We start from the raw sequence: 102389 nt of genomic DNA, 5'->3' as shown, positions 1-102389 counted from the left end.
GACTAGGGGGTTACAGATTATAAACTATATCATTAGAATCCATTGTAAAATTCTTGAAGGACACAGGGCAATCACACCATAAAAATCTTATTTATAACAGCATTTCTCAAACTTGAGATTTTTAAGATGTGCTGACATCAATTCCCAGCATTTCCCTATCATGCTGCCTGAAATAAAAGATTGCACATGTGAACAATACATGATTTTGAACTTTTCTGTGGGTGATACAATAAAAATTATTATATGGGATTATATATTTTTATTCACATAGATGTTTTTGGAATATGGATCTTTATGGAATATAATTTGCTTATTTTTACCTCAGTCCTCTGATATTGACAATGGATAGTAACATACTTGTCATTGTAAACGTTTCTTACTGTGCTGTTGTTAAGATTTACAGATCCAAATTCCAAAATACATGGGAATAAATGCCTTGAGGAAATCCACAAGTACATACACAAATATACTTAAAGAGTTCTGCCCTGTTTGGAGTGCAACCAAGAAGTGCCAGGGCAAGCCAAAGTATAATTTTTAAAAAGAAAGAAAATATAGTTTCGGCATTAAACCCAAAACTTTTCTTTTATGATTCATGAAATGGTATGCATCAGATGGGCTTGTGGTATGCGTGTGGGTGGAGGCAGGCTGTGTTTTAAGCTTGGCAACTGGGCCCTGCTTCCAGTGGATTTGGAGGACACCAAATGGTTGCTGCTCCCTTTTCTGGAGTAGATTGAAGAATATTTTCTGAAGCAAGAAGTTTCTCTTAACAGTTATCTCCTCATTATATCCCTCCATGAGTTAACAGCTCAGACAAGTTCATCCCCTTGAATATACAGTAAAATCTCCCCACACAGTGTGGAGCTGATCTGCTGAATACTGTCTTTGCCACAGCTGTCTGATACCATTATTAGGAGCCACTGAAAAGGAAAATCTATGCATAAAATTCTCAGAAACTTTTTATCAGGCAAGATATTTCTACAAGCTGAGGATGGGAAACAATCAACTTTCACAAGATAATATGAATTAGATGAATAGAATAGAATAGAATTCTTTATTGGCCAAGTGGGATTGGACACACAAGGAATTTGTCTTGGTGCATATGCTCTCAGAGTACATAAAAGAAAAAATACATTTGTCAAGAATCATAAGGTGCAACACTTAATGATAGTCATAGGGAAACAATCAATATAAATCTTAAGGATACCAGCAACAAGTTTCAGTCATAAGTGGGAGGAGATGGGTGATAGGAACGATGAGAAGATTAATAGTAATGCAGACTTAGTAATTAGTTTGACAGTGTGGAGGGAATTATTTGTTTAGCAGAGTGATGGCGTTTGGGAAAAAAATGTTCTTGTGTCTAGTTGTTCTGGTGTGCAGTGCTCTATAGCGTCATTTTGAGGGTAGGAGTTGAAACAGTTCATGTCCAGGATGCGAAGGGTCTGTAAATATTTTCACAGCCCTCGTGCAGTATACAGATATTGAGATCTCGAGCTCTCTCAAGACAGAATGGAGTGGAGATATAGTCCAAAACATTCTCCAAGAGACTTGTTTCTTCTTTTTCTTACCTTCAGCAGAAACTTGCCTAAAACTCATCACTTAGAAAGCCGGATGAAATTCCATCTGGAAGCTTATAGATTTTATCTTAATCTACATCATTGCTCTCAACAACCTTACCCTGAAGGATTGGAATGACTCATCCTTTTATACAAGCGAAATTGCTCCCAAATTACTTGACCAAAATTACCACTTAACTCTAGAAGAATCACAGCATGAGTAGCTGGTGAAGCCCTTCATTCTGACAGACCAGAAATACCAGGTCAAGAAAAAACAACAACCATTTGGCCAGGAATCACAAAGAAAAGATGCCACTGAAACTTGGGAAAAGTAGGAAAAAGAAATATCAGATCTGAACAGCCATGAGGGAAGTGCAGTCTCATGGGGACAAAGGCTGATCAGCTATTTAATAATACTGCTTCATTCTAATCTGCATTCAAGATTTTAATCTCATTGTGGCCAAGTCTGAGCCTAGAAGCCAAATTAAGTTGTGTGGAATTGGGTGACTGAGATTTGCTGCCAATTCCTTGTCTAGCAAGAGTGAGAGGAGGTGCATTCACATAGACTAGTTAATATGGTTCATCATGTCATCCATGCACCCTTAGGAAAATATAACTTCCCAAGCTCTGTAAATGGGCTCTGAGCCAAACTAAGAGGAGAAGTACAGAAAAGAATGAGAGTTAAAGAACAACAAAAAGACCAACACGGGAACAACAAATGGAGTTTCAGCCCAAAAATCAGCACATGCTGAATCACAGAATAAGCAGTGATTTAACCACACCAGAAAAAGCATCCTCAGTATATCAAGCTGTGCACTGAGACTGTCATCCTTTATTCCTCTGCAGCACCTTGGACAACATTCTTTGTGTAATAAATAACACAGTAAAATATATTTCACGCTACTATCGTCTTTCAATCAAGTCATAACACGAAACCTATGACTATGAAACCTATGAATACAACCTATTTACCAATGAAGGGTGAACTCATTCCCTTTTAATGAAAAAGGAGTCACTTTTCAGGCATATTAGAAGAGATAAAATGGTGGTTTATTCATTACATTTAAATTGTATAATTTTGCATTATAATAGTTTGTTCTGTTCCATTGTGGGAAGCCACTCCCCTCCCAGAAGAATGAAATGTTTTAGGAAATACTAAAAAGGCAGAATATTATATTTGCCTGGATGATAAAAGAAGAAACATGTTTTAAAGATAGAAAACAGTTCCCTGCCCCCAGCAGATATATGGTGCCCATTAAGAAAGACTGGGCCAGTCTATCTACAAAACAAACACCTTCAGATCCAGGATGATGGGATTATCCTTCAGGGCAAAGCCATTCAGCCACAATAGGAATTGCCAACAAGCCCCTTTATTGCATCAGCAAGCTTCAACCAAATTTGACTCAGATTACCTACAAAATTAGCTATGGCCCCGACAGCAATCAATACATTACATGCCTTTGCCACAGGAACAGGAAGCTCAAGTTCAAAGCCCAGAGAGGGTATAAATAACCCTCACTCTCCACTCCATGTGGTCAGCTACCCAGAATCACACGTGCTTGGTGGTTCTGCTTCACCATTAAACCAACTTTCCAAACAGCCTATATGTTTCCAGTGTCTTTCTCCCCACTTGGAACTGAACCAGATGGATATTTCTTCCAACACCATCAATCTCAGTGGAGCACTGGCATATAGGACCTCTTCAAGTAAAAACAAATTTAATCTTAAAAACATTATAATCAGCTACGTTTTCAAATCAGATGGTGAGAAAAGCTGAAGAATACAAGCATATATGCAGCAGTGATAATAAGCTGATGGCTGCAATGCCATTTTTCTTGGCTTCAAGAAGCACCTTCTGAGTGTGAGATTCTCAGGTTTCCTGTAAATTATATCTGCTAAGTGTGGAGACAGCTTTGCTAGGCATACCTGTTTGGTGCACTTTGCAAAACATGAGCACCCATGCGGCAAACTTAAACACTTGTTTGCTTTCCCTCTCACATTCTCGTGTGGTGGCAACAACAGGGCTTTTGTTCCCTTGTCTTGAACAAAGCAGCTGGGATCCACAGGGGACCATCAGTTCAGAACAAAGAGTGTCTCATTTCTTCCCCAGAGCAGGCAAAGGCAGATCTGAAAATCACTTTCTAGGTTACCCAAGGTTAGGCCTTTCACCTTGACCTCTGGGGCTCATAGAATAGAACTCAAGTAGCTTACAGATCATCTTTCAGTTCCCTCCGAACCTGCTCTGAACATTGTACAGGAGGCAGTGGTGAAATCCAAATTTTTTTACTACCAGTTCTGTGGGTGTGGCTTGGTGGGCATGGCAAGGGAAGGATCCTGCAAAATCTCCATTCCCACCCTACCCAGGGAAAGTATATTGCAAAATCTCCATTCCCACCCCACTCGGGGCAAGCCAGAGGTGGTATTTGCTGGTTCTCCAAACTACTCAAAATTTCCACTACTGGTTCTCCAAACTGCTCAAAATTTCCATTATCAGTTCTCCAGAACCTGTCAGAACCTGCTGGATTTCACCCCTGACAGGAGGTCTCATCTACAATCTTTTAATTTCAATCTCACAAAGTAGTGACATTCTATCTTCTTTACAGTAAAATTAGTGAAAATCAAAGACCATATCCAACCTAATGACTCTTAATTGTTCCTATGATATGAGGCTGACTATTCAAATCTATGAACAAAGAGCCTGAAACGATTTGAACAGCCTCGTGGCTTGAACTGGTTCTGCCAATTCGAATCCTTCAGTTTCTTTCCTGGCTTCTTCACCCACCCACCCCAGTCCTCTTTTGACTGGACTCTGGATGATTGAAGCCCTTTCCTTTCCTTTCCTTTCCTTTCCTTTCCTTTCCTTTCCTTTCCTTTCCTTTCCTTTCCTTTCCTTTCCTTTCCTTTCCTTCGTAAATGATTGCCTTGTCAAGTTGCAGAACATAATCCTGACATTATGCTGACATTGACAATGTTTCCTTAGTTTCATAAAGACAATGGAAACTGCAACTGAAAAACTCATTATGGGGTGGGAGGGGTTTGCTGTGCATATTTTTTGTTTATTCATTTCTTTGTTCCTTCATACATTCAACATAACAAGCAAGAGATGTTTCTTTTTTTAAAAAAAACCTCTATTATCTTATAGAACATTGAGCTCTAAAACTGAATAGACTATCTCTGGTTTAAGGCACTAATGAAAGTATAAAGGATTCAGCTCTTTCACTTCTATAGCTTGAATGGTGGGAAATCCCCCCCCCCAGGGCCAGGAGTCTCTCTTTTTATTTTACATAAAATATCTGTGTGTGTGCAGTATGTGTGTGTGTGTGTGTATGTGACAACGAATCTGTTGCATAGACAATATTGCACATAACAAAGAGGCTAACAGAAATTGTGAATAGAGGCAATGAGATAGAGTTGGATCTGCACATGATCATGATCAAACTTAAAACAGAGTCATTGAAAACAGTTTTTGTTTTTGTTTTTTAATTTGATTTATATGCCGCCCTTCTCCGGAGACTCAGGGCGGCTTACAATGCGTTAAGTAATAGCCTTTATACTTTTGTATATTTATACAAAGTCAGCTTATTGCCCCCACAAACTGGGTCCTCAATTTACCCACCTTAGAAAGGATGGAAGGCTGAGTCGACCTTGAGCCTGAAGAATTGAACTCGCAATAATTGCAGGCAGCTGGATGTTAAATGCTGCCTTAGGAGGCATTAGCCTCCTACGCCACTCAGGCTCCTAACAGTGAAACGTTAACCATGATTCATTTAGACCTCGCTGGTTTAAATAGGTTGACTCCAAGTATGATTAAATCTGGATCCAGGTCATGCAAGGCTTCTGATTTAATATTGCAATAAGCACTCATATAGTGACATAGTGGAACATTTTTTTCTTTTTTCAGCCAGTATTCATGCTAATTTGTCAGTTTTGGATGGAGTGTAGAAGGTCCCATTTTTGAAGTAGAAAGTATCCTTTACAATGCAAGATTTCCCATGAACTGGCGTCCTGATGTCCTTAATGGTGTCTCCTGAAATAAAGGTGAAGTTGAGATATAATAACGAGTCAAATAGGGATAGTTGTAGTTAATGTTTTACTCTTTTTTAAATTAAAAACAAGATGGGCATGTGAATATTAAAAAAAAAGCAGATCCTTCAAAACAAAATAAAAAGGTATCAATGTGCTTTGCTGTTATCATTGTATACAGTGTCAGACTTCTTTAAGATTAGCATCCGTCCATGTGGCTGGGGAGACTGAGGGGATCAAACTAAAAGAAGCAGCATTATGGCGTTGCAGTGGAAGACCCCCCCCCTTTTTTTTTTTTACATGTGCAACACTGCTGTAGTCATTCCAATGAAAGAACCCGGAACCTGCAAATACCACCATTATGGGTGTTCACAGACAGCAAGGGAGGGGACGGGCTTAACATCAGCAAGATGGCAGGCACCATACTATAACCAATAGTCATCAGAAGGTACATTGGAAAACAAATAGAAACTAGCATTTAGAATAGAATAGAATAGAATAATAGAGTTGGAAGGGACCTTGGAGGTCTTCTAGTCCAACACCCTGCTTAGGCAGGAAACCCTACACCACTTCAGACAAATGGTTATCCAACATCTTCTTAAAAACTTCCAGTGTTGGAGCATTCACAACTTCTGGAGGCAAGTCGTTCCACTGATTAATTGTTCTAACTGTCAGGAAATTTCTCCTTAGTTCTAAGTTGCTTCTCTCCTTGATTAGTTTCCACCCATTGCTTCTTGTCCTGCCCTCAGGTACTTTGGAGAATAGCTTGACTCCCTCTTCTTTGTGGCAGCCCCTGAGATATTGGAACACTGCTATCCTGTCTCCCCTAGTCCTTCTTTTCATTAAACTAGACATACCCAGTTCCTGCAACCGTTCTTCATATGTTTTATTTAATCCCACATCTACTAAGCAAGGATGATCTAGTTGCTTGGCAGGACTCAGAAGCTTGCTATTTTATTTTGTTATGCATTGACTTATATACATTGATGTCTTTTGGAATAGCAACAGTAAATAAATAGATACATGATAGATAGAGAGAGAGAGAGACATACCGGTAGGTAGGCAGGTAGATAGGTAGGTAGATAGATAGGAGAGAGAGGAAGAGAGGGAGGGAGGGAGGGAAAGAGAGAGAGAGGAGATATGGGGGGAGGAAGAGGGAGAGAGAGAAGCAGTTTCTTCTTAATGTTTGCTGAGGTATGTTTGAACAGAAAGCACCAACCATCACATCCATATATAACGAAATGCCCTAGCCACTGCATCTTTGGAAAGGTAAACTTGCTTGAACAATTTGTAACAGAATTCCAACTGCCAAAGTTCAGATCCCTCTGCACCACAAACACAATTCATCATCTGATAAGGCAAGAGAACAATAGACGTGTCATCCATTTCCTGACATGATGAAATCCGCATCAGGGATTTATTTGCCCTGAAAGACAGACTGCTTGTGAGATCACCATCTATAGCTGCAAAGAGTGATGACCTGTTCTGCTCAAAGCTCCAGTACAGACATCTGTGTATGCTTACAATTAGCAAGTAACCATGGTTTCCTCTTATCTGACAAGGAAGAGGAATCCTGTTTTGTTGGTTGCTCAATTTGAATACATTTGAATTGCCTAAGGCAATTTTTGGGAGGCGGCTCCCAAACTTTTGGTTAGCAGGGACCAGTTCTGTGGAGAGAGGTTTAACCGCAGACTGGAGGGAGCGTGGTTTTGTGTGCTGCCTGCATCCCATGGATGGTGCTTCACTTGTTTGCACTTACACAAGGCATAAGCTCTTTACTGTTTGAAGAGAAACCAAAGGAAGTGGTTGGTGAACAGAATAAAAAGCATTTGTGGGAGGAAAACTCAATGCCCACCTCTTCAACAGTAACACGCTATGCAGAAATTCAATACATTTTCCCTGCATTTTCAAGCAGGCATCCTTTACATTTAGAGCTGTAGAGACTGCAGTTGTAGTTATCAAGGTAAACTTGTCTGAATAATGTTGAGCAGAAATCCTCTTGTTAAATGACATAATGTCCAGTTTCCATTGTAAAACTGCCATGATTCATTAGCTGACAAGAAAAGATGAAGATAAACATGTCGTCAACTTCCTGACATGATCAAAACAGATCTATGCTTAGGCCTTACGACTCCATTGAAGATATTGGAACTTTATTCAGATTCCATCATTAAAAATGAATTTGTAATGAGTGGTTAGCTGAGCAAGCATAATTCTTTCTCCTAGCCGTGCCAAATTGGCCAGCAAATCTCAAACCGAACAAGGCTAAAAAGAGCTTCAGAAGGATATTATGTGTGGGTTCCCAGACCTTCCTTACACAACCAGTTGCTTTCCAGGTGTATTCCCTTTGAAGCTCTGGAATTCCCAGCTGAGATTTTTGTCAGTTGTAAATTCAATACATCTTGGGAGCATCAATTTAGGGAAGATCTAAATCAGGATTCTCTTATCTTAATAACTTTAAGAAGTTGGACTTTAAGATGTTGGAGTTCAACTGACAAAATTCCCCAGCCAGCTGGAAAATTCTGGGAACTGGACTCATCTTAAAGTTGGTAAGATTGAGAAACTTTAGTGGAAAATTGTTATGATCAAAAAACAAACAATATATTCACAGTACTTTATTTATTTTAGCAATATATAAAGCCACCTGATTCTAGTGGTGGTGGTAATGCCACCACTACTGCACACATAGAGCTGTTCTGATTTCTGCGTATAAGGTAGTAAAATGACTCCAAATTGCAATAAAGCAAAGTTCAGAAGATAAGTAAGCAAATGTATTAGTGCTTTGATTTGATCCATGGGCAAAGTAGTTGTTTTCCATTTGTCTATATGTCTTTATCATGCCAACCTCTTTAGATGTGGAGACTCGAGAAAGAGTGCAGAGATGAGCAACAAAGATGATTAGGGGACTGGAGGCTAAAACATATGAAGAACGGTTGAAGGAACTGGGTATGTCTAGTTTAATGAAAAGAAGGACTAGGGAGACATGATAGTGTTCCAATATCTCAGGGGCTGCCACAAAGAAGAGGGAATCAAGCTAGTTGGATAACTATTTGTCTGAAGTGGTGTAGGGTTTCCTGCCTAGGCAGGGGGTTGGACTAGAAGACCTCCAAGGTCCCTTCCAATTCTGTTATTCTATTCTATTCTAAATCATAGTCCTAAAACCCCTGAAAATTATCAACTTAGAAAAAGATTTGCCTGAGATAGGTTTAAGGAATATAGGCCCAATGCAAAAAACTAGGTTTGGAATTCCTACCCCATACATAAATTAACACTGAGGATGGATTCCTACAAAACAAAATGCTGATTATTTAAAATACAATTTCATTAAATCTGAACTTAATAATATTAAATATACAGTATATCTAAAAGGGAGACTAGGTCAAAAATCAACACATTATTATCCAGCAACAATCAATTTCTTCTTCAGAGTGAGGGAAATGTACATTTCTTGGCAGAGAAAGAAATTAATTTTATTCTAAAATGAGATTTTCTTAGTTTTCTTCCCTCCATACCTCTATAAAACAATTGCTCCATTTCAATGACAAAAGAAAACTGGAAAAAAATCCATCATATGAGAATCATCATACATACTTCCTGAAGTAATATCTTAACATCTACATTTCCCCATGCTCTGTTTCCCATCCTTTAGGCCAGTTACCATTAGCTTAATCCTGCCCCCAATCATAACAAATCTCAAAAATCTTTGTTGAGACATTTCACTTCAGAAGCTTTGTCCACGTCTACACCCACAGTGTCAACCACTTGCTGGCACTCCTGACAGCCATTCTCTCTTGGAAGCCACAAATGGGATGGGAGGTGGTATTTCTGGAGAGTGCTACTCTTTGCTGGGTTTACTAATAGTGGATTCCTTGAAAATAAGACCTGGGAAGTCCAGCAGGATACTCCCAGCCTCACGTAGGTCCTAACAGGTGGAAGACTGGGAGGAGGGAATAGCAGTGCAATTGGGCTTTGGCTAGCAATGGCTGGGCTGATGCCAGCCACAGAGCAAGGACGGCCAGTAAAATATCCTAGAAGAGGAGGACATTAATGAATAGTGATGTTTTACTACATGCACCTCCAAGTAAGAAAACATCTATAGATACACAGTCTTCAAGCCTGCAAGACCAGTTCGCTGCAGCTTTCTTTGAACCAGCCAACTTTTCAAAAGCAGTTTTCCTTGCAGCTCATGTCCCCATCAAAGTGACTGATGTTTGATAGCAGTGTTTCGATATCTCAGGGGCTGCCACAAAGAAGAGAGAGTCAAATTATTCTCCAAAGCACCTGAGGGCAGGACAAGAAGCAATGGGTGGAAACTAATCAAGGAGAGAAACAACCTAGAACTAAGGAGAAATTTCCTGACAGTTAGAACAATTAATCAGTGGAACAACTTGCCTCCAGAAGTTGTGAATGCTCCAACACTGGAAGTTTTTAAGAAGAGATTAGACAACCATTTTTCTATTCTAATCCTAATCCTAATTTATTCTATTCTCTGCCTACCTCTAGTTATGAATGTGGACTCTTTTTAGCATTCTGTATTAAATAGAATCTTTTGCTTTGATGTCTTAGATAAGCTAACTAATATTTTAGCAAATATTATCTTTATGTCCCTGGGCAAAATGTTGTAATGCAGCTTACATTCAGTTTCAGTAAGCAGCAAACCTTTCCACCAAACCAACACAGCCTTTTACTTTCCTCCTCCTCCTCTTATACACACTTTTCTCTCTTACATATACACAACCAGATCTATCTTCTCCTCCCTCCCTCCCTCCCTTTCTATATGTGAGATTTCTGGATTTTTTATTAGGGCACTGCCAGATTTGGGAAGCAAAACTCCAGGCAAATTAGAAGTTTCTCTTTCCTTTGCTCCATCAAAGGCAATCTATATTATTTTTATTTATTTATTTATTTATTTATTTATTTATTTATTTATTTATTTATTTATTTATTTATTTATTTATTTGGTAGGTAGGTAGGTAGGTAGGTAGGTAGGTAGGTAGGTAGGTGTATTTGATAGGTGCCTTTGATTCAGGCACCATCCAGTGGTGGTAACCTCAGATTTCAAGTACTGACAAAATGTCATGTTACAGGAGAATGGAAGTAGACATGAAGGACAGAGGTGGGTTTCAGCAGGTTCTGACCAGTCCTGGAGAACAGGGGTGGGTTCTAATTTTTTTTACTACCGGTTCTGTGGGCGTGGCTTCTTTTGTGGGCGTGGCTTGATGGTCATGTGACAATTATTTAGGATTTAGCAGAGGTACTGGTCTACCAGGCTTTTAACTGCTTGCAGAGCTGTACCGATCTACCCATTTATTTTTGCAGGCACTGGTCTACTCATGTATTTTTGCAGGCACTGGTCTACCCATTTATTTTTGCAGGCACCAGTCTACTCATTTGTTTTCTTTTAACACTGATCAGCTGTAGGGCGGCCCTTTGAAGCCCCGCGGCAAGAGTTTAAACAGTTTTTTTCCCTCTAGCCATCAGCTGGGACTCAGGAGGCAGCAATAGATTGGGGGTGGGGCCAAATAAAAGGTAAGAATAACGTGGGGGGTGGGGAGGCGGGGGGGCAGAACCGGTTTGGTGATGTCATATTGTCACCGCTACCGGCTCAGCGGAACCGGGTGGAACCGGGCAGAACCCACCACTGCTGGAGAACCAGTAGTGGAAATTTTGAGTAGTTCAGACAACTGTAAACACCACCTCTGACTGGTCCAGCCCCCATCTATTCTCTGCCTCCCGAGTCCCAGCTGATCGGGAGGAAATGGGGATTTTGCAGTAACCTAGGGCAGCTCCCTAGGTGGCTCAGGCGGCTCCCTAGGCTAAGATGCTGAGCTTGTCAATCAGAAAGGTTAGCGGTTCGAATCCCTAGTATAGGTCTCCCGCGTGAGCAGGGGGTTGGACTAGATGACCTCCAAGGTCCCTTCCAGCTCTGCTACGGTTACTTCAAGAGGCTACTTAACCTTCCCCTGGAGTGGGGAGGGAATGGAGATTTTACAATATCCTTCCCCTGCCATGCCCACCAAGCCACGCCCAGCAAGCCACACCAACAGAACCAGTAGTAAAAAAAATTGAATTCCACCACTGATGAAGGGGGAGAAAGAAGAAAGAAGGAGGGCCGATGAGGTAAAGGGCAAACAAACTTTTACAAATCCAGATGGTGGTGCGGGTGCAGGAGATGGGCAGCAAAAACCGGAATAACTCAGGGAGGAAGGAATGTGAGGAAGGTTCCATAGGGGGTGCCTGTTCTTCTAGCATCCAAATGCAGCTTAATATGCTGAGATATGTCCTGGCCACTGCATAGAGATTCCTTTTCCTTGGTTGAGTTGAATGGCTCTCTACCCACCACTGAGTCAGTGGAAACCAGTACCTACATAAAATTTTCTGTGTCCATTACTAATACTTATCAGGTGGCGCAGTGGTTAGGGTGCAGTACTGCAGCTACTTCAGCTGATTGCTAGTTCAGCAGATCAAATCTCACCGGCTCAAGGTTGACTCAGCCTTGAGTCAACCTTGAGCCCACCTCATCCTTCTGAGGTGGGTAAAATGAGGACCCAGATTGTTGGGGGCAATATGTTATTTAGTATACTGTCTTTGGTGTAAGCCGCCCAGAGTCCTTGGAGAGTGGGCAGCATGGAAATATGAATAATAATAATAATAATAATAATAATAATAATAATAATAATAATAATAATAATAATAATTTTATTATTATTATTATTATTATTATTATTATTATTATTATTATTATTATTATTATTTTCCCACTATTTCTCACCTCTGTTCTCAGTCACTACAGTCACTGACTACCTTCTATGGCCATGGCTAACCAAATTTTTACACACCTTGAGGCCACCCTTGGATACTGTTGGAATAATGAGGGAAATGCTACTTGAATTCCAGTCCAGCTAAGTTTGGCTAGTTGGTGGGAAATGAGAGGAAGGGGATGTCATGGGAGCAAGTGGGAAAAGACTCTTTTGTTTCATAAGGGGGACTCGAAATCTTAGGGGCTAGGGTTGAATTGCCATCAATAAACTGGGTTTATTGTAGGAAGCATCAGAGTGGGGAACCCTGCTTACCTAAGCGCCAACCATACTCCCACGAAGACAGCACCGGGTAACAAAACTTTTCTTCAGGAGACTTCATCATTCTCTCTTTGAGGTACTTCTGCCTTCCTTTACCTTCATGGGAGAAGCCCTTATATAGCAGCTGTGTGGTCTCTGGGGTTGGGACCCTCATCTCTGGAAGAGGCTCCTGAAGACTTAGCCCAACTTTCTCTTCTGCTGGTGCCTGGCGATCCTCCTTTTGGGGAACTCCTTCTTGATTTTTAGAGCTTGAGTCCTCCTTGGGAAGGTAGATGTCAGGAAACAAACACTTTTGCCTGGAGATGCCATGATCAGGCAGGCGCTGGGTACATTTTCGTCCATATTTTGCCTTCCAGTTGATCCTGCAGAAAACCTCCTTGTTAATCAGTTCTCTCCAGCCATCCTGTTCCTGGCTAGTTAGTAGGCCCCTCATAGCCTGCATGCAAAGGCAAGCCCTGGTGCAGGATTGTTGGAGGTGCTTGGTTTAACTGATCACTTCCTGCTTCTGGTGTCCAAGGAAACAGGCACAAAAGGGTCTGTGAAGCCAGGCTCAAATGACAGGCCAATGATTTGCCTCGTTTCCCCACCACTGTTGCTAGGCTATTGTTGCATTAAGGCTGTCTGTGCACGGAAGGAGAGAGATGCCAAAGGGCCACAGTGCTGATTTTGGTGCAAGAATTGGCCTTAAATCCAACTGACAATTTGTGCAGGGCATGTAAACCAAAGTGAAACAACAAAGGCATTTCCCTGAACAATTGTGTGTGTCAATGTGTGTCCCCTCCCCACTCTCTCTCTCTCACACACACACACACATAGGACAATTTAAACAATTGACCTTGATTTTAAATTGTACATAAGCTAGCGATGGATTTGCCAAATGTATTTTCCTTGCAAACACATTTGGCAAATCTTTGGTTTTAAACTGTATTGGAATTAACCCAGGGAAAATGTAAATTGCTGTCAGCAGAAGCCGCAAATTGTTGCATTGGCTACTATCCTGTGTGGAGAGTATTTTTCTCCCTGAGAGAGCAAAACTGGCTCTTGTTTAGCCCTGTTCAGCCCTACAAAACTGGGCCATTTCAATTGTTTTTTTATTTATTTATTCCACAACCTTTTAAAAAGCCGGTTTTTCAGTGCAGCCCCCTTTGTAGTAACAAAGGTATACTTATCCAAGATATGTACCAGCCCACGTCCTATATCTGAGATGGATAAATCTCTCATTTGCCCTTTAGTGTGCATTTGAATGGTTGCCCTTTGCAAACATGAATCTGAGTCCAACCAGAATTCATCCAAGAACATGGGGATAGGGAGTGAGAAGGGGAGAAAGAAGGCTAGAGAAAGAAAAGACTCCCAGGTGCTTTCCTTCTGGTAAAGCTTCATCACACAGTGGAAGAAATGAGAGTATTTTCTTTTCAGGAGGTAAACGGTGACTAATTTGAGCCACAACCTTCAATTAAGTCTTGTGCCTTGGCATGGCATGGCAAAAAGAATACTAGTGTTTGTGGTAGCTGTATATAATTTCCATGTTCTATTAGAAAACATGTCATAACGTTAAGCCAGGCTAAAAGAAATGAATATTTTTATCCCCTTGCCTCCCCACTACTGAAAGCAGGAAAAAATAATTTTTGCCATGCATATTACTTCTAACATCAGACTCTTGCCATGGAGGAGACTGCACCATCCAACAGGAGATTAACTTATTATTAAGAATTTTTTCCTAATGTCTTAAGCCTACTTAAGCCTACTTCTTTGTAATTCAGACCCATAGTTTCTTGTACTGGCCCTTGTAACAACATCTAATTGTTCTACTTCAACTTCCACATGAAAGCACTTTAGATACTTGACAGCTGTCATATCTCTTCACAAGTCTTCTGTTGTCCAGGTTAAATGTACCTAATGCTTCTGATAATTTTTCATGAGTTAATCTGTTCCAGGTCCCCTATTATTTTGGTTACTCTCCTCTGTACATACCCCAATATTATAGAGATTAAGGAAGATTACCTTGGCAAACATATGCAGGCTCTGTTCCCTAGGCATTTGGGACTAAGCATTTTTTAAGTCCAGAACATCCAAATAGCATCTGGAAGTGATTCAGGCAGAAATCTCCCCAATTTGATGAACTATAAAGAGGAGGAGGAGTACAGCAACCAGACTTGCAAGATTTTTGTTATTGTAGCCAATCTCAATAAAGGTAGCTTTAGACTACCTATGGAGTTGATTTCTTGGAATAGTCTACCTTGTAGGGCAGAGGAACATTTGTCTTCTCCAGTTCTTTGGTTTTATGCATTTCTTCCGTGGTTTCACAGAAACTGGCTATGAGATAATTATCTGCATCTTCAAGGTTTCTTAACCAACTGGTGATTTAAATTTATTCATGATACTGAATACTGTATGCTCTACCATCTTTTTGCTTAGCTTGGGTTGCCACTCCTTCCTTGTGTCAATTGTTGTGTTTAAATGTATTTTAAAACCATTCCTTTTGGGGAGAAAATATAGTAAAGTTGAGGATTTCTGCCCTATGAACTTCCTACCATTTCTCTAAATAGTGGATTCACAATTTTCTTTTCCTTCCTTTTTACTGTACTGATGGAGTACTGATGGAATACTTTTAAAAACAGCCCTTTTGTTGCTTTTGATCCCCTTTTCCATTTTAGGTTCTTTTTGCATTTTAACTTTTTCTGTGTAGATAGTAGGTGTACTTGCTGGCACACCTCCTAACCAATTACACCCATCTTCCATTTCCTATTCACATTTCTTTTAATTCAGCTCAGTCAAAAGCTCCATATCCATCCACAATGGTGTCTTGAAAATTAGAGATTCCTCAGCAGTGCAGGACATTTTTAAAAGTCTAGATACAAGTCATTACAGGAAGGAAACACCATTTTGAGATGAAACGAACAGTGCAGTGACACTCATGCATATGTATATAGCTCCCACTAATTCACTAAGACTGTTTGAGATACAACAGAATATATATTTTCTATTAACTCTTACCTTCCTACAACTTCCCAGTTTTTGAAGTCATCCAAAGCAAAGCAAAACAAATTGGAAGCAAATGACTAGCAGTTGGAGAACAAAAGGAGAGCACCTGTTCTTGATCTTGACTTAAATGAAGAAAATATTTCTACTCATTCAAGAAATAAGTATCTTCTCTGGCAAGCTAATATATTCAAAAGAATTAGACTACTGTCTTTTGTTTCTACTTAAGTTTATCTGGTTTGCGGTTTGAGGCATCTGTTACCCTGAATATGCCACTTCAGTGGTCTACTATTGAAGACACAGATCAAGCATAGGAAAGAATGAGAATTTTTAGATTCTGGTTTAATAGACCAGCTCTCATGTAAGCCTATTATCATAGATGTATTTGATGCTTGAAGACTTTTACAGAATATGGTGCCCTTTCAGTTGGAGGATCTGTTGTTTAGGTCTTAGGAAATTTGCTAGAGACGCTAGTACATATAGTTATCAGAATAGGACAAGCAATACATTAATGTATAACATGATGGTTTTGACTTTAGCTACTTTGTGTGACTCCAATCACTAGGATTTGTATGCCACAATTTAAGGTTTAGCACAGGGGTGTCATACACGTGGCCCATGGGCCAGATGTGTCACACACTGGTTACATCCATGCCTGGTTTAGCGAAGGGGGTAAGTCATGATATGTCACATGACAACTCCATGACAAGAGCTTGACACCCCTGGTTTAGCACAATGTATAAATTCAGCCAACAGAGGCTTGTACAACAAAACATGGGGCTTCCAGCAGCATTGGGGGCAAGGACCGCGAGCTCAGCAACCCTGCTCTGAGCTCTCCACATCAGAGGGCTCCGAAAGGAGCCATAGCCACCTTGTAGGAGTGGTGAAGCAAAGAGTCTTGCAGGTCGAGGAGAGCCGCATCTCTCCTCCCTGACTTGGAAAATCCTCCTCATCCGAAGACGAGGATAGTGGCAGTCAACATGGCTGCCATGAAGCTGAGGACAGCCAGAACACCTAAGAAAGTGCAGGAGAAAAGAAAACAGTGAACAGAGATTGTTTCTGGGTGAGATGATGATTCTTCTACTTAAAAATTAACCCCAAGGAAAATAAAAAAATCCATGATAAGAGAGTCTAAAAAGATAATTGTTTAAGCTGTGAAAATAATCACTTCCGAAATCTATGTTGAAAAGTAAGTCAAGAGCACCATCTACTGATGAAAGGAAGAGTGACTCCTAGACTCCTGGAAATTTACAGAGGAGAAAATTTGGTGGCTGAGATTTTTAACTGTTTATTGCCTTATGCTTACCAGAGGTGGAAATAAGAAACACGTTTTATAAGAGACTCTAGGAAGCTAGAATAAAAGACTAAAACCACAGAGCAGACTTAAAGAACTTGGAAATTACCTTGGACTATCAGAGAAAATGCTGGAACTGGGTCATCTAAATAATTTACTTTGTTTTGAAAGAAATGGATTTTGAGTGAAATAAATACCTGTTGGAAAAAGGCAGCATGGAAATTTGAGAGGAGAGCCCCATTTACTAATGATTGGAAATTTGGATTCTTTCTGAACTAGATTGTGACTTTATTGTTTATTTCACCTTTATTGCTATTATGACTGGAGTTGAAGGAACAGCTGTGGAAATGAAAGGATCTTTTAATGAGATGACTTTGTTGTTCCAAAATATGATGGATGCAAATTGATGGTATAGGTGAGAAAATGGAAAACATTTTGCAAAGAACAATGAACAAAGATCAAACTGCCCGTGAACTGGTTGAAGCAACAGAAAGTCTAGATGAAATGGATTACTCAAGCCAGCAAATTGAATACGAATAGAGAAAAATATGGATCAGAAAAACCAGCATATGAAGCAACAGCTTGACGAAAAGGAAGACCAGATAAATGACAAGCAAAAGGAGCGGACAGAACAGATGGATTGGCCACATCAACAAATAAATCAAGGACTGGAGCAAAAAATAGGACTGACAAACCATCTGATAAAGGGAGAAAGACCGAAGAAAATAAAACAGACAAACCGACAACTGAAAAGACAGGAAGATACCTTTGATAAGGAGACTGGGACATGGGCAGACATCTGGGAGAATTGGCAGTACAAGACTGTACTGGGAGAACGGTTTAGATTGAACAAGAAAGATATAGATTTAGAGACAAAGATAAGGAGTGTGGAAGGCGAATTAAAAAATGGATAAGAATTGAAGCACTAAAGAGAAGAGATGATGGTTAGAAAGAATTGTCCTTTAAATATTAAAGTAGCCTGATTGTAAGATGAAAGAGGCAGAAATAAAATTAGATAGGAAAAATATTAGAATATATTTTTTTATAGAATGAATAAAAATAATAAAAGTTTATAGATGTTAGGCATTTTGTTTTATGTATGTTTAAATAATATGAGGATTACTTAAATCTGATAAATCTGAGAGAGATTACTAACATTGTTAGCGTGAATTGGATTAATATGAATGATACCCAGAAACAACTTTGCCTATGTATAATAGAGAAATGTTTAGATTGAATAAAATAGAGATGAAGATAGAGATAAAGATGAGTTAGGCATTTTTTGTTTAAAGGTAAAGGTATAGGTTTCCCTTGCACATATGTGCTAGTCGTTCCTGACTCTAGGGGGTGATGCTCATCTCCGTTTCAAAGCCAAAGAGCCAGCGCTGTCCGAAGACGTCTCCATGGTCATGTGGCCGGCATATGTATGTTTAAACAATATAATGAGGATTACTTAAATTTGATAAATGTGATAGAGATTACTAATATTCTTACTGCGAATTGGATTAATATGAATGATACCCAGAACCAACTCTGTCCACACACAATATGGAAGTATATTTTTAAAAAGTAATATAATTTTAAAAAACAACAAAGCATGGTTAAACAATGGATTAATGTAAAATAAATCCAGTTCTGAATTGCTGATGCAAAATCTTCTCTATAATCAGCTAATCATGGTATATATGCTGCACAAATAGAAAGAGTAGCTATTCAGTGCAGCTAGGATTTGCAATTTGAAAAGCGGATTTTGTATTCAAAACACAAGATCAAACACAAGATCTGCATGAAGCAATGCCAGAGGCAATCACTTGGACAGCTGAACTGGACATTCAGTTATGAGGCCACTGCGATATCCTCATAGAAGCTTTACTTATAATTACGTGGACTGTGTATATATTTTACTTCTCTTTGTCATGTTCTCATTGTATGCTAAATAAGAATATTAATTCATGAGCTACCAAACTCAGAATTTCTTGCTGCATAGTTATTTCCATGTGAAAAGTTGAATCCAAAGTCATCTCTGGTCAGTCTTGAATGAAACCAATTTTCATTGGCCTTGAGTACAAAACAATTGTCTTATTCACTCAATGGGATAGTCTTTGGAGAGAGAGGGAACCTTTAAGTTTTAAAGGCAATCATTTCTGATAAACTGACACATCAAGTTAGATGTGGAGAGGTTGAAATGTTCCATGTTTTTTCTTCTGCAGATGTTTGACCTCACCATGCAATCTAGAGCTGGACAGAGTTGTTACCAGTATGCAATTTTCTCTGATCTTTGTTAAGATCAGAGAAAATATGGTTGCCTTGAATATGATAATGGAATGTATGCTGCAAAGAAAGAGCAATTCAGAGCAGAAGTAGTAGCATCCAACATCCATCTGGATTGGCTTGCTTTCCCAGCTAAAGGATTAGTTTCATAGTCTGTTAGTTTTTATTAACTCAGCACCATCACTAAAGGCTATGTGGTTTCTGTAGCTTAAGTGCCTTTTATCTATCTTTGGCCTATGTATAAACTTCAGATTTTAAATTACCCATACAGACTGGCCTTTTGGGTTCTGTTTTGAGCAAAATATCTACTACAGTATTTCAGGATTCTAAATCAATGCAAGCTTTATTTCCCTTTCTTGTTTTCTTCTCATTTTTTTAACCATATTGCCTGGTGAAGAGTTCTTGGAAATTTGTCTTTATACTATTTCAGTTGGTTTAAAAAGGAATTGCCTTGGCATGGATTTTCATATCATTTCTTCCCTCACGGTCAACATCGTGATTTTTGCTTTTACATATATTGCTAATTTTGCTCCATACTTAAAGTTAATTTGCTTTGCCAAGCATCTGACTCCCGTATGCTATTTAATTTCCACTGAAAGTTGGCTGCAGGAATTTCAGGTTAAGTCATATTATCCATTTGACATTGAAGTTAAAAGGGCAAAACTAATTATTGCAGAAACCCATCTCAGTTGTTTAACATGCACATTTTATTTCTTGAAGCAAACATTCATGGTTTTTAATAAGTTATGAGATACAATATTACATTTATTCCAGTTTATTTTGCTTTTCTGATAGTTTACAATGTAGTGAGCATTTCACATTAAGGCACACAGTCCAGTTTTTTTTTTTTAAAGAAAATCTGGCTATTCCATTTTCTTTTCAAGAAGCTGTGTTTAGACTTAGTGCATTGATATAAAACTATAAAAATAAAGCTGACCAAGTAGAAATCTTTTGCTAAACAGAAGGGAAACAACTAAATTATTTCCATTAACTGTCTTCATTCATCAAGCATATTTAAAGCTCTGCTAAAGGGGGAAAAAAGCCCCAGAGGCTTTTGAAAACCATTTAGTTCAATATTTGGAAGGTTTCTTTTTCTTTTTGTCTTTTTGAAAACCAGAATGGTCATAAATGTTCTTTTCTTATCCTCCCCCAAACAAAACACTTAAGAGGATTTGTTCATGAACTCCTTGAACCAAATTCTTTCAATCAATTTTAATTTGCACTGTTGATTAGTAGAAATATTCAGAGTTTCACATAATAGCCAACTGCCTATATTAGCCTTCACCTCATCATTAACAGGCATTACCAAAGGAAATCATGGAGGTTTAAATTATTGTATGTACAAATAGTTGGAGTAACGGTGATTGCATACAATCAATCACAGCTTCAAGCACCTCTCAATGTGCATCTTTGCTAGAATATCAACTTAATTTGGCATTCTATTGCTCAAGGCAATCACAGTTACACCATCCATTAACAAACCTGCATAAAGCATCAGTGATAAAGGCTTCCAGAATAGCTTAAGACATCCATTTGGTTTCCTTCAAGGAACAAAACACCAATTTTCCCCCAAATGTAAACAGCCAATCATTATGCAAATCTTTTTAGTGTTTAAAGATAACACTAATTACAGTTTTCACTATTAGCTGTAAAAAAGAATATCAAGTACATAAGGGCATATTAAGTACCAGGTTTCTTATCTAATGTCTTTACAGAAGAATTTTAAGTGACAGCAGTCATAGTGATATTCTACAGCAAAGTGAAATGTTTCCAATTCAAAAGCAAAACCTATTGCAAGTCAGTAGTTTAAGATACCAATTTATCCAAGATAAATTCCAGTTTAATATGTAAATTCCAGAATCCACCAAAACCAAAAAAACATGGTGCCCTTATTTATTACATGATTGTGTTTTGATTCAGAACAGTACAAACTAAAGCAGACAATAAATTTACAACGCATATCAAAGATGCTTAAGGCAAAGAACAACTTTAAAATATATTTAATTTGGGTTTCATTAAACATTATCTGTATACATTGGTCACAAAACTGCTCACAGTATTGTATGTAAGGTTTCCCTTGAGAAGAAACAAGAGGAATTTATGGGACAGTAACATGGAATGGACTTCCAGGAATGTGTTCTTCACCCCACTTCACAGCTAATAGGTAATCACCTTTTTCCTTGACAATATATGTTACATTGTACTGGTAATTTCCCAAGTGTTTCACAGATACTTCTTCACAAGGTGTGGTAGGTCCATGAACACCAACTAACAGCATATTTGAACCTAAAGCACAAAGAGAATGTTAACGTTACTGATATTGCAGCAGAATTCAATACCTAGCAACATTGAAAATCACAGAATTTCAGTAAGCATTTCATTTCTGTGGAGACATTGTACCAGTAGTGGGTTTCAATTTTGGCCACTATCGGCTTGCTCATGGGCATGGGCGCTCGCATGCGCAGAGATGTTCGGGCGGGTGGGCGGAGCCTCCCGTCACCGCCGCTACCGATTCGCCCAATTCGAAGCGAACCGGTAGCAACCCACCACTGCATAGTACCAATCCAAATTAACACAAGCGGCCCTGGTGACTACTGTATTAAAGAGAAGTAGCAACACTTCTCAGTCACTGTATAGGCCTCTTACTGTGCTGTAGTAAGTATCTGATTTCCAGCTACCAAGGACATAAAGTTTTCAATAAACTTAAAAACTCAGGTGCCGCTGTCAAATTATTAATGAGCTCATGCTTTTAAAAGAGAAATTACCTGCTTTGCTGCAATCCACAGAGAAAGAATTTTTCTGGCCCACGAAGGCTCTAGACAGGGCTGCACCCCTAGCATGAATTTTGCTTGCATCAGATGATGACTTGGGAATGCCTCTGTAGAAGGTGTCTGTGGTTGACCTAGTCACAGATTCCACCATAAGAGAAGACGTCTCATTTGAGATGCCTGGGCTAACCAGTCGCTGACCTAAAAAAACACAATATGTGTATGTTCACCACAAGAATTCATAGCTATATAAAACAGTTGTGAATCAAGTCTACAATCCTACTGGCCATCTTCATTTTTATAATCCTTCCACTCATGCTTTGATACAAGATACTTTGGGCTTTTTCACACCCAAGTCTAAGCCATAAAATTCAGCTGTGATGACGGGACAAGGCACGAAGGTCACACAACTAGCTGAGAGTTCAAACTCCCCTTTAATGCTCCAAATTTCCTCCCAAATGCTCCCACGTACTTGCCACGTCCCAGAGCAAAGCGCGCGCACACACACATATGCCAGTCTCTGGCTGCGCCCAGTTCAACAAAGCAAAGGAACAGGGAAATGAGTCCCCAAAGTAAGGAACAAGGCACCGAGTCCCCAAAGTAAGGAACAAGGCACTCAGTCCACGAAGTAAGGAAGCAAGCAGTCCTGCAAACTCAAATGTCTGTACCAGCACATCAAACTCTACAAAGTTAGTGTTTGTTTCCAACAAACGCCCCTCCCCACAGCATCTCCTTAAATCTCAGTCCCCAGGTGTGCCTTGTGAAGAAGCTCGGGGAACTCTCCTCCCGAATCGTCAGGTCGGCCTGTGCTGTTCCCGCCTTCTATCCACTCTCTGTGCTCAGAGATCAGGAAGGGGCAGTCCTTGCTCATCGCCTGAGGTCCATCATTCATGTCCATTGCTTGCCCTCTCTTGGTCATCCTGCCCCCATTCCTCCCTGCTAACAAGCCGTCCCAATCCTGAGGGGCCCTAGGCTGCCTCGTCCTGCTCCTCTCTAGTCCTTTGAGGCTAACGAAGCTGCCCCCTCGATCTCAGTTGGCTCCAGCTCCAGCACATCCTCCTCCACAGATTCAGGCTCCGACAGGGGCATAACATCAGCATTATAGTTTGCTTGCCATTACAGACTGGCCAGGAAACCATGACTGAAAAATCCTGTTTTAACATGATGTGAACTCAGCCATTATGATTGTGATTATTCTTACCTGTCACCTTTGCTCTGAAAGGACTACCAGCAATATGATTAGGTCCTCCATATTTAATTCCAATCAAGTAGTTTCCTGGAGCCATCGGTGTATACATTACATTGTAGCCCTCCGGAGCTTCTTGGCAATCCATTTTCACCTTCGATGGTCCCTCAATTGTAACGGCAAGAGTACCAGGACCAGCTTTTGTAGTGTCTATAGTAAACATAGACTGTAATCCTGGAAAGCAAAGTAGAAGTAAAAAATATGGATGTAAACCCACACATTTCATGTAGCAATAAGAGCCTTGATAGTACAGGGGTTTAGTGCACCCTGTAATTAATACAGCTGCCTGCAATTTCTGCTGGTTCGAATCTCTCCAAGGCTCAAGGTTGACTCAGCCTTCCATCCTTTCTAAGGTAGGTGAAATGAGGACCCAGTTTGTGGGGGCAATAAGCTGACTTTGTATAAAAAACATACAAAAGTATGAAGGCTATTGCTTAACGCATTGTAAGCCGCCCTGAGTCTCTGGAGAAGGGCGGCATATAAATCAAATTAAAAAAAAAAAAAAAATAAGCCCTGCAAATGCCACCATCCTGCTGCAAATTTGCTTTTCCTTAATCAGCACTGAAATTCCAGTTGAAAACAAGAAAGCAATGTTTGCAAATGAGATGAAAGATAATCTTATTTAGGCAAAAACTAGATGTATTAAGTTTAAATTAAAAACAATCTAGAGAAGAAATTACCTGTTGTGCCATTCTCCAGGCCTGGTCCATAGGCAGTAACAAGAGCCGGACTATCTACAAGACCTGGGTCTCCCACTCTAATTTTGAAAGGACTGCCTACAACATGGCTCCCATTGAATTTCACATCTATTGAATGAATGCCATTTTCCCGTGGAATGAATCGGACGGCGTATTTATCTGTAACATAGATTATTAAATAATTATTTCGTTTGGAAGCTCCTACAGGGAAAAAAAATATTTAACATTCCAAACTTTCTTTCTTCCTCAACCTGGTACACTCCCAATCAGTTCAGATTGGAACTTCAAGAATTCTAAAAGCCATGCTGATGGGAATCTTAAAATCCCAATTCAGCGGAAGGGAGCCAGGTTGGCGAAGGCTGGCTCAGGGTCACTGGAAGCTGAAACGCAGGACAGGCCAAACTACAGGTAGTCCTCAACTTGCAACCACAAGTTGAGAACTACCTGCACCAGTAAGAATCAGTACATTCAATAAAATCTACTCCTGGGTAAGCATGCATAAAACCATGTTTTTAAAGACCTACAGGGTCACTTTGTTTCATTGGAGGCTACTAATGAGTGAAGATTTTCTAACAAAGGGAACTAGTTATTAAAGGGAGTAATGAGCTCGAATTTATTATATGGATTCTAACAGAACAAGGAGAGCTATCTCTTTGTCAGCTTTTCAGAGTAAATCAGATGAGGAAAGTCATGCAAGTCAATACTATTTTTATTATAAGTTTATGGTATCAGACTCTTGCAAGTCTGATTGTACTTCCCCTTTTATCTTCATGAGAACTAGGGAGGGTCTTGTTTGGGATGTATTCTCAGGTTGTGCCCCGACTCAGATTTCTTCTCTCTGATGGTTGTCTTGACAGTGGCTCTTCCTCCTGTTCCTCAAAGTTATTCCTACTGCCCATTACAGGTGGTCTTCGACTTATGATCACATTTGAGCTCAAAACTTCCATTGTTAAGCAAGGCAGTTGTGAGTTTTGCCCCATTTTACGACCCTTTTTGCCACATTTGTTGAGCAAAGCACTGGAGTTGTTAAGTGAATCATATAATTGTTAAGTGAATCTGGCTTCCCCCATTGACTTTGCTTGTCGGAAGCCAGCTGGGAAGGTAATCACATGACCTTGGGACTCTGCAAGTGTCATAAATACATCCCAGTTGCCAAGCACCCCAATTTTGATCATGTGACCATGGGGATGCGGCAATGGTCATAAGTCTGAAAACCGATCACAAGTCACATTTTTCAGTGGCCTTCTAATTTTGAACTAAACGAATAGTTGTAAGAAAAGGACTACCTATATGGGAAAAAACTCATAATGGGATTTTCATTCAGGAAGAATTTATTATGAGTCTACAAAACTGATTGGAATTGACTCAGAAAATTAAACATTCAATTTTGTGCATGCATGTACTAAAAACATTGGTTGATTTGAAATCAGCCCAGATCATTTCAGATGGCTGAATTGACTAGGATTCATGAATGCTTGACTTGTCACAATTAAGTCTGTTCTCACTGCTTTACTACCAGATTAATTGCAACCTATTTATTTTCTTGAGACTAGATATAACCACCAATGGCAGTAAAAGCTGACTCTCATTGAGAACAGGTTTTTTCCTCATACGGTTAAAAGCGATTAAATTCATTTATTCCACAATGAATACATCTAAATATTAGAATTTTGTCCTTGCTTAGAAAAGCAGTAATTAAGCCTGGCAAATATTCTGGAAACATATTTAGAGTTATACAATGGATTAACCCCCATTAACTTAAGATGGGGCTAACTTCTTCAAATAGGATATTGCTAGAATATCTTCAAAAGACAACAACAACACAACAGGATAAAAAGAGAGATCGCTTGGGATGCCACAGGTAGCAGCATACTGCCTTGCATTTGGTTTATTTTTAAATTAAATTCCAATGAATAGTATTTCACCTTTCCTCTAAAAGGTCAAGATGGCAAACACTATTCTTTCTTCCAATTTTAGATTCACATCATACTGGTAAGTTAGGATGGATGGAGAGAGAAGTTGGTTATTAACATTTAGCTATTATGTTCTAAATTGCTGGAGGTTTTTTGAGAGCTTGTATGCAGTTTCTCACCTGGCTCCAACTCAGAAACATGACATTCTTCTACTGCTCCAATGGGGCTGTGCACTTTAGCATCAATCTTGCCCTTTGCCCCATTAAGCCTTATGGCAAATGCTGCTGGCTGGTTAACTTTTAACCCAGATTCCTAAGAATGCAATTCAAGATTAATCACAGTATTCTATTAATCTATTAATCATCACAATAGTCATTTGACTAACATATAGCAAATTATAGTTTAATACTTTGCAACCTCTAGGTATAAAAAGGCAGTTTGCCTAAAAAGCAATAGAAAACAAAGCATGGTTATCTTCAAACTATATTATATTGAATTTTTCAAAAATATCATAGAATTTATCAATTTTATTCTTAACGTTAACTCTGTGTTCCATAAAATACCTGAATACCGCTGGCCTGACTGCTTACTACTTACCTATGTAACTTAATTAAGGGAGTATCACTCACTATTCCATAAAGGGAATAACTACCGTAGGCAGAATCATGTAAGATCCTCTCTGTGCTTCTGAGTATAAACACATAAGATCTGTTTAGGGGTTAATTCTAATCTTGAGAGAAAGTGCAGGACCATACAGAAAGATAATAAGGGATAGTTCAGAGTTATTATTCTAAATTATTCTAACCACAGAACATCGATACTGCAAGCCTAGAAGTTAGAATACTGACATAAAAACTAGTACTAGACATCTAATTATTCCATTATTTTGGTGCTATCAGCAATTTAATTCCTGAAATGTTTAATTTTCTGTGGGAAATTTGAGTTTCCTTAGTGTGGTTTGCCAATTAATATATTGTAGAATCTTTGATGCTCTCTGAATTTGGTTATTTGCTTGCAGACGTTTCATTACCAAACTAAGTATCATCATCAGTGCTACTGAGTGTGGGGTTTGCTCATTTATTTATATTAGCTTGCCCTGCCAATGTTAGTGTGGGTGTGGTTTTTCTCCTTGGTCTCTTTGATTAGGGTATTGCTTTCTGCTTGATTGTTTGGTGTTAATCTCTGCTTCTGCGTTTTGGCTGTGGGGATATGTTCTGGTCTTTTTGTTTCCTTGTTTTTTTATTGTCTCTTTGGTCAACATATTGTTTATATATTATTTCTAACATTTGTTAACATATAATTAACATACTGTCACAGTACATGTTAATTATATATTATATGTTAACATTTGTTAACATATAATTAACATATTGCCAGTAGCAGCATCAGATAATGGTTGATTATGATACTTGCAGCTTTCTCTTCATGGAAATTATGCTTTCCACCATGGGAACAGATGCAGTACTTTGAGGATCCCTGGAACTATGAAAAAGGAACTAAAAGAATATGTAAATCTATATCTGTTGGGCAACACTTATCACTACACACACTTCTGCATGACCCATTATTGCCTCAGACTCTAGGAAATTCTAGATACTTCACCATGGTTTTAAATTGCAATACTCTGCTCTCAGTTCATAGCTTACTTGAGATTTCATTTTCAGCTTTACCCTCAAGAGAGAAATAAATGGTTATTGAGCAAACCTACATATAAGGCATTAAAAGTGAATCAAGAGCTGTTCAAAATGCAAAAGGCTCCTCTATAAGACAATTTCTTGTTTCACTGCCCCTGCCTTTCCATTAGTTTTATTTCCCTCTTTAGGGTTTTAATCAGCTGACATCCACATTCTGTCAGGAGTCTTTAAATGAAACACAAGAAAAACATCAATACCACAGCAGCTAATTCACATCCTTGTAGTATTTTTAGTGTGATTTAGCTAGAAACCTGCACCAATGCACACATTTGCAAAACAGTTCATTCAAGCAATACCTAATTTAACTATAAGATTGTGCCACTCAACATAGTTACTTCAAAGTGCAGCAATAATTTACTCATACTAGCTGGTCACACCTTAATGTAAAATCTTCTGTGTTTCTTTCATCTTAAACTTAAAAAATAGTGGTGGTCTAAGTGGCTTTTTTAAACTTAAAAAATAGGTGGTCTAAGTGGCTTCTCTTGGGCCATTTGACTGATTGTATGACAACTGGAATTCACTCTTCCTCTGGCTGATGTTGGATAACTATTTTAACCATGAATTTTCTAGATTTCAGGAACCTGCTAGTATGAATTACTGTTTTATAATCACTCTAGAGCCCTACTTGTTCAACCATTTGCATTCTCAAAACACACTTAGCATTAGCATTTGCCTAAATATGAATGATAGAGTTACTCATGTAGTACTACAAGTTGGCCATTACAAGTATTACTGTGCACTTATGTTTTAGATGTCTTGTGGCAAAATAATGTGAATAGCAATATATAGAGAGCTTAATCTACTAATCCAATAAGGAGATCAAGCTATATTCTGCACAACACTGTTTTCTTAACTAAAAACTATTTTCTCCAGGCAGAAAGATTTTCTCCTAAGAAGCAACACTAGGAAGGGTAAGAGCACTGAGAACAAGGATGAAATCAGCTTGCGGTAAATTACAGGGATATTTCCTTGTGTCTCACCTGAAGGCTCATAACAGTAAGCCTACGAGCATCATCTGAAGGTGCAATCACAGGAACCAGGTACGGGCTTTCAGGAATTTGCTCGTCATTAAATTTGATGGACACCTCATAGTTACCTGAAAGACACAAGAACTTCATTAAACAAACTAGAAAAGCAAACAACCTGTTCCCAAGTTATAATGTTATCCCATCACACTTAAATCTCATACCAGGCTCTTGAGCAGTATAGGACACACCACAAGATCCATCTTTGCGGTCTTCAAAAGCAATTTCTGCCTTACTTGGCCCTTCCACTGAAATGGAAAGACCACCAGCTCCAGCTTCTCTTGTCCATATGTTAAACTCAGCTGTTAACAAAATAAACCAATTAGAGACAGACACATGACTCCCCCCATCCCTTTCTTGTAGTACTGGCATTGGTTGCCGCAGAATGGTGTTATTACAAAATATATTCCAGCAGAAGCAATGATGAATCATCATGTTCTAAGAATACAATCATACATATAACTCAAAAAAAAAAAGATGTTCAGGTGAGTAAAAAGTATTGAGAAGGTTGGAATAAAGTAGTAAAGATCTTACCTGGGATGCCAGCCTCTGCTCTTTCAAGTCCTGGACCGCTAGCTCTGACTTTATTGGCTCCTCCTTCACCAAGAGGCCCAACTGTAAACTGGAATGGACTGCCAGGCACATGCTGCCCTCTATATTTCACAGCCACAGTGTGGACTCCCATTTCTTGTGGCACAAAGCGGACACAGTATGTGTTTTTGTCATGCTCCACTATTTCTGCATCAGTAATCCTTCCTGATGGGCTGGTTACTTGGGACGACATATCACCTATATCAATTTCTTAGGGGGGAAGAAATAAAGGAAATAACGCTAGAATACTGCAGCCTGTGAAGTTCCGTACAGACAGGTATTTTGCCAGGAATACATGTAATTGGAGTGATTCCCTTCTCCCATAACTACAGTCAGCGAAAGATACTTGTAAGGATGAAAGAAGTAAGTAGATATAGGTAGTCCTTGACGTACGACCACAAGAGCCTTGGTAGTACAGTGGTCTAAGGCACCCTGTTATTAAGACCAGCTGCCTGCAATTACTGCAGGGTTCGAATCTCGCCAAGGCTCAAGGTTGACTCAGCCTTCCATCCTTTCTAAGGTAGGTAAATTGAGGACCCAGTTGTGGGGGCAATAAGCTGACTTTGTATAAATATACAAAAGAATGAAGGCTATTGCTTAGCGCATTGTAAGCTGCCCTGCGTCTCCAGAGAAGGGCGGCATATAAATCAAATTAAAAAAAAAAAAATTGGGATCGGAATCTCAGTTGTTGAGCAAAGCAGTCATTAAATGAGACATCACAAGATTGCCCTCATGACTACTTCACTCAAAGACGACAATTCCGGCACTCCAGCAATCTGGCAGATTGTTAAGTGGATGGAGTATAAGGTAAGGAGTGTAGAGTGCCTTGGGTGGGTGGGGAAGGAGACACTGGGAGGTTGTATTCAAGAGCTAAAAATCTTTCCTGCTGATATCCAAGTATGATTTTCAGCCCATGAGTAAAGAGGCTCTTGTGCACAGCCTATGTGGGCCTCCTCTACCTGCCTGAGGCATCCGGTGCTCCTTTCTTTACTGTGAAGTCCCACTGCTTGGATTTTGGCTCTCTGCTATCTCTGAGGGCTGGCTGAAAGAGGTGTGGATGTATGGAAAGGAATTCCTTCAGTGGGGTGCAGGAACAGAGCTCAGAATCTTCAGAAGAGGCCAGCCCCAAGAAACAAGAGCCCTCTCAGCATGTAGCAGCAGCCTACAATCTTCCTTACTTGCTTCCCCACTGACTTTGCAAAGAAGATTGCAAATGGCAATCACATGATCACAGGGGCATCTAACAACCAGTTGTAAGAGAATAGGTTGCCAAGCACCCAGACTTCAATCACATGACCATGGAGGTGTGATGGCCAGAAGAGCTTTATAGGATATAAAGCACTGCTTCCTATCTGTCATAATTTTGGACTATCATTAAATGTACAATTGTAAGTCGAGGACTACCTGTACCAAAATAGCCTAGGTACAAGGCATGAAATCTGAAAAGCCAAACACTTAATGCTTTTGCTCAAAAACAAATGAGGAATTGCAAAACAGAAGATTAATTATGAATGGAGCATAGTCAGTGTTTATGATTTCGGACTTGAATCTGGGCAGAGCCAGGTTCAAGTCCAATCTCAACCAAGGGAATTCATGGAGTATCTCTAGGTCAGCAACAATTTCTATCGTGAGTTCTTTTGATTGTTGGGAGAACTCAAGTTATTTCTGTTCAAGCAAACCCAGTAGAACAGAATCAGTTAATTAACATTTAAGGATGCTAAAAGCTCACTTCATTTAAATTTCACTCTGCCATTTTTTTAGGCGCTATTTATTTAAATGTTTATTAAATGAAAAAGCTTACCTGGAATTTTTAAGTTAAGATCACACAAACTTCCAACAGTGGCCACAGAAGGAGCTCGCCGGGTACGTGTGATGCTTTCCTTGACCCTGCCCTCACCACTTATTTTCACAGTAAAAGGGCTGCCTTTAATTAGAATATACGAGATCATGTTGAGTTCTACTTATCAACAGTGCAGATACCAAAATTTAGGTAGGTAAAGAGTTTTCAGAAAGATACTAGCTACAAGACTGGCTTGTACAATGTATAATTACATCATAACAATTAAACATGAAGCAGCAAATGTTTGATAATGACTACAAAGAGAGACATCCTTTTATTACACTAAATAATTCAAGATTGAAAAATGCTATCTTAAATAACCTAGAGGATTATAAAGTGAACAAAATCCACATTCCAGATAATCAGGCTGTTACTTCCAGTGTTTTCAGTAGTCTTGTACTCTACTCATACTCTTAGGTATATAAAAAGGTAATGCTGTGGGTTACCAAAAAATAACCTTAACTTAACTAACTTCCCCTTCATTATTACCTGGGATATGCTCATCAGCAAATTTAGTTGACACTATGTAAACACCAGGCACAGTTGGAAAGTATGACACTCTGCAGGTTCCATCATCAAGATCTTCTGTCTGGATATCCACTTTGCTAGGTCCTTCAACTGCCAGTGATATTCCACCATATCCTAGAAAAGAAGATGTAGAATGAGTACCAATAACAATGATCAGTTGTGAAGTATTTCCTAGAAGTTATATCTTTTAAAAATCAAGATATTACAAGTTTCTTCTGTCAGGGCATGCTCATGGGCAGAGCTCACCAAATATTTGATTCATGATACAGCGTAACACTATGAATGATGTATAATAATAATAATATACTAAGTTATCAAAACTGTACACCATTGAACCCTTTTCTGTTTTGTATGCAGTCTCAGGAAACCAAGCATTCTATATTTTTGATTTTGACAATTTATAATTCAAATTAAGAACTAAACCATAGTTTTAATTTTGTCCAGTGACAGAAAATGGACAATGTTATTGCTTACTGCAGAGTTGAACAAAATTGCTTCAAACAATGACAAACCAACTGAATTGTCAATTGTTTCTTACATGTATAGGAATAGGCAATTTCCTAGGTTAAGCCATAAGAAGTCCATGCAAATGAAGAGGCTTTGTATTACTGACCTGCATCCCTGGTATCGACAATGAAGTCACACATTTCAAAAGTGCGACCTTCAACCAAACCACGACCAGAAACTCTTGCTCTACTTGCATCACCGATCTCAGACTGAACTACCATAATGGACACTGGACTGTTGGGCACATGACTTCCATTCTTCATTATGCTGACCAAATGTTCTCCCACCTCTCGAGGAATGAATGAGATACCTGCCAGATAAAGCATGGCGAAAACATTTCAATTCTGTACCTCACAAAACAAAGAGAGCAATACCTTGTCCACGTTTCCCTCCCCATCTCTAGCAGGAGTCTGATATTACAGGCAGCATTAGTACTGGGGTGGGTTCTACTTACCTTTACTACTGGTTCGCAGCAGGAGCGCGCATGCGCAGAAGCTTCTGCGCCTGCACAGATCACCCATGATGTCGTGGTGGGTGGGTGGAGCCTCCCACCGGTTTTACTACCGGTTCTATAAAACCGGACAGAACCAGGAGCAACCCACCACTGATTAGTACTCACAAATTTGAGATTCAAATTTAAGCTATTTATCAGTTTTTAACTGTGGTCTTGACAAAAACATTCATAAACAATTGCACAGCCCTAGAAGATCAGAGACTTACCGATGTGGTTATTTGGCAGTCTTTTCAGAAGACAAGGTTCGTCTCTGCCAGACGGGGCTTTAATACTGGCTGACAAGAGGCTAAGATCAGTCTCATTAATGTCTAGCAAGAAGTCAGCAGCAGAGCCAAGTTTCACTTGGGATCGCCTCCTAGTGTCATCTTGGGAAAGAAGAATCTCATTAGGACCAGCAGATGACATAAACAAGACTATTCTAGTTCAGTGGTTCCTAGATGGAGTATTATGGTTGAAGAAATAGAAACTATAACTTGGACATCATTAAACAACAGTCCAACTGAGAACTTGGATATGCCCCTTATTAATTTCTAATGCTTTATAGTAAATCCTTGGCTAAAATCTTGACATTTCCACATTTTATTGGTATATCAAGCCTTGTTGAAATTTATGAAAATGTTACATAATTTAAGTGTTAAAGTGTTCAAATTAAACCATATAGTTATAAATCTAGCACACTGTATGAATCAGAAACCTGGTCCTTATATTCTCATACCTGTGATTCTGGCAATGAATGGGCTCCCTGGGATATGTTTGTCATTGTACTTCACTAATATGCTGTAGTTTCCTGGAAGTGTTGGCAGGTAAGTGACTGTGCAAGTGCCATCCTTGTTATCAATGCAGCTGATCTCAGCTTTTGAAGGACCTTCAATTGCCAAATCCAAGCCACCTGTCACATTGGGTGAAAAGCATTACTAGTATTGTCCTATGTATATTTCCAATACTTAGGCTGAAATTATGAAGAGTAACTTGCAGTTTCAGGTGTGTGGGGCCTTCTTGGAAGATTTTCTGATCAAGTAATATGGTTTTCGTTTTAAACATCTCCATAATCAAATCACCATCATATTTAATTATGGGAATTAATTTTTGCCAAGCTGACTGAAGTGGAAAGATGAACTTGATGTTCTACAAACATCCGATGCTAACTTTGAAAGATAGCAATGCATAATTTATCCTAGATTATTGCTGTTATCTCATCAATGTGGTGTTTTAATAACAGATTCCAAACTTAATCACAAAGCTTACTCAATGGCTATAAGAAACTCTCAAGCTAACCTTTAAATGTGATAAGTATATTTAGATAAATTTAAAATATTGTAATATCTGCAAAGTAGCAAAAACTGCTTTTAGAAATATTATGCTTAAGCAAATAAGACTATCATAATGTACCCTGGTACTTGCTGGATAAAATACTGACATGAAGAATTATGCCCGTGTTCATTGTTAAAATACCTTTATAACTCTTAAGTCAGCAGTTCAAGCTCAATGAATGCTTACTTGGAAATTAAAGAACACACTCAAATGGAATTTGCTTCATCTTTGGTTTACTGAGGCTAAAAAGCTAATGCTTACCTTCGCCAGCATCTTCTGTGACTATGGTGAAGGTTGCTGGCTTGTTTGTTACACCATAGACAAGGCCCGGTCCATAAGCAGTCACATTTCCACTATTTGGATAGTTCACATAGAACTGTAAGGGGCTCTCTGCAGAGGATAAAAGTCTATCATCAGTACACATAGTCTCTCAGATTTTAATGTTTTTACTTATTTTGCCTCTTCAAAAGGGATTATGAATGTTCTTCACTCAACAAGGGCTCAGGGCCAGAAACTCACACACACACACACACACACACATACACACTGTCTCAGCCCAATCCACCTCACAGGGTTGTTGTTGTGGGGAAAATAGAAAGAGGAAGGAATATTAGGTATGTTTAAAGCCTTGAGTTATTTATAAAAATAATAAAGTTGGGATAAAAATAAACAAAAATAATATATAACATCACTTGTTTGCCTTAACTGGTCAATGATAGACCTACATGTATTTCTATGACCCTCTTGTCCAGTTGCTTTCTATCAACAAACAAACTACAGATCCCGATTTTATTACTTACAGGTCACATCTGTTACTATATGCAAGTAAAAGCCAAACCATTAAAATAGTCAAAGCCCAATGAAGGCTCTTTTTGTGGTTGGGCTTTAATGGTGCTTCTATTCTTAGCTTTACTCACAGGCTTTAAGGCTAACATAGCTAAGCATTCTAAATTAATCAACTCCATCTTAACTGGATGTGCCCAGAATATCCCTTTTAATTTTGTCCCTGCCTACACTTTGGATATTAACTTGTAATGCATAAGCCAACATACAATCACTATCTGTCCATATCCCATGAAAATATCAGGATGACAAACATAAAATACTCTTCTCACCACACATTAGAAAGTGGTAAATAACTAAAATGATAGAAACCATCAAATACATCCTAAAGTAACTGAAGCACTACAATTCAGAACATATTGTATGAAGATACATTGTTATATATCCCAACCTAATTTTTTCTCCTGTGTACAATACTAAGGGAGCAGAGCAGAGCCAAGGATTTTCATACAATGTGTATTTTTAAATGATTTATGCAAGCCAGCAATATGTTACAAACAGTCAAATCTATGGTGATTCATAATAATTTACTTGAAAATCAAATTCAGCTATTTATAGTCTGTAAGAGAGCAAACTATAATTTAAGGAAAGAAGGCCTAATATTTTACACAAGTTTTTCGTACAGCTCTTAATCTTTATCCCCTCCAAAATTATATGTTTCAATTGACCATAGGGGAATAGCAACAAATTTCATTTCACAAAGCCAAAGCTTTTTTAAATCTGGCACACACTCAGTAAGAATTCTTGATACTTTAACCCAATGTTTCTCATTTTATGATGCATCATGCAAATCAAGACTGCAGCCATTTACAAGGCTGAAGTCATCATCATCTAGAGTATTATGCATAATTACAGTTCTCATTCACCCACAGTTCTTTTGCAATGCAATATGAATGTTAATTAGAATTAATTGGTAGTTACCTGGAATATGATTACCCATGTATTTGATATGCATTTCATGTAACCCAACCTCAACAGGAGCATATCTAACGGTAACTGTGCCATCCTTATTATCCACAATTTCTGGTGTTGCAGTCTTTCCTGAAGGCATGTAGACTTCCCCTAAAAACAATAAGATTACATTTTTACAAAAACAAAGCCATCCAAGCATTTTCATACTCAAGCTACACAATATCAGGGGGGTATTTTGTAAATTATCTAAGGAAGAAGACAATTGGACTATTCCTGGCTCTCATTTCTATCTTGATGCTATCAGATTGGAGATTATTTTCATATCATTAGTAGAGTATAACTAGTAATAACTTAAAATCATCCTTTTCAACTGTTTATGAGTAAAAAATATTATTATAGCATCTATTATAGTTGCCTCACAATTTGAAAAATTGAATTTGTATGATTTGCCAAAACCTGATAGACTTCAATTTAGAATTGGTGTTCTGGACTATAATTCCCCAACCTGGAGTCTTCCAAGAATTATACCATCCAGGAATTCTGGATAGCTGCATTTTATCACGAGGACAGATAATTGTCCTGGATTAATGAAAGCAACTAAGTATGAATGGTCCACTGTGCAAAACTAAGAACAGCTATTTTAATAGGATGCACTGTCCCTCACTCCCTTTTGGATTATATAATAAACTAATCAGACTGCAAATTTTATGAAGTTAGTTCTATACTTCAGATACATAAAGACTCTCTCACAAAGAATTTTGAATGATGATAACAAGCTGAGTGATCTAGGATTTTGAATGCAATAAACTATTTACCAGTAATTTCTCCTTTTCTTACTGCAAAAGGAATGACCACATCAAAGGGCTTAAAGCCTACACCATTCACGCTGTCAGGTACACATGCTTCCTCTGTGACCTAAAGAAGAAAAAAAAAGTAATTTTATCTGTACAGTTAAGATATTGGGTTAACTTTTTTAGACTGCTGCTTCCAGAATGAAGACACCACTGAATCGCAAAGATGTTTAGAACATATAAATGGCACAATGAAGTTGCAAGACATTGCACAAACAAGGAGAGCTCCATCTGAAAGAACAACAATTTGTCACGGCCTAGAAGAAAGTTAATTTGTTTAAGAAGACACCAGAATATAAAGGCCATCTGCTTTCATATGGCTAGAAGGAAACTGATGTGCAATTTTATAAGGACAGAGTACCTTAGGAGCCTTGAAATGATTGTGATGTTAAAAGTTGCTCAAAAAGTCATTAGCACAGCAATGAATAGAAATCTCTGAATCAAACTTGGCTTCCTCCAAAGTAGCACTTGGACCACCACTAAGATATGACACAAAAGCAAGCTTAAGCAACCCCAAGAGAAAGGCAGGCTGTCATTTCTTGAATGGAACATGAAAAAAAAAATTGTAAAATTGTGTACCCAGGGGCGGAATCCAGGGGGAGAGGCTGCATTTAGTGGCTCCTGAGACAATACTGCAACTTCATCTGCATCTGTGGCCTGGTTAGTGGCAAAAAGTACAGTTTACAAAAATGAACCCCTATTTCTTTGCACAGAGCATATAAATATCAAATACATAGTGGGAAAGAAGCATATTACAGAACAGGAATGTTATCGCCTAGTCCAAAACTAGCCACAAGATTTGCATAGTAGTTCTCAGCATCTCAAATTTCTTTATGCTTTCTCCAATTTTGTCCACTTTCCTAATAGCAGTTGATATTCTCTTTTAACAAACCTATTAATTTAGGGAGCAGATAGGTAATGGAATTCTAAAACACTAAAGGGAGTAAGAGGTAGAAACAGCCACCTTAAATGGCAATATTTTATCCTATGGTCACTAATTTTAAAAAGCCAATTCAGGAAAATCACACAGATAAGTAGGAACCAAGTGGAAGATCTCTTTCCATCGCTTTAAGATATGGAATGAAGACAAGTCAGAAAGGAATCCTTAGATAGCATTCGTGATAAGAAATTTCTTCAAAACCTCTTTGATGTAAATTCATAATTTGCTTCCCAATTTCCACAGTTCAGAGCTCTATAATGTAAAATCTAACCCTTTGCGTTCAATTGTACTCAATATTAAGAATGAGTGATAGCCCCAAACCAAATTGGTTTTTAAAAAGAGACAATATGGCTTTTCAGTTGGTAAATAGATATGTGAAAATGCAAACTGGTGGTAGCAGTGATGGCCTTTAGAAGAAGATTTTTGGGAAAAGATGAGTGCCTTTCTGTATCTTCTCCTCAAAATGCCCCCCTCCCTTAAGTATTCATTGAACGGAATTTTAGAACTTTCTATAACAGCATTAAAAATGCAAATGCTAATGACTATATATAAAATGCTATAATTTCAAAAATTATATATAATTTTTTATGATTAATTTTTGAAATACATTAGATGAAGATTAAAAGGTATCCCCTGAACTGTTGTGGGGGACTATTGTATAACCAACTTGACTTTGTCCTTAGTCACCAAATTTTACATAAACTATCATCTGCACACAGCTAAACCTCACTGGACAATAAGTTGAATGGAACTCTTACAAACAGTACAATCTTTGATTGGCTGAAATGAGAAAGCGTGCACAATAAAGAAATAAAGGGCATTATATCTTTGCATTGTATCTTTTTCAAATGCAGTGACATTTGAAAAATTATGACAGTATAATTTTTGGCCACAAAAAAACCTTATGTTTCATGCGAATCTATGGTACACTTTCATTGCTGGATACTGTGTATTGAATTACATAAAGCAACTATTATAGAAATATATTATTTAGAGTTAAACCAACAGATGCCATGAATTACAGGTATAAAATATGCAAATATAGAATAGGCAATATTTGCAGTTAAGGTTGGGGAACTTCTACACAGCTATAAAACTAATTTGGACTATAAGCGAATAGCATATATGTCAAACTGCCTGCTAACTGAAATTGTTCCTCAATCTGCATCTCTATTTATGTTCACTAAGAAAATATGCTGGTTTTCCTACCATGACAGTGAAGGGACTATTAGGAATATCCACTCCACCAAAGCGGACATAAATCACATAGGTTCCTGGTTTAGCAGCTGTATAATAGATGTCATATGTTCCATCTTCATTTTCAATGACCTCTGCTTCAGTTTCTATACCATCTGGCGTCAGGATTGTACATGTGACTTTACCCTTGCCTGCAGATTTAGCATCTACTACAAAACCCACTTCTTCAGCAGTCTTCACTGTTGCTGCAATGCCAGGGCCTAAAAGACAGTTGATAAGAGGATTATAGCAGTTTTCACATAATGTTGTGGAGTGACCATGTAATTTTCACTTGGATAAGTGCATCACTAAAAACATATCCAATTCAACCAAAATCCTAATTTTGATACCATAAAGCCTTTAAAAACAAGCAACTTTGTTTACTGCTTTGTAGAATGCGATACTTAAAAAAAATTTAATCTGCATTTATTTTTTTTTTCATTTCCTTACTTAGCATTCGTAGTTAGCATTGTGTTAGAGTGGTCATACATTGCAGGATAACTGGCACGATTTTCTCATGGCCTATAGAATTTATCACCTTCCATAAGAACTTCAAAGGAAAGAGTACCTTTCACAGTACAAATCTTATAGTAATTTCTCTTCTCCTTGAACTTATTGGCCATATTAGCAATTTGAAACAGTCAAGAGATTTGCACTGTCATGTCTTCTATTGCAAATGGGTCATTACTAATTGATTAAAGTAAGCTGGCATACCAGATTCAAGCATTCAGTGCTTGAATCTGAATAAGCTTATTAAGAGTACAAGGTCAATTTCTAAATAAATCTAAGGGGAGACAAGAAGCCAGTAACATTTGTTCAACTTACTGAAACTGCTATTAAGAATTATGGCAAAATTGGTGTGGTGTGGCTTGGTGGGCATGGCATGGCTTAGTGGGCGTAGCAGGGGAAGATACTGTAAAATCACCATTCCCACCCCACTCCAGGGGAAGAATACTGCAAAATTCCCATTTCCTCCTGTTCAGCTGGGACTTGGGAGGCAGAGAATAGATGGGGGTGGGGCCAGTCAGAATTTTTACTATCAGTTCTCCGAATTACTCAAAATTTCCACTACCGGTTCTCCAGAACTGGTCAGAACCTGCTGAAACTCACCTCTGTTATATACCACTTCACAGGGCCTTACAGTTCTCTCTAAGTGGTTTACAGAGTCAGCATTTTGCCCCCAACAATCTGGGTCCTCATTTTACCAACCATCCATTGGAAGGATGGAAGGATGAGTCAACCTTGAGCCATGAGATTCAAATGGCTGAACTGCTGGCAGCTGACAGTCAGCAGAAGTAGCCTATAGTACTGTATTCTAATCATTGTGCCACCACGGCTCATTACACTACCACTTTACCCTAATTGTAAAATCGAAGTAAGGACTTACCTGTTGCTAGACATTTGCTTGCATCTCCTGCTGGGGAAACACGAATTCGATACGGAGAAAGAGGTATATCATCCTCACCATATTTAATGCCAACAGAATAACGACCAGTCTTATCAGGGATATATGTTACTGCATATGTGCCATCTTGGTTGTCATGAATATCTGCCCTCTTTGGTTTGCCTTCTTGATCCTGAATGCCCGAAATGAAGCCACCATTAAAATAACCAAGCCTCATCACAAACAAGAGACAAGAATATGGTATATGAATGGAGGAAGAATTCGGACTTGCTTGAGTGCTTAGGTTGACTACATTCTTAATATACTTGTTTTGTTTAAAATGGTTGCTTCAGAACGAAAAGAACTATATTGGCACCATGCCACAGAAATATAGGATGTTAGTGCCTATTAATATTGCATCTCATGGCTGGAAAACCCTTCAGATAATATTCTTTAGCTGGTACACTTCATAAATCTATATTTCACCAGAAGCAGCAACGGGAAGTAAATTAATTCAGTTATTCTATATGCAATCACAACTTCACAACTTCCTTAAGATGTTACCAAACAGTATTCTTAAACAAGGTCATTACCAAATACTGGTAGTTCTTGACTTTCAACCACAACTGGGATCAGAATTTCCATTGCTAAGCAAGGTGATTTTTAAGTGAGTCATGCCCAATTTTATAACTTTTTTTGTCGTGACTTTTAAGTAAACCATAGCATTTATTAAATGAATCATGTGGTTGTTAAGCCTCTGCCATTGATTTTGCTCATCAGAACCAGGCTGAGGAGGTTGCAAATGGTGATCACGTGACTCTAGGTTACTGCAACTATCATAAATATGTGATAGTTGCCAAGCACCCAAATTTTAACTGTGTGAGTCAGGGGTGAAATTCACTTACTTTCCCTACCGGTTTGCAAATGTGTGCACGCCGCATGCACACTTTGCTCGCACGTACCATCATCCATGCATGCACAAAGCCTTCTGCACATGTGCAGAGGCTGAAAATCATCGCAAAAAAGGGACGTCATGACGACCGCGCAGGTGGGCAGAGCTTCACGCAGTCGGCCCTACCGTATCACGCAATCCAGTAGGAACTGGCTGAATTTTACCCCTGATGTGACAAATGGGGATACTGGAATGGTTGTAGGAGGATCAATCATAGGTCACTTTTTTCAATACCACTGTAACTTCAAATGGTCACTAAACAAATGGTTATAAATCGAAGACTATCTGTACTGAATTCTAGTATCATTGGAAATCTTTTACATGGAGCACTGTGCAGTTTTCACCCATGATAGTTGAAGTAGTCAGAAGTCCTTGAGATTCCCCTCTAATTCTAAAAAAAAAATATTCATTTTTTTCATAATATAGATGATCACACTGTATACTTCTTCATGAATCTTCTGCTTCTATTTTTCATTGTGAGGCATACAACTTTAATCATTCTAAGGGCTAGCCAACATCTCTCTAAAGCCATTAAGTTTTTCTGAAAATCTAACAAAGTGTCCCTGAAAGAAAGTGTCATGGTGAGGTCCAAAACATGTATGAGCGTTCTACAGAGCCTTGTCTATGTTCATTCATGGTGAAAGTTGTAGACTGGCCTAATTTTAATGAATTTGGAAAGGCCAGGAATAGTTCAAATAAAAAATGTTATGATTTGTTATGATCAGATCAGCTTCCATTAGGATCAACAGGCTTTCCAAGGACACAATGGTCACATTACATTTTTATAATCAGTAAGTGAAATACACCAGTGTAAGACAAGCAAAAAGTAATTATTTTGTGGGAAGCTGATATACTTAAAATACCACAATGTATAAGACAACAATATTCAAGTTCCCTGCCATACACAGATAACTTACATACTTCAAGACTGAGGTAGCTGAGGGATGGAGGGGGAGGGGAGACAATAGAAGAGGTAGCAGTATCTTACTGTTATGTGCACTGAGAGAAGTCCTTGTCCTGCATCTTTAGTGTCTACAGCAAATTCCGTAGGTATGCTTGCTGGAATCCCATGGGAGAGAAGGCCAGGCCCATTAGCTGTCACTTTACTGGCATCATATGTTGGAAGCACCTTTAATTTGAATGGGCTATTGAGAGAAAGAATTTGTTTATTCATTCATGCATGCATGCATGCAAATGAGAAAAATTCATTCAACTCTAGTTAAAGATGCCCACTTATTATCCAAAATAAAAATACTAACTTCCTAACAACGAGTCACTTTTAATGTTTCAGAGTTCAGAGAAGAGCAACTAAGATGATCAAAGGCTTGGAGATTAAAACATATGAAGAACAGTTTCAGGATTTGGGTTTGGCTAGTCTAGAGAAAAAAAGAACTAGGGGTGACATGATAGCAGTATCCCAATATTTGAGGGGCTGCCACAAAGAAGAGGGGTTCATATTCTTCTCCGAAGCACCAGAGGGAAGGACAAGGAACAATGGATGGAGAGAAGCAACCTGGAATCAAGAAAAACTTCCTTACAGTGAGAACAATCAACCGGTGGAACCGCTTGCCTTCAGAAATTGTGGGTGTTTCATCACTGGAGGTTTTTAAGAAGAGACTTGACAGCCACTTGTCTGAAATGCTTGAACACGGGGCTGGACTAGAAGACCTCCAAGGTCCCTTCCAGCTCTAGTCTATTCTCCTTATACTAAAAATTCCGTAAAATAGAACGGATCACTTACTTTGGATTAGTTTGGTCTAAGTTAGCTTTTTTCAGTATATGAAACATTTAAAAAGTTGCAGAAAGTTTACTGGTTCTCTGGCCCAAACAAATACCTTCACTTTGCCACTGCTTTCCACTCTTTTGTGACCATAAGGAAAACCTGAACCTTTGCAACAGAAGCCATTTCTTCAAAACTCCTATTAAGCACCAAAGCTAAATAATACACCAAAGATGTAAACTGCTCAGCTAAATGCACTTTTTAAATCCTATTGGATAATTTATTTATTTTTACCCAATTTTACCTTCTAGGAATTTCTTCATCTGCATATTTAACAGCAATGGCATAGGGGCCTTCTTGTGTTGGAGTGTATTCTACTGTGTAAATTCCATCACCATTATCAGTTATATGCACAGGTTCTGCCGATCCTAAGAAGGAAAGAGGCCACATTTTGATACGTTCAGCTGCCTTCCCAAGGCTTCAGAGCTGATTGGTAAAGAAATGTTATTGATTCATAAAAAACAGATTGAAGCTTTTCAAGGAATCAGCACAGACATCTATTTAGGACATGTTCAACTACATGAATTTATTTCTATCATTGTGACTTCACCAATTAGAGAAAAGATTATTCATTAGCAGCTCAAGTGATTCATAATTGAAAGCTAAGAATCTTCTATCAAGGACAGATTGAAATAATGTGTTTTTCCAAATGCAGAGATCTAGCTAGGTCAGTAATGGGAATACTTAAATCTAAGCTTCCCATCTCAAACAGAAAAAGTAGATGTTGATCCTAATCAGTAGAAATATTACAAAACCAACACAATACTGTAGTTTGATTATAGGACTATTAATAATTTTATACATACTCACAGTATACCATTGATAAGTTTAGAAAATAATAAATTTTCATAGCCAATAAGCGTTCTATGACCTGCTAGCTAAAGATATGAAAAAAGGTTAAAGTCTTTCCCAGAAACCATGGATTTCCACAAAGCATGGATTTATGTAGAAAATCATTTCATAGGATTAATAGCAAATACAATTTTGATTATCATAGTTAATTCAGCATGAAAGATTTTGGTAAAAAGGCATTTCAATATTTATAGAATAGCGGTAGGCTAGAGAAAAGTCTATTTCTTATAAACCTCTCTTCTGTTTATTAAAGCTACAGTTAGAATTTAGAAGATTTATTTAAAGTATAAATAATTCATGAGAGTTCAAACCTGTTTCAGGTAGTTCACCTCTAAAGAACTCTGAAAGTGTTTTCAAAGGACTGCGCCATGACTGGGAATCCGGCTCATCAGCTAGAATTAAAAAACTATTTAACTCAAATCATCCCCTCCCCAAAAAATTAGGAGTTCTGTCAACTGTCAAATTTGTTTAGATGAAAACTATTTAGAGCTGGTCATAAAACCATTCACACTGATTGGCATCACTATAACTACTTTCTTCCATTCATCACCAAGTTACTTTCATTGTCAAAGAAATACGTGCTTTTAAAAAAGAAGCTAAATTAGTTCTGTTAAGGGTGAAGATATTCTCAATCCAAGTTGAAGTCTGGTGGCAGGATCTATGAAGTGTTCATGAGAGCATTATTAAAGTGGTCTGACACCATTATCTTTTGGGAAGCTTTTTTGACTTCTCAGTCTAATCCCTAGTTCTGGTATTTCCTGGTGGCCTCCCATCCATGTGCAAACCAGGGCTGACTTTGCTTAGTAATTAAGCTCAAATAAGGTTGCTGAACTGATGCCAGCAATGTTAATACAGGTCAGCTTTAAATGGTTCTTCAACTGTCTATAGGTAGATTCCAGATTTAACTTCACAGAAAACAGGAAAATAGGAAAAGAAAGGAGTATTAATTATGTTTGCCACCTTGAGTTATTTAAAAAATAATAATAAAAGCAGGATAAAATTCTATGATATATTAAAATATTGGATATTGGTATTTAATGCTCCCTCTTTCACTAGGCAGCACTGCTTACTTAATCTGCAAAGTTACACAATCTTCTGCCCTCCATATGTTTTGACTTACAACCCATGTCTGCTGCCATTCAGGCTTGACTGTTCAGACTTTAGCTAATATGCTGTATTAAATTATTTTTTTACTTATATCCCATTTTTTAAAAAATTGCACTGAATAAATCTGCACTTATTCATGCAACAATGCTTATCATCTAGTATTAAGCAATTAAATTTGCTTTCTATTGCCCCATATTCTCATGAATTACTGACTCTCCTTTCCTAATTCTTACTTTGATGTATGTATTTATGCATGTGGGTGTGTCTACTCCAGTCTGACTCAAGAGACAATCATTATCACTCTTCAGTAACTACAAATAAATTTGAATCTTCTTAGCATCTTTGCATGATTTAAATATTACTGAAGAGAAGCCTAGAGATTTTTTCCTAGTTCAACTGGCAAAAATATATTCTATATTTATTTGTTGCCTAGAAAACACAGTATTTTTTATTCTTATAATTTAGGTACTTTTAAAGCGCTACATTCTTGGGCATATATGCAGAATTTGGGAAATTCATCCTAATCCTCTGTAACGCTTTTGATATACATTTATTGAGAACACATATTGATTTGTTACAGCAGCCTTTCCCAATCTGATAACCTCCAGATGAATGGGAACTCCTTGAATTTCCAGATAGCTATCTGGAATATACCATGTTAGATGTAAGAGATTCTTCAGATGTGCTCTGAACTCATCAATCAGGTAAAACACTCCTAATTACTATCTGGGATTTTGTAATTACTTTAAGGTTTCCAAAGTTTGTGTGTGTGTCTGGATTATCTTAATTACAGCAGTCTCTATCTGATAACTTTTTGCAGCTCTACAAATAATCAGTCAGCACAAAGCAGTAAAATATATTACCTACCACCGTTTGGGGACCATTTTTTTAAAATAAATTCTTTATAAATTTCAGTACTGAAATGGAGGTCATGCACTTGTGTATATAGTATCCATACATTCTCATTTAAAAGAAATGTTAAGTTATAGAGAGAAACATCCTACCTCTGATTGGTGCAACTGTAACTTCAAGTGGGGCTACTCCAGCTTTGCTGGTATCCACAGTAAAGACTTGAGGAAGTCTGGCACGCACAGCTGTCCCCAAACCTGGTCCTGCAATTTTCACCTTGCTGGGATCAATTACATCTTTTACAGGAACTTTAAATGGACTGCCTACCAATAAAACAAAATCAAGTTTTGGACAACAATAAACAGGCTTAAGCAATATGATGCAAAAGGGTTGCATTATAACCTCTGAAGGCAAACCAGCAGCTACCTTCACTCAATTCACACTGCTTTCTAAGTCATAAGGATGCTTATACTAGTAATTCAGAGTTGTCTGCATTTAAGATTGTTTTGAAGTTCCTATTCAATTTTATATAAAGCAGGAAAAGCTCAACCAAAATCAGGTTAATGGCCCTTAACCCCCAAAAGAAAAACCTATCAGAAAATGTATTAATTGACTTCAATCATCAAGAAAACTATCAATTTGACTGGAATTCAAAACTACATACAAGCATTAGGAATAACTTCACTCGCTAGGTTGATGATGGGAGGGTGAGGGTAAAAACCAGGGATTTCCACAAAAAGTTGGGCCAATGTGTAGATTATGAAGTGAAAACGAAAAACCTAAAGATAAATGAAGGCAGGCTGAAGGAAAATAAAGACACAGGAAACTAAGGTAAAATGCAAGGGGCTGGGAAAAAACCCTCGGGATCAGTAAATTATTATTTACGCAACTATGAGATGTTGAGATGGGAAAGCTATTACAGCAACTCAGTCCTGAGGTGTGATGCAGACCGTAGAACGAAATGTAAACAAAACTTTGTATTGCATCTTAAAATATTCACTATTATAAGGAACCAGGCAGATGGACAACAACTGTCAAGACCAGTGACGGCAAATCTATGACACATGTATCAAAAGCGGCATGACACGAGATTTTGAATGATGCCCCAGCATCCACCAAGACCAAACAACAACTATGCTTGACAGCACACCCTGTTCTTGCGCAGGTTTCGGAGGCTGAAGAGGCTACACAAGAATCGGTTGTGGTCTCCAGAAGTCCCACGAGAGTCCCACGCTCTCGTGCGGTCACAAGAGTCTCTGAAATTCATGTGATAACAGGGCACGCTTTTGCACAGTTTTCAGAGGCTGCAGAGAGCCCAGAAAGAGCATTCTCTGAAGCCCCTTCAAGAGCGAAGGCCCCATGTGAACCAGAACAGCCTCGGGTAGGGCCTGTCAACAGAAAAAGAACATCACCTGAAAAAGGTAAGCAGCATGCAGCAGATTGTGGGCCAGGAAGCAACTGAAAAAGCTCACGTGCCTCGCTAGGGCTGAAGTCCAGGCCCAGGCCTTGACTACAGGCCCAAACTCAGTGCTGCCATCAAGTGCTGCTGTTTAGGGTGGCCTAGAGATTGGGGGGGGCAGGGGGATAGGGACCAGTTTCTCTTTTATTTAGGCTGCCTGTGTGTAACATGCTAGCAGTGTCAAGTTAGGCACTTTTTTGACATGCCGAGCCCAAATGACTCACCATCACTGATTTAGACTAAAAATAAAGAAGAACTGCCATCAATGGAATGATTTACAATTTGGGTCCATCATATTCTAACACCGGCAGTTATTAGAGACTTAACATTGTTTTTTTTTTTTTTTTTTTTTTTTAATTTGATTTATATGCCGCCCTTCTCCGAAGACTCAGGGCGGCTTACAATGTGCTCAGTTTTGAGCTTTTACCTTTCTTTCAAATCATTACTCGTGTTTAGGGATGTTTTATCCAATTTGTGGGTTTGGTGCTATTTTTAATTTATTTATTTAGCTAGCCTAAAATACTACTAAAATTGATAACTGAATAATACTGATATATCCTACTTATAGCAGTGCAGGAGAGTTACACCAGATAGTAACTTTTTTTCACCTTCTAATTAAAGATTAGTAGCAAGTAGAGGTAGTAATGAGTGAGATGGAGGGGATACAAGAAAATAGTATTTTACATATTTCTTCAAATTAACCCAGTCATTTCTTCAACCTGAGTACACTAGCTGAATTTTTCCTGTTTTATCTTGTTACTATATTTGATGTTAGGTTTTAGCTCCTTGAGACACCATTTCATCTGAGAAACAAAATAGTACATTATCCCATTAAGTTGCAAGGTCATTTTAAGATATTATAAAATTAGAGGTTGGTAAAATTTGGGGAAGTATTATATTCCCTGACAGAATCACCAGCTGACCAAAATCAAATTAAAATTTATTCTCCATTACTGGAAGGGTGATTTAACCATTTGCCTAGAATTCCAGAAGATCAGTATTTTCTGCCTGGATATAATGTTCTATTTAATAAATTTCAGTATGTTCAACATTTTCCCAAGTTTCATTATCAGTGTTTAAATGTCCTTTGATAAGAAGAACAATTGATAGCCTTTTCATTTTCCATTCTTACAATACGGGAATAGTCTTACCAGGAACATGTTCACCCCCGTAAGTTATGTTGACATCATAATCTCCTGGTACATATGGGACATATTCTGCACTACAGCTGCCATCTTTGTTATCTTTACAGCTAATTTTGGATTCTGAAGGACCTTCAACAGTTATTCCAAGGCCACCAATTCCAGCTCCTCTGCAAAAATAAAGGAAAGTTAGTATGCTTAATTATCATCACTTTATTTTAAGGACTACTTTGTTATGTTCCTTGTATTGGAGCTTTGCTGTCAGTTGTGCCATGCTACTATAGTTTCTAAACTGTTATTTAGGAAGGATAATAAAGACTCTGTAGAACAGAAAGATCTCAGTTGATTAAAGGTTTTTCGCCCATACTCAGACTCTGATTAAGGTTGGAGAATGTTGAAGTCTTAGGTGATGACATATGTTGGTAGGTATACATCAGATAATGATTTCAAGGGGTGGGGCTGGGAGTTCTTAAGAACTATATTGCATCTTTTATTATCCGTCATTTGACTTTCAGCAATGCTCCAAAGAGCTCTGAACTGTCTTGTGATATTTGTACACAGTCCGGGGCATGTCCCTACTAAGCAGCAAATACCAAGAAGAAACTGGCAAATGTTCACAATGTTATTTCATGCCTCTCTTTCCTAAAGTACTTTTAGATGGTTATGTGAAAGTTTGCACAGAGACAGATCAGCCAGAATGGCTTTATTCTGCATGATTAATTTAGAATATACTACCCCCTTTTCAACCTGTCACTCTTCAGTTTCCATCAGTTCCAGACAGCAAGGCTATTGATATTTAGTTCAGAATAGAATAAGAGTTGGAAAGGACCTTGAAGGTCTTCTAGTCCAAACCCCTGCTTAGGCAGAAAACCCTATACAATTTCAAAAAAATGGTTATCCAATCTTTCTTAAAAACTTCCAGTGTTGGAGCATTTACAATTTCTGGAGGCAAGTTGTTCCACTGATTAATTGTTCTAACTGTCAGGAAATTTCTTAGTTCTAAGTTACTTCTCTCCTTGATTAGTTTCCACCCATTGCTTCTTGTCCTGCCCTCAGGTGCTTTGGAGAATAGCTTGACTCCCTCTTCTTTGTGGCAGCCACTGAGATATTGGAACACTGTTATCATGTCACCCCTAGTCCTTCTTTTCATCAAACTAGACATACCCAGTTCCAGCAACAGTACTTTATATAGTTTAGCCTACAGTCCCCTAATCATCTTTTGCTGTTCTCTGCTCTCTTTCTAGAGTCTCAACATCTTTTTTACATCGTGGCGAGCAAAACTGGATGCCGTATTCCAAGTGTGTCCTTACCAAGACATTATAAAGTGCTATTAACACTTCATGTGATCTTGATTCTATCCCTCTGATTATGCATCCTAGAACTGTGTTAAAATCTTATATATTTATAAAACGTACCGAGTAACAACAGTAAATGGGTTTGGTTTATTTGTAAAGGCTTCTTGTAACCCAGTTCCCTGGGCCACAACACGTGAAGGATGACATCCTTCTGTGACATCCACTTGGAATGGACTGTTTGGAACAGGAACATCATCATAAGTTACTTCAACTGCATGAGGACCTGTAAGTAGAAAGTGTACCTTTATACACAGACTCTGAGAAGATTAATGTAGCAATCTATCATATATTTATTAAATAAACATGTATTTGATTCATACCCATATTTCTACTTTCTTATTTAATATCTTAATTTTTGTAACAATCTTTAATGTTAAAAAGATAAACTTTAAAAATATAAAAAGTAAAAACAAAGAAAAAAAAGAAAATCTATCTTCTATTTTATATTTATCAAGTCACTAATTTACCAATGATTAATTACGATAATATGAACAGTATAAGATGATACTGTAAGAATTTCTGTCACAACAAGACACATTGCTTGCACTCTGTGATTGATAGAAAATATTGCTTTTTCCAAATCAGATAGATCACACATTTTCCAGAGCTATTTTTTGACATGTAGAAAATAACACTTTTCTAATGCTCCAATATAATTCTTTTTACAACTCTCCATTCCCAAACAAAATTATCAGATAAACAATCAAGTTTCAAAACTCTTATAATTCAACATTACACTATCATTAACAATTAAGACTTGCCTAAGAATTGTACATGTCTCCCTGACTTTTCTCAATCAACCTCTTATTACTGCAGTCTTTAAGCAATAAGGCAATACATCAACAAGACACTTCTCATCTTTCTTAATTTATGAAGCCAGTCCAATCCTGGCCAATTTAATCAGACAGGATGAGGAACAAGCTATATCTCTACACATCCTATCAAGACACACAAGCCAAAAAGAATCCAAAATCATGGGACCAGAGGTTGCTGAGATTCCATCTCTATGACTTCAGTGCTGAGATCAATTTAAAATTAATCCAATCACACAAAATGATGCAATAGTTTTCTCCTGATAGAAAAGCGCCACTAGTATGTGTGCAATGGAGAAAGAGAAGAAAGCATATTTTCTTCCATTCACTGCAGCTAATTAAAAATTTCAACAGGTCTTCAGATGGCCACACAATCTATTTCCCACTGCTTTCCTCCAGAATAATAGCATGTAGTACTCACCTCTTTCAAATGGAGTAAACTCTACTGCATATGTGCCATCAGCATTGTCTTTGATAAGACAATCTGTTGAAGCTCCAGAGGGATTTGCAATTTGGGCTTTGATGTGGTCTCCACCAGTTTTGGTCAAAGGGCTAGCATCGACAGTAAAATCTGTTGTTGCCTCACGGAAAACATCTGAAAAGTAATTATTGTGTCATTTGACTGAAATCATACTATAGGCCCACATATATTTATGGATGTTTTTGTACAGACATTGGTTTAAATGCTCAAGGACAGAAAGAAAGCTGAAGAGTACTAAACTGTATAAAGCAATCATAATCTGTCTAGCCTAGTCACTTTCATCTTGCTTTCCTAACTCTATTATTTACTAGTACAGTAGAGCCTCTGGTTATGACCATAATTCATTCCATAACTTTGGCCGCAAACCAATTTGGTCGTGACCTGAACTTAATTTTGGAAATTTGGCGCTTACAAAAAAAATGGTGCAAAAGAGGAAATCGCCCGTGGGAAAAAAAATTGTGAATTTTTTGGTCAGAACCCGATTTGGTCATGGTCAGAAGGATTCGTGACCAGAGGTTCTACTGTAGTTTCATTATAAAAATGAGGAAATTAATTTTGTATTGTAAAAAGTACAAAGATTATGTTCTGTGACAGGCACATCTATAATAGTTAGGATTTATTTGTAGCATTCCTATTAATCTAAAAAAATTATACAAACCTACCTTTCCCTTCAATTCCTGGTCCAAACACTTGAACTTTGCTTGTGTCTATGGCAGGGTCAACTTTGACACGTGCAGGAAAATTTGGCACTAATTCTCCACCATATTTCATCTTGAGTGTATGCATACCAGCATTAGAGGGTACATATGTAACTGTATAAGTTCCATCTTCATTATCTTTAACCCCAACATCAGCTTTAGAACCAGAATCAGATACAACTTCCATGTCCAGTTTTCCAGGTCCAGCTTTTGAACAATCCACATTAAGCAATCCAGCTTCACCCACTTTGCCGTGTTGAAGTCCAGGGCCCGTGGCAATTACTTTTGAAATATCAAACGGCATTTCAATGTCAGCTTTGAAAGGGGAACCAGGAATATGGACTTCCTCAAAAAGAATGTTCACCAGGTATTCACCCGGTTTTGTTGGTAAGTAGGAGACTGAACATGTTCCATCTCCATTATCTGAGCACTCTATTTTGGCTTCACATGGTCCTTCAACTGTCAAGCCTAGACCACCAGTTCCAGCTCCTTTAGTGTCTATTGTGAATTCTGCAGGTTTTCCAACAAGTCCTTCCTGGAGGCCTGGCCCATAAGCTCTCACCTAGAAACATTAGCAAGAGATGCTGAATACCTACTAAATTGTTTATCATTTCTAGAATTTTAAATCTAGTTCTGAAGGCTCTATTGTTGTTTAGAAGCACACTGCAATACCAAACTCAAATGCCACATTTATTTTTAAAAGACAGTGACACTTTTCCATACTATCTAACCTAATCAGAATACTGCTATTCTTTATCATTCTGATAAGCTCACAATTAGTTTTCAAACCAATCCATACACCGACATAGACATAGACATTTTCATTTTCTCATTTATTTAGCAGGCCTTCAAATCAAGAAAGTTATAAGACTTGAAGGCTTAGATCATAATAACATATGCCCAGATGAGATAAATATGCAATCATTGCAGATCTAACTGTTGTACCAGTTTCTAAGTTGTTACAGTTACGCTAGAAAAATTTCAAAAGAAACCTCAAGCTAATTTTGACCAACTGGGATGTTTTTGGCAAGAAATTCATCAGCTATGTAAACATGACCAAGTTTGTGCTTTGCGCACAGAACTTCATTAGTAACAAAATATGAGTTGTCCAGCAGAGATTAGATCATTGCTGTACATTATAGCTAAAGAGCACACTTGGAAATGGTATCAATGAATTGTCTACACATTAATTCTAAGGATTCTTACCTTAGAAGGATCTGGTGGTAAGGTGGCTTCTATAGTAAAAGGGCTTCCCAGAACCGGATTCCCATCATAATTGACATCAATGGCATGAAATCCTTCTTCTTTTGGAATATATTTTACCCTGCAATACTGTTTTCCAGTGACAGGTTCTACTAAGCATGGTACACTTTTCTGGGTTGGGGCAAATATGGCCACATCAAGTTTACCTTGTCCACCAGCTCCTTTCGTGTCAATGATAAATTCTTGGTCTTTCCCTATTTCGACTCCTTAGAAAATAAAGAAAAGATTGAAAATGGGCCTCTTTCCACCAGATACATGGAAAATCCATCAATGGTATGAGGAATAGACATATATGCATAAAGGAAGTAATGCTACATCAAAGCATTTTTATTTTTTTATTTTTTTAACAAGTTTATATGGCTGCCCAATTCACACACACAAGATCTACAGCATCTTATCCTTCATTTTAGAACAGTGAGTTCTGCAGTTAAGTTTTTCATTTGTATTCTAGTAGAAAGTGTACACTAGCTGAGTTACTTACTGTTTTCTAAGCCACTGATTTTAACTTTGCTCAAGTCAAGTGGCGCAGCAACATCTACCTTGAAAGGACTTCCAGGAATAGGATCACCACCATAATTCACCTGAATATCCATGTTACCCTGGAGAGGTCAGATATATTTTTTAAGTCATTTCATACCAGCAAACATTGTAACAAATTAACATCTGAAGATGAACTTTTCCAGAAATCATGCCGGTAGATGCTCACTTCCAGATTTCTAGAGAAGAATCTTTCATAGTATATACAAACACATATTTAAGAATAATAAATCTCAAATACTGAGAAATACAATGATATTAAAAACTTTTAAAACTGTAAAAGATGCTGTTTGGAATTGTTACCATTTGTACAATAAAACCAATTTTGCATTCAGCTATTTGTGTAAGACTCCAATTTCTAAGATATGACAGACTATAATATGGAGTCCTTGGTGCTCTTTGAGCTTGGTTGTTTGCTTGCAGACGTTTCGTTACAAAACTAGGTAATATCTTCAGTGATATTATCTATTTAAGATGATACGATTATTATATCTGCATATCTGAACAGGTCAAGTTTGTTGTTTCTGCCCTGCATATAATTTGGTTACCATCTCCTTTTTTGGGTTCATATTCACCCTGTCACTTTATGTACTGTTCTGAAGTTTCAATAGCATCTATAACTACCCTCAAAGACAGAAGAACATTTGCACTGTTGTTTCTGTTTAGCAGATCAATTAAGTGCTTAGAAGGAAGAAGTGATGACTGCCTAGAAACTGCCATTTAGTGGCTTAAAATGAGCAAGATTAATACATCCAGAACCTCCCTCTTCTCTATTTTGTGGAATATTAATACATTCATTAATATGCCACTAAATTAGTAGAAGCTGATATAGAATAGATATGTTGACATTTTTTACTTGGGCAAGGGCCAGAACAGCATAATAAGAGAACTCCTTGTAACCAAGTTGTGTATCATAAGACAGTTCTGGTAATTAATTCCTTGGGAATTAAAATTATATTTTCACAGGGTTAGACATAGCTTAATGTTTAATAAGTAGCATTTCTCATTGCAATATTTACAAATCTGACAGAGCAAGGACTATTTTGCTTTCCAACCTCACCCTTTAAACCTGTTTTTTCCCCATTTCCATTCAGAGCGCTTTCCAGAAATACAGAAATGTATATCGTGAACCATTTAAATAAGGCAGCATTATTCAAAACTGTCACTAGTTACTGTTTAGTTTTCAATTCATAATAGAATTATGATAGAATTCCATTATTAAATCTTCTTTAATCTTTTATATTATTAGATATCACCATAAGTCTATTGCAGGGGTGCTATTCAGCAAGATCTGACAGGTTCTGAAGAACCGGTAGGGGAAATTTTGAGTAGTTCAGAGAACCGGCAAATACCACCTCTGGCTGGCCCTAGAGTGGGGTGGGAATGGAGATTTTGCAATATCCTTTCCCCAGGAGTGGAGAGGGAATGGGGATTTTGCAGTATCCTTCCCAAGGGTGAAATGTTCCCGGTTCGGACCGGATCGCCCGATCCGGTAGCAATGGAGGCGGGTGGTTCGGAGAACCGGTAGCAAAAATCCCTGTCCCACCCCCACCCCCACCCCCCTGCATGCCCAGCTGAGCCGCACAATCATCAGAGGCTTTTTTTTTTACTTTTAAAAGCATTTTTTCTAAAACCTCTTCGGCCGAAAAAAATGCTTTTAAAAGTAAAAGAAAAAGCCTCTGATGATCATGCGGCTCAGCTGGGATCGTCTAAGGCACCTCTTCAGAGGTTGTAGAAAAAATGCTTTCAAAAGGCTCTGATGATCCCGGATGAGTTGCAGAGGCTTTTTTTCTTTTAAACGCCTCTGACGATCAGGCAACTCAGCTTGGATCGTCAGAGGCATTTAAAAGAAAAAAAGCCTCTGCAGATCAGGCAACTCAGCTGGGATCGTCAGAGCCTTTTGAAAGCATTTTTTTACAACCTCTTCAAGAGGTTGTAGAAAAAATGGTTTTAAAAGTAGGGAAAAAAAAGGTCACGCCCACCCAGTCACATTACTCCCCCCCCATCAAGCCACGCCCACAGAACCGGTAGTAACAAATTTTAGATTTCACCACTGATCCTTCCCCTGGAGTGGGGTGGGAATGGAGATTTTGCAATATCCTTCCCCTGTCATGCCAAGCCACACCACGCCCACCAAGCCACGCCCACAGAACTGGTAGTAAAAAAGTTTGAATTCCACCACTGGTTTATTGGCGTGTATCATGGATTAACTGGCTTTGAAAAAGGCTTGACTTTCCAAACAGTAACCAAACCAAGAAATGTTAACGGCTTCCAAAAGCCATTTGACAAGAGTCAACCATATTTTGAAGACAGTTCTTCAAATATAAGCTACACTTGCAGACATGCAAGTTGCCAGAGTTTATACAAAGAAACACTGTTCAGAAGTTAAAAACCATTTCCACTTACAACACCAGCACGCCTAAGATAAAGTTGGCATCAATGATGCTAGAAAGATCCAACCAAAACACAGACATCACTGAATTTAGTTACTCCAAAGTAGAGGCATCTAAAAGTTGTTGGGATCAGCAAGATAGCCTAGAGATCATACCAATATGAAAAATATCTAAGTTTACTTTGAAAACTGTCTCTGCCAATAATCACCCTTACTGTCCCTCAACACAGAACTAAATGACTGCTCATCTAACAAGCAGAAGAATTACACAAATATGTGTGGATTCCAGTTCAGGGTGAACAGTAATCTTCAGTTTTGCTTTGCTGCTTGCTTGATGATGTCCCAGAGCCAACAGCAACATTGCACACTGTTAGAAACACATGCTAATCGGAAACTATGACTTAAATGCCTATAAACAACATTTAGCTGGATTCCGAGTTTAAAATGTATTAAACAGCTTTCAGAGCATTGTTTAATAAAAATACATATGTGTTAGAGACTTGCTGTGTACAAAACAAGATCTGGAATTATTGCAGAACACTGACACATTTTATTTGCAATGATAACTGCCTCCGATTTCTAGACTTAAAGAACTGTACACCACATTTCTATCCTTTCGTGGGAGAATTTACCTGCTGTACAGGAGTGTATTTTACAGTGTGGGAATAATCATAGTTGTCAATGAAGTCCAAATCTTTGACAGCATCTCCTTCCATTGGTCCATTGAACTGGACATCCAGAGGGGCTTTCCCAGCACCTTTTGTGAACACAGTGAAGTGCGTGGGCTTTCCATTTTCCACACCTAGATAGATAAAGGAATGAAATTCATTACCTAGACATGTTCTACAAACCGTTTTTGGATAGAATCTTACAAATATCAAATTTAATTTTTCATACTCCAGATTTACTTATTTAACATGCATTTACGGGCCTTGACCAGGAATAGTTGTTGTTTTTTACTATGACTGCAACCAACAAATAGCCAATTAAATAGTTGCCTAATAATCAAGCAGAAATCTTACCTGTTTTACCTAGTCCAGGCCCTTCAGTTTTCACCTTGCTTGCATCATGTGATGGTTCCACTTTCACTCTGAAAGGACTTGTAGGAATTTCCTTAAGACAAACAAACAAAAAACTTGTCATTAAATGTAATAGCTTTTCAACAAAATGTCCAAAAATGAAAATATTTGTTTGTAGCACATTTCTGAATATCCAGGAGAACAAAATAAACTAGTCTTCTACTACAGCATTTTTTCTAGAAGCTTAGACAGCAATTTTTGTCCTATTTAATCTTAAAGCCATCCAAGTTTATTATATCAATTAAATTAAATAAAAGTCACTGTAGTTGTATACATTAGAACTAAGGCCAATTTTTATTAGATTACTTCTGTCAATCTGCCCCAAGTACATGTTTTTATTAAGACATGACATATTTGTGTATATTTTCAGTGTTGTAAGCTATTCTATATGCTGCAACTAAAGTAGGAGAATTAAATACATATTAAATATATCACTTACTACCATATACAGATACTTCAACAACTGATGGGAGCCAATCTAGAACCAGTGTCTTGCAAGCTTTCGGACTTGTGCTGGAGGCCATCCTCGGGGAACATCTCTCTCTCCAGATTGTGGGCACACATTTTGGAGAGAGAAAAGTTCCCTAAGGATGAGCTCCAGCACAAGTCCGAAAGTTTTTAGGACTAAATCTCTGATCCTGATCACCAACTCAGATTGGATCCTGAAACATTATCCTTGGACATGTATATTTGCCCTCATTCATGGTACGATTGCAATACAATACAACCACTAACCCAACTTTCCCTATCCAGATGGTTTTAGTCTTATACCCAGTATTAGAAACCAAACATCTGTGATATTTTAGGGACTAGAAATAAGGGTTGGCATCAAAAGCCTTATCAGATAATTACATACCTCTCCAGCAAACAGCACTTTAACAGTATAGCGCCCAGCTGCAGGCGGGTTGTATTTCACGGTAAATGTATCATTAGCATTGTGAATGATGCCAAAATCAATATCTTGCTCTTCTTCGTTTATTACATGAGCATCACACTTGATGCCCACACTCACATCACCTGGAAAGAAACAATTCACTAGAAATTGTATTGATAATTGTCCCCCCTTTGCTGCTTAAATATTTCTTCCTTAAAATACACTGTTTCTATCAGCCACTAGAATGAGAAAGCACATCCACCTAAAAGCAACATTGTGGGAAGCAAGCATTCTTTTTTAACAGCATTTCAGCTTAATTTTCTAACAGGATTACTGAGAAGGGTGGGAGGGGGTCACTACTCAGCAATTTGCTATACCAATCTGTTTTTACCTTCGCCTGCTTCTGTACAGTCCACAGTGAAATGAGTAGGTTCGTTAGCTTTCAGACCATTTCTTGCCACCCCTGGTCCGGTAACTTTCACCTTCTGAGGATGACTGCCTTGTCCTATCTGGACCTAGGTGGCATATATTTTCAAAATGTGAACTTAATAAATACAGATTAAGCACTTTATAATATTCAATATTAGTCAGACAATCTTTTTAAGTTTCTTCTACTGACATTCAACATGTGGTTTAATGTATTTGTTGAATCTTTTCTCTAAGAACTCAAGCGGGCATGCATCTTTTTTTCCAACAATCTTCTGGGAATGGACTGAGGGTGGACCCTAGATCTTTCTGGCCCCAATCCAACACCTCAGTCACACAGGAAAGACTAGGGCCTAATTAGTTATTATTTAGTTTTCATAGTGGCCAACTGGAAACCTCTGAGGAGCCCATGTGAGCCCAAAGAGAAATTAAAAGAACACTGGTCCAAAACCAATTTCTTCATCTTAATCCAATTTTCCCACTCCTAATCTGGGTATTCCTAATCTCATTTTAGAATAAGAGTAAGACTAAGATTTATTCAGAAATACATAAAAATGCTAAATGTTTATAAATATTGAGTATCAGAGTACAACAAAGGAAAAATTAGAAGGTGGAATATTTATTATATTTTAGCATTTTTTTAAATGATGTTTTTAAATGATAAAATAGTGGACCTTGACACTCAGTTCAGAGATTCAAAAAGATCTCAAAAATCTTTTTCTTTATTGTTAAAAATAATGTAATTTTATGGTTAATTTTTCATTAATGATATACTGGGAACTAACTGTACAACTCTAGCTACTTTGTCCTCTTACTATCTTGGCATCATTTTTTTTCTTTTCACCTTTTTTTAAAAACGTGATGAATAAAAATGACTTTAAAGGAATAGGATTCAGCTTTTGCTTTCAAGTAAGAATCTAATCTTGCAAAATGTATCAGGAAGCACATTGCAATTGGAAAACAAGCAGCTAGAGATATTTAAGCACTTTGCTACTTACTCTGCAAGGACTGTTAGGGACATTTGCTCCTCCCCAAGTAACAGCAATGGTATGCTTGATAGGTTTTGTTGGAATGTAAGAACAGGCATAGATGCCATCAGGCTTGCTCCTTGTTTGAATATCAATAGGATTTCCATCAGCATCCTAAAAAAGGGGAAAGCCAGCTTGCGTTCCATTAAAGCTGCTAAAAATGAACTGAGTTTTAACATTAGTTGTACATATAGTCATGCAAAGGGTGGCAGATACACAGTTTAACTTAATCAGTAAACTTAGGCCTTCCTTTTATGGAACTTCTGTTTTCCATATATTTGTGCTCGTTCTGCTGCAGCTGGATTATCTCTTCCCCACTATGATCAAATACCACTAACCACCCTGTGGAAGTGACTCCAGGAGAGTGAAGCACTGAGATCAGTTCTCTAGAGCTTATGGAAAGGATCTTGACTTCTATTTTCATTATGCTCACTACTTCACGTTCAATTGTTATTACCTATCCTGAAAGTATTTCTAAATTGAAAGGCAGAAGATGGTAGCATATTGAACTTTATTTCCAGTCTATTATTTTCTTTCCATTTAGAAATAAGATGTAGATTGCATGCCAAACACACACTGCCACTTATGTACTGAAAAAGCAGGTGGTGAAAGAGTTCACTTATCTCCTCCACCTTCAATAATGAAGCAAAATCATGAAGAACTGCTGTAACTCACTCTATCCTCAATATAGCAAGTTCTTCATGCTTCCTCTTCATTAGACCATCAAATAAAAATTATCAGTCAGTGTACTTTTAATCAATGAATTTTAGTTACCGTATTTTTCGGTCTATAAGATGCATTCCCCCCCCCCAAAAAAAATTGGGTGGAAATGTCTGTGCGTCTTATAGAGCGAATATTGCCAAAGCCCCGCCCACTCGCAAGCCCCCACCCTTTGGCCTCTGCCTCCTAGCAATTTGCCTCCTTGCAGCAAAAAGCCTGCTCAGCTTCAGCACAGCCTGATTTAGCACGAGCAGCTGATTGGCGGCTGGATCGAATACCGCCAATCAGCTGTTCCAGGCTGCGGGGACTGCCATCGCCCATTGCCATTGTCGCCCATCGCCACCTCTGCACATCCCATTTTCTGCCTCTGCACATCTCGTTTTCAGCCTGTTCCAGGCGGCAGGGATTGCTGCCAATCATTGCCTAAGTGGCGTCAACACCACCACCGACAGTACTTAGCAAGTGGTTTATATTACCTTGATTGAGGTGCAAATTGGTCCTCAGTGAGGTGACAGAAAACTCACATCATTGTAATAAAGATGTGTGCCAAATCAAATATTTTCAAATATAGAGATGGGGTAGGCCCTTATGATGTACTCTTTAAACATTACAGCCCCACTACATTTAAGAAGAAACTTATGAATATTGCCAAGAATTTGTGCTTATAATTCAAGATGCCTAAATGGATAACACTACATGGATTAGGAGTGAATGCTGCTTGGATCTTTGGCCTTACTTGTGCATATATCTTCAGAGGAGCATTCCCAGCTTCCTTTGTATCAACTACAAAGTCTGCCGGATTGTTCACAATGCAGCCAGTTTTTTCAAGCCCTTGGCCATAAGCTTTTACCTAGAAAAAGATTAGCAAGATATAAGGTGAGAGAATAGGCCAAGATGCCTTTATAGTCCTTTATACTACTAACACTGCATTGTCCCAAGTTTGCTCTTCACATCCAGTCTTAAAGCTTGTCTGATTGACTTAAGTATTAAAAATAAATATGCTTTTATTAAATGCTCAAGGGAGCAACTTACAATGCAAATGAAGCATACGCAACATGCATTTCTATTTATACATTCTTCCATCAAATAAGTTTCTCAAGAATTACATTTCTAAAGTTAACCTGGAACAGAGGCTGGTACCTATTATTCACATACTGGCCAAGGAGAGGCAGAAACAAAGAATTTTTTTTAAAAAAGAAATATTATGAGATGATTCTTCATTTAGCATGTAAGATAGATTGTCCTTATTTAAAAGACCCAATCCTGAATTTAACAATACAGTGATTAGTAAACTACTCAGGCCTCAGGCCTAATCTGATGAAATACCTCCAATCCCCAAAGCTACCAAATTCTTACAATTTTTAAACTTTTTCAAAAGAAAAACTGAGTTCTGGCTGTGTGACTTTGGGTGTGTCACTCACTCTCAGCCCAGCCCAACTCACAGGAGGCAGGTTTATTAGGTAAATAATATTCGCTGCCTTGAATGATATATAAAAAGGGCAGAATCATCATCATCTCTTTGTATCCTTGCCTTGTCAGGGTTGAAATCTAAAGATGCTGGATGGATGTAAGCCATGTAAGGGCTATCTTTGATGTCTTCATCATCACACATAATGTGAACAGCATATTCACCAGGCTCTTTAGGCCAATATTTCACATCACATGAGCCATCATTCTGATCATCACATTCAATTTTTGCTTGCGATGGGCCTTCAATAGCAAAGCCTGAAAAAAAGATTTTAGCAGTTGTTAGAGGCACTCAAATTTAGGATTTTTAAGGCTGGGTATTAAGCTGCAATGTCATTAACAAGAGACTGCTGAATAAGCAATAGCTGGTTAGGCTCATACAATTCATTAATCATAGCTAAGAAAATGCCATATTTTAGAATAATATATAAACCCGGTCTAACCAAATATGTGAGCTTGATTATATCTGTTCAAAACCTATTTCCCCATCTACAACAGCAATCTCTCAAAGTTTTTGTTTCAGCTAATGTCTACAAGACCTCAATAGCTGGGATAACAGATTGTACCTAGTGATAACAGTTTGCTTATCTTAGGTTTTGTGTGATGTCTGAACAGAACATTGTAGTTTATAAGCCATCATTTATTGTTTTGCATTTTGTCAGATCCCAGACACTTTGGCTAAGTCAACAAGCCATAGTTTAATGTGAATTCATTTAATTCATGCACTGCAGTGTAGTTCCATACCTGTAATCCACAGATCTAAGCATTAACATCTCCTAAGATTTTTGTTAGGATGTTCTTTCCTACCGTACTTTTATAATACTAGACTCTGTTTCAAGGCAAGGCTAATCATGTTATTATCTTGATAACCCTGAAGAAAAAAATGATTGGTCATTATTTACTGCTAATCTCTTTCAGATGAGAGTAGGGTATAGACCTATAATTGACATCAAAAGTACTGTACAAAGCCAATTCCATTTAAATATAGTTAGAAGATAAGATTCAACCCATTAGTTCAACAACAGGAAATTCTTACTATTGAAATAATTAGACACCATCTATCATGTAACATCTGTTTTGGAAGAAAGCAGTGTAATGAGCCAGGTTATTACCTAGGGATCCAACTTCCGGACCAATGGATTCTACAATGAAGTCTGCTGATTTACCAACAACTCCTTCATAAAGGCCTGGCCCCCAAGCTCTTACTTTCTGAGGACCAGGTTCAGAACCGACTTGCACTTCAAATGGGCTAGGAGAAGAAAGTCAAATTAGGAAAAATGAAGAGGCAACAACATGGGCACACATATATTTAATTCACATCTGTTTATTGAGAGAGAACGGTCAGTAACAGATTGGAGCTATGAAGTTTCAGAAACAACCAAAAAGCTTACCAAACAATTTAAAGCAAAAATCTAATTCCATACCTAAGTCACCTCACAGGAGAGTTAAGATGAAACATCAAAGAAAACCATGTGGACACAGTATTTTCAAGAAAAGGGAGAACACAAAATTAAATTGGGAATTTGATGTGCTAAATGTCTTCCTGCTCCAAAGTCTTGTCTTTTTTTACTTGTTTCTTAGTACCTATTACTAAATTTAGGTTAGACTGGAAAGACAGGATATTCCTTTATCCCACAGTAAAGCTAAGAACTAAAACTGAAACTGTTACCAAGTCAATGTATTTCCAACTCGCAAGATTTCAAAATAATTTACTATGGAATCACTTTCAATTACAACATATGAAATGTTTCAACTCACCTTTTTGGGATGTTGTGACCTCCCCAAGAAATTGTGACAATGTATTTCCCTGGGTTTACTGGGTAGTATTCAAATGCATATATTCCATCCATGAATTCCTTTTGTTTTACAAGTTCTTCCAAGCCTTCTGAAAAATATCATTAATTTAGCATTAGTCTTTAATAACTCCAGCCTATATTCTCTAGATATAGGTAATTGTATGTTTCAAGATCAATTGCCAAAAATGAAGTCATTTTTTCTTCTCATCCAAAAAGTGTTGCAAAGGGGAGAAACTACCCCATGTCATGTAATAAAGACAGCATAAACATTTCCAGAAGAATGTGATGAGTAAAAGTGTTACGTTACCATGCTTAATTCATTTCCCTATGTTATTCCTTAGTCTGCAACATTATGCATGTCATATGTGAAAACAAGGAAAGCTTAAGATTTGTCAGACCTCATGACCACAAATATTTGGGGAATGCCTACTTGATTTAGATTTCTTGAGAGTCTAAATATTCTAAAGTTTGTTGATACAAGCCTATTGTCTTCACTATTGCACAGTTGGCAACATTTTCTAGCCAATGCTCAAGCAGTATTGTGTAAATATTACAACTCATTTTATCAAAGGCTCCCCAAAATCCATATTGATTTGTATGAAATTGAACTCCATTTGTTTAATTTGGAGGCCAGAAATCCCTTTCAAACCAGGCTATGTTCCCAAAATTGAAGAGCTGACTGCCACATAGATGATCTTTCAGTTCATTGCAATTTCCACACTGACGTAGTTTTGTTAAATTGAAGAATAAAAAAAATCATGATGTCTCAATTAAAAGACCCTAGTTTGTTTGTGGCTTTCCACTCCAGGGAATATGTAAAGTGTAATGTTCCGAGTTATTTTTTATTATCAGTCTATAGACATATAGGAAAAAAATGACTGCTTTGAAAACCTGATATGATCACACCAGTTGCATTCGACATATGTAAACTATTTCAAGACTAGTTAAAAAGGTTGGCCAAATATAGCAAGCCAGGCTTGTTATGCAAATCTCTTCTGTTAATGTTCCTATCTGAAATTAACCTTGTAGGTTATCAACTTTTCCATAAGATACCGGTATCTCTTTCAAAAAGGTTGAGTAACTCCACCAAAAGTTGATTCATGTAGTGTGATTTGGTCTACACACACACACACACACACACACACAGAGGAAATCTCAAGTTGGAGATAGAAAGTAGCTTCTTCTCTCCTATAAACTGGAGAATTGAACTTTGGCTGAAAGTCTATTCTGTCCATTTTGTATATCAGTGTTACTAGTATTTTGGTTTTTTTCAAGTTACGTTTTCCTACAAGTTTAGTCTTGTCATCGAATAAGGATTTTCCTGCATAGACATTTTGGCCAAGAGCCTCATCAAATATATGATTCCATATCAAAGCTTACAAAGCTTACATAGCGGGTTATGTAGTTCAAGTTAATTCTATATGAACATGTAAATAATATGTTATTTTAAGTCAAATTTGTGTTTTCCTGCTTCTATCCACATATTAAATAAATATCTCAGTGAAAAGTGGAGCTCTTTTTCACTTCTAGAGTTCTCTTGAGAAGCAAAGTCAACATCCAGATAGCAGAATCAGCGGCTGATTGGAGTTATTTGCAAAAGACTCATATCACGGCGCAAAGCAATGCAAAAAAAAGAAAGAAAAGTTCAACACTTACTTGGTCCTTTTATTGCCACATGGATATCTCCACTCCCTGCGGCTTTAGTATCAACCTTGAAGTCTGCAGTTTCTCTGATCCTAACTCCTTTGGGTTGGAGGCCCCTACCACTGGCACGGCAGGCATTTGGATTGCAGGCTACAAGCAAATTGCAGACAGACATGAATGCAGTCTTTGATTCCTAAAGATATTTAATTTAACCAAGCCAGGCTGGAACAGCTTCTCTTGGCTTCCTTTAAGATGGATAAGACATTACATGAAATGCAAAACCTGAATACCATTTTGTAGTCTTAAGAAGCCTGTTCTTGGTTAAAGTCTTTACTTTGTACACATACAAATATACTGAATATTAATAAGCCTTTTGTCAATGGTTGCAATAAAACAGCTATGTATTTGAAACAGTAAAAGGCAATCAAATGCTCCCATTTCTAAAGTTCCAATTTTAAAAGCATGAAGCTTTCTAGCTTAAGCAAATTTTCAGAATCAGTTTCAAGTGTTTTGAAAGAGGAAAGGAAGAATAGGAGACAGAAAGCACAATATAGTAGAAGAGTTCCATAGAAATTAACCAAATAATCCAGGCAAGCCCACCACAGAGATGTGCTTGGAACAGGAAATTCTAATATAGCGGGAAAGAAACATGCAAGTGGTTTTCAAATATTACTAGATATATTGGAATAATTAATAGACAGAAACTTTAGGGGGGATAGAAGGCAGTTTAGAAAAGATCAAGCCAGGGGCATTTTGTGGCAGAGGAAACATTTAAAATGTTGAGGACATATGATGGAGGTTCTAACAAAGCAGTCCCATGGGGAAGGCCTGTCTAGTAAATGTTATGAGTGGTGCATAGTTAATCATATCAAGATATCCTCTGATACTCCAAATTACTTTTTCCTAAGTGTGCACAATTCTAAACATAGAACTTTGCTGCAGCTATTAGCTGCTTTTATTTTTTGCAAGAATGCCTTAAAACGTCACAGCTATAAGCTGACTCGCTGCTTGAAGAATATGCTAATTTTCCATTTATTTGTTCTTATTGTTTTTATTTAAAGAATTAAAAAAAATCAAGAGACAAAGTATTTGGCAGACACTATATTGCTTCTCCCTGGCTTAAGTTAAGAACCTACCTATCATCATTTGTCTAATCGTGATATTGCAGCTTTTCTAAACATACCCCAGGCATCTTGCAATAGCCCATTCAGTACATATCTTTCTGCAATCAGCCACTTTTTCTTTGAAGGTATTCGCATATACTCCACAGCAACTACTCTGACCATGCATGTATAGCATCTCACTTTTCCTAAACGTTTTTTTCTATATGCATTAGCTGTTCTTTGCCTGTTTGCTCACTGTAGCAGAATGAAAATATGAACAGCAAGCTAAAGCTTAAATCCAATTGATAATTTTCTATTTTCAAGTCTCCTACAACCAAGTTAGCTATTTGCAGTAAGGCAGTCCAACCTCTTGAAGACTGCTTGCAAGAATCTCCCTAATCTGAGAAATTGCTTGCAACATTCTGAAGCATTTAATTAAATTGCAAATTTACAGAATAGATTTCCAGGGATAAAAAAGGCAACACATACATGGTCACCCTGAACACATCTTACCGACAAGAGCTTGCTCAACTAGGAAGTCAATAGCAGTGAAGTCCAACTTCCCACAAATTGAGAGTGGCTCAGGAGAAGTAAGCAGAGGTCTGAAAGCACAGGAGTAGGCAAGGATGGAATAGAAAGCCAGTATCATTTCAGAAGGGAAAAAAAGAGTTATGATACAAAAATAAAGAAAATATAGCGGGTTTAAGAAATATAGCAAGAAGGTACTCTACTGGAGAAGTGCCAGAAAGAAAAACAGGACCATTTAGAATGGCAGATCAATTATATTTAGTTAGTAAAGAGTTTTCAAGGAATAATTTAATCACTCTTCACCAAGCCAGAAGGTTGATATTTTTTTAAAAATTAGCTTGCATTTGTAATTTTTTTTTTTTAAAAAAAATCTGTATTCATTTAAATGCCAATATGAATATGCATATAATATTTCATCCATCTCTAAAACATACCTTCACCAACAAGAATACCCCAAGGACTCTTTGGAACATGCTCTCCAGCAAATACTACTTTTACAGTGTGAGGACCAGCTTGAAGAGGCTTATAAACACAGCGGTGAACTTGATTTCCTTTGTCTTCTACCATAACCTCAGCAATGTTTGTTCCTTGAGGATCTTCAACCTCTACGCCTATATCACCAACACCAGCACCTAGAAGACAGAAGAGATAAGCTCAAAATGTAGCTTCCATAATTAACCATATAGCTAGAGGCCTATTATATAGGGGAGACAAGGGAAATGCATCATAATATTAAAAAATCAATTAGTAAGGAGGATGAAAGTTATACAGGATTAATAGGATTTTAATATGATATAATTTCGCTTTCAGGGGCATCCAATTTATTGCAAATATTCAACATAATGTATTTGACTGAAGCCATAAAATCTGAAAATAAAAATCAAATTGGCAAAGTTGAAAGATGCTTTCTACAACCCTAATATCTGAGACAAAAAAAAGCTAGAATTTAAAAAAAACTAGTTTTTTTTTCCAACTAGGTATTTCTAAAATCATTTAGGTCAAAAGCAGCAAATGTTTCTTCTGCAACATGGCCTAAGACGTGCATCCTGATTGGGAAATCTTTGGTATCTTTAGCAAAGTAAAGATAACTACAAATTAAGTTTCCATGCAAAGTTCATCAGCAACAAAACGCCACACCTAGTTACTTCATCATCTAGCAGACTGTGGAGAAACATTAGCCAAGTCAACGATGACTGATGCAATTCAAAAAGAACACCAATTCAAAATGCTTACTACAAATAAATTGTAAATATGGCAGAATTAATAGAAATGGTCAGATTGGATAAAACAATAAAAACTTTAATAAAAGACTGGAAAACTTCTGTGAACTTTTTTTGCTGAAATTGGAAAATCTTTCATCTGTGATTTTCTGAGGAAAGATTTTTGAACACAAAGGTTTAATCTAAAGTAGACTGCAGAATCCATGACCTCTAAAGGCCTGTTCATATGTTCTCCCAAACTATAGTTTTCAATGTCACTATATTAAAGAAACAGTGAAATAGTCTTATTAACCTTATCTAATTGTTAAACAAAATTTTAATTTCTACAAAAATCTTAGTTGCTTCATCTTCAAATGTGCAACTGAAGGGTTCAGATATCAAGCCATTTCAGTTTGCTACAGCTTATTACAATATGTCATTATACACAATTTTAAAATATTCCTACAAATTTGTTTAATACACCTCACCTGCTGTGTAGATGTCAAAATAAGTAGGCTTATTAGCTATATTTCCTGTTGTTTCCAAGCCTGGACCTTTGGCTGTTACTTTACTGGCATCTCCCTGGGCTTTATCAACATCTACTTCAAATGGACTCTTTGAAATATGCTGGCCAGCAAACAGAACTGTAACCTAAAAAAAAAAAAAGAATGTTCACATTAGATATAATAGACTACTGCAATGCGTTTGGCAACTGATGCAAAATGTGACAGACCATCTCCTGGCCAATGAAAGTTGCTGTGGTCACACAGCATTGAAGTATCTCCAAAGCCATTTCTTTCTATAACCAGCTCATCCAAATTGCTTATCTTAAAAAGACATGTTTAAAGTCCATGCCATTCAAGGGGATGTAGACAGTGTTTCTGTGTTAAGGAGCCTTTTCTTAGAAAAGACTTCATCCCCATCCCCAAGGTTTGCCTGGTGCCCATTCTCCTGTATTTTAGAAAGGTAATGAAAACGATGCCTCTGGAAGGTGATTATTGTCAGTAGAAAAAGTCACCACTGAGAGGAAAATAGAGTTAAGGAAGCATCAGCATGGGGCTTTGAAATGAGCCCAGGACTGCTGCTAGAGCAGGGGTCTCAAACCCAAGGCCCACGGGGTGCTTAGATCTGGCCCGTAGGGCCACCCTGGAAACTGTGAGGGACCAGCCCATAGTGCCCTGCCTGCGAAAACAAGCTCCCGAACTCCATTTCTGGCTGCGACAGCCTCCTGCAACCCTCTGCCAGCGAAAACGGAGCTCAGGAAGGCTGCCCTTCTGAGCTCCGTTTTCACTGGCAGAGCATTGCAGGAGGCCGTCGTAGCCGGAAACGGAGCTCGGGAGCCCGTTTTCGCTGGCAGAGCACTTGGGTGTTCCTGCCACAGGTGCCCCTGACATGAGTGACATCGAGCAGGCCACGCCAACTCTGGCCACACCCACTCCGGCCCCTGAGGTCAAACACAACCCTGATGCAGCCCTCAATGAAATTGAGTTTGACACCCCTGTGCTAGAGTCTCCTTAACTCAAATGTGTATTTTCTTGGGACACAATGTCTTCAAAAATGAATTAAGAGTTGCAGTTTGCAGCCATATAACTTCTAAAGCAAATTTTTGGGTATGGATCTGAAGCACTGAAAATCCCTGAGTAAAACCTATATCAAAACTAATATGGTTACATGACTGTAACGTATCATATTTTTGGCTGGAAACAGGCATTTCCTTCCAGTTTACATCAAAAAGTGCCCACTGTTAACACTGGATTCACTTAACAACCAAGGGATTCGCTTAACTACTGTGATAATTCACTTAATGACTGCTCCAAAAAAAGGGCATAAATTAGTCATGGTCACTGGTGACCCACATAACAACCCACATGATTTACAACTATAATTCCAGGTTCAATTACAATTGTAAATTGAGGACTACCTAGAGACATGGCTGAAAAGACATTTAATAGTTTAAATAATAGTGGATGAGGTGACTCTAAACAAATCAAAACCCTTTACAATTTGTTTGGGTCAAACTTCACGAAGCCCCAGAAATATAAGATAAACGTTTTTGGTTTTGCTTCCATGAGATGCTTCATAATTGGTAGACCAAACTATCAAGATGCTAGGGTAGCAAATGTATATTCCAGAAGGAGGAGTTGTTGTGAAACATAACTATTGCTGCAATCACCATACATTTACAAAAAACATTTCTCAGTTGTAGTTTTCCTCCCTACATACAAAGTCTTCAAATTGCCTTACCTTGTGAAGACCTGTAACTTTCGGCAAGTACTGAACAGCAAATGTCTTGTTCTTGTCATTGTCAGGTGTCACTTTGGCCTAAAATGGAACATTAGCTCAATATTTTCACTAAGAATTGCAATTATTTCCTGGTATCTAAGCTTAAAATAGCATCTTTGGAAAATGCTCCTCCACAAGAAATGTTTACTTCACTGTATGTCTTTCATCCCAAACAAACACCAGCAGAAATTCTCCCATTGAAACAGAGGCCTCCATTAGAGCATCATTATAGAAGATGACATGAAAAAGCCACTCTTAATTTTCTAGTTAGAGAAGTTTCTAATACTGTTTTGTAACGCAACAGACAAGGCAAAATTTATTTACTGGATTCATACTCCAGTCTAAATTTCCATTGAAAATGCCACTCAGAGAAGCTAATAAAAGTAGCAGAAGGATAATCAAACATGCAAATCAAACCTATGTCAAAGAAATCTATCAGTAAAGATTCACCTTAGCAATCAGACCAATCTATACATCAAAAGTGTATTGAAATAGATATGATTTTGCCTACCAACAAAGGGTGTAAGCTCTCCCATTATAAACCCTAAATGGCTTAGGACCTGTCTGAAAAAAATCTTTTCCATTATGAACATGTCTAGATATTAAAATATTTGGGACATCTATTTGGCCTCCAGTTTCCCTGCCTTTAGAACAGCCAAACACATCTCTTTTTCCATTATTTTAATAGTTAATTTTCACATTCATTGTTGCACCTTCTTCTGTTTTTGATATACTATATTCTAACTGTGTAGCTGTTCTAAAAATTCAGACAATTGACATAAAAACTGAATAAATAAATAGCTTAGTACCTGAACTGCAGATATCAAGGAGTGAATCCCAGTTCTTATTCATGCACTCTTTTAGTCAAACTATGGTCCCATGAAACTCATTCTAAATAAATACACTCATGCAAGTTCATCATTTTCCAATTACAAGAAAATAATCTGAAGCAATTCTACCCAAAATCCCTCAATAAGCACACCTCTTCTCTGTTTCCTTCTGGATCTTCTATGAAAACCATTACTTCACCTTGACCAGCACTGATAGTATCAACGGTGAAATTGGCAGGTTGTCTGACCATATTTCCATGAGGTTCAATTCCTGTAAACACATTTTAAAAAAACCATGCTTATATGTAAAGATATTCATTTACTAAATCTTGATATACTCTCACAATTAACACTGAATTAAATTATCCTCACTAATCACCAAGGCAGACAACTTTATGAATGTCATTTAAGTTTGCTTGAGTGTAACTAGCACAAGAATAGCTGCTGAAAACTGCCTCCATATAATTTTTTTTATTATTTTATTTTTATATGCCGCCCTTCTCCAGAGACTCAGGGCGGCTTACAATGCGTTAAGCAATAGCCTTCATATTTTTATATATTTTATACAAAGTCAGCTTATTGCCCCCACAAACTGGGTCCTCATTTTACCCACCTTAGAAAGGATGGAAGGCTGAGTTGACCTTGAGCCTGGTGAGAATTGAACTCGCAGTAATTGCAGGCAGCTGGATGTTAAATGCTGCCTTAGTAGGAGGCATTAGCCTCCTACGCCACTCAGGCTCCTGAGTGTGAAGTGGGCATGCTCCTTACATCAACAGATTGTGATAGCTTTGTTCCTTAAAACACAGGCATGTTTCCATTGTCTTGGATTAGTCTACCCTCAAGAAATCTTGTTTTTCTCCAGGGAGACCTTTGTCCACTATTCTTTCCATTGTTTAGAAAATTCAAATGTTCCTCCAAACAGCTTATAATATACAATAAACAAACTTATACATGTCTTTTTAAGATACACACAGAACTGTGTATGTGGGTATCTTTAAAAAAAAATTCCTTCGGTGATGTGATCTTGCTTCAAATAATATCTATGACTTAGCTCTCTCCATGTTTTCATCTACTTTTTCAAGCTAGTTATATCTACCTGACAGTGATGGAATACAAAGTCTAGGGACTTAGACAATAATCTTAAATCTAGGGACATAGACAATAATCTGCTCAAGAATGTTGTGTAAAGAAACATTATAGATACAAAAATAATAGTCTCGCTGAACTGGTTCTCACAGGATTGGGGAATTCATATGAAAGTAGGAGTGCCTTTTGGACAATTTCCACATTTCTGAATGTTAGCAGTGCACCAAATGAACACATGAAATATAGACGTTTGGCTACGTAGTAAAAATCAACTAGCTCTTTCATCAGAGTTATAAATATACCAAGTGTTGCCTATTTATTATTTTAAATTTATTATAGCTGCCAATTCCAATAGTGTCTGCACCGTGTAACAAACAAATAAAAATCTATAAAAACAAATGAAACTTAAAACCAGACAGACAAATTCAAACAAAACAAAACAGGGCTCCAAAAAAAAAACAAACCACAATACATTAACGCCAGTCCAGGGGCCAAAGCCAGATTACGTAGCACCTTACCTCTGCCATATGCTCTTGCCTTCTTTGGATTAAGCTTAGGTTTCAAAGGAGCACCTGGTTTCAGCTTTGCTTTGGGGAACTGTGACAAATAAGTCATTACAGAGTGTTCGTCCACATCAGGATGTATGATTTCTTCAGGAGCGATGACCTAAAAAACCATTAAAGGACAGTGTTAAGTGGGCCTTCATCTTCCTTGCCAACATTCCTGCTCCTTAACTATTTGCTTAGGTTTGGAACGATGGTTAACTAAATGCATTAATAAAGGGAAATGACCTTTTCAAAAATGTACATAAGATTCTAATCTACCTATAAAATGATACTATTACTATCATTCAAAATTGAGGAAGTGTTACCAGTTTTACTATACATTTTTAATAACCCATTATTTGAGGAAGTTCAGTGTAATGTTCTGCTGGTTCCCATAGATGTTAAGTCTATATATGTTTAGATATCTCATCACTCCCAGAAAAAAGCAACTATCAATGGCATGATCTGAAATGTACATAAAAACATACAGATTCTTTAATCTACTTTAACACCATCTCATTCAGGTGCTATTTAAACATGTTGGATTACAGTGCAAACATTTCCAACTAAGAAACATTTTTCTCAGATTTCTTTCTATTTTTCTATTTTTACAATAGAAAAAGAACTGGGCAGCTCTGTAGGCATTCAGATTGATTGCTATACACTGATAAGCTATGAAGTAACTGAATCTTTTTGTGAGCAGAATTAATCTGAAATTTTGACAGGGACAAAATGAATTTTCAGTTAAAAATGGAATTGGTACTATTTGTAAAAAAATATTATTATTATTATTATTATTATTATGATGATGATGATGATGATGATGATGATTATTATTATTATTATTATTATTATTATTATATTGAAAAATGAAGCCTTCAAATTCAAATACATTCTAAAGAAGCTTTCACAAAGTAGCCACTTCTATTTCATACAAGAAGTACATTACTTGCATAAACACATTATTGGATTAGTCACATTCCATATTCTGACAAGTGAATAATGTTGTTCCTAAACATTAATCAAATGTGGCTGTTTAGTTTATAGGCTACTCCTTAGATATACTGAAGCCGCTCCCTTTTCCATACCTGAGGGACACCTAACCAATCATCTGCTTGCTGCATAGCTTCACGAGCATTATTTACAGGCTTCTTAGGATCCCAATTTTCCCAGTCTGGGCAGAGACCTGAAGATAGGAATTAGGGAAAAGTTAAATCTCTGTCATTAAAGAAGCATGTGCACTTAGCCAAAAAAAATTACTTGAGTGGCACCAACCATATCCTAAATTAGAAAGTGGCGATTGTCAGCCAAAGCTTTCAGTGCAGAGTGAAGACCAAAACCCATCCACCCCACTTGGAAGGGGGGGAGGGGAAATTGCTTTTACAATATAACAAGTCTAAAGATTCCAAAGTTAGGCATTTTTCAAGAAACACTGATGCCGATGGCAACCAGTACAGCCACTAATTTCTATGACTCTGATCAAGCACAAAGGTTTTCTTAAGTAAGAATATAATTTACATCATGGTTGAAAAACAAGCTCTGAAAACTCATTCCATTGTAGCCTTAGCCATGAAAATCAGCTAGGTTGGGCCAGTCACTCTCTCTCAGCCCAACCCATTTCATAGGGTTGTCTTTGTGGGGAAAATAGGAGGAGGAAGGTATGTTGAATATGCTTACCACCTTGAATTATTTGTAAAAATAATTATAAAGGGGGTTAGAGATAAATAAATAAAATAAATACACAACTCTCAAGGGTTTGGGATTTTTTTGGTAGTCCCCAAAGAACCCAGCTGTCAAACATTAACAGCATGGTTCCCCATTATTTTGGAACAGAAAAATCAAAACAGTAGTGTACACCCTAAAGCTGTCTTTTTTTTTAAAAAAAATTGTGACATCAAACACCAACACTGTAGAAAACAGTTCCGTTTACATAGCTCTACCCAACGTCTCCCACAGCTAGCAGTCCACAAAATGCTAAGTGCAAGTGCAGGTTACAAAAAAGTTATTTATGTCCAAAGCTCTGAGTTATTGCTATATGCGATGTAAAAAGAAAAATCACAGGAGACTTACCTGGAGCACAGCTATCAACCAAGGCACCTAGTGCTTTTCCATCTTGCCAATTTTGGTTGAAGTTTGTTATTGGGAGATACGGGATTTTGTTCTGAATCCATCCCAACAGTCTCTGTTTAGGCGTTTGTTTCTTGGCATCATCATCTCCTTCATCTTCCCACACTGGCATAGAGATTGAATAATGGAGGATAAGGGTCCATACTAAGCCTAGGATTAGCTTCAAATTTCCATCAACAATAGCTTTACTATCTGAAAAGAGAAAAAGAATTGCCATTCCATTAAGTGTTGCATTTATACAGGCAGCCCTCAGGTTAAGAACAAGTTGAATTCCTAATTTTGTATTTAACTTGAATTTGTTGAGTTCTTACTTGAGTTCTGTAAATCAGAACTCGTACTTACAAAGAACCTCCTATTATTAAAAATGGCAGACAGCATTGTCTTTCCTCAATAGCAATAGCAATAGCACTTAGACTATATACTACTTTACAGTACTTTACAGCCCTCTCTAAGCAGTTTACAGAGTCACCATATTGCCCCCCACAATTTGGGTCCTCATTTTACCCACCTCGAAGGATGGAAGGCTGAGTCAACCTTGAGATTTGAACTGCCAAATTGCAGGCAGGCAGCAGTCAGCAGAAGTAGCCTGCAGTACTACACTCTAACCACTGCGCCACCGTGGCTCAAGCTGATGAACCACCGAAGCTGCACTATGCTTTCAGGAACTGCTGAAAACAGGCTACTTATTAAAAAATACAGTGGTTTGTCCGCTTAGGGAAGGCGAATGCCATCCCCCATTTTTAGTAATAGGCAGCCCGTTTGCATCTACGGGTTGTCTTTAAGTGAGACGTTCTTAGCCCAGGGGTCTTTTCTGTATGTGAAAGAAGGTATTTAGTCTGCTATAATGAATCCCAGTCAGGAGCTCGGAATCCCAATGCGTGCATGTGGACATCACCGTGACCACAGTCTCCTTTCTTGGCATCTGTCAAATCTCAATACCCATATTTCTGATTATTTAACTAAAATTATAAGGAAAGTGAGCACACTGCAAAGCCAAACACCAGCCTCAACCACAACCTTTATTTCCAGAAATAAATATCACATGGAGGCTTTCATAGAAAATAAAAAGCATAGAGTTTTCAGCCACATGCTTTTTTTGGCTGCCTGCCAAAACTAAAGACAGACTTAAGCTAAGTTAATAGAAAGCATTATGAAGAAAGAGAAGGGGGTGAAGAGCAACTTCAGCGGGAAGATATTTTATGAATGGCCATTCCCACCATGGCATCCACTGCAATATATCAATAACCTAAATGGGTCCACTAACCAAGAATGGTTGGGAATTCATAACTTTGATTCAATTTAGCTCAAGCAGGCAATGAAGGTACAAAGTTTAAGCATATTATCATCTCAGCAAAAAGTATACTGAGGATCTACTGCCAATTTCTAAGCGATCTGCAAAATCTGTACCCAGATCCCATTTGACTGATATCAGTTTTATAGTGAAACACAAAGTAGATTCTATTATGAATCTAAAGCCTACCCAGTCTGAACTCTGTTCACAATTCAAACAGCACCAAATATATCATCTTTAGCACAATACCTTTTCTCAGAAAGAAAAGAATGTTTGTATAGCTCCATGGGACCGTCATGGTAGTGAAAGTGGGCAGAAAGACAGGCCTATATTTTTGATAGATATACATAAAGAAAGTAAATATTTACTATCATTCTTCCTAAAGAATGAATTGTTCCTGTGGCTTAATGTTTCACCTATCTTTCTAGAGGCTCTGGCTTAATATTTAACTGAGCAGGAAGCAGATTGCAAACCAAAGAGATGAGAGTGAAGAGTTGGAATACAGATTTCAAGAGGGTTGTCTAGCTAGCTAGTAACACCAGGCAATTGCTGTTCTGTCAGATTACAGTTCTGTTTTGATTTAAAACCTTGGCTGACAAGAATGAGTCTTGTGCTGCATAGGAACAATGAAGGTTACAAATCACTATATCTAAGGATTAAAGACAATCTATCACACAAAGGTCTGAACCATTTGTTTTTCAGCTCACGCCAAAGCAGTTATCTCACATTTGAGTTTTAACCCAAGGTTTTGAAATTTAATAACTGATTTCAGTGAAAAAAAGTTTGTACAAAATGTTATGGAATAAATGCTTAAAATGGCGCAATGCCTAAAGTTTGTGCAAAAGAATTTTACTTGCTTAAAACTATCAGCAAAACTTTTTTAACCAATTGTTTAAGAACAGACATAGTGATATCATACCCAAATAAAAATCTCAGCCAAGACCCAAGGCCATCTCACATTTGGTTTCTCGCTGTGTCCAAGTAATTGCCTCTGGGATGCTTGTAGTCATTATGTGTCCTTGTAGAGACTACTGGAAGCATGCCAACTTCAGCCCAAAGAGAAAGGATTCTTCAAAACTTTTGGTAAGCCCTCTCTCCCTCATTAATTACACAACTCCCCTTTATAGATATCCAAAGTAGCAGCTATCACCATGCTTTGTGCAAATGAATTCCTGAGGTTAATTATACACTGTGAGAAGATGTATATATTTAGATTAGATAGTTAATATTTATCTATATTAACTGCCACTAGCTCTGGGAAAAATATTGTTTTTAGGCCTGGTTAGGCCTAAATGCAAAGTTTGAACCTGGGATCTTTCAAATGCTAAGCCTATACTTGATGCTGTCTATTGTTCTTCTGTTCTAAGTAACAGATATGTGGGGAGTAGGAAAAATCTAGAATATGTGAATGATATTAATAATTTAAATTTCAAGGTTGACAATTCTGGCTGTCTAATATGATTTTCAAAGCATGCCTAGACAAATCCCTACAGCTTTCTTGTCAAAGTTTTTCAGAAATGGTTTGCCATTGCCTTCTTCTTAGGATTGAGAGAACTTGACTGGCCCAGACAGAAAAGCCCACACATACGTATGGCTTTTTAACTAGCACTCCCAAGGTGGGACTAACATTCATGGTCTCCTGGTTTGTAGCCTGAAGCCTTAACCACTATATCAAAATGCCTCTCCAATGCCCATTACTACATCTCTATAGGTGGCTTCAGTGTTAGTGAAATAGAAAGCAAGTACAGTATATTGTGTTCCTAAATGATATTTTGGTGGCCAGTTGGATTTGGAAGGTCAGCTAACCCACAATTAATCTTGTGTGTATGACCCAATTATTGTTGTTAGATAGTAAATTACTCTTAAAGTGCTGTAATGACAAACTTAGAACTGAATGCAAAACTCAAATCTGGCTACTATAGTTAATAGGACTTGAGCAATGCTTCAGATTTGATTTGGAAGAAATACTTCAGAATGCACAGGGGTACAAATGCATCATCCGACTTTGTTTCACTAAAACAACTATGCATGTTTCCAGAACTATGCAGCTGCAACTTCTGCATAATCCCAGAAAAGATACAACTGCTTTAATGAGTCATAAATTGGAGCTACATTTGCACTCCAGTGCTATGTGAAACACTTCTAAATTAAATCCAAAGCATTCCACAGCTTTAATAATTAAATATCTTATGAAGCAACTTGCAATGAACAAGCACTGTGCAGAAATTACAGGAAAGAAGTCCACAGATATTAGGTTATGCAAACAAGTTCTTTCCCGGGATTCATGCAACACCAAACAACAAGGTTTCTTTGTTGCAAGATGTGTTTGGTTTAAAAAGCTGCCACCAAGTGTGTGTCCATGCACAGGTTAAAGCCCTTTTTTCCCTTTCAAATCAAATATGCTGCGCAATCTTACTAAACCTGACTTAATAAGCCTTCACCTGTCCAGGTGTAGTGATCTAGATGCTACCACCTGTAGGTTTTATTTTCCAGGTAAGGTTAAGAGCAAAACTTTACAAAGCAGGCAAACTGCAGCTAAGTGTTCAATAATAAAACTCCTTCCATTGCAGGCAATAATTTTAATGTTAATGGCTTTGATCTTTTGCCTAGTCAATTAAGAGTGTAATTTGCACCCAAATATTGTCATTGTTAATTGCAGTCTTAAATTACTTAGGCAACTGAACCCAGTCTCAAGTTATGAAGACCTAAGGCTTGAGGAACAATGTTTAATTATATTGTAATATTTAATAGTAGATGCAAAAGTATGCTTACAGGGCAGACATTTATCTCCAGGAGATTCCCTTTGTGGCTGCATCTTGGAATCTTAATACAGTATTGTAAAGCCTTAAACATGCCAGATTACAACAGCAATTGCTCAACAGCCAAAACGTATTTTTGAAGTTTAAGGACTGTGACAATTTCCACCCACAAATTGAACTTGCACAATGCTGTGACTCTGCTAGAATACTATAATTTATTGAGCTGTTGCAAAGTGTAAGAATTTATATCACATTAGAAAAAATTTATTTATTTATTTATTATTATTTATTTATTAATCAAATTTCTATACCGCCCTACTCCCGAAGGACTCAGGGCGGTGAACAGCCAAGATAAAATACAGATAATACAAATATTAAAAAATCCCTTAAAATTATTAAATATATCGGCCGAAACACAGATTAAAACACCCAATTTGTAAAATCACGAATTAAAAAATTTAAAAATTTAAAAGATGGGAGTTAAATAGCCAAGAAAAAGAAATGCCGTGACAAACTATTCACGGACACTTCAATCTATGAGAAGCCCAGTGTATGATTTGCTCAGACCTTCTGAAGATTTTCTTAAACAATGGAAGTATATATTTTTTTACAGAAATCGATAAAATACTAGGTAGTAAGTGATCTATTTTCACCTTCTTACTTATTTTCAAATTATACAGTATCATAGCAGACTATGTGAAATGTTACCGGAAAGATTACAGTCTTACAATTGTACAAGAATTGTAAAAAATACAATCAAATACTCTTAAACCTTATAGTACATTTATTTGGTCAAAGAAGAGGCAGGAAAACTTTCAGGAATCAAGGGACACATTTTCCATTTCATAACCCCCAGATAGTGGTGGCATAGATACGTTACAATGAACGTGATAGCATGGAATTTGCATCCCTTTGATACTGATGAGATTGGACCTGTTCACTCACCACTAACCCAACCCCATGAAATAGGCGTTTTTTTTAAATTCACCTTTTCTGGGGGTTTTGTTTTTAAGCGAATACTTTTGCTATGAAAAGTCAACAATAGGGTGGGGATTAGGGGGAGATAGGTCCTAGTGCTAAAAATATGGGCTAATTGTTCTCCACTCCCTGTTTAGAGGCATGATCTATGGATGATGATCTAACTTGATGAGCAAAATAAGCTAAATGAGTGGACTTGCACAGGCCTGCACACCAGATCATCTGTTAGCTACATGCAGCCCACCAAGCAGCCCTGTGTGGCCTGCTATTTTTTAAAAACAAATTCACCACCATCAGGAAGGAACAGCCACTGCCCCACAAAATATACCCTGTTGTGTGCCTCCAATACTACTGCTTCGCTAGCCTGATGGTGCACCGACCTGCAATGATTTTGAATTTATCACCGTGTCCCTTTCTCCGCTACAAGTTGTGCAGGTCTGGTCTACTGGTTGAAGTTCTGGATTAAAATCTGGGAGACCATGAATTGTAGTCTGCTTTAGGCACAAAAGCCAGCTGGCTGGCTTGGGACTCTTAGCCCAAGGAAGAAGACACTAGCAAATTACTTCCGAAAAAGTTGCCAAGAAAACTGTACAAACATCTCTCTGCGGTCATCAGGAGTCAACAGTGATGTGTAAGAGAAGAGACGGAGATAGAATAATTTAATTTCAGGATTCCAAACACAGCATTCATGTGCCCACTGAACTTCAACCCCACCCACTTCTCTGCCCTTCTGTTTACTTTTTAAAAATAAATTGTACGTACTGCAGAGCACCAGCCTAAAACTTACATTTTATTTCCAAGCTGTATTACAAAACAGAAAATGATGGGGGAGGGGAGTTGTAGCCCAGTGTTTTGTTTACCAATGGGCACATTACAGGAGGAGGCCAAAGATAATAAGAATGGATAGCAGGGAACATTGTGCAGAAATGGACTACAGGGAGTAGCAAATACTGTACCAGGCAGTTAAAAAGCAGCAATTTACCAAGGTAAGCTTTAAATGGCAGCAATTCTATAAATAGAACAGCCCCTCCCCAGCAGTGTTTTTTGGAAGGCTGTTTATAACACAGCCACAATATTTTAAAAGTGCCAATCAGCTCCTAACGGTTGGGAATCTCTAATTTATTTGGAACATTTGCAAATACTTCTCAATTTACAACCATTCGTTGAGTGACCGACGTGATAATGGCACTGAAAAAAGTGACTTATGACCTTTTTTCACACTTATGACCATTGCAGCATCCCCATGGTCACGTGATCAAAATTTGGGCACTTGGCAACTGACATTATTTATGACAATTGTGCTGTCCCAGGGTCACCATTTGTAACCTTCCCAGCCAGCTTCTGACAAGCAGAGTCAATGGAGGAAGCCAGATTTGCTTAACAACCACATGATTCACTTAACAACCACAGTGATTTGCTTAACAAGTATGACAAGAAAGACCATAAAAGGGGGCAAATCTCACTTAACAACTGCCATGCTTAGCAATGGAAATCATAAGTCAAGAATACCTATATAAGATATCTCTCCACTAGTTAAGCAATTGAGAATACCATTTAAATAAAACAGCAATTATTTTTTTAAAAAACTAAATTCAGAACTATTAGATAAATCTGAAGCTGAAACTTCAGGAATCACTGATCACAAGGGTCATCATTTTAGCATAAAATGCAATAAATGACAAATCCAATGTGGGACTCTCTATATTATGAGGGGCGGGGGTGCCACAAGAGTAGAAATGGGGGTGTTACCCAGGAGACTGTTCTGTCTGGCACACTATTGTTCCCTGTTACTGCAATTAATGAATGACTTCAAATATAATAACCTCTTGCTTCCTTCAAATGCCAGTTCTAAAAAAAAAGTGAGGAATTAGGGCGTACAGATATTTGCTCCAAAATAATTTTGGGTATTATCCAAGCTTTGGAAAACTGACACTTTTGATAGTAACAATACGTTGTCCAACTCCTAACCATGAGTTATCTAATTGAGTTATATATTCGACCATGATACAATTGTGAGTTGTAGACTTTACAACCATGAATTGCAGAGCATTATGAGCTCCACTTGATGAATAGGTATTGAGACTCAGCAAATGTATAGTAGATACTTATGCTTTTGAAAATTAGTTGCATCCTAAAGACCGATGTTAAATATTTACCAAGGGAAAAAAGTCCCTTGCAGAAAGATTATTCAGGCTGTAATTCAAATAACTCTTTTAAAGATGTTGTCTGGGACTTTGGTGTTTATGTGTGTTTGTGTGGGGTTGGGAGGGAGAGAGAGAGGGAGTGATCTTTATTGTACCAGAATGCAAACTGCTTTCAAAATTCCCTGAAATGTAAGATAAGCTCACATTCTAATTGTTACACCATTGGAGATAAAGCTCATGTCCCTGCTTAGTCACCGTACTGTGAATTGGGACCCATGGACTCTAACAATGAGCGAATATGCTTGATGCTTTTTTAAAACTTTGTTCTGCTACAATACATGGAATTTGCAGACAATCAACGGAAACATGATAAACTGCCATAGTCAGTTCCCTTAGCAACTACAACACAGAGAAAGGAGGGCTGCCAGGTTTTTTTACTGACATGAGCAAGCAAGTGCTAGAGCATCACTAAGGGAAGTTCAAAGTAAGCAATCCTAAAGTAATCCTTTAGGTAATCCTAAAAATAATAAAAAAAAAACAGGTTAAGTGTCGTTATTAGCTTGTTTTTCTGCCTTTGAATCAGTCTTGATTCTTGGTGATTGTCTGGAGAGGTTCATATAGCTAATGGAAGTTGTAGATCAGCAGCACCTGGGAACTCATAGGATCTTTCACCTTCCAACACAGCTTTCAAACTTTTAATCATTTGTCAATGTTGTAACATGTGCTGGATTTGCTCAGGGATTAAATAGGCTTTCTTTTTGAATAATCACCTCAGAGATTTCAAGGGTTCAGAAAACAGTGACCCTCCCCACTTGTTATCTTCTTCAAGCTAAATTAGCACAGTATTTTCCTGTAATCACAAGGGAATCCTGTATAAGACGTGGGGCTGTGTGTTATCTAGTATTTTTAGCTTGACCAATGGGATAGAGAGAGGAGACTGGGGTGCTATAAACTGTATATTACTACAGTACTTCATTCAAAAGTACTTGTAAAATCCTCAATGAAGGATGCTGCTGGTTTTGCCAAGAAGCAAATGCAAGGGAGCTGGACAAAGCCAAACCCCAGAGTACAACCCTCTCCTCCTTCATCATTGACATTCTTCAGGTTTGAAGTGTTGGCTTCTCCCATTACAGCTGCTAATTACATATCTGCGGTTGTGGATCACATGCTTCATCCTTGAAATGATCAACATCAGGGCATGCTTTTCACTGTGTTGCTTTTTCAAGGTTAGTAATCATTTCAGAAACCGAGTAGAAATTACTGTATGTTTTAAGGGACAGAGAAGATTTTGTTACCAAGTATATTCAGTTCCACAAAAAATACTCTGTTAAAGCCATTATCTTCCATAGGGGGAAATAAATCATGAAATCAATGTGAAGCAGGGGAATTGTATTTTTTTTAAAAAAGTTGAATGGAATTGAAGAAAACATCAATCAAGACCATTCATAAACATCAAGCAAAAACTGTTCATATTCCAAAAATAGGTACAGTAGTCACAACTGGTAGTTTAGCATCCATTCAAAGTTATGCTGGACCTCCCCAGAGGTACTTACAACCCAGTTCCTGAGTTCTGATGGCCATGTCATCCCCATCATATGATTGTATTTGGGGAGCTTATCCCCAAATACAATTGGCCAGCTTGCAATTATGGTCATTTGTAATGTTTAAGTCACACAATCACAATTATCAGCATTTTCCCCCAATTTATGGCAAAAAATGCCCACTGAGTAAAATGGGTTTGCTTAACAACTACATGACTCCTTTAACAACTGCATGATTCACTTAATTGTGGCAAAAAAAGATTGGAAAATTGGGAATGACTCCCTTAATATCCACCTTGCTTAGCAACATAAATTCTGGCCCCAATTGTGATCGAGGGCTATCTAAAGTATATTAGTCAAATTTATATAGCTGCCCATCTCACCAAAGGCAACTCTATCAATTTTCAATTAAAACAAAATTCACTTCTGGGAACTGTAGTCCCAGCCCATTTAGAGGGCATCCGTGTGAGAAAGGCTGTTCATATATTCTATAAGTCTTTGCAATATAAAGGCTTATATTTAACTAGAACCTCTCCCATATTTACTTGGCATATAACCTAAATATAAGAGTCTCCAGCTATGTCATTCTGCAAGACATACATGTAGACTGAATAAAAATCTCATCACTTCTGAGGAATGACACAAAATAAAGAAATTATAGTACATTGTTCCTAATGCAAACCTGAATCATCCTCTCACTTCATTCTATAATTTGAAATGTTTCAAAAGCAAAGCATCATTTAGCTCCGAGAGGTTGAACCCGCTAAATCCTTCAGAGGCTCAAAGGATGGCAACTTCTATTATCTACCAAGATGAATGACTCTGGAACCACCTTATGTGATGTCATTTCAAGCCATGGTATAACATTACAAAAATGAACCATTATGCATATATTTAGCTTGTACCAGATGGAATAAAAAGGAAGCATCTGGAACCAATTGTTTTTGTTTTTCAATCACTTTGACTAACCCTGACAAACACTAATTCAGCTTCATCAGTTATGCTTGAAATGGACTCAATTCAAACAATTAATTAATGCAGTTAATTAAGAACAATTGTGGAAGCATCCAAATCCTTCATGGCTATGACATAACAACAGAAGAGGAATGAGCACCATAACTCAAAACTTTACTATGACATTCTAGGACTCATAAATATTTAAAAACAGCAACCCTTATTCTATACAGATACTCCTTGATTTACAACTATTACTTTAGTGACTGTTTGAAATTACAGCAGCCTGAAAAAAGTGATTTATCACCATTTTTCACACTAACGACCATTGTAGCATGGCTCAATTGTGGATATTATTTGAGGACTACTTGTATGAGTTAGCTAAAACTAGAACAAACAAAACTCTACAGAAGAGAAAAACTACCAAAACTACTGAACCTGCTGGAAAGATTCAGTTAATCTTTCAGCCAGCAATCCAAAGGTACCTTATAACGGGATGGGGCAACCCTCTGATAGCCCACCTGCATTTAACAATTGAAATCTTAAACAAGTTCTGAACATAGGAAGAAAAGCTGCTTTTCTAGACCAAAGTCAGCTTCATAAAATCTAATGTTGTGATAAATTATTTAGACTTTCAAGTTATCAAGCTAGCAGATGCATGGCTCTGCATGATGAAATTTATCTTTTAAGAAGGAGGTGGAGATAGATATTGTGGTCAAGTAATGCAAGGAGACATGTCAGTTGCCTCATCATGAGTGCAGTATATTTACAGCTATTTTGAAAACAGAGAACATTTGGCTGCTCAAATACACCGCAGAAGTTCAAACTGACAAAGAGTTTATAATTGTCAGGGTTATTTGTAAATTTATGGATAAAGCCTTTACACTCTTAATTCCTAAAAGGAATAATATTGTGTCTTTAAACTACATTTTATTACTATTCTAGCTTTTGGAAAAAGTGTTATTAATTCTAGAATTTAACGGAAATCAGCTGTTTATATTCTGATAATTCTTATAATTTATTTTAAGATGTTTTAACTATGGAAGGAAGCACTTTGGCTTTGATGTGAAAACATGCTGCAGCCTTAATGATAAAGAGTTTGTTTATATAAAGCAATGAATGAAAAATTCTAGTATTTGAAAATTTTACCCAAAGCCAGCCTATTTGCTGACTCAGAATAATAACTTAGCGACTGAACAACAACAAATAGTAACAGAAAATCCTGAATTTAACAAAATGTTTGGGAAGAAGTGGTGTTTGTTAAAGTCAAATGTCTGTTAAATATGAGTTTACACAATTGAAGTGAACTCATTTGTGTCAAATCATGTCATTTGTTTAACTACAAATTTGTTTAATTTCCAGACTTGTTCTGAAATATAACTGGGAATCTATGTTTGGCACAGAGTCTTAATTGATCAACATAAAAATAGGCCTGTAGCCATATATTATTTTGTGCAACATCATCGTTCTGTTAGATAGACTGCCAACCTGTGCCACAAGATCCAGAAAGATCTTGTGGTAGACCTCAGCAAAGACAGGGTTGCATAGTTGCACCAACTGACTGAGGCATATTACTTAGCAAGGTTATTTAGATCTGGGAGTAATCATCTAACAAAAGCCAGCACTTCTTTTCTAACGAAATTTTGCTATAGTCATCCTATAGAATGTTTGCTTCAATGTATTACTAACACACAAATATTACTTTTCCAAGCTCTTTCTGCATCCTTAAAGTTCACTTCAACACGTTTTTGGATAAATGACATAACTGACAAAATTGTTATACTGACAATTAAGTCCCAGGAGTGGAGGCCCTCTCTTATACTTCACAAAGCACATTGCTTATAAGTGAGGTCATCTCTTCTTCCTCATGTATGCGGAGAGAGGGGGGGGAAAACCCAGAAGCTGGAGATGAGATCAGTTTGCTTTATTTCAGCCTTGACTGAAATGATGTCTTCAGAAGCATCTGAAAACTGATGCAAGTGTTCCAGTAAGATTTTATTGGCAGCTATTCTTGCCTATACATGCAAATGTGTAGCCTCTTGCTCAAAATTTCTATTCATTTCAAATCAGGCCATCTTAAGTACTTAGGGATCTTTAATTCTCACCAGATTTGAGGGGACTTTGGACAAGATTCCAGAGGCATTTCACTACACAAGCCACCACCTTTGAAAAAGGTTGCTGCATCCAGTGTTCACTCAGAATGTTTAACTCAGGGAACTGGGAAAACAAAGATGAGTGACTATTAAAATTAAAAGAAAAGGTGCCTTAGGATTCTAACTTGTATTCAAACAAGTCCAACCCAAACAGCTCCAACTGTTTCTCATTAATTATACAATTATTTGAACTTAAATCCAAGATTTTGAAGCAGACCAAGATGCCTTCTCCTCCCTGCCATAGCACCTGTCCTTTGGAACATCATCCCACCGGAGATCCAGACAGCTCCCACCCTGATGACATTCCAAACATTCCTGAGCATCTGGCTGTTCTGCCAGGCCTGTGGCTACCATGGGTGTCAATCTCTGTTCTTGTACTTGGACGTGGTTCTTTTCCTTTTTTTAATTGCAAGTCACTCAGGGTCATTTTGAGTCAGGCAGCCTCTAAATTTAAATAACTTCTTAAAAAACAAAGCATATTATCAGCCTGCTCTAGAAGTCAGCTGGAAAATATTTATTCATTCAAGAAAGAGAATACGGGATATCATGAAACTACTTTTTAGTGTCCCGTAAGTAGAATGTAATGAAGTATATAGATAGTAAAACAGTTTTCCCCCCCTCCCCGACTTTACAGTCCATAGGTAAAACCCTTGCGGGGGGAGCTCCCTAATTGTCCCTCTGTTCAGAATACTAAATGTCTATCTCTATCCAATCTAAACTTACCATAGGAAAATGCTAGAAAAAATAAAATCCATCCTTAAGTTTATATGAACAGCTTTTGTTTGTTTCCACTAAATTGCTCTTACTAGCCATATACTGTCTTCTATAGAAAGCAGATACTCTTTCAGTCTGATATTTCAGAAGTAGCAGAACAAGACTAAGCAGAGAATGCTGGATCTGTGGGCTTTGCAGCCTACGCTCATTGCAATGACATCAACTCCATGCCTATCCATCTATTGCAAGTAAATGTTTTAGTATGACTAAAGACTTTCCAACAGGACAAGAACAATGCTGCTTCAAAGCAAAGCTGGAAGGAGCACCTCCGGTATCATACGCTCAATTTCAGCTATTTGAAACAACAGACCTTGACTGCAGCCCAGAGTTATCTTTAAAAGATGTTTGGCTCAGAGTCTATGGACAATGTTAAAGCACCAAAATCGTCTTAAAACCAGCTGCTGCCTTCTCATTTCCCCTCCAAAAAATGCTTTCTCATTTTTCTTATGTCAAAATATATGGTTTGGACAGATACCTCTTGGTATGCGTAGCTTATATGCAGAAATCATAGCTCTATGCCAGAAACAGAAAATGAAGACCCAGCAAAAACATTTTTCTAGTTAAACTGGTTGGGTGCATTATCTTTTGTGTGTATGTAGCAAATTTTCAACTGCTATTTCTCCCAGACCTCATTCAAAGAAGAAAAGTAGGAAATGCCTATTTGGCATTTCCTGAACTGGAACTCATTACAACTTGCTTGATTCAGGCACAATGTAATATTGAACTTCCATATCCTTTCTTCAATGGCTATTTAAGTGAATTTTTTAGAGTTCAATGCAAGAGCACATTAGCCCCTCTTATTTTTATTAAAATGTAGGAAGGTCACTTTTAGCTCTTGCCAAAACATGATGATTCAAATTTTAGGTGACAGTCCGGTTAAAAACAAACCAGAGGGCTGATCTTATACGAAGAGGCAGTTGAATAATGCTCATAAAGAATCTTCAGTCCCCTTTTATGCTAGATTTAATTCCAGTCTTACCGCTGTAGGACAGCAGATTATCACCGAACATCAGAACAATTGATCCCAAGGGAAAAGGCAGAGTCTATGCAGCAACCACTCCAGGACAAGACATTGTTAAAACACTGTTGCCAGAAATGGAGAGAAACACTGGAGAGAAATTCAGAAGAGAGTTAGGGTTGGAAACCAACCCCAGAGAAGAACACTTTGAGGATGTAGGCATATTTAGCTTACTTTAAAAAAAGACAATGTGATAGTGATAGGGTGATGTGATAGCAGACTTCAAATTCCTGAAGAGCTTTTGCTACAGAAGAGGGAGTGGATTCCCTAATGATTCCCTGCAGGGCAGGACCAGAACCAATAGGTTAACAAAGGAGTAGGAAGAGATTTCTAATCTTACAAGCTCTTAGTCAATTGTGCAGACTACCTACCATGTATCTCCTTCACTACAGTTCTTTAAGCAAGGATGGATAAACAACTGTCAGAAATGATCCAGTAAATTCTGCATTGAGCAGGAGATTGGAGTAAATAACTTCTAAATCTTTCAACCTTATTATCTTAAGATTCTATGTTTAAGAGGCGCACCAGTAGCTAAGGAAGTAAAATTCCTTAAGCTACTCCTGGATGTATACAAAGAAACTTAAGATACTGAAAACAGGGGAAGCATATCCTGTCTAAGTTGAAGTGGGTTTAAAAATGGTTGTGCTTCCCATACTCCACCTTCCTTAGTGGCTTATGCTCTACATCCTCCCTCAGATTCAAAAATATAGTATTTTATTTTAATGAGCACCTATCAAGATATCTGCCTACTGCTAGTTCAAAACTCTTCAAATACTCATTTAGAATAACCGGTCTTGGTTCACCCAGCCCTAGGAATCATATGTTAATAAAAAGATCTAGGAAGCTTCCAGGTTAAAACTAACATCTTCAGTATTAGCAAGTAAGTTTCCTTACTCTGTGTATGTAGATCAAGATACATCTAAAGCAGTTGCCACCAACAGAAGCCTGTTACAGATAAGTAAAAAGCTATTCAGATATAGTTCAGTCAAGTATCTTCTGTGCAGCACACGCCAAGCATCGAAGGAGAGTGGATAGGTTTCAAAGCCAAAACCAACACTTTGGAAATAATCAAAACTGATTACTGTTCGGGGAAATCCTTGACTGCAATGTATACTTTGATTCACTTTTTCCATCTGAAACCATCCACAGTCACAACATGAACAAAACTGGCAAAAGGAAATCCCATTCATGTAAGAATGCACAGTTCAGCCAGATTTTATCACAGCCAAAGAAAAGCATTTTGAAAAAAATAACCCTGAACATCCTAAATTCAAGGAAAACATTTTACAGTTTATAGTCTGTTACACCTTTTAAAATTGGTGCCATGAAATACTTCCTCAAGTTATTTTAAAACATCTTATTCATGATTATGCTACAAACCTGGAACATGTTAACACCCCAAAATAATTTTAAATCAGCTAAACAAAATCACAAATGATGGTTCACTTACATTATTCATATTTTATTTACACATAAGCCATGGACTAAAGAAAAAATGAATCTTAATACCTCCTTCAAAAAAAATTAGATTACCAACATTGTTAAGGCAAAAGCAGCAACAGATTTAATTATAGTATTTCTTCAACTTTATCACCAATACTACAATACAGGCCTTGATATTTTGCATATAATGACATATACAACCATCCTGTTTTTCAGCTGCCTTATCATCTAGCGCTAGAGGAAATCCAGATGTTTCCCTTAACAGCTGGCAGCCTTGACACATAACTGAAGGACAAGGGTTATTCGTCTACTTTTATATTTAGTAGTATAAAAAAGATGCTTTAGAAACTGAATTTCTAAAGCATAATTCACATAAGACAATATTCTGCCAAGTAAAGTTTGTTTGTGGTAATTAAACTATTTCTTAGCAGTTACTGGCTGTCTTTGAAGGATAGTGTAACCATCTAAAACCTGAAGATACAGCATCAGAATTAAATGGATTCAGATGGACATCTCTTTAGAGTTAAAATAACACTGAATTTGGAATCCCTCTTTCCCATGTATGTCATACCACTTCATCTGACAAATAAGCTACAGGGGGATTCCAAGCATGGATCTACATTAACACTCCAAGAGTATTTTGAATTATGTCAAAATAGTCTCTTCATACTAAGAAGCAATAAAGGGAGCTACATTACTGAAGATAGCAATCTATTTCTTAGATATGAATCCTGCTTTTCCTCCAGGAGCTCAAGGCAATATGTCTAGCCTTCTTGCAGGCACCTCTAGCAAGTCAGTCTTAAAAACGAGAAAAAACACTTTTTAAAGTTTTCTCACACTGATAAATGAGATTATTCAATAGAGTACCTGGGATGGCCAGACTTACACTGCTAGTTTCGAGCAGATAAGAATGCTGGCATGAGGCCCAGTTAACTTGCTTGATCATGGAGGTTACTGTTTGCTCATTCCTTTGAAGTATTCTCAAAGCACAGTATAAAGTGAGTCTGATACACACGCATACTCTCTTTCTTTCTGGGTGGTCTCTATCTTTGTAGAAGTCCATGTTTTTCTAAAAGAAATTCTCCTTACGAATCAATCAATTAAATTTTGTCTATATTAAACCTCAACACAGTTGTCAACAATGAAAAACAAGACACAGGCTCACTTCTTCTCTTCCCCTATGTCTACATCCAGATTAGTATAGCAATAGCACTTAGACTTATATACCGCTTCACAGTGCTGTACAGCTCTCTTTAAGCAGTTTTACAGAGTCAGCATACTGTCCCCAACCATCTGGGCCCTCATTTTACTGGCCTTGGAAGGATGAAAGGCTGAGTCAACCTTGAGCCGGTGAGAATCGAACCCCTGGCAATCAGCAGAATTAGCCTGCAATACTGCATTTTAACCACTGCGCCACCACAGCATTCAGGTACTTTGTGCCAATGTACAATTCAACACGCAAAGTGTAAGCAGGTTACATGGAAACCAGCCCATATACATAGACATTCCATACAGTAATCCAAACACAATACTGTACAGTTACAGACACTGATGCAATACAAATTGTACATGAAATATTTTATCTTTGATATGAAAGTAGAGGGCAACAAATGGTAGGAAAAGATGAATATGATACACAGAAGACAGCTGAGAAATTAGAAGGAGTGGTGGAGGGGACAATGCAAAATAAACTACAAAAAGATAAAAAGTTAAAAGCAGTGACATCTATAATATTAAAATGTTAGGAGTTAATTAGTATATAAAATAATATATTACAATTATAATGCATACATTAAGGTAAGAAGTTGGAAGATAAAAATTTTGTATATGTAATTGTATTATTACTGTGAACACCGTGTGAAAAATATGTTAACCCAGTCATTACACTGTCCCCCCAAAAATGTTGGTTGTTAAAGAAAAACTGCAAATAAAACTTATACAAAATGTTTTATCTTTGAACACAGTTCATCTATGCTTTTAGACTTTTAGACTTTTTCAGTCTCAAATAAGAGGACAATGGGTAGCTATTACTAAATTTAGCAGCAGCCTTTATTAAAATTGAGCATGTCATTAGAATCCTAATTTAATCTATTTAAATCTATATGAAAGAATGTATAAATTTAAGAACATAAAAGCCTCAATAAATAAATAAAAAAGGAATGCCATTAAGAAACTATATAAGATCAATTCTGATGGGGAAATATTTTCTGAGAGGCATCAGTATGAGCTTTAACTCAGCATGATTAAGGATTTAGTCATCGGCTAATATCAATCACTGAACCTTGTCCCTTCCACAGGAAGTTTACTGCATTTTAAATCTTTGTTTTAGTATCTTAAGTGTTGAGTTGTCCTTTATAGTGATAATCCCTACATAAAAGTTCTCCTCCATAAAAAAAACCACAACCCTTTACAGGAAACAGACAGGAGACAAATCTGCTAACATTCCTTTCAACACAGAATCTTAAGATGTAGCATATGTTTTGGTCAAACTGGCCAAAGGAAAACAGAACTTACTCTATGCAATTTGCTTTCTGAAGTAGAATCAGCAAAGCCATTTTCATGCTAAACTCTTGAGCTATTACAGCTATAACATTCTGGCTAGCTTATATAGTGTTTCCATTTTTAGCTTCAACATCATCATTTTAGCCATTGTCTATTCAATGCAGGATGAAGGCCTCTTCTGCATGTTTCCAGTCAATATGGTCCTGAGCTTTCTTTTGCCAGTTGGGCCCGCCATACTTGCTGATGTCGTCAATCCATCTTGTCTTAAGTCTCTTTCATGGACACTTTTTATCAAGTGTTTATGACTGCCTTGGTCCACTTGCCATCAGTTCTTCTTGCTATGTGAACAATCTATTTTCACTGCATTCCTTTATACCCCTACACACTGGAGCCTGAATAAAGACATTAGTTCACAAGTCTGATATAAAGTAAAAACTATGTTCTGTACCGAACAGAAAAAGTCCTTTTTTCTCTGAGCCAAAGGGCTTTTATACCAATCAAAGAATTTCTAAACATTGACTTCATTATCAATATTTCTTTGCACAGAGCAGAGCTTCCTCCATTGGGATCAATAGCCTAAATTGTCTCTTTCAACTCTATGATCCTATGATTAAGAGTTTTCTACCACTTCTCACATGTTGACATAAAGGGACTATGTATTTCTTAACATCTTCTCCTGACTTTCTTACATGTTTTCCCGAAAATAAGACTGGGTCTTATATTAATTTTTGCTCCAAAAGACGCATTAGGGCTTATTTTCTGGTTAGGTCTTATTTTGGGGAAAATATGGTACTAAATGCACCCATCTAGCTGACAATCTTAACTGAGGCTTATTTTGGAGGTAGGGCTATTACGAGCATCCTGAAAAATCATGCTAGGACTTATTTTCCGGTGGGGTCTTATTTTCGGGGAAACAGGATAGTAGTTACTCACAGACTGTCCCAGATGGATGATAAATAGGCCATAGGTGAATCATCTTTAATCTAATGAGTCTTGGGGACTGGTAGCTGCAGTGAGTGAGATGCAAAGGCAAGTAGAATCAAGATTTTCCAGGCGTATGTGTTAAGTCTTAGTTCTTAACATTCCAGTTTTCATGAATGTCCCTCCTCAAGTTGGGAAATATTACCAATTTTGAAAATTCACACAATCAAAATCCAGCACTGGGATGAGAAAGCGGTCAAGATTTCTCTCTCACACACACGCACATACACACCTACACACACTGGGGGGGATTCATTCTTCTCCCTTACCTATAGGTTGACTCAAAACACACATATCAAATTCCAAACATGGCAATTTCTATCCTTCCTCCCTTCCCCAAACTGTATATCTGATATCATTCTGCACTGTAATAACTAACTCTACTGTTACCTAGATATTTCAGTATGTATAAATATAGGGCGTGAACACTATCTGCCAGTAATAAAACCACCTTCCTGATTTAATCTATACCAGTTTTACTTACTAAGAAAACTGCATATAAAGAAACCCATAAATCAAATATTTCAGTTAAACAACTCCACCCAAAACTTTAGTTAAAATACAGGTTGATTCTTTAAACCAAAATGAAGACTGGAAGTTGCTTGAATAATAAATTAATTGCAAGATAATTAACACACCTTAGCACACACCCTGCTGAGCCATTGATAAAAGTACAACTGCTGCATGAATGGACTACTAAAGTATTACCATGGAGTATCAACAATGCTTGATACTCCATGGTAGCCTTGGTAGCACAGTGGACTAATGCACTGTTATTAACATCTGCTGCTTGCAATTACTGCAAGTTCAAATCCCACCAGGCTCAAGGTTGACTCAGCCTTCCATCCTTTCAAAGGTAGGTGAAATGAGGACCCAGATTGTGGGGGCAATAAGCTGACTTTGTATAAATATACAAAAGTATGAAGGCTATTGCTTAACGCATTGTAAGCCGCCCTGCGTCTCCAGAGAAGGGCGGCATATAAATTAAAGCAAAAAAAAAAATGCTTATCAATAATCCTGGTAGAATGGCTCACGCCAATATGTTGCATGATATAATGCATTTTCTCTTTTATGAAGAGTCATAGTACTCTTTGACAAAGAATTGCTTCTTTTGCCACACATGACAGCATAGGGAAATACTGGTCACCAAGACAGTAGCTAAACATATGTCCCTCTCAGGAATACATATAGGTAGTCCTTGACTTATGACCATAATTGGGATCAGCATTTCTGTGGTTAAGCAATGCAGCCATTAAATGAGTTGCGTCCAATTTTACAACCTTTTCTGTCATGATTACGCTAATCTAGCTTTGTTGGAAGCCCCCTGGGGAACATGGCAATCTTATGGTCTCAAGATGCTGCAATGGTTGTAAATACATGCTGGTTACCAAGTACCCAAATTATGATCACATGACTGCAGGGACACTGCAATCATGTGATCATAAATCACTTTTTTCCATACCGTTAAGAATTTGAATAGTCACTAAATTAATAGTTATAAATTGGGGACTACTTGTAACATTTACAATTAGCACCTCATATTGAGAGTGTTACAAGCCACTTTAAGATTATAAATTAAGGGAATAACAGAAGGATGCTTTATTCCATTTTACTGGAACTTGTTCACTCATTGCAGACATACATCTTACTTCAAAATTTTAGTCCAACCGCTGATCTAACAACTATCATTTTATTGATCACAAAAAACATCCCTGCTATGTTTACAGCAGGAAAAGTTTCCATATATAAATCTGGCAATGTACAGTTAATAAGACATATCACAATCTGAACTTGAAAAGTTGGACCCCCAATCGTGCATCATTCTGTGTTACATTTAGAGGCATTACCACTTCTATAACATCCATCCACTAAGCTTATATTTCTGATCCACTTGTGAGCATGAGAAAAAAGATAAGTTGATAAATCGTTCACTTCATGCAAGTGAACAAAAATAGTTCAGTGTAATATCAGTTATTAAATTTGATAGCTAGTCATTAACTATGCTTCCAGTGCCAAAACACACAGGTGCTTAATTATTACTTTATTTACTTTTCAACAAAAAACAATTTAATAGCCTCTTATGTTGTGTGATGCAACTTTCAATTTGAAAGGAGCTATTGCATTTAAGATGAATAGTCCTACACAAGGGCAATACTAATAGAATTTATTGCCTAAAATGTACATCAACATAAGTGAGCAATCAATATATCTCTGTGTGTGTATGTGTGGGGAGAGAGAGAGAGAGAGAATGCCAAATGTCCCATTTGATAATAACACATAACACATTTAACTTTTTGCATATATTTCAGGAATTCTGGTAATACTAAACATGGTTTTGAACATGGTCCAATGCCAAACTAGTAAAATAACCTAAACGGAGGTAAAGCTGCATACTTATTACAGCACGTATAGTTTTAAGTTTTTCTCCTTGGCCTAGGCTGTAAATCTACAGACACTTACCAGCTTCATTGAATTTAGTGTGCTTTAACACTAAACAGACATGATTGCTCAAGCTATATCATACATTACTCAAGATCATACATTACTTTTGTCCCAGGAAAAAAAGGAACTAGAACTTGAGAAAGAAGAGGCAGTCATGAAGGAAAGATCCATAGGAATCATTTGTGTGACTTATGTACCCCACTTTTCTACTTTGCACATATGAAAGGAAGCTAATAAAACAATTACTTTAAATTTAAGTACAAACTAAAGCTAATAATCAGCATTAAAAGCTAATGGAAGTGATGCAACTGAAATAGCCAGGATCCAAGCCACATTAGGGCTTTGAAGGATAACATTAACATCTTATATTGTACCCAAAAAGATCAGGCACCCCAGAGATGTAAGCATCTGCAGGAGAAAATTACGATACCTGTGTGGCATCATCACATACTTTCCACAACTTACACATTTGAGTCAAACATTGTGACATAAGCATGTAATTGTAGCATTTGTATGGTGACCTCACTGCACAAACATCATCATTTTGACGACACTGCAACTTGTCATGAATGCCATCACATATGTTCCTTATACTTTGCATCAGTTACATTATACATTTCATACTGATTGCAACTTAAGGACTTTTCCTAAATGTGGCAAGTTGCAACAGTCAACATAACCAAGGCATGGACAACAGTTGCCAAGTCTGATAAGTTTGGAAATGGCCACAATTGACTCACTAAATGTAACTGTACAAATGCACTCCTAGCCACAGCGGCTATCTGTGAACCTACTGACAGTTGAGAACTCAGGAACTTGCTTTTTCAAGGTTAGTAAATTTCCATCCAGTCCCCTAATTCAGTTTCTTATTGATCAACAGACTCGCTCTCTCTTGTCTGGATCTAATTTCTCCTTGTTCTCCCACACGGAGTCACAGAGAAAAAACATTCAAGGCTACTTCCTGAGAGACAAATGACAAGGAACTATATAGCTAGTGCCATCAGATTTTTAAAAATAAATCTTCAAATAACCCCTTCCCACCTGAGACCTGAGATTGTAATAAAGTGGATAAGGAACTACCTTTGATATCATTTCCTAACCCTTAACCTCATGCTACAAGTCACCAGTAAATGGCACTGAAAAAATAAAGTATATATTTTAATTTTATGACTTAAGGTAAGTGTGCTTTAAACATTTCACAATACAGGTAAGTCCTCAAGTTACAACAGTTCATTTAGTGACTCTTCGAAGTTACAACGGCACTGAAAAAAGTGATTTATGACCATTTTTCACGCTTACAATCGTTGTAGCATCCCCATGGTCATGTGAACAAAATTCAGATGCTTGGCAACTGGCATGTATTTATGACAGTTGCAGTATCTTTGAGTCATGTGGTCACCTTCTGACAAGGTTGCAAATGGGGAAGCCAGATTCACTTAACAATCATGTTACTAACTTAACAACTACAGTGATTCATTTAACATGGGGAAAAAAGGCCGTAAAATGGGGCAAAATTCACTTAACAATGGTCTCCCTTAGTAATTTTGGTTTAAATTTTGGTCTCAATTGTAGTCCTAAATCGAGGATTACCTAGTAATAGTTTTCACAGGCTTTAAAATCCAATAGATTGGTATTCTATAGCTTCAAGTTCTAACTATCCAAGATATGATATACATGCACATACCAAGTTTTACAGTAATCATAATCCCAATTTTAATGAGGGCTTAAGCAGCCACTCCCAATATAACGTAGAAGATGCTGAATACTTAGTGAAAGACACTCCTCCACCTTAATAGTTGTGTCAAGTTTCTGCTAGTTATAGCAGCATAAGTAGCGCAAGAGTACACATGACTCCTATTGTGCAAAGTGCCAACTGAGGTAACAAGTTATTCTACTGTTAATATTTAAACAGAAAAAGGAGAGTGAAGTAATTTCTGGAAAAGCAAGTTTATAGCAGCTGTCAAAGATATGTTTCTACAAAGAGACTCCATCTGAGCTCAGCACAGTTTCCCTGCTTCAAAACATATGGGTTACATACAGAGAGCCAGCATTCCTTCTTCTATACTTCTCCTTGAAGCCTCAAGTCTATTTATACAGACACAACGTCTCTAAAGTTCTGCTTCAGGTCTCTAATTCAAGGTCACGTTTTGCTCAAAACAACATAGTTTTATACCCTGGAGACACAACTGAAAAGAGAACCAACTAATATCCTTAGCTAGAATTCAGACAGAACTTTCAATTCATCAAACAGGGTAACAATTGTTAAAGAGGTATGTCTCAGCTCCCCAAGTCCTATTTTCCTTGTAAACTCATCACTTTATATGCTACTACTCAGCTTTTCGGTGGTAGCAGCAAAAGAATCAGGCCTCTGCCACTTTGTCAAAAAGCCATTTTCTCCACTCTTCTTTCCAAGGGGGGGGCGCAGAAACAGGGATAGAAGAGGAGATGGGTTCTTTAGATATCAGTCAGCCTGTACCCACACAATAACCCCATGGTAGCTTTATCACAGGTATGCCAGCAGCAGACTCCTACGACTCAGGCAGCCACACCCGCACACCACCTTAAGCACTGCAATTGCAGGAAGAATGTCCAAAAGTTGTCTGGCAGTCTTCCAGAAAATCACTGCACATTTATCAAGGATGCCTCCCAGCTGCTCCAGCTATGCAGAACCTAAGCTGCAAGTAAGCGGACGGCTGTGCCTCAGGTACACCGTCTTGGTATAGCTGCCAGGGCTCCTTTCAGTGCAGTGGTGTCGAAGCTGCAGAGGGCATTTATGACATGTGTCTACTGTAGCACACCTAGATTTATATATAAAATGTCCCTCAAACACTAAAAAAACCCCCTCGGTTCCTCTTTTACTCTCCCTCTGGTTGGTCAAAAACTCATGAGTAGCAGGAAAAGGAGACAGAAGTAGGAAAGAGTGGTTCTTTGCTATTATTTTTCCAATCTTAAAAGAATGAGCTCTCCCTGGAATCAGAACCGAGAGCAGAATATTTAGATGTTCTGCTACCAGCTACTGGCACCAAAGGAGACATTCCTCCTACCCTGTCTTGCTCCTCCCTCTGCTTCTGGTGCTGGCAGAAACCCTACTCAGCTTCATTGTAGAGGGAGAGTAGAGGTTGCCAGGGCTCTTAGTTCTTTTTTTAAACCAGCAGTTTTCTGCCAATTCCTGCATAGGATAACCGCACTTTAGCGTTGCCATGTGGAAAAGATACCAGGCTATAGATTTGTTGGGTCTGGAAGGATTTTACTTTTGCTTTAGGCTGAGCCCAGAACATTAAAGACATGGCTATCATGAACAGGAAATCCAAATACCCTTCTTCATTTATGTCGTAAGAATTATTAAGCCTGCAGTCTAATTCTTCTAACCGTGAAATTCAGGGTTACTGTAAAACTAGTTATTCCTTAGATGGATCTAGGAGAGTCACATGCTTATACTAGGCAATCCCTCATAGTCCCAGGGGGGAACAAAAATGACAATCATGAACTGGTGGTACATTTTAAAGCAAGGAATGGAGTACATATGTCCTCCAAACATTGCTTGATTACAACACAGTCCTTGGTAGCATGGTCAATATCCTCAGTGGGACTCCAGTATCTGTAGGTTCACGGATTTCCTATCCATTCTCAGTGAACTGGAACAGACCAGTTTCCAAATCTTTGTTGTTTAACAGAAATGTTTAAAAACCCCATATTCCCTTTTAGGATGTTATACAAGAGAAACTGGTGTGGTGAAAAGATTTGCTAGCTGCATATCAGTACTCATCATAAATTCCTGAGATAAACATCTGCTCAGAGGCACCTTGTTCCTTAATTCTTTACATGTGTCTCCCTGCACCTTTATTTTCCACTTGGCTCCAATTGGAGGAGTTTAGAGATTTAGAAAAGAAACTAAATCAGTCCCATAAGCTTGAAGTCTGTTCACCTTTGGCCTAATAGTTGAAGTTTCATATTGAATTAACTCTCTGATATAATGGGACAAAGTTCACCTACATAGATAATAGCATATTTTGAAATTCAAAATCAAAAAATAGATCTTATTGTAAACTACCAGGAGATCTTGGTAACCAACAGGATAATTTTAATTAATGTTAAAGAGCATTAATTGGTGTGGTGTTTAAAGGTCTAAGGCTAAACACCTGGAGATCATGAATTCCGCCTTAGGCACAAGCATGTTGGGTAACTTTGGGCCAGCCATTTTCTCTTAACCCTAAGAAGGCAGCAATAGCAAACCACTTTCAAAACTCTTGCCAAGAAATCTTCCTGGACTTGTTTAGACAGTTGCCAGGAACTGAAAACTGACTCAAAAATACCAAAAAGCCAATTATAAATGGTTTCTGCTCTATTTATTTAGAAAGTTAACATTAAATATGAAGTCACATACATTAATAGCCCTCAGTCTGATTTAACCACTCTTTCTTAAGCAAGACATGTCCTGGTACATAAACACTAAACCCTTATTCTTAGTTTATCAACCCCAATGGTTAACCCCTCACAATCACACAAAGCCAAAGCCAACCAATCAAGCCACTTTTGGGTTTGGCATAATGCAGGATCTGTTTGCTTTCAGTTAAAAGAATTACAGGTATAGGCACTTTAGAACTCTTGCTAAAAAAATTGCAAAAAATTCTATTTGCACCATATTGCAAATAGAAAGTGTAGTACACCATGATTTTAAGGCATATTTTTCAGGGTAAAATAAATAAGCATTTTGGGGTGTTTTGATCCATTACATCCATATACATCCCTGTCCAATTGTAGAATCTATTTGTGATTTTGGACAACCAAGCTGCCTCACAGGGTGCTGTTGATAGGAAAAACCATGCGTGTTCATCGAACATTTTTCTGAGAAATACAAACATCAGAGATTGCCATTACACCACTTTTTATTATTTTTGAATTGATACAAAGAGGATTTGATGCATGCTTCTCTCCCTGAAGTTTTGAGAGGCTGGACTTTTTACAGTGCAAACTCCCTTACATTTTCAACCCAGAAACCCCAAATCCTGCAGCCCCAAAGGAAAGGGCTCTACCTGCTGGGAGGGAGGCACCTCAGGAAATCCTGTCTGCCAAGCTACAGCCACCTCTGCCCTTCCTCGGGATTTGCTCTGACCCCTCTTAGAGCTAGCCAGAAATAGTCTGTGCAATGGCAAAGCCGGATTTGGTGAAGGGATGGAGGAGGAGGGAGAGAGAAAGGAGCAGATATCCCAAACTTAAAGCGTCTTTCCTTGTCCAGTAGAAACTCCTTGTATACTCTTACTTGAGTGAGTTTGTTACTGTTAAAGAAAACGGTATCCTGGATATCTTATCGCCCACAGCGGCGCCTTACTGAGCTGCTTCAAAGCCAGGCTGGCGGGTATAATAAGCAACCGGCAGGTATCCGCCCGCGAGTGGCGGCTTTGGCTTCCCAAACCTACAGCCCCACCCAGTTCCTCCTGCTCCCTCAGGCGCTCCAACACCTCCGGGAAGAGGCTTGGCAACTGGCGGGACAAAAGTCAACCCACGCCGCCTCGTCCCCACCAACCCCTCAAGCTTTGAAAGGGTCTCAGAGGGTCTTCCCCGCTTTCATGCGAATCCCAAAGCGCGGCTGCAAATATTAGGACTCGGGGGTAGGGAGGTTGTCTCGGGCGGGCAACGCCAAGCTAGACAGCGGGAAATTAGGGTTTCTGGAAGGTTTGCTCGGGATGTAAAACACCTTAAAGCGGGGAAGGAAGCCGCTTGCCTTCTTCAGGCCAAGTGCCACACACCCGCCTGGGAGGCAAGGCTTCATCCCCGCCCGCCCCGGCTCCAGCTCTCTTTGCCCAGCCCTGAAAGTGCGCGGCGAGCGCGCCGAGCTCACCGATGGAGACCAGCTTGATATTCTCCTTCTCCAGGAACTCGAGCGCCACCGAGACGTTCTCCAGCTGCATCTGTCGGAAAGTGGGTCTCTGGTGGTACTTGCGGTACATGCGCTTCTGGCTGAGCACCTCCAGCAGGGCGATGAGGCGCAGCCCATCGCTCAGGTCGAACTGCAGGTTGCCGATGCGCTTGTTCACGCAGCGGAGGTGCTCGTTGCACCAACGGGTGAAGGTGTTTTGCTGAATCCGCTTCCAGGGCGCGTCGTCCGCCAAGTCCTTCTCCGTCACGGGCATGGCCGCGGAGTCCGCCTCGAGGTCGCTACGGCCCTTAGGGTACGGGTGCTCCTGCCACCGGGGGTGCGAGCCCTGACTGAGCTCGCCGCTACCGCTCCCACCTCCGCTGCTGCAGTCACTGCGAGCCGCCTGGCCCCGCGCCTGCGTGCTCATGCCGTGGCCGCCCCGCCTTCTCTTGTCTGGGCTGTAACGAGCGGGCAGACCGACCAACCAACCAACCAACCCGCCAGTCCAGGCCGGTGTCTCTCTCTCTCGCTCTCGCTCTCTCTCCCTCCCTTGCCAAGCGCAGGCGGTGAAGCTGCAGGGCGAGAGAACCCCGCCGTCAGCTTAGCAACGCCAGCCGAGCTGAGAGCCGCTCTGTCGCGCTTCCAGACCCACGTGCCGACCGTACAAAAGGAGTAGCGAGGGCGTCTTTTTTGGCGAGACCTTAAATACCCCTCTCCGATTAACGGATTGGATCCCGGCCAAGGAAGGGGCGGAGCCTGCGAAGAGGACAATCGCGGGGAGGGGGGGGAGGGGGAGGGCGAAGAAAAAAAAAACAACCCTTGCCCTCCACCCACTTCAGAGGCGCCGCCGCGCTAAGCGTGGGGCAACGCGACGGAGCGCCTGCCTTGTTTACTCCAGAGCCAAACAAACTTTTGTGATACCACCACCACCACCACCTCGGCTGTGGGACTGCAAATTAGCCAGGCCGGCATGTGGTCAGAGGTTAGGATTGATGGGAGCTGTTAGTCCTGCAGGAAATACCAATCTTCGCCTTTGGGGAGATTAAATACAAAGAAAGACATTGGTATTTATAACCCTCTGCCACCCAAATATTGGTGAACGGGTGGTGCCCTGTATAAACTCCTATAGAGCAGGGGT

General features: G+C 38.1%; 2 protein-coding genes and 1 long non-coding RNA gene across 7 annotated transcripts; 1 reads left to right on the top strand and 2 right to left on the bottom strand.

The window, feature by feature from the left end:
• Positions 1-5022: 5022 nt before the first annotated feature.
• Positions 5023-13150, bottom strand: LOC117676686 (protein SPMIP1). Of its 2 annotated transcripts, none has more exons than XM_034436366.3 (2): positions 12650-13150; positions 5023-5580 (listed from the first exon to the last, which is right to left on the bottom strand). In XM_034436366.3, exons 1-2 carry the CDS (start codon positions 13095-13097, stop codon positions 5462-5464), a joined length of 567 nt encoding a protein of 188 aa, XP_034292257.1. In that variant the 5' UTR covers positions 13098-13150; the 3' UTR covers positions 5023-5461. The 2 variants fall into 2 exon arrangements, with proteins under 2 accessions (XP_034292257.1, XP_034292267.1); XM_034436376.3 differs by lacking the exon at positions 5023-5580 and adding an exon at positions 8177-9816.
• Positions 13151-19887: 6737 nt separating this feature from the next.
• FLNB (filamin B) lies at positions 19888-102142 on the bottom strand. Of its 4 annotated transcripts, XM_034436389.3 has the most exons (47): positions 101234-102142; positions 74358-74606; positions 73376-73473; positions 72261-72408; positions 70809-70927; positions 69788-69865; positions 68032-68194; positions 66779-66976; positions 64726-64863; positions 63032-63158; positions 62386-62522; positions 61338-61531; positions 60543-60656; positions 59057-59200; positions 58024-58147; positions 57615-57775; positions 56702-56792; positions 56312-56481; positions 53232-53349; positions 52694-52956; positions 51452-52049; positions 50730-50903; positions 49557-49719; positions 48151-48311; positions 45696-45863; positions 43896-43976; positions 42977-43100; positions 41941-42097; positions 40004-40193; positions 38590-38837; positions 37020-37097; positions 36405-36504; positions 35599-35739; positions 34096-34224; positions 33239-33412; positions 32730-32888; positions 32116-32319; positions 31464-31616; positions 30936-31058; positions 29078-29344; positions 28708-28845; positions 28499-28614; positions 26004-26136; positions 23894-24070; positions 23169-23387; positions 21965-22168; positions 19888-21485 (listed from the first exon to the last, which is right to left on the bottom strand). In XM_034436389.3, the coding sequence occupies exons 1-47, from the start codon at positions 101676-101678 to the stop codon at positions 21298-21300; spliced, it is 8046 nt and encodes a 2681-aa protein (XP_034292280.3). In that variant the 5' UTR covers positions 101679-102142; the 3' UTR covers positions 19888-21297. The 4 variants fall into 4 exon arrangements, with proteins under 4 accessions (XP_034292280.3, XP_034292289.2, XP_034292294.2 ...); XM_034436398.3 differs by lacking the exon at positions 37020-37097; XM_034436403.3 differs by lacking the exon at positions 43896-43976.
• On the top strand, positions 47413-49813 carry LOC148115531 (uncharacterized). Its single transcript, XR_015732669.1, has 2 exons — positions 47413-48329; positions 49386-49813. It is a non-coding gene; the product is annotated as an uncharacterized LOC148115531 (long non-coding RNA).
• Positions 102143-102389: the final 247 nt, after the last annotated feature.

This window comes from Pantherophis guttatus, chromosome 2 (assembly GCF_059756535.1).
Source record: "Pantherophis guttatus breed Tessera chromosome 2, ASM5975653v1, whole genome shotgun sequence".
In the NCBI taxonomy this organism is placed as follows: Eukaryota; Metazoa; Chordata; class Lepidosauria; order Squamata; family Colubridae; genus Pantherophis; species Pantherophis guttatus.
The sequence above is the reverse complement of the archived record's forward strand: the minus strand, read 5'-3'. Positions and strand labels throughout refer to the sequence as shown.

Bases quoted from the DNA above. Each gene is read 5' to 3' on its own strand.
- LOC117676686 (XM_034436366.3), bottom strand. From the start codon at position 13,097: ATGCAGGCTATGAGGGGCCTACTAACTAGCCAGGAACAGGATGGCTGG. The intron at 5,581-12,649 runs GTAAGCAGGGTT...CCTTTATTTCAG, and splicing joins GGAGTATGGTTGGCGCTTAG to GAGACACCATTAAGGACATC.
- FLNB (XM_034436389.3), bottom strand. From the start codon at position 101,678: ATGAGCACGCAGGCGCGGGGCCAGGCGGCTCGCAGTGACTGCAGCAGC. The intron at 40,194-41,940 runs GTAAGATACTGC...TCGGGCATTCAG, and splicing joins TTCTCTCAGTGCACATAACA to GATCAAGAAGGCAAACCAAA. The intron at 37,098-38,589 runs GTAGGAAAACCA...GCCACTAACCAG, and splicing joins ATAGTCCCTTCACTGTCATG to GCCACAGATGCAGATGAAGT.